The following is a 144,179-nucleotide window of genomic DNA, read 5'->3' on the forward strand; positions in this document are numbered from 1 at the left end:
ACATACGCAAGATACGATCGAGTCTCGCAGGTGAAAACCCAGCTCTGGCGATGGCACTCTGCAGCTCCATGTATTGGCGCTGTATTAGACACTGTATTGGGCGCTGTATTAGGCACTGTATTGGGCGCTATATTGGGCGCTGTATTAGGCGCTGTTTTAGGCGCTGTATTAGGCACTGTTTTGGGCGCTGTATTAGGCACTGGATTGGGCGCTATATTAGGCACTGTATTAGGCACTGTATTAGGCGCTGTATTAGGCACTGGATTGGGCACTGTATTAGGCGCGGTAATAAGCACTGTATTAGGCACTGTATTGGGCGCTGTATTAGGCACTGTATTGGGCGCTATATTGGGCGCTGTATTAGGCGCTGTATTAGGCACTGTATTAGGCGCTGTATTAGGCACTGTATTGGGCGCTGTATTAGGCGCAGTATTAGGCACTGTATTAGGCACTGTATTGGGCGCTGTATTAGGCACTGGATTGGTCGCTGTATTGGGCACTCTATTGGGCGCGGTATTAGGCACTGTATTAGGCCGAGATCACACATACGCAAGATACAGTCCAGTCTCGCAGGTGAAAACCCAGCTCTGGCGCCGGCACTCTGGAGCAGAGCATGCAGCTCCATGTATTAGGCACTGTATTAGGCACTGCATTGGGCGCTGTATTAGGCGCTGTATTGGGCGCTGTATTGGGCGATGTATTAGGCGCTGTATTGGGCGCTGTTTTTGGCAGTGCATTGCGCGCTGTATTAGGCACTGTATTAGGCACTGCATTGAGCACTGTATTAGGCACTGTATTGGACGCTGTATTGGGCGCTGTATTAGGCACTGTATTGGGCCCCTTGAAAAGGGCCATCACGCCGAAATGCGCGTCGGGGTGGGTGCACTCGGTGGGTGTGTTGATTCCCTAATCTGCTCAGGTAATTATTTACTCAAAAACATGAATCTGATATGGATTGATTGTATTGGAAATTTATACCTGTGATTGTGTATAATAGGGTTGGATTGCTAATATGATGTTATATGGTTACACTGTATTGGGCGCTGTATTGGGCACTGTATTAGGCACTGTATTGGGCGCTGTATTGGGCGCTGTATTAGGCACTGTATTGGGCACTGTATTAGAAGCTATATTGGGCACTGTATTAGGCGCTGTATTAGGCACTGTATTGGGCACTGTATTAGGGCTGTATTAGGCACTGTATTCGGCACTGTATTAGGCGCTGTATTAGGCACTGTATTGGGCGCTGTATTGGGCGCTGTATTAGGCACTGTATTGGGCACTGTATTAGGCACTGTATTAGAAGCTATATTGGGCACTGTATTAGGCGCTGTATTAGGCACTGTATTGGGCGCTGTATTAGGCGCTGTATTGGGCGCTGTATTAGGCGCTGAATTAGGCGCTGTATTAGGCACTGTATTAGACGCTGTATTAGACGCTGTATTGGGCGCTGTATTAGGCGCTGTATTGGGCGTTGTATTAGGTGCTGTATTGGGCGCTGTATTGGGCGCTGTATTAGGCACTGTATTAGACGCTGTATTGGGCGCTGTATTAGGCGCTGTATTGGGCGCTGTATTAGGCACTGTATTGGGCGCTGTATTAAACGCTGTATTGGGCGCTGTATTAGGCACTGTATTGGGCGCTGTATTAGGCACTGTATTAGGTGCTGTATTGGGTGCTGTATTGGGCGCTGTATTAGGCACTGTATTGGGCGCTGTATTAGGTGCTGTATTGGGCGCTGTATTAGACGCTGTATTAGGTGCTGTATTAGGTGCTGTATTGGGCGCTGTATTAGGTGCTGTATTGGGCGCTGTATTGGGCGCTGTATTAGGTGCTGTATTAGGCGCTGTATTGGGCGCTGTATTAGGCGCTGTATTGGGCGCTGTATTGGGCGCTGTATTAGGCACTGTATTGGGCGCTATATTGGGCGCTGTATTAGGCACTGTATTGGGCACTGTATTAGAAGCTATATTGGGCACTGTATTAGGCGCTGTATTAGGCACTGTATTGGGCACTGTATTAGGGCTGTATTAGGCGCTGTATTAGGCACTGTATTGGGCGCTGTATTGGGCGCTGTATTAGGCACTGTATTGGGCACTGTATTAGGCACTGTATTAGAAGCTATATTGGGCACTGTATTAGGCGCTGTATTAGGCACTGTATTGGGCGCTGTATTAGGCGCTGTATTGGGCGCTGTATTGGGCGCTGTATTAGGCACTGTATTGGGCGCTGTATTAGGCACTGTATTAGGTGCTGTATTGGGTGCTGTATTGGGCGCTGTATTAGGCACTGTATTAGGTGCTGTATTAGGTGCTGTATTGGGCGCTGTATTAGGCGCGGTAATAGGCACTGTATTAGGCGCTGTACTAGGCACTGTATTGGGCGCTGTATTAGGCGCTGTATTAGGCGCTGTATTAGGTGCTGTATTGGGCGCTGTATTAGGCACTGTATTAGGTGCTGTATTGGGTGCTGTATTGGGCGCTGTATTAGGCACTGTATTAGGTGCTGTATTAGGTGCTGTATTGGGCGCTGTATTAGGCGCGGTAATAGGCACTGTATTAGGCGCTGTATTAGGCACTGTATTGGGCGCTGTATTAGGCGCTGTATTAGGCGCTGTATTAGGCGCTGTATTGGGCGCTGTATTAGGCACTTTATTAGGTGCTGTATTAGGTGCTGTATTGGGCGCTGTATTAGGTGCTGTATTGGGCGCTGTATTAGACGCTGTATTAGGTGCTGTATTAGGTGCTGTATTGGGCGCTGTATTAGGCACTGTATTAGGTGCTGTATTAGGTGCTGTATTGGGTGCTGTATTAGGCGCGGTAATAGGCACTGTATTAGGCGCTGTACTAGGCACTGTATTGGGCGCTGTATTAGGCACTGTATTAGGTGCTGTATTGGGTGCTGTATTGGGCGCTGTATTAGGCACTGTATTAGGTGCTGTATTGGGCGCTGTATTGGGCGCTGTATTGGGCGCTGTATTAGACGCTGTATTGGGCGTTGCATTAGGTGCTGTATTGGGCGCTGTATTGGGCGTTGTATTAGGTGCTGTATTGGGCGCTGTATTGGGCGCTGTATTAGGTGCTGTATTGGGCACTGTATTGGGCGCTGTATTGGGCGCTGTATTAGGTGCTGTATTACGTGCTGTATTGGGCGCTGTATTAGACGCTGTATTAGGTGCTGTATTAGGTGCTGTATTGGGCGCTGTATTAGGTGCTGTATTGGGCGCTGTATTGGGCGCTGTATTAGGTGCTGTATTAGGTGCTGTATTGGGCGCTGTATTAGGCGCTGTATTGGGCGCTGTATTAGGCGCTGTATTGGGCACTGTATTGGGCGCTGTATTAGGCACTGTATTGGGCGCTGTATTGGGCGCTGTATTAGGCACTGTATTGGGCACTGTATTAGAAGCTATATTGGGCACTGTATTAGGCGCTGTATTAGGCACTGTATTGGGCACTGTATTAGGGCTGTATTAGGCGCTGTATTAGGCACTGTATTGGGCGCTGTATTGGGCGCTGTATTAGGCACTGTATTGGGCACTGTATTAGGCACTGTATTAGAAGCTATATTGGGCACTGTATTAGGCGCTGTATTAGGCACTGTATTGGGCGCTGTATTAGGCGCTGTATTGGGCGCTGTATTGGGCGCTGTATTAGGCACTGTATTGGGCGCTGTATTAGGCACTGTATTAGGTGCTGTATTGGGTGCTGTATTGGGCGCTGTATTAGGCACTGTATTAGGTGCTGTATTAGGTGCTGTATTGGGCGCTGTATTAGGCGCGGTAATAGGCACTGTATTAGGCGCTGTACTAGGCACTGTATTGGGCGCTGTATTAGGCACTGTATTAGGCGCTGTATTAGGTGCTGTATTGGGCGCTGTATTAGGCACTGTATTAGGTGCTGTATTGGGTGCTGTATTGGGCGCTGTATTAGGCACTGTATTAGGTGCTGTATTAGGTGCTGTATTGGGCGCTGTATTAGGCGCGGTAATAGGCACTGTATTAGGCGCTGTATAAGGCACTGTATTGGGCGCTGTATTAGGCGCTGTATTAGGTGCTGTATTGGGCGCTGTATTAGGCACTGTATTAGGTGCTGTATTAGGTGCTGTATTGGGCGCTGTATTAGGTGCTGTATTGGGCGCTGTATTAGACGCTGTATTAGGTGCTGTATTAGGTGCTGTATTGGGCGCTGTATTAGGTGCTGTATTGGGTGCTGTATTGGGCGCTGTATTAGGCACTGTATTAGGTGCTGTATTAGGTGCTGTATTGGGCGCTGTATTAGGCGCGGTAATAGGCACTGTATTAGGCGCTGTACTAGGCACTGTATTGGGCGCTGTATTAGGCGCTGTATTAGGCGCTGTATTAGGTGCTGTATTGGGCGCTGTATTAGGCACTGTATTAGGTGCTGTATTGGGTGCTGTATTGGGCGCTGTATTAGGCACTGTATTAGGTGCTGTATTAGGTGCTGTATTGGGCGCTGTATTAGGCGCGGTAATAGGCACTGTATTAGGCGCTGTATTAGGCACTGTATTGGGCGCTGTATTAGGCGCTGCATTAGGCGCTGTATTAGGTGCTGTATTGGGCGCTGTATTAGGCACTGTATTAGGTGCTGTATTAGGTGCTGTATTGGGCGCTGTATTAGGTGCTGTATTGGGCGCTGTATTAGACGCTGTATTAGGCGCTGTATTAGGTGCTGTATTGGGCGCTGTATTAGGTGCTGTATTGGGCGCTGTATTGGGCGCTGTATTAGGTGCTGTATTGGGCGCTGTATTGGGCGCTGTATTAGACGCTGTATTGGGCGTTGTATTAGGTGCTGTATTGGGCGCTGTATTGGGCGCTGTATTAGGTGCTGTATTGGGCGCTGTATTGGGCGCTGTATTAGGTGCTGTATTAGGTGCTGTATTAGGTGCTGTATTGGGCGCTGTATTAGGCGCTGTATTAGGTGCTGTATTGGGCGCTGTATTAGGCACTGTATTAGGTGCTGTATTGGGTGCTGTATTGGGCGCTGTATTAGGCACTGTATTAGGCGCTGTATTAGGTGCTGTATTAGGCGCTGTATTAGGCGCGGTAATAGGCACTGTATTAGGCGCTGTATTAGGTGCTGTATTGGGCGCTGTATTAGGCACTGTATTAGGTGCTGTATTAGGTGCTGTATTGGGCGCTGTATTAGGTGCTGTATTGGGCGCTGTATTAGACGCTGTATTAGGTGCTGTATTAGGTGCTGTATTGGGCGCTGTATTAGGTGCTGTATTGGCGCTGTATTGGGCGCTGTATTAGGTGCTGTATTGGGCGCTGTATTGGGCGCTGTATTGGGCGCTGTATTAGACGCTGTATTGGGCGTTGTATTAGGTGCTGTATTGGGCGCTGTATTGGGCGCTGTATTAGGTGCTGTATTAGGTGCTGTATTGGGCGCTGTATTAGGTGCTGTATTGGGTGCTGTATTGGGCGCTGTATTAGGCACTGTATTAGGTGCTGTATTAGGTGCTGTATTGGGCGCTGTATTAGGCGCGGTAATAGGCACTGTATTAGGCGCTGTACTAGGCACTGTATTGGGCGCTGTATTAGGCGCTGTATTAGGCGCTGTATTAGGTGCTGTATTGGGCGCTGTATTAGGCACTGTATTAGGTGCTGTATTGGGTGCTGTATTGGGCGCTGTATTAGGCACTGTATTAGGTGCTGTATTAGGTGCTGTATTGGGCGCTGTATTAGGCGCGGTAATAGGCACTGTATTAGGCGCTGTATTAGGCACTGTATTGGGCGCTGTATTAGGCGCTGCATTAGGCGCTGTATTAGGTGCTGTATTGGGCGCTGTATTAGGCACTGTATTAGGTGCTGTATTAGGTGCTGTATTGGGCGCTGTATTAGGTGCTGTATTGGGCGCTGAATTAGACGCTGTATTAGGCGCTGTATTAGGTGCTGTATTGGGCGCTGTATTAGGTGCTGTATTGGGCGCTGTATTGGGCGCTGTATTAGGTGCTGTATTGGGCGCTGTATTGGGCGCTGTATTGGGCGCTGTATTAGACGCTGTATTGGGCGTTGTATTAGGTGCTGTATTGGGCGCTGTATTGGGCGCTGTATTAGGTGCTGTATTGGGCGCTGTATTGGGCGCTGTATTAGGTGCTGTATTAGGTGCTGTATTAGGTGCTGTATTGGGCGCTGTATTAGGCGCTGTATTAGGTGCTGTATTGGGCGCTGTATTAGGCACTGTATTAGGTGCTGTATTGGGTGCTGTATTGGGCGCTGTATTAGGCACTGTATTAGGCGCTGTATTAGGTGCTGTATTAGGCGCTGTATTAGGCGCGGTAATAGGCACTGTATTAGGCGCTGTATTAGGCACTGTATTGGGCGCTGTATTAGGCGCTGTATTAGGCGCTGTATTAGGTGCTGTATTGGGCGCTGTATTAGGCACTGTATTAGGTGCTGTATTAGGTGCTGTATTGGGCGCTGTATTAGGTGCTGTATTGGGCGCTGTATTAGACGCTGTATTAGGTGCTGTATTAGGTGCTGTATTGGGCGCTGTATTAGGTGCTGTATTGGCGCTGTATTGGGCGCTGTATTAGGTGCTGTATTGGGCGCTGTATTGGGCGCTGTATTGGGCGCTGTATTAGACGCTGTATTGGGCGTTGTATTAGGTGCTGTATTGGGCGCTGTATTGGGCGCTGTATTAGGTGCTGTATTGGGCGCTGTATTGGGCGCTGTATTAGGCGCTGTATTGGGCGCTGTATTGGGCGCTGTATTGGGCGCTGTATTAGGTGCTGTATTAGGTGCTGTATTGGGCGCTGTATTAGGCGCTGTATTAGGCGCTGTATTAGGTGCTGTATTGGGCGCTGTATTAGGCACTGTATTAGGTGCTGTATTGGGCGCTGTATTGGGCGCTGTATTAGGCACTGTATTAGGTGCTGTATTAGGTGCTGTATTGGGTGCTGTATTAGGCGCGGTAATAGGCACTGTATTAGGCGCTGTATTAGGCACTGTATTGGGCGCTGTATTAGGCGCTGTATTAGGCGCTGTATTAGGTGCTGTATTGGGCGCTGTATTAGGCACTGTATTAGGTGCTGTATTAGGTGCTGTATTGGGCGCTGTATTAGGTGCTGTATTGGGCGCTGTATTAGACGCTGTATTAGGTGCTGTATTAGGTGCTGTATTGGGCGCTGTATTAGGTGCTGTATTGGGCGCTGTATTAGGCGCTGTATTGGGCGCTGTATTAGGTGCTGTATTGGGCGCTGTATTGGGCGCTGTATTAGGCGCTGTATTGGGCGCTGTATTAGGCGCTGTATTGGGCGCTGTATTAGGTGCTGTATTGGGCGCTGTATTGGGCGCTGTATTAGGTGCTGTATTGGGCGCTGTATTAGACGCTGTATTGGGCGTTGTATTAGGTGCTGTATTGGGCGCTGTATTGGGCGCTGTATTAGGTGCTGTATTGGGCGCTGTATTGGGCGCTGTATTAGGTGCTGTATTGGGCGCTGTATTGGGCGCTGTATTGGGTGCTGTATTAGGTGCTGTATTGGGCGCTGTATTGGGCGTTGTATTAGGTGCTGTATTGGGCGCTGTATTGGGCGCTGTATTAGGTGCTGTATTGGGCGCTGTATTAGGTGCTGTATTGGGCGCTGTATTGGGCGCTGTATTGGGCGCTGTATTAGACGCTGTATTGGGCGCTGTATTAGGCGCTGTATTAGGTGCTGTACTGGGCGCTGTATTGGGCGCTGTATTGGGCGCTGTATTGGGCGCTGTATTAGACGCTGTATTGGGCGTTGTATTGGGCGCTGTATTAGGCACTGTATTAGGTGCTGTATTAGGTGCTGTATTGGACGCTGTATTAGGTGCTGTATTGGGCGCTGTATTGGGCGCTGTATTGGGCACTGTATTAGGTGCTGTATTAGGTGCTGTATTAGGTGCTGTATTGGGCGCTGTATTGGGCGCTGTATTAGGTGCTGTATTAGGTACTGTATTGGACGCTGTATTGGGCGCTGTATTAGGTGCTGTATTAGGCGCTGTATTGGGCACTGTATTAGGTGCTGTATTAGGTGCTGTATTGGGCGCTGTATTGGGCGCTGTATTAGGTGCTGTATTAGGTACTGTATTGGACGCTGTATTGGACGCTGTATTAGGTGCTGTATTAGGCGCTGTATTGGGCGCTGTATTGGACGCTGTATTAGGTGCTGTATTGGGCGCTGTATTGGGCGCTGTATTAGGTGCTGTATTGGGCGCTGTATTGGGCGCTGTATTGGGCGCTGTATTAGGTGCTGTATTAGGTGCTGTATTGGGCGCTGTATTAGGCGCTGTATTAGGCGCTGTATTAGGTGCTGTATTGGGCGCTGTATTAGGCACTGTATTAGGTGCTGTATTGGGCGCTGTATTGGGCGCTGTATTAGGCGCTGTATTAGGTGCTGTATTAGGTGCTGTATTGGGTGCTGTATTAGGCGCGGTAATAGGCACTGTATTAGGCGCTGTATTAGGCACTGTATTGGGCGCTGTATTAGGCGCTGTATTAGGCGCTGTATTAGGTGCTGTATTGGGCGCTGTATTAGGCACTGTATTAGGTGCTGTATTAGGTGCTGTATTGGGCGCTGTATTAGGTGCTGTATTGGGCGCTGTATTAGACGCTGTATTAGGTGCTGTATTAGGTGCTGTATTGGGCGCTGTATTAGGCGCTGTATTGGGCGCTGTATTAGGCGCTGTATTGGGCGCTGTATTAGGTGCTGTATTGGGCGCTGTATTGGGCGCTGTATTAGGCGCTGTATTGGGCGCTGTATTAGGCGCTGTATTGGGCGCTGTATTAGGTGCTGTATTGGGCGCTGTATTGGGCGCTGTATTAGGTGCTGTATTGGGCGCTGTATTAGACGCTGTATTGGGCGTTGTATTAGGTGCTGTATTGGGCGCTGTATTGGGCGCTGTATTAGGTGCTGTATTGGGCGCTGTATTGGGCGCTGTATTAGGTGCTGTATTGGGCGCTGTATTGGGCGCTGTATTGGGTGCTGTATTAGGTGCTGTATTGGGCGCTGTATTGGGCGTTGTATTAGGTGCTGTATTGGGCGCTGTATTGGGCGCTGTATTAGGTGCTGTATTGGGCGCTGTATTAGGTGCTGTATTGGGCGCTGTATTGGGCGCTGTATTGGGCGCTGTATTAGACGCTGTATTGGGCGCTGTATTAGGCGCTGTATTAGGTGCTGTACTGGGCGCTGTATTGGGCGCTGTATTGGGCGCTGTATTGGGCGCTGTATTAGACGCTGTATTGGGCGTTGTATTGGGCGCTGTATTAGGCACTGTATTAGGTGCTGTATTAGGTGCTGTATTGGACGCTGTATTAGGTGCTGTATTGGGCGCTGTATTGGGCGCTGTATTGGGCACTGTATTAGGTGCTGTATTAGGTGCTGTATTAGGTGCTGTATTGGGCGCTGTATTGGGCGCTGTATTAGGTGCTGTATTAGGTACTGTATTGGACGCTGTATTGGGCGCTGTATTAGGTGCTGTATTAGGCGCTGTATTGGGCACTGTATTAGGTGCTGTATTAGGTGCTGTATTGGGCGCTGTATTGGGCGCTGTATTAGGTGCTGTATTAGGTACTGTATTGGACGCTGTATTGGACGCTGTATTAGGTGCTGTATTAGGCGCTGTATTGGGCGCTGTATTGGACGCTGTATTAGGTGCTGTATTGGGCGCTGTATTGGGCGCTGTATTAGGTGCTGTATTGGGCGCTGTATTGGGCGCTGTATTGGGCGCTGTATTAGGTGCTGTATTAGGTGCTGTATTGGGCGCTGTATTAGGCGCTGTATTAGGCGCTGTATTAGGTGCTGTATTGGGCGCTGTATTAGGCACTGTATTAGGTGCTGTATTGGGCGCTGTATTGGGCGCTGTATTAGGCACTGTATTAGGTGCTGTATTAGGTGCTGTATTGGGTGCTGTATTAGGCGCGGTAATAGGCACTGTATTAGGCGCTGTATTAGGCACTGTATTGGGCGCTGTATTAGGCGCTGTATTAGGCGCTGTATTAGGTGCTGTATTGGGCGCTGTATTAGGCACTGTATTAGGTGCTGTATTAGGTGCTGTATTGGGCGCTGTATTAGGTGCTGTATTGGGCGCTGTATTAGACGCTGTATTAGGTGCTGTATTAGGTGCTGTATTGGGCGCTGTATTAGGTGCTGTATTGGGCGCTGTATTAGGCGCTGTATTGGGCGCTGTATTAGGTGCTGTATTGGGCGCTGTATTGGGCGCTGTATTAGGCGCTGTATTGGGCGCTGTATTAGGCGCTGTATTGGGCGCTGTATTAGGTGCTGTATTGGGCGCTGTATTGGGCGCTGTATTAGGTGCTGTATTGGGCGCTGTATTAGACGCTGTATTGGGCGTTGTATTAGGTGCTGTATTGGGCGCTGTATTGGGCGCTATATTAGGTGCTGTATTGGGCGCTGTATTGGGCGCTGTATTAGGTGCTGTATTGGGCGCTGTATTGGGCGCTGTATTGGGTGCTGTATTAGGTGCTGTATTGGGCGCTGTATTGGGCGTTGTATTAGGTGCTGTATTGGGCGCTGTATTGGGCGCTGTATTAGGTGCTGTATTGGGCGCTGTATTAGGTGCTGTATTGGGCGCTGTATTGGGCGCTGTATTGGGCGCTGTATTAGACGCTGTATTGGGCGCTGTATTAGGCGCTGTATTAGGTGCTGTACTGGGCGCTGTATTGGGCGCTGTATTGGGCGCTGTATTGGGCGCTGTATTAGACGCTGTATTGGGCGTTGTATTGGGCGCTGTATTAGGCACTGTATTAGGTGCTGTATTAGGTGCTGTATTGGACGCTGTATTAGGTGCTGTATTGGGCGCTGTATTGGGCGCTGTATTGGGCACTGTATTAGGTGCTGTATTAGGTGCTGTATTAGGTGCTGTATTGGGCGCTGTATTGGGCGCTGTATTAGGTGCTGTATTAGGTACTGTATTGGACGCTGTATTGGGCGCTGTATTAGGTGCTGTATTAGGCGCTGTATTGGGCACTGTATTAGGTGCTGTATTAGGTGCTGTATTGGGCGCTGTATTGGGCGCTGTATTAGGTGCTGTATTAGGTACTGTATTGGACGCTGTATTGGACGCTGTATTAGGTGCTGTATTAGGCGCTGTATTGGGCGCTGTATTAGACGCTGTATTAGGCGCTGTATTGGGCGCTGTATTGGACGCTGTATTAGGTGCTGTATTAGGTGCTGTATTGGACGCTGTATTGGACGCTGTATTAGGCGCTGTATTAGGCGCTGTATTGGGCGCTGTATTGGACGCTGTATTGGGCGCTGTATTGGGCGCTGTATTGGGCGCTGTATTGGGCGCTGTATTGGGCACTGCACAGCCTCAGAGCCCTGACAGTGACGTTACAGTCGCCTTTGCATCCCTTCATTTCCACTTCCCAGGGAAGAAAACTTTTCACAATACAAAATAACAATAAAACACCAAAACTGTTCCCGTTACCCATAGCAACGCGAATCCTTCCGAGACTTCTGAGCTTTTACAATCGCAAGTCTTTCTGGGTAATGCAGTACGTCCCGATGGCACGCGCAGCCTGCCGCGCCAGTGCTGAGACTACAACTCCCAGGTAGCAGCGCGCAGAGCTTTTGTTGTTGTGGGACAGCTGATTTCTGAGTGCGGGGGTAAGCGGTTTTGTTTGTTCCTATCCGGGGGTGTTACGTGCGGTGTCTGCGGGTGTGCGGCCTCCTGTATGAGGGCGGGCTGGGTGCGCAGCCTAAAGCGGGGCGACGTGATGCGGGGACACAAGAGGTGCGCAGCAAGTCTCCAGCTGCTGCATAGGCCTGGTACAGGCGGCCGCAGAGAGGCGGAGATGCTCGGCAGCGCCTGCCCGGAGTTTTCCCTGCACCATAAGTTTTTCTTTCAGCCTCGTGGAGGTTAGGACGATGCAGGGGATTCCTCCTCTCCTGCTGTGATTATATTAGGGCCACACTACGACTCCCATAGTATTTGTTATCCAGCTTTTCCATGCTCCTGAAAGGCAAGTCCCAGCCACAGGAATCATACGGCAGGACCAGGCCACAAGGCGTCGTTCACATCTGCGCTTTTCATGAGAATAATGGCCGCACCAGCCCCTTATCCTTATGGAGCCGTTGGGTTTCCATCTTGGTGGTTGTCGTTTTCTTGGAAGAAATTAGCGCACTTGTTTTTCTGACATTCCTCTTGACATCTGCTCCAATACAGATGTGCACAGGTGTAAATCTGCCCTCGGAATGTGTCGCCCACCCCATGGCGTGCCACAGGTGCATGCAGGGCTAGCTCACACTTGCCCGCTTCTGGTGCCCGATGTCCTGGAGGTGACATAGTGTGGCACCAACCTTTCAGGCATCCCCCCATTTGCTGCTTTCCTTACATTGTGTGCCCACCATGAGTTTTTGGTGCGTTTTTGCCCCTGGATATTTTCGCTGCATCAAAAACGCAGCGTCTTACCCTCCAGCAATGTGGATGGGATTTATAGAAATCTCCTGCCCACTGCGCCTTTTTCCTACACAGTGGTGTGCGTTTCAAGTCCTCAAAATGTCAATTGCTCTTGTGGGACGCTGAGTTTTATGTGCAGATTCTTCCCATAGACTTCCATTAGGTGGGGTGAAAATTTGCAGGTAAAAAAACGCATGCAAAACGCAGTGGAAATGCATGTAATCCGCACATAACTGTATCACTAAGGTTTTGTCAAAGCCAAATACTAGTAAGTATCAAAGACAAAACCGCTGTAAAACATGAGGTGCCAACAAGAGACGAAAAACGATAAAAATGCAAGTAACCTAATTTATTTATTATTATTTTGGGCACCGTTGCAGTCTAGCAGTGGTGACCGGTCTCCTGGGCAAGGAATGCAGTCCTTGCATGCTCTTTATGATAGAGCTTGTAAGTGCTGCTCTGAAGCTGGCCAGGATCTGGACAAATCAGCGCCTCCAATCCTGCAGAAGCAAAGTTGCCTTGGCAGTATCGGAAAACGCACAACTCAGGCCATTGATGCGATGATGGTTCTGGTCCAAACTCGCAATCGACCAGGGAGCCAAGGGAGAGGTGCGCGCCTGCAGAACAAGTTGAGAAAAATCCTTTAGGCTATGTGCACACGTATTCTAGGTCCACTGCAGATTTGATAAATCCGCAGTGGTAAACCGCTGCAGATTTATCGCGGTTTTTCTGCGGATTTCACTGCGGTTTTACAACTGCAGATTTCTATTGCAGCAGTTGTAAAACAGCTGCGGAATCCGCAGAAAGAAGTGACATGCTGCGGAATGTAAATCGCTGCGTTTCCGCGCGTTTTTTTCTGCAGCATGTGCACAGCGTTTTTGGTTTCCCATAGGTTTAAATTGAACTGTAAACTCATGAGAAACTCATGAGAAATCCGCATCGTGTTCACATACCCTTAAGGTACCGTCACATTTAGCGACGCTGCAGCGATCTAGACAACGATCCCGATCGCTGCATCGTCGCTGGAGAGCTGTCACACAGACGGCTCTCCAGCGACCAACAATTCCGGTCCTCTGGTAACCAGGGTAAACATTGGGTTACTAAGCGCAGGGCCGTGCTTAGTAACCCGATGTTTACCCTGGTTACCAGCGTAAATGTAAAAAAAAAAAACACTACATACTTAGAGTGCCTACAAGTAGTATTCAACCCCCTGCAGATTTAGCAGGTTTAATAAGATGCAAATAAGTTAGAGCCTTCAAACTTCAAACAAGAGCAGGATTTATTAACAGATGCATAAATCTTACAAACCAAAAAGTTTTGTTGCTCAGTTAAATTTTTATAAATTTTAAACATAAAAGTGTGGGTCAATTATTATTCAACCCCTAGGTTTAATATTTTGTGGAATAACCTTTGTTTGCAATTACAGCTAATAATCGTCTTTTATAAGACCTGATCAGGCCGGCACAGGTCTCTGGAGTTATCTTGGCCCACTCCTCCATGCAGATCTTCTCCAAGTTATCTAGGTTCTTTGGGTGTCTCATGTGGACTTTAATCTTGAGCTCCTTCCACAAGTTTTCAATTGGGTTAAGGTCAGGAGACTGACTAGGCCACTGCAACACCTTGATTTTTTGCCTCTTGAACCAGGCCTTGGTTTTCTTGGCTGTGTGCTTTGGGTCGTTGTCTTGTTGGAAGATGAAATGACAACCCATCTTAAGATCCTTGATGGAGGAGCGGAGGTTCTTGGCCAAAATCTCCAGGTAGGCCGTGCTATCCATCTTCCCATGGATGCGGACCAGATGGCCAGGCCCCTTGGCTGAGAAACAGCCCCACAGCATGATGCTGCCACCACCATGCTTGACTGTAGGGATGGTATTCTTGGGGTCGTATGCAGTGCCATCCAGTCTCCAAACGTCACGTGTGTGGTTGGCACCAAAGATCTCGATCTTGGTCTCATCAGACCAGAGAACTTTGAACCAGTCAGTCTCAGAGTCCTCCAAGTGATCATGAGCAAACTGTAGACGAGCCTTGACATGACGCTTTGAAAGTAAAGGTACCTTACGGGCTCGTCTGGAACGGAGACCATTGCGGTGGAGTACGTTACTTATGGTATTGACTGAAACCAATGTCCCCACTGCCATGAGATCTTCCCGGAGCTCCTTCCTTGTTATCCTTGAGTTAGCCTTGACTCTTTGGACAAGCCTGGCCTCGGCATGGGAGGAAACTTTCAAAGGCTGTCCAGGCCGTGGAAGGCTAACAGTAGTTCCATAAGCCTTCCACTTCCGGATGATGCTCCCAACAGTGGAGACAGGTAGGCCCAACTCCTTGGAAAGGGTTTTGTACCCCTTGCCAGCCTTGTGACCCTCCACGATCTTGTCTCTGGCCTTGGAATGCTCCTTGTCTTTCCCATGTTGACCATGTTTGAGTGCTGTTCACAAGTTTGGGGAGGGTCTTAAATAGTCAGAAAAGGCTGGAATAAGAGATAATTAATCCAAACATGTGAAGCTCATTGTTCTTTGTGCCTGAACTACTTCTTAATACTTTAGGGGAACCAAACAGAATTCTGGTGGGTTGAGGGGTTGAATAATAAATGACCCTCTGAAAAAACTTTTCCCAATTTAAAAAAAAAATAAACAAAGAAATAACATTCTTTTTTGCTGCAGTGCATTTCACACTTCCAGGCTGATCTACAGTCCAAATGTCACAATGCCAAGTTAATTCCAAATGTGTAAACCTGCTAAATCTGCAGGGGGTTGAATACTACTAGTAGGCACTGTACATTCCGGTGTCTGTCCCCCGGCGCTGTGCTTTCCTGCACTGGCTGTGAGCGCCGGCCAGACGTAAAGCAGAGCGGTAACGTCACCGCTGTGCTTTATGGCCAGCCAGCGCTCACAGCCAGTGCAGGAAAGCACAGCGCCGGGGGACAGACACCGGAATGTAAGTATGTAGTGTTTGTTTTTTTTTACATTTACACTGGTAACCAGGGAAAACATCGGGTTACTAAACGCGGCCCTGCGCTTAGTAACCCGATGTTTACCCTGGTTTCCAGTTAATACATCGTTGAATCGGCGTCACACACGCCGATCCAGCGATGTCTGCGGGAGATCCAGCGACAAAATAAAGTGCTGGACTTTCTGCTCCGACCAACGATGGCACAGCAGGATCCTGATCGCTGCTCAAAGTCAAACTGAACGATATCGCTAGCCAGGACACTGCAACGTCACGGATCGCTAGCGATATCGTTCAGTGTGGAGGTACCCTTTAATGTTCATTTGGTTGTATGTACAAGGAACTATCTGGAAACTCTGCTTTCCTGGAGGCTTGCATGTGCACCTGGGAAATTTGCCACCTCTTTCTGAAGTCCACGAGGTCTCACGTTTTTTGGAGCCCCCTGGATGCTTCCAGATATTTGACCATAGTTTGGGCAGCATGAACCAGATGACGAGTTTCTTGGACAGCTTTAGTAATGGTACCTGGCGTGGAATCGGTGACATAGGGCTCTCCTCTAGCTGTGTTCCCCTGCTAACTCCAGCTTCAGGTGACTGCAATGAATGCACTTAGCGCCCATGAAGTTATGCTATCTCTTTAGGATAATCATACGACTGTTTAAAGAGGTTTATCTCGAAATAATGTATAAAGAGTGCCAAATCTTATCACATGGAAGTACCTAGTTCCAGGTAATATAGTTCCCCCTTATCTATGAAGGGACTTTGTAATCTGTCAAATAAGCGCAGAGGTCGTTACATAGAAAATGTTGAAATGAGAAACTCTGACAAATCTCATGTCTGAAATTAAAAGATTTGTCCCAGAAAGAACATATTACCAGTATACACTTTTCTACAAAATAGGAAATAAATGTCTGAGACCCCACTGATCACGAGAACCGAGGGGGCCCCAAACTCTTATATGAGTGGAGCTACAGTGTGCATGTGCAACACTGCTGCATTCACTTTCTATAGCAATGGTGGTCGAATGGTCTCGATATAGCACCATTTACATAGTAGACATCGGGTCCCCCCATTCTTAAGATCAGTGATCATACATTTATCCCCCCCTCCATCCGGTGGATCGGTGATAAATGATAATTATGTCACAACCCTCCTGGGGACCCATATAAGATTACTAGCAGACTATAGGGGGCCTTTATTCTGCCTAGGGCCAAACATATATAAGTTTACAAGTTCCCAGCAGTCAGGAACTTTTTAACATGGTGGATCAGATTTACCATTGTGAGTTCGCCTGGATTTTGGCAGAACATTCGAAAAAATGTTGGCGCATTTGACGCAGATAGTCGCATCCAGTTGTGGACAAGCCCAGATTGCTTTTCTGCCTGTAACAGCTCGCACTTCTCCTGCTACCTAGAAAACAGTATACCGTAAATTCAATTTTGTACTTCTAATACAGTTAGGGCCAGAAATATTTGGACAGTAACACAAGTTTTGTTATTTTAGCTGTTTACAAAAATATGTTCAGAAATACAATTATATATATAATATGGGCTGAAAGTGCACACTCCCAGCTGCAATATGATAGTTTCCACATCCAAATCGGAGAAAGGGTTTAGGAATCATAGCTCTGTAATGCATAGCGTCCTCTTTTTCAAGGGACCAAAAGTAATTGGACAATGGACTCTAAGGGCTGCAATTAACTCTGAAGGCGTCTCCCTCGTTAACCTGTAATCAAGGAAGTAGTTAAAAGGTCGGGTGGATTCCAGGTGTGTGGTTTTGCATTTGGAAGCTGTTGCTGTGAGCAGACAACATGCGGTCAAAGGAACTCTCAATTGAGGTGAAGCAGAACATCCTGAGGCTGAAAAAAAAGAAAAAATCCATCAGAGAGATAGCAGACATGCTTGGAGTAGCAAAATCAACAGTTGGGTACATTCTGAGAAAAAAGGAATTGACTGGTGAGCTTGGGAACTCAAAAAGGCCTGGGCGTCCACGGATGACAACAGTGGTGGATGATCGCCGCATACTTAATTTGGTGAAGAAGAACCCGTTCACAACATCAACTGAAGTCCAGAACACTCTCAGTGAAGTAGGTGTATCTGTCTCTAAGTCAACAGTAAAGAGAAGACTCCATGACAGTAAATACAAAGGGTTCACATCTAGATGCAAACCATTCATCAATACCAAAAATAGACAGGCCAGAGTTAAATTTGCAGAAAAACACCTCAAGAAGCCAGCTCAGTTCTGGAAAAGTATTCTATGGAGAGATGAGACAAAGATCAACCTGTACCAGAATGATGGGAAGAAAAAAGTTTGGAGAAGAAAGGGAACGGCACATGATCCAAGGCACACCACATCCTCTGTAAAACATGGTGGAGGCAACGTGATGGCATGGGCATGCATGGCTTTCAATGGCACTGGGTCACTTGTGTTTATTGATGACATAAGAGCAGACAAGAGTAGCCGGATGAATTCTGAAGTGTACCGGGATATACTTTCAGCCCAGATTCAGCCAAATGCTGCAAAGTTGATTGGACGGCGCTTCATAGTACAGATGGACAATGACCCCAAGCATACATCCAAAGCTACCCAGGAGTTCATGAGTGCCAAAAAGTGGAACATTCTGCAATGGCCAAGTCAATCTCCAGATCTAAACCCAATTGAGCATGCATTTCACTTGCTCAAATCCAGACTTAAGACGGAAAGACCCACAAACAAGCAAGACCTGAAGGCTGCGGCTGTAAAGGCCTGGCAAAGCATTAAGAAGGAGGAAACCCAGCGTTTGGTGATGTCCATGGGTTCCAGACTTAAGGCAGTGATTGCCTCCAAAGGATTTGCAACAAAATATTGAAAATAAAAATATTTTGTTTGGGTTATGTTTATTTGTCCAATTACTTTTGACCTCCTAAAATGTGGAGTGTTTGTAAAGAAATGTGTACAATTCCTACATTTTCTATCAGATATTTTTGTTCAACCCTTCAAATTAAACGTTACAATCTGCACTTGAATTCTGTTGTAGAGGTTTCATTTCAAATCCAATGTGGTGGCATGCAGAGCCCAACTCGCGAAAATTGTGTCACTGTCCAAATATTTCTGGCCCTAACTGTATGTACCCCACTTAGGCTGCCGTCCCACTATCAGTATTTGGTCAGTATTTTACATCAGTATTTCTCAGCCAAAACCTGGAGTGGAACAATCAGAGGAAAAGTATAATAGAAACATATGCCCCACTTCTGTATTTATCACCCACTCCTGGTTTTGGCTTACAAATACTGATGTAAAATACTGACCAAATACTGCGAGTGTGACGGCAGCCTTACACTGTGCGATTCCGTCCTTGAAGTGCTTTTATTATTTTTACTATTCAATAGAACATGTCATAAAGTAATTATTATCAGTGGAACTGTGTGACACCTTCTCCATGGACGGCTGGTCTGAAAACAGCCTGTTCCCTGGATCAACATAAAAGACTACAGTGGGGTAACCTGTTTAGTCTTTTTGTGTCTCCGCTTAGTACTTTGAGCACATCATACTGCACTCATCTGCATAGACTGCGTACCTCATTAATGCCTTGCGAATATCTCTAATTTGGTGCAAGTATGAAAGTGGTATGTTCCTTAGTGGGTAAAACATGCTACATTCAGAGAGGAAATGCATAAAAATACTATAAGCCATCAATGAAAAAATGAAAGGTGGCGCTCCCAAAAGCTGCACTTTAACAGTCCTTTATTCCAGAGAACATAACCGGAGGAGCGGTGGGCAGGGGGTGTGCAGGACTGGAGAGGCGAGGAATTTTGTGCTGCAACAGCCATAAAAATACTGTAAAAGCCATAATAAAATTTAAGTCATAATAAAAGGATCCCACCAGCAGCCGCTGCCCTGCTTGTTGACTGTTTCCAGTCAGAATAACTGGTCCTTTGTACGCAACTTCATAGGTAGTGATGCCAGATTACAGAAATGTTAGATGTGCTCACCTTATTGCATTGTCTAATACCCGCCCCCCAACTGTCCAGTGTCTTCACCCCCAGGCCTGGTTGACAATCCAAGTGGACCTACAGAAAACATGGTCACAAGCTCGTTATAGTTTATTACACTATAAAGGATTATGGGCTTGTACGGCACAGGTTTTAAAAGTGGTTATCCAGTGCCTTTCACTTCTCCATTAGGAGCATAGGTGCTGCTGATGTGGCATCTGTTAGCCGAGTCTTGTGCGCCTGTCCTGTTAGAATAGGAGCTATGTATGATAGTTGGCAAGCAGCTCACAGACGCCACATTGGTAGCTCTTCTGATCTGAGAAGAGCTGCAGGACCCCTTTAAGAAAGACAAGCTTTGAAGAGCCACTGTGGTTTTTATGGAACCACTTGCTCCAAGAATTCAGGCATCACCCCTCACCAGCCATTTGATAGGCCACATTCAGAAGTCAATGTTTCACGTAAATTTCCTGTGATTTAGAGTGCTGAATGATACTCTGTGGGGTTGTTCACATGTCCTTGGTTTTTTTTGTGGACCGTGTGCCTGTGTAAAAAATCATGGAGTTGTGGAGATGTCTGTTTTTTTTTACCGTCATCACAGATGAAAAGTATTAATACAAGTCTGTTTGTCCGTGAAAAATTACAGAATGAACACACATGGCAGCAGTGTATGGCATCGGTGTACAGTCCGAGTCTGTACATACAGTAATTGCAAAATATAGGATAAGCTTTGTAATGTATCTGTATGTGAAAAATGTTGACCAAACGCTGAGGACACAGTGGACCAAACACTGAGAAAACACTGGACCAAACACCTGAGGACACAGTGGACCAAACACCTGAGGACACAGTGGACCAAACACCTGAGGACACAGTGGACCAAACACCTGAGGACACAGTGGACCAAACACCTGAGGACACAGTGGACCAAACACCTGAGGACACAGTGGACCAAACACCTGAGGACACAGTGGACCAAACACCTGAGGACACAGTGGACCAAACACCTGGGGACGCACTGGACCAAACACCTGAGGACATATGTACATGTTTTTTTGCTTACGTATGTGAAAAACATTGACGTCTGAATGAGGCCTTAGGCGTTCAGCTAGCAGATTGGCATCTAGAATATAAAGAGTACTGCAGGAATTAAGTACAGTCATTGATAGACCATTATTTTTAATCTTTAAAGACTCTATAATAACAGGGTCTGTGCCACAGGACTGGCGTATTGCAAATGTGGTGCAAATATTCAAAAAGGGAACAAAAACTGAACTTGGAAATTATAGGCCAGTAAGCTTAACCTCTACTGTGGGTAAAATCCTGGAGGGCATTCTAATGGATGCTATACTGGAATATCTGAAGAGGAATAACCTCATGACCCAGTATCAGCACGGGTTTACTAGGGACCGTTCATGTCAGACTAATTTGATCAGTTTCTATGAAGAGGTAAGTTCCGGATTGGACCAAGGGAACCCAGTGGATGTAGTGTATATGGACTTTTCAAAAGCTTTTGATACAGTGCCACACAAAAGGTTGATACATAAAATGAGAATAATGGGGATAGGGGAAAATATGTGCAAGTGGGTTGAGAGCTGGCTCAGGGATAGGAAACAAAGGGTGGTTATTAATGGAGCACACTCGGACTGGGTAGCGGTTAGCAGTGGGGTACCACAGGGGTCAGTATTGGGCCCTCTTCTTTTTAACATATTTATTAATGACCTTGTAGGGGGCATTCAGAGTAGAATTTCAATATTTGCAGATGACACTAAACTCTGCAGGGTAATCAATACAGAGGAGGACAATTGTATATTACAGGATGATTTATGTAAACTAGAAGCTTGGGCTGATAAATGGCAAATGAGCTTTAATGGGGATAAATGTAAGGTCATGCACTTGGGTAGAAGTAATAAGATGTATAATTATGTGCTTAATTCTAAAACTCTGGGCAAAACCGTCAATGAAAAAGACCTGGGTGTATGGGTGGATGACAAACTCATATTCAGTGGCCAGTGTCAGGCAGCTGCTACAAAGGCAAATAAAATAATGGGATGCATTAAAAGAGGCATAGATGCTCATGAGGAGAATATAATTTTACCTCTATACAAGTCACTAGTTCGACCACACTTAGAATACTGTGCACAGTTCTGGTCTCCGGTGTTTAAGACATAGCTGAACTGGAGCGGGTGCAGAGAAGAGCGACCAAGGTTATTAGAGGACTGGGGGGTCTGCAATACCAAGATAGGTTATTACACTTGGGGCTATTTAGTTTGGAAAAACGAAGACTAAGGGGTGATCTTATTTTAATGTATAAATATATGAGGGGACAGTACAAAGACCTTTCTGATGATCTGTTTAATCATAGACCTGAAACAGGGACAAGGGGGCATCCTCTGCGTTTGGAGGAAAAAAGGTTTAAGTATAATAACAGACGCGGATTCTTTACTGTAAGAGCAGTGAGACTATGGAACTCTGCCGTATGATGTTGTAATGAGTGATTCATTACTTAAATTTAAGAGGGGACTGGATACCTTTCTGGAAAAGTATAATGTTACAGGGTATATACACTAGATTCCTTGATAGGGCGTTGATCCAGGGAACTAGTCTGATTGCCGTATGTGGAGTCGGGAAGGAATTTTTTCCCCAATGTGGAGCTTACTCTTTGCCACATGGGTTTTTTTTGCCTTCCTCTGGATCAACATGTTAGGGCATGTTAGGTTAGGCTATGGGTTGAACTAGATGGACTTATAGTCTTCCTTCAACCTTAATAACTATGTAACAATGAATTCGGAGAGAGGAAAGGATGATTCATGAGTTGGCAATTGTCAGGTAAAATATGGAAACAAGCTAAGCTTTGCCCACAGATGAAATACTGATTCATGTCCTTTTGTATTCATGTGGAGTTTACCATAATTGGAATTAAAAATATTAAAGTCAATTCATTATAAAGCGGACGATGAGGGCCCAGCGACAACAGTTGTCAGGGGTCAGGGCACAGGCGCAGTAAAACAAAGCCACAGATTTCATTTCTCCCTGTGAGATCTGGAAGACATCCAAGTGGCAAATACCCTTTGGCATTGCGCTAAATGCTTTGCTCTGAATACATGGCTCTATTAACTTATTTCTATAAAGAGACTGATGAGCTATGAATTCTAGGGCCGGGCTAAGCTTACCGAATATCCCTGTCTACAGAACCAGTGTTTCGGAGAAAACCAGATCTGTCATATTGATGCAAATACAAGAAGCAGCATGGAGGGTAAAGGGGTCATTTACAAACCCTTTTATAGTGACATATACCGTATATAATATATATTTACATGAGTGAGGACTAAATGTACATGTTGCCAGTAATAATGTTCCATAATTTGGCTTGTAGGAAATATTCTGCCTCAAGGCCAGGCTATTTCTTAGGCCTCCAAACACATTGGACTAAAGTGATCTGAGCTTGCTGATATCGGCTGTTTCATCCACCGGTCTAATGTATGAGGGAACCTCAAAACACTCTCCCGATAGATGACGTTGAGGGAGAGAAGAATCTGGCCTTTAGGAGTGCCAAGGTCGATCCTTTTACTCTCTGATAGATAAGCCGCAGCGCCTCGAATAAAGTCAGAGCCAAACTGTCCTGTATATGGGGGAATCAGGGGAGATAGTTGTCAGCCAAATGTGTCTGGGGTGCTCTAGTGGTGGCCATGGCCATTAGTGACCTTTGTGTGAAACCTCACCTGTTTTGGTAGGATTCTGTGAAATCATTCCGAATACTTACTAGATCCCCATTAAAATTTCTCAGTTGCTGTTAAATCTAAGTATGGTATATAAAGATTAGGGTGCACTCACAATGTAAACAACACTACACGAAAATGGATAATGCCCCATCAGGGTGCTACATCTTGTTTGGAGACCAAAGTACAGACTAAGAGGAGAAGAAGACCAATACAAAAAATGGTGTGCACACCCGATATAATGCAGTCAAAATTCATACAGCTTTCTTGATAACATGGACAAACAACTGATTAAAAACATCTAAAAACATGGAAGCATGATACAATAACATACCACCAACCCTGAGTATTGCATCGAGTATATGGGTGAAATGGACATGCCACAGAGAGCACTAGTGAGGCAAGATAGCTGTTAGTAGCACCTCCAACTAATATATAAATAACCCCAATGAAAAATAATAACATAGCATGGTATAAGGGTCACAATGAGGCGGATTAGCTGAGATTGGAGATGAACTACAAACAGAAGATCAAATAGTAAGCAGGAAAACAATAATGCTTAAATAATGCATCATATCGGGTGTGCATTTTTTGTATTGGTCTTCTCTTTTTGCTGTTTAATCTAATGCATGAATACAATGTTTTTAAAGTGTACAAGTAATAATAGTTTAATGAGATATACAGTAACATGATAAATAAGTTTTATCTATTGTCATCCGTAGACGCAAGATAGTGAACATCATGGAGGATTCTCTCCTGCCTCAGGGGTCATGTATCAGCTTCTTGAATGTGGCTCAAACCTACATGTCCAGTACCAAAGTGGAGTGTCACTATACCCTGCCGACCGGGATGAAGGGTTCTACCAGCGACTGGATCGGCATTTTTAAAGTGAGAAAGTTCCCTTTGTTTTATCAATTAGTTTTACTCTTCAATACAGGCGACCTAATTTTACAACAAATATCCCCTTGAATCGTCCTCTCATTTGAGCTTTTTCTTATTCACTTTATGCATATTTAGCCACCTCTTTATTACACGGTAGCCACCTCTTTACTACACGGTAGCTGCCTCTTTACTACACGGTAGCCGCCTCTTTACTACACAATAACCGCCTCTTTATTACACGGTAGCCGCCTCTTTATTACACAGTAGCCGCCACTTTACTACACAATAGCCGCCTCTTTACTACACAATAGCCGCCTCTTTACTACACGGTAGCCGCCTCTTTACTACACGGTAGCCGCCTCTTTATTACACGGTAGCCGCCTCTTTACTACACGGTAGCCGCCTCTTTATTACACGGTAGCCGCCTCTTTACTACACGGTAGCCGCCTCTTTATTACACGGTAGCCGCTTCTTTATTACACGGTAGCCGCCTCTTTACTACACGGTAGCCGCCTCTTTAGTACATGGTAGCCACCTCTTTACTACACGGTAGCCGCCTCTTTATTACACGGTAACCGCCTCTTTACTACACAATAGCCGCCTCTTTACTACACAATAGCCGCCTCTTTACTGCATGATAGCTGCCTCTTTACTACACAATAGCCTCCTCTTTACTACACGCAAGTCGCCTCTTTGCTACACAAGAGCCGCCTCTTTACTACACAATAGCCGCCTCTTTACTGCACGCAAATCGCCTCTTTACTACACAATAGCCGCCTCTTTACTACACAATAGCCGCCTCTTTACTACACAATAGCCGCCTCTTTACTACACAATAGCCACCTCTTTACTGCACGCATCTTTACTACACAATAGCCGCCTCTTTACTACACGCAAGTCACCTCTTTACTACACAATAGCCGCCTCTTTACTACATGCAATAGCCACCTCTTTACTACACGCAAGTCGCCTCTACACAACACAATAGCTGCCTCTTTGCTACATAATAGCCGCTTCTTTACTACACAATAGCCGCCTCTTTACTACATGCAATAGCCGTCTCTATACTACACAATAGCCGCCTCTATACTACACAATAGCCGCCTCTATACTACGCAATAGATGCCTCTATACTACACAAAAGTAGCCTCTATACTACCCAATAGCCGCCTCTATACTACACGGTGGCTGCCTTTTTATTACACGGTAGCCGCCTCTTTATTACAAGGTAGCCTCCTCTTTATTACAAGGTAGCCTCCTCTATACTACATGGTAGTCACAGAATTTCAAGAGGATGTCTCTAGTTAGATTTCTGGTTACATTTACAGTTCTGTGAAAAAGTGTTTTGCCCCCTTCCTGATTTCCTATTCTTTTGCATGTTTGTCACACATAAATGTTTCAGATCACAAAACAAATTTAAATATTAGACAAAGGTAACGCAAGTAAACACAAAATGCAGTTTTTAAATAAACGTCTTTTTTAAAAAGAAAAAAGAAATCAAATCTACAGGCCCTGTGTGAAAAAGTGATTCCTCCCCTAATTAAAACAAAAATTAACTGTGGTTTATCACATTTTTGGGAAACTTGAGTTCAAATTCCCTAGCCACACCAAGGCCTGATTACTGCCACACTGGTCCTAGTCAAGAAATCACTTAAATAGGACCTGCCTGACAAATTGAAGTAGACCAAAAGATCCTCGAAAGCTAGGTATCATGCCATGATCCAAAGAAATTCTGGAACAAATGAGACACAAAGTAATTGAGATCTATCAGTCTGGGAAAGGTTATAAAGCCATTTCTATAGCTTTGGGACTCCAGTGAACCTCAGTGAGAGCCGTTATCCACAAATGATGAAAACATGGAACAGTGGTGAATCTTCTCAGGAGTAGCCGGTCGACCAAAATTACCCCAAGAGTGCAGTGATGACTCATCCAAGATGTCACAAAAGACCCGACAACAACATCCAAAAAACTGCAGACCTCACTTGCCTCAGTTAGTACCAGTGTTCATGACTCCACCATAAGGAAGAAACTGAGCAAAAAATGGCCTGCATGTCAAAGTTCCAAGATGAAAACCACTGCTGAGCAATAATAACATAAAGGCTGATCTCCGTTTTGCCAGAAAACATCTTGATGATCCCCAAGACTTTTCGGAGAATACTCTGTGGACTGACGAGACAAAAGTTGAAATTTTGGAAGATGTATGTCACACATATCTTGCATAGATGTAACACAGCATTTCAGAAAAGGAACATCATACCAACAGTAAAATATGGTGGTGGTAGTGTGATGGTATGGGGCTGTTTTGCTGCTTTAGGACCTGGAAGACTTGCTGTGGTAAATGGAACCTTGAATTCTGTTGTCTACCAAAAAACCCTGAAGGAGAATGTCCGTCCATCTATTCGTATTTCAAAAATCTGACTGTCACATCCAAACATAGACTAGGTGTGAACAGATGCTGAACCTAGAGTCACCAACTCATATACAGTCAAATAAATAAGGCAGCACACTGTGGCGCTAAAACATGCAAACATGAAACATGAAAATTGAACTGCATTACTGCATTAGAAATATGAAAAAATGAGAGCGTTTATCGCATAAATTGGCCAATTCATGTGTACCTGGTAGCCATATTAGGTAGGGCATCTCCCTTATACCAGGTCCTACACTTACTTTCCTTTCCTCGCTGAGAATAAACGTCTTCATCTGAATGTCTACCTGTGAAACCTCTTCTGAGACTAAATTTCTCTCCCTCTGTGGAGGGGTAATGGACCTGCTGCGATTAAAACACATGTGGCTAAGAGGCAGAGTGGTCAGTCAGAAGGCTAGTGAATACAAATTTCAAAAAAACTGACCGTCACATCCAAACATAGACTAAGTGTGAACAGGTGCTGAACCTAGAGTCCCCAACTCATATACAGTCAAATAAATAAGGCAGCACACTGCGGCGCTAAAACATGCAAACATGAAACATGAAAATTGAACTGCATTACTGCACTAGAAATATGAAAAAATGAGAGCGTTTAGCGCATATGCGGCTACCAGGTACACATGAATTGGCCAATTTATGCGCTAAAAGTTCTAATTTTTTCATATTTCTAGTGCAGTAATGCAGTTAAATTTTCATGTGTCATGTTTGCATGTTTTAGCGCCGCAGTGTGCTGCTTTATTTATTTGACTGTATATGAGTTGGTGACTCTAGGTTCAGCACCTGTTCACACTTAGTATATGTTTGGATGTGACGGTCAGTTTTTTTAAATTTGTATTCACTAGCCTTCTGACTGAGCACTCCGCCTCTTAGCCACAGGTGTTTAAATCGCAGCAGGTCCATTACCCCTCCACAGAGAGAGAGAAATTTAGTCTCAGAAGAGGTTTCACAGGTACCCAATCAGATGAAGACGTTTATTCTCAACGAGGAAAGGAAAGTGTAGGACCAGGCATAAGAGAGATGCCCTAATGTGGCTACCAGGTACACATGAATTGGCCAATTTATGCGCTAAATGCTCTCATTTTTTCATATTTCTAGTGCAGTAATGCAGTTCAATTTTCATGTTTCATGCTTGCATGTTTTAGCGCCGCAGTGTGCTGCCTTATTTATTACTAGATGGCAGCCCGATTCTAAAGAATCGGGAGTCTAGAATCCATATATACTTTATTTATTCAAATGTTAGAATAATACAATTAATAAATAATAGTAAGAAAGAACAAAAATAATAGGCAGTATATGGAGAAAACACCAAACAAAAGTTCAAAATTGGTGTGAAAATGTCACTGAACCACTTCACAACTAAATATATATAGTTTTGGTAAATGGTATTATCATTTTTTTGACGAAATTCGGCAGGAGCTTGAAGAGCAACGTCACTGGGCCCGCCTCCACGCAGTAGAAACTTGCTGTGAGGTAAAAATTCAAAAATCACACCAAAATGGCGGGCGGAGTGTGTCACAGTACGGCACGTTTCTGATTGGTCGCTCGCAGCAGGCGCAAACCAATCAGACACTGGACACTGTTGACGTCACTTATCTCCGGACATTATCTCCGGACATTATCTCCGGACATTATCTCCGCACATTAGCTCCGGACATTAGCTCCGGACATTAGCTCCGGACAAAACCACGGAAGTTGGCACAAATTGCAGGAAGTAGTATTCTAGGCAATTAATCTCCGGACATTAGCTCCGGACATTAGCTCCGGACATTAGCTCCGGACAAAGCCACGGAAGTTGGCACAAATTGCAGGAAGTAGTATTCTAGGCAATTATATATTAGATTATTAAGAAAAGCAAAATTAAGACTTTGGAATGGCCTAGTCAAAGTCCTAACCTTATTCTGATTGAGATGCCGTGTCATGACCTTAAAAGGGCGGTTCATGCTCGGAGACCCTCCAGTGTTGCTGAATTACAACAATTCTGCAAAGATGAGTGGGCCAAAATTTCTCCAGGGCGTTGTAAAAGACTCATTGCCACTTATCACAAATGCTTCATTGCAGTTGTTGCTGCTAAGGGTGGCCCAACCAGTTATTAGATTAAGGGGTCAATCACTTTTTTCACACAGGGCCCTGTAGGTTTGGATTTTTTTTCCCCTTAATACCGTATATACTCGAGTATAAGCCGAGACCCCTAATTTTGCAACAAAAAATTGGGAAAACTTAATGACTCGAGTATAAGCCTAGGGTGGGAAATGCAGCAGCTACTGGTAAATTTCAAAAATAAAAATAGATATCAATAAAACTAAAATTAATTGAGACATCATTAGGTTAAGTGTTTTTGAATATCCATGTTGAATCAGGAGCCCTATATAATGCTCCATACAGTTTATGATGGGCCCCATAAGATGCTCCATATTAAAATATGTCCCATATAATGCTGCACAAATGTTGATTATGACCCCATAAGATGCTCCATACAGACATTTGCCCCATACAATGCTGCACAAATGTTGATTATGACACCATAAGATGCTCCATAGACACAGTTGCACCGTATAATGCTCCACAAATGCTGATTATGGCCCCATAAGATGCTCCATAGAGATATTTGCCACATATAATGCTGCACATGGCCCCATACAGATATTTGCCCATATACAGTTAGGGCCAGAAATATTTGGACAGTGACACAAGTTTTGTTATTTTAGCTGTTTACAAAAACATGTTCAGAAATACAATTACCGTATATACTCGAGTATAAGCCAACCCGAGTATAAGCCGACCCCCCTAATTTTGCCACAAAAAACTGGGAAAACTTATTGACTCGAGTATAAGCCTAGGGTGGAAATGCAAAAATAAATTTTATTCAAAAATAAAAATAGATCATTATTTCCCCATAGCTGTGCCATATAGTGCTCTGCACCGTTCATTATTTCCCCATAGCTGTGCCCCATATAGTGCTCTGCACCGTTCATTGTGCCCCATTGCTGTGCCCATATACGGTGCTCTGCACCGTTCATTGTGCCCCATTGCTGTGCCATATACGGTGCTCTGCACCGTTCATTGTGCCCCATTGCTGTGCCATATACGGTGCTCTGCACCGTTCATTGTGCCCCATTGCTGTGCCATATACGGTGCTCGGCACCGTTCATTGTGCCCCATTGCTGTGCCATATACGGTGCCATATGCTCCCTGCATGTCCCACATATATACACAGCTCTGCCGCCTGCATGTCTCACATATATACACAGCTCTGCCGCCTGCATGTCCCTCATATATACACAGCTCTGCTCCCTGCATGTCCCACATATATACACAGCTCTGCTCCCTGCATGTCCCACATATATACACAGCTCTGCCGCCTGCATGTCCCACATATATACACAGCTCTGCTCCCTGCATGTCCCACATATATACACAGCTCTGCCGCCTGCATGTCCCACATATATACACAGCTCTGCTCCCTGCATGTCCCACATATATACACAGCTCTGCCGCCTGCATGTCCCACATATATACACAGCTCTGCTCCCTGCATGTCCCACATATATACACAGCTCTGCTCCCTGCATGTCCCACATATATACACAGCTCTGCTCCCTGCATGTCCCACATATATACACAGCTCTGCTCCCTGCATGTCCCACATATATACACAGCTCTGCTCCCTGCATGTCCCACATATATACACAGCTCTGCTCCCTGCATGTCCCACATATATACACAGCTCTGCTCCCTGCATGTCCCACATATATACACAGCTCTGCTCCCTGCACCGTTCATTGTGCCCCATAGAAATCTCTGCCGCCGCCGCCGCTGCTGCAATAAAAAAAAAAAAACACATACTCACCTCCCTTGATTGCAGCTCCCGGCGTCTCGTTCCGGCGCCTCCATCTTCCCGGCGTCTCTGCTCTGACTGATCAGGCAGAGGGCGCCGCGCACACTATATGCGTCATCGCGCCCTCTGCCTGAACAGTCAGAGCGCAGACGCCGGGAAGATGGAGGCGCCGGCCGGGAAGATGGAGCGACGCCCGGCGGCTGGAACGAGGACAGGTGAATATGACATACTCACCTAGTCCTGGCGATCCTCGCGCTGTCCCTCTGCCTGGTCTTCGGTGCCGCAGCTCTTCCTGTCAGCGGTCACCGGCACCGCCGATTAGAGGAATGAATAGGCGGCTCCGCCCCTATGGGAGGTGGAGCCGCTTATTCATATCTCTAATGAGCGGTCCCACGTGACCGCTGAAGAGAGGAAGAAGCTGCAGCACAGAAGACGGGGAGGAAGGCAGGGACAGCGCGAGGATCGCTGGGACTAGGTAAGTATACCTCAGCGCCCTCACCCCCTCACCCGCCGACCCTGCCACCCACATTGACTCGAGTATAAGCCGAGAGGGGCACTTTCAGCCCAAAAATTTGGGCTGAAAATCTCGGCTTATACTCGAGTATATACGGTATATATAATATGGGCTGAAAGTGCACACTCCCAGCTGCAATATGATAGTTTCCACATCCAAATCGGAGAAAGGGTTTAGGAATCATAGCTCTGTAATGCATAGCGTCCTCTTTTTCAAGGGACCAAAAGTAATTGGACAATGGACTCTAAGGGCTGCAATTAACTCTGAAGGCGTCTCCCTCGTTAACCTGAAATCAATGAAGTAGTTAAAAGGTCAGGGGTGGATTCCAGGTGTGTGGTTTTGCATTTGGAAGCTGTTGCTGTGAGCAGACAACATGCGGTCAAAGGAACTCTCAATTGAGGTGAAGCAGAACATCCTGAGGCTGAAAAAAAAGAAAAAATCCATCAGAGAGATAGCAGACATGCTTGGAGTAGCAAAATCAACAGTTGGGTACATTCTGAGAAAAAAGGTATTGACTGGTGAGCTTGGGAACTCAAAAAGGCCTGGGCGTCCACGGATGACAACAGTGGTGGATGATCGCCGCATACTTAATTTGGTGAAGAAGAACCCGTTCACAACATCAGCTGAAGTCCAGAACACTCTCAGTGAAGTAGGTGTATCTGTCTCTAAGTCAACAGTAAAGAGAAGACTCCATGACAGTAAATACAAAGGGTTCACATCTAGATGCAAACCATTCATCAATACCAAAAATAGACAGGCCAGAGTTAAATTTGCAGAAAAACACCTCAAGAAGCCAGCTCAGTTCTGGAAAAGTATTCTATGGACAGATGAGACAAAGATCAACCTGTACCAGAATGATGGGAAGAAAAAAGTTTGGAGAAGAAAGGGAACGGCACATGATCCAAGGCACACCACATCCTCTGTAAAACATGGTGGAGGCAACGTGATGGCATGGGCATGCATGGCTTTCAATGGCACTGGGTCACTTGTGTTTATTGATGACATAAGAGCAGACAAGAGTAGCCGGATGAATTCTGAAGTGTACCGGGATATACTTTCAGCCCAAATTCAGCCAAATGCTTCAAAGTTGATTGGACGGCGCTTCATAGTACAGATGGACAATGACCCCAAGCATACATCCAAAGCTACCCAGGAGTTCATGAGTGCCAAAAAGTGGAACATTCTGCAATGGCCAAGTCAATCTCCAGATCTAAACCCAATTGAGCATGCATTTCACTTGCTCAAATCCAGACTTAAGACGGAAAGACCCACAAACAAGCAAGACCTGAAGGCTGCGGCTGTAAAGGCCTGGCAAAGCATTAAGAAGGAGGAAACCCAGCGTTTGGTGATGTCCATGGGTTCCAGACTTAAGGCAGTGATTGCCTCCAAAGGATTTGCAACAAAATATTGAAAATAAAAATATTTTGTTTGGGTTATGTTTATTTGTCCAATTACTTTTGACCTCCTAAAATGTGGAGTATTTGTAAAGAAAAGTGTACAATTCCTACATTTTCTATCAGATATTTTTGTTCAACCCTTCAAATTAAACGTTACAATCTGCACTTGAATTCTGTTGTAGAGGTTTCATTTCAAATCCAATGTGGTGGCATGCAGAGCCCAACTCGCGAAAATTGTGTCACTGTCCAAATATTTCTGGCCCTAACTGTAATGCTGTACATGGCCCCATACAGATATTTGCCCCATATAATGCTGCACATGGCCCCATACAGATATTTGCCCCATATAATGCTGCACATGGCCCCATAAGCTGCTCCATACATATATTTGCCCCATATAACGCTGCACATGGCCCCATAAGATGCTCCATACAGATATTTGCCCCATATAATGCTGCACATGGCCCCATACAGATATTTGCCCCATATAATACCGCACATGGCCCCATGCAGATATCTGCCCATATAATGCTGTACATGGCCCCATACAGATATTTGCCCCATATAATGCTGCACATGGCCCCATAAATATATTTGCACCATATAATGCTGCACATGGCCCCATACAGATATTTGCCCCATATAATACCGCACATGGCCCCATAAGATGCTCCATACAGATACTTGCCCCATATAATGCTGTACATGGCTCCATACAGATATTTGCCCCATATAATGCTGCACATGGCCCCATACAGATATTTGCCCATATAATGCTGTACATGGCCCCATACAGATATTTGCCCATATAATGCTGTACATGGCCCCATACAGATATTTGCCCATATAATGCTGTACATGGCCCCATACAGATATTTGCCCATATAATGCTGTGCATGGCCCCATACAGATATTTGCCCCATATAATGCTGCACATGGCCCCATAAGATGCTCCATACAGACATTTTCCCCATATGCTGTTGCTGCGATTAAAAAGAAAAAATCACATACCGTATATACTCGAGTATAAGCCGAGATTTTCAGCCCAAATTTTTGGGCTGAAAGTGCCCCTCTCGGCTTATACTCGAGTCACGGTGGGTGGCAGGGTCGGCGGGTGAGGGGGAGAGGGCGCTGAGGCATACTCACCTAGTCTCGGCGCTCCTGACGCTCCCCCTGCCCGTCCCACGGTCTTCGGGTGCCGCAGCTCTTCCCCTCTTCAGCGGTCATGTGGGACCGCTCATTAAACTCATGAATATGGACTCCACTCCCATAGGGGTGGAGCCACATATTCATTCCTCTGAGCGGTGCCAGTGACCGCTGACAGGAAGAGCTGCAGCACCCGAAGACAGTGTGACAGGCAGGGGCAGCGTCAGGACCGCCGGGACTAGGTGAGTATTTTATATTCACCTTTCCGCGTTCCACCCGCCGGGCGCCGCTCTGTCTTCCCGGCGCCGCTCTGTCTTCCCGGCGTCTCTGCGCTCTGACTGTGCAGGTCAGAGGGCGCGATGACGCATATAGTGTGCGCGGCGCCCTCTGCCTGATCAGTCAGCAGAGAGATGCCGGGACGAGAGGCCGGAACGAGACGCCGGGAGCTGCAATCAAGAGAGGTGAGTATGGCTTTTTTTTTTTTTTTTTTTTTTATTATTGCAGCAGCAGCAGCAATGGCACAGATTTATATGGAGCATCTATGGGGCAAAAATGAACGGTGCAGAGCACTATATGGCACAGCTATGGGGCAAGAAAGAAGGTGCAGAGCACTATATGGCAGTTATGGGGCAAGAATGAATGGTGCAGAGCACTATATGGCACAGCTATGGGGCAAGAATGAATGGTGCAGAGCACTATATGGCAGAGCTATGGGGCAAGAAAGAACTGTGCAGAGCACTATATGGCACAGTTATGGGGCAATAATGAATGGTGCAGAGCACTATATGGCACAGCTATGGGGCAATAATGAATGGTGCAGAGCACTATATGGCACAGCTATGGGGGCAAGAAAGAACAGTGCAGAGCACTATATGGCACAGTTATGGGGCAAAAATGAACGGTGCAGAGCACTATATGGCACGGTTATGGGGCAAAAATGAACGGTGCAGAGCACTATATGGCACAGTTATGGGGCAAGAATGAACGGTGCAGAGCACTATATGGCACAGCTATGGGGCAAGAAAGAACGGTGCAGAGCACTATATGGCACAGTTATGGGGCAAGAATGAACGGTATGGAGCATCTATTTTTATTTTTGAAATTCATCGGTAGCTGCTGCATTTTCCACCCTAGGCTTATACTCGAGTCAATAAGTTTTCCCAGTTTTTTGTGGCAAAATTAGGGGGGTCGGCTTATACTCGGGTCGGCTTATACTCGAGTATATACGGTACTCACCTCTCAGGCCCCCGGCACTTGCTATATTCACCGGTCAGCGTTCCACTGACGGCCGCTACTATGTCTTCCCCTTCCCCGTCCTCTGCACTGACGTTCAGGCAGAGAGCGGCGCGCACACTAATCGCGTCACTGCGCCCTCTGAGCTGAGCGTCACTGCAGAGGATGCAGAAGATGGAGCTGCGGCCGTCGGTGGAACGGGGAAGAGGTGAATATCGCGCACTGCCCTCGTTATACTCACCTGCTCCTGGCGCGGTCCCTGCACGTCCCTAGTTCTCCCGCACCGGCAGCTTCTTCCTATATTGAGCGGTCACATGGTACTGCTCATTACAGTAATGAATATGCGGCTCCACCCCTGTGAGAATGGAGTCGGGTCCATATTCATTACTGTAATGAGCGGTACCATGTGACCGCTCACTATAGGAAGAAGCTGCTGGCGCTGGTGAACCAGGGACCGCACCAGGAGCAGATGAGTATTATTACACAGCTCTGCTCCCCTTCCCCTGCCGACCCCTGGGTATGACTCGAGTAGAAGCCGAGAGGGGCAATTTTAGCCTAAAAAAAAATGGGCTGAAATTCTCAGCTTATACTCGAGTATATACGGTAATTAAGACCTTCATTTAAAAACTGAGTTTTGTGTTTACTTGTGTCATCTTTGTCTAATATTTATATTTGTTTGGTGATCTGAAACATGTAAGTGTAACAAACATGCAAAAGAATAGTAAATCAGGATATTCCATACATTTATAATAGATGTGGATCCCACTGGGCAAGACATCTGTATAGAAGGGGACCCCAACATGCACATTTATCAGCAGATGATGAGAATTCCCATACATGACAGCTCAGCTACAAATGTCAGGTCACCGTTCTCCAGATAGATGCAGGTCCCATTGCTGGAAGCCACATCTACTTTACATTTATGGCAGAGCCATATGCCAGAATTGTGCAAGATAGGCAAGACAAATCATTGAGTCCATATTATCATCCAGCTTTCCCTAAAGACTATGTATAGAAATTTGTATTAATACGGCATTTTCCAAGGGCCTAACAAAATCTTTTAAATGTTTTCTGGAGGAACACTTGGTAAGTCATGTACTTTCTCCATCACAGGTGGGAGCGTCTTCTATAAAAGACTATGAAACGTTTGTCTGGGCTGTCTCCTCTGAAGCTCTTGCAGATGGATCAGAATCTTACTGCAGCGTTCAATTTCAAGGTGAGAAAAGTGTCATTTGGAAGTAATGATTTGGGCTCTGTGCATGTTGCATCTGAGCCTTTGGTCTGCACTTCAGGAATATTTCCCCACGTACTCCTCTAGTAGAAGGTTTGATGTAGGCCACCGTTAGTTAATCACTTGGAGTTCATCACTGTTGTGTCCCTGTCTGCTATTGTACGATGCTCTTTCCATCCTGCAGAAATGCAGAGGTGCCAGGTAACACCACCGGCACCTCTGTAGATTACAAGAAAATAAAGAATCACTTTTGTAACGTGAGTAATAGGGGGGTGGGGTTAGAACAGTTAATAATTTAAGAAAGAATAGAGGTACAGAGAGGAACATCAAGTGCATGTATACTAATGCCAGAAGCCTCACTAACAAAATGGACGAATTAGAACTAATGTTGTTGGAGCATAATTATGACATGGTGGGGATATCTGAAACGTGGCTGGATGAGAGCCATGACTGGGCTGTTAACTTGCAGGGCTATAGCCTGTTCAGAAATGACCGAATGGATAGGCGAGGGAGAGGTGTGTGTCTATATGTAAAATCGTCCTTAAAACCCATCCTGCGTGATAATATAGGTGAATCTAATGAAAATGTAGAATCCCTGTGGGTGGAGATAAGGGGAGGGGGAAAAATAATAAATTACTGATAGGGGTTTGTTATAAATCTCCAAAAATAATGGAAGCAATGGAGAATATCCTCGTAAAGCAAATAGATGAAGCTGCGACTCAAGGAGAAGTCATTATTATGGGGGACTTCAACTACCCTGAAATAGATTGGGGAACAGAAACCTGCAGTTCCAGCAAAGGTAATCGGTTTTTGACAACTATGAGAGACAATTACCTTTCACAACTGGTTCAGGACCTAACAAGAAGGGGGGCACTGCTAGACCTAATATTAACCAACAGGCCAGACCACATAGCAAATATAAGGGTTGGGGGTCACTTGGGGAATAGTGATCACAAAATAATAAGTTTTCATGTATCCTTTAATAAGATTTGTAGTAGAGGGCTTACAAGGACACTAAATTTCAGGAGGGCAAATTTCCAACGGATGAGAGAGGATCTTGGTGCAATTAACTGGGACGATATCCTGAGACATAAAAATACACAAAGAAAATGGGAGACGTTTATTAGCATCCTGGATAGAACCTGTGCACAGTATATACCGTATGGGAATAAACATACTAGAAATAGGAGGAAACCAGTATGGCTAAATAGAGCTGTAAGGGGAGCAATAAGTGACAAAAAGAAAGCATTTAGAGAATTAAAGGAAGTAGGCAGTGAGGAGGCATTAAATAAATACAGAAAATTAAATAAATTCTGTAAAAAGCAAATCAAGGCAGCAAAGATTGAGACAGAGAGACTCATTGCCAGAGAGAGTAAAAATAATCCTAAAATATTCTTTAACTACATAAATAGTAAGAAACTAAAAAATGATAGTGTTGGCCCCCTTAAAAATAGTCTGGGTGAAATGGTGGATGAGGATGAGGAAAAAGCCAATATGCTAAATGACTTTTTTTCATCAGTATTTACACAAGAAAATCCCATGGCAGACAAAATGACTAGTGATAAAAATTCCCAATTAAATGTCACCGGCTTAACCCAGCAGGAAGTGCGGCGGCGTCTAAAAATCACTAAAATTCACAAATCTCCGGGCCCGGATGGGATACCCCCTCGAGTACTGCAGGAATTAAGTACAGTCATTGATAGACCATTATTTTTAATCTTTAGAGACTCCATAATAACAGGGTCTGTACCACAGGACTGGCGTATAGCAAATGTGGTGCCAATATTCAAAAAGGGGACAAAAACTGAACTCGGAAATTATCGGCCAGTAAGCTTAACCTCTACTGTGGGTAAAATCCTGGAGGGAATTCTAATGGATGCTATACTGGAGTATCTGAAGAGGAATAACCTCATGACCCAGTATCAGCACGGGTTTACTAGGGACCGTTCATGTCAGACTAATTTGATCAGTTTCTATGAAGAGGTAAGTTCCGGATTGGACCAAGGGAACCCAGTGGATGTAGTGTATATGGACTTTTCAAAAGCTTTTGATACGGTGCCACACAAAAGGTTGATACATAAAATGAGAATAATGGGGATAGCGGAAAATATGTGCAAGTGGGTTGAGAGCTGGCTCAGGGATAGGAAACAAGGTGGTTATTAATGGAGCACACTCGGACTGGGTAGCGGTTAGCAGTGGGGTACCACAGGGCTCAGTATTGGGCCCTCTTCTTTTTAACATATTTATTAATGACCTTGTAGGGGGCATTCAGAGTAGAATTTCAATATTTGCAGATGACACTAAACTCTGCAGGGTAATTAATACAGAGGAGGACAATTTTATATTACAGGATGATTTATGTAAACTAGAAGCTTGGGCTGATAAATGGCAAATGAGCTTTAATGGGGTAAATGTAAGGTCATGCACTCGGGTAGAAGTAATAAGATGTATAATTATGTGCTCAATTCTAAAACTCTGGGCAAAACCGTCAATGAAAAAGACCTGGGTGTATGGGTGGATGACAAACTCATATTCAGTGGCCAGTGTCAGGCAGCTGCTACAAAGGCAAATAAAATAATGGGATGCATTAAAAGAGGCATAGATGCTCATGAAGAGAACATAATTTTACCTCTATACAAGTCACTAGTTCGACCACACTTAGAATACTGTGCACAGTTCTGGTCTCCGGTGTTTAAGAAAGACATAGCTGAACTGCAGCGGGTGCAGAGAAGAGCGACCAAGGTTATTAGAGGACTGGGGGTCTGCAATACCAAGATAGGTTATTACACTTGGGGCTATTTAGTTCGGAAAAACAAAGACTAAGGGGTGATCTTATTTTAATGTATAAATATATGAGGGGACAGTACAAAGACCTTTCTGATGATCTTTTTAATCATAGACCTGAAACAGGGACAAGGGGGCATCCTCTGCGTTTGGAGGAAAAAAGGTTTAAGTATAATAACAGACGGGGATTCTTTACTGTAAGAGACTATGGAACTCTCTGCCGTATGATGTTGTAATGAGTGATTCATTACTTAAATTTAAGAGGGGACTGGATACATTTCTGGAAAAGTATAATGTTACAGGGTATATATACTAGATTCCTTGATAGGGCGTTGATCCAGGGAACTAGTCTGATTGCCGTATGTGGAGTCGGGAAGGAATTTTTTTCCCCAATGTGGAGCTTACTCTTTGCCACATGGGTTTTTTTTGCCTTCCTCTGGATCAACATGTTAGGGCATGTTAGGTTAGGCTATGGGTTGAACTAGATGGACTTATAGTCTTCCTTCAACCTTAATAACTATGTAATTGAAGCAATTTCATGTCATGTTTTCCAAAACTTCATTCTCCCACAGCCTGTTACTTACCACGGCCTGGGGAGCAGCAGTATCATTTTCGCTATGTGGATCACGATGGAGTGGTGAAAGGAATCAGTGAATCTTTTGTGTTCAATGTACCACGTCCCATGGAAGACCTGGTCACGCTGGAAGATGAGGAAGCATCCATGGACATGATCTTGGTCATCCCTAAAGCAACTTTCTTACAGGTACTTTAATGTCTTATGACTTTAAAGGGAACACATTTGGAAAAGTTATTATGAAACCGATTGTTAGGAGTCGAGTTTCCTCTGCTGCACAGGGGGAATCTCGATCCGTCTCCGCTGCAGTCTCCCATTCTCCTCCAGCCGCAGTGGAGTCTGCTCAGCGGGGACGTCGCTCCCAGTGTCTTGCTCGCTCTCACTCTGTACAGAGAGTTACTGCTGCTTCTTCAGCTCCTGCCATTAAAGTCAGTGCTGGTCAGCGGCGAGCGGACTTCCCTGGGACTAAGTCCTTGTTTGCGCACACTGAGCATGCCCAGAGCAAGATCTCCCGTTGGAGATCGAGGGTCATGTGCTCTGGCTCTGCAGCGCATTCCATTGGTCCTCTTGGCATGCCCTGGAAGGGCAAAGTTTCTGTGGCCACTTCCTGTCCTGCAATTATATAAACTGCGCATGACCGCACGGCCATGCGCTAGTGTACAATTGAATACGTGTGTTTGTTGTGAGTGCAAGTCGTTCATTAAATACCCCTACCCTATTGTATGACTGTTCGCGTATGGAGTATGGCTGCTATCTAGCGCCCGACAAATCACTCAACGTGTCACACACGTATCAGCGTCTATTGCTGTGACCGCCAGTGCGGCGCCACGCGCCAGTAGTGCGCTTCCTGACCCACGTCTGGGTGCTTAGTGGTGCCTGCCAGCACGGCACAGTTCGCACTTCGGTGCTCTAATTATAAGAGTTGCCTAACACACCCTGTTGCGGTGTTGTGTCAGCAAGTGGTCTAATCGGACTTCAATCCCAGTTGGGGTTAAGTTCGCTGACTGCTTGCTCGCCTTCTATGTGCGGTACCGCGATCCTGTGACGCAACAGGATCGCTTCCTTCACGTTGGGTGAAGTTTAACCCACGCGAGTATACTTATGAGTACCGCCATATAGTCCGTCATTACTACATCTCTGCACGGTGGACCCCGGGCTACGAATGCACCGTACACTATCAGTCTTATTATTTGGTGCGTTCCGCTAGCCCTAACACCGATAGCTACTACTCACCATTACTATTGCTTACTGTGTAAAGGGGAGTTAGAAAACGGCCATGCCTTGGCCAGCCTGTGGTATGTTAATTGATGTGGGTGACAATTTCTACTATCACATGCAAAGAGGGTTCTTCCTTCTGCTGGGAAAGAAGCAATGAATTACAATCTCATACGAGGGAAAACTGAGTGCACATGACCAAGGGCTTGAGACTTTGTAGTAGTCTATGGATGATGTGGAATGTCATCCATCAGTGGGTCAGAAAATTAGGAGGTCCCCATATATATTAGACTGTCAATGGAGCCTGCCAGGACCTGCAGGTTCTATTTTCATTAGTCTAATGTGTATGGTTGTCTTTAGATTTTGTCCTCATACACATGAGGCTAAGGTGGGCCAAACCTACTGATATTGACGGTCTAATATATATTGAGGCCTCCCAATTCTTCACTGACAGATGATGTCAAAGGAGAGAAGGATCCAGCATGTTGCATTTCGAGTGGCCAGTCCTTTTATTCTCCGGGAGATAAGCCACTGACATAGGAGACTCTCTCACGGAGAACACAGGAGCACTCAGCAGAGCTGAGCGTTCCTGTGTATTGTGTATTAAGGCATCGGAAAAGATAAGCGTCAGCTGAATATAAATTCAGAAGGAAAATCTGTACCAAATTTGCCCTATGTGAACATATCCTATATATTTACCACTTGAATTTTATTCAAACAGCAACAGCTAGATGTGTCCCAGCAGGAGAGGAATGATCTCATGAGAGTGCGACTTGCACTGGAGGAAGATGTGAGCTCTCTTAAGAAACAAATGAAAGATCTTGAGGTTTCACTGGAAGCCTCAAACAGCAAACATGCTTCAGTCAATAACAAATACCAGGTATGCATTTCAATCATCCAGTGGTAGAAAGAGTTGCGTCAACTTCATTCTGAAAGGTTTTTCCATGCAGGTGATAAATCGCTACTCGCTGAGTGTTGACCACTGGAATCCCCACTGATCTCGAGAATGGGGTTCTCCAGAACTCCTTCCCAGTAGAGTGGAGGTTCAAAGTGGATGTCAGTTTTCCATTTATTGTCAATAGGGCTGCCTGAGAAAGCCAGGTACAATATCATAGATAATGAGTGGATGAATAGAGGGAATATTCAACCTTTGCTTAATGAATGTGGCTCTGCAGATCCCCAGTCTGGGGATCATTGGGGTGCCAGCGATTTAGAAGTTATCTCCTGTCCTATGGATAGGTGATAACTTACCAACATGGTAAAAAAGTATTCTTGTTTTATGTTTAATCACTTTTTATTAAGAGAAGTTTATCATAGTAACAATACTAGACAAAGTGAGGAAAAAATGGTAGACGTGAAGCCTTGCAGCGCTTAATAACAGACAAATGCACACAAAGGATAATTCAATATAAAGAATCATGTAAAACACATGGAAGAAATGCATCTATTACGGTATTTCAAAACGCTCAGGTCCGTAGGGATAGAGAAGTCGGTTGTTAAACATCACAGCCGGTTTTAATCCAATATGGTAATCATATAAGACTGAATATGTTGACGTTAAACACTTGCCTTGCTTTAGAGTAAATGCTATAAACTCATGTTACTCAGCTTTAAGTGTAGGAGAGAATAATCTGGGGAGGATATTAAGAAATGAGAAGGGAGGAAGGAAGAAGGGGGAGAAAGAAGGAGAAAGAGAAAATAAAAGGGGGGAATGGGAAAGTGAATTTGCTCTTGCTGAAAGCACTGTCAGATATTGTTATTATGGCATATATTCCTTCTTCTTGAATATAGGGATTGGAAGTTAGGATAATCTCTATAAAGGATCCTTGGTTGCCATAGCCGGAGAAATTTTGTGTGGTCTCCTGAGGCTTCCGCTCTTAATTCCTCCATATTATGAATATATGAGAATTCCTGCCTTTCCGTCACTGACGGATCACTGAGCGGGCCGCTGTGAGACAGAATCACAAAAAACGTTGTTTTTGTGCTCCAATAGAACCCGGGAGTATGGACAGGAGAGCAAGTATTCTTGTTATAAGTGATGCTTATTTCCCCAGCGTGGAAAGGTATCATTTTGTGGAGGGTGAGAATGGGTGAATATCTCTAAGTATACAGTATTTCAGAAGCAATTTATTTGGATTGAGGTACGAAATTGCTGCTGGTGTGAGCAAGTTCTCCAGACGCCAATGTAAACTTGCACGCTTAGAAATTGAGAAGGGAAGAAAATTGCTGCCAGATATATCTCCCACAGGAATAAGTATCGCCTATGTTGAAATCCAACACTACTATGCTGGTTTATATAGCGCTGAGATATTCCGCAGAGCTTCACCAATATTTTCATCACTTCCCCCGTTAGAGCTCACACTCTAAATTCCTTATCAGTATGGGGTGTCAGAGAAAAGTCGAGTCCCCGGAGGAAACCCACACAAACTGGGGAGAACATTCAAACACTATACAGTTGTCATTGGTGGGACTGAGCAGCCTGGCTGAAGATAGGAAAATGACAGCGCTCCATCTGGGTGTAATCCAAATATGAAAATTTATTTAAGCCATAAAACAGCAAACCGCAACGTTTCGACCCTGTGGGTCTTTATCAAGCATACCCTGCAGTACATAGGTCCGGCTATATATAGTATATGTGCCACGCAGGGCACCAATCACTAACAAGCCGCCCCCTACCACATAATTAACAATTTAAAAAATAAAAACAGACATCAGACATATGCCAATTAAAAATCTCCCAGCACTGGTAATAGACATGTGTACAACCGGTTAATATTCCCCACTGTTATATAGAAATAATCCGGAATCCTGAAGACTCAAACTATCCAGATCCGGTGACGGGGTCAACATAACTGTGTCCACCAATCATCTCTCGTCCACATGGAGTAGTAAACAAAGCGCTTCCAATCGATTCCAGGCTTACATTTGCGTCCTAAGATGTAGCGATGCCAATCGGAGGATTCCTTATCCGGACATGTCTTCACCACCAATAACAAGACCTATAACAAAGTCAGTAATCACCTACGTCCTAACCCCGAAGCCTCTAGCCACCAACTGCATAGTTCGGTAAGAGCCGGCGCGTCACCTCTCAGGACCGCCCCCAGCACGTGACCGCGTCGGGAACCAATCGAGAGAGGCGAGTACCTCACGCCCACCCAGTACAGAGCTCAGGGTCAAGCTGAAGCGTTGCCAGGACAACCGCAACGCCAGCACCATGCCATACATCTAGCAGCCGGCTGGATCCAGCGTTGCAGCAACGAGGAGGTGCACACGATCTTCTGCACAGATCGGAACCCCACATGCAACCACGTGGGGAACCAATCAAGGGCAGAGACCGTAATGCCCCTACCTCGCGCCGCACGCAAGGTAAACAACAGCGTAGTCAGGGCAACCACAACCTAGGCTCTGTACTTGTAATGCAGGAATCACCCATCCAGGCTATCCGAACAGATATAACCGAATACCTAGAAACATTGATGATATAAATGACCAATCCCCATCTTATATATGGATATATATGGGGCGTAAATTACAAGGGGGAGGTACAACGAATGAATAGTACCCGAATATCCTCCAGACCTCCCACTATATCACAAAACCCAACCACTATAGTGACTATCCATATAAAAAGACCCAAAACCGATTAACGTAATAAATAACAGACAACTATTATTACTAATAAACCAAATATGAATCATACTGTTAATACTATGCAACAGTCGAGGGGCACAGGAAAAAGAGCCCAATGTGATCCCATATCACGGGCAAAATTACAGTATATGAGATGTTCCATCCTATTGACCGTCGACTGTAGCAGAATCTACCTGAGAAAAAGAGAAAAGATACAAGAAAAATCAGGACATAAGAACCATACAATATACAACAAGATCCAACTAGGCCGCAGAGATATTAAAAACAAATACCAATGATCATGAGTTCACAATCCTACCGTACACAAGCATGTAGATTGAAGTCAATATTAAGACCTTTGGGTTGTAACGACCCCAAAGTGTAAATCCACCGAAGTTCCTTAGTCTTGAGAATTTGTAGTCTGTTACCTCCTCTCCTGAGTGCCGGGACACTATCTGTCACCCTAAATCTAAGTTGGTTTACTGAGTGTCTATTATCAGCAAAATGCTTAGGGACTGGTAATTCCGTAAGCCCCGTTCTCACTGTGCTCTTGTGTTTATTAATGCGAGCCCTTACCTCCATGGTTGTCTCACCAACATAGGTGAGTCCACCAGGGCACACAATCATGTACACAACATAACTTGAAGCACAAGTGTATCTCTCCTTGAGAAAAATCTTCTTCCCAGTATGTGGGTGGTAAAAAAACTCCCCCTTTAGCATGTTGTTGCAGCAAGAACAGCCCAAACATGGGAAATTCCCATTTTTAGCTGAACTTAGGGTACTCTGAATAGATTTTTTGGAGGTCCCAAATATCGGATTTCACAAGTCTATCTCTGAGGTTACGTCCCCTTTTAAATGACATCATGGGGAAAGTCTCAAAACTAGGGATAGAAGGAAGACCCCGTTGTAGCAGGGTCCAGTGTCGTCTCAGTATGTTCCCAATACGATTACTGGCTGAATTGTAAATCGACACAAAAGGAATCCTGTCATTCGTAGATTTGACGCGAGTCTTATTCCGGATACTACCACGGGAACAACCAGCAGCCTTATCCTTATACCTAGTTACCTCCCTTATAGGGTATCCCCTAGAGATAAATTTACTACACATCTCATTAAGTCTAAGATCCACCCGTTCCTCATCAGACACAATCCGCCTCACTCTTAAGAGCTGACTCCACGGAAGAGAACCCACCATTTTTCTTGGGTGATTGCTATCAAAAGCTAATAATCCATTTCTATCCGTTTCTTTAATAAAAATGTCAGTCTCTAATTTATTCCCACATTTGTAAACCAGAGTGTCCAGGAATTGTATCTGTGTAGTTGAGTGAGTCAGAGTAAATTGTAATTCGGGGTATATTTGATTCAAAACCCCATGGAAGGCCTCTAGCTCAACAGAAGTACCCTCCCATAACACGAAAATATCATCAATGTAGCGCCACCAGGCTCTGACGTGGCGCCAGAGGCTGGATTTGTACACGAACCCATCCTCAAGTACCGCCATGTAAATGTTGGCATACGTAGGGGCCACATTGGACCCCATGGCGGTACCTCTCAATTGCAAGAAAAACTCATCCCCAAACAGAAAAAAATTCCGCCTGAGGATGAATTCGAGCAATGTGAGGATGAGCCGTGCACATTCTGGGGCCACGTCAGAGCCCGATAGCGCACATGAGACCGCTTCAAGCCCTTTATCATGTTCAATGGAGGTATATGTGGGATCACATTCGGCTCCTTTTCCTGTGCCCCTCGACTGTTGCATAGTATTAACAGTATGATTCATATTTGGTTTATTAGTAATAATAGTTGTCTGTTATTTATTACGTTAATCGGTTTTGGGTCTTTTTATATGGATAGTCACTATAGTGGTGGGGTTTTATGATATAGTGGGAGGTCTGGAGGATATTCGGGTACTATTCATTCGTTGTACCTCCCCCTTGTAATTTACGCCCCATATATATCCATATATAATATGGGGATTGGTCATTTATATCATCAATGTTTCTAGGTATTCGGTTATATCTGTTCGGATAGCCTGGATGGGTGATTCCTGCATTACAAGTACAGAGCCTAGGTTGTGGTTGCCCTGACTACGCTGTTGTTTACCTTGCGTGCGGCGCGAGGTAGGGGCATTACGGTCTCTGCCCTTGATTGGTTCCCCACGTGGTTGCATGTGGGGTTCCGATCTGTGCAGAAGATCGTGTGCACCTCCTCGTTGCTGCAACGCTGGATCCAGCCGGCTGCTAGATGTATGGCATGGTGCTGGCGTTGCGGTTGTCCTGGCAACGCTTCAGCTTGACCCTGAGCTCTGTACTGGGTGGGCGTGAGGTACTCGCCTCTCTTGATTGGTTCCCAACACGGTCACATGCTGGGGGCGGTCCTGAGAGGTGACGCGCCGGCTCTTACCGAACTATGCAGCTGGTGGCTAGAGGCTTCGGGGTTAGGACGTAGGTGATTACTGACTTTGTTATAGGTCTTGTTATTGGTGGTGAAGACATGTCCGGATAAGGAATCCTCCGATTGGCATCGCTACATCTTAGGACGCAAATGTAAGCCTGGAATCGATTGGAAGCGCTTTGTTTACTACTCCATGTGGACGAGAGATGATTGGTGGACACAGTTATGTTGACCCCGTCACCGGATCTTGATAGTTTGAGTCTTCAGGATTCCGGATTATTTCTATATAACAGTGGGGAATATTAACCGGTTGTACACATGTCTATTACCAGTGCTGGGAGATTTTTAATTGGCATATGTCTGATGTCTGTTTTTATTTTTTAAATTGTTAATTATGTGGTAGGGGGCGGCTTGTTAGTGATTGGTGCCCTGCGTGGCACATATATATAGCCGGACCTATGTACTGCAGGGTATGCTTGATAAAGACCCACAGGGTCGAAACGTTGCGGTTTGCTGTTTTAAATAAATTTTCATATTTGGATTACACCCGGATGGAGCGCTGCCATTTTCCTATCTTCAGTCTTCTACGGTCCTATTGGGTTCCCTGGACCTGGACGGGCGCTCCGGTCAAGTGAAGTGCGGTTAGCCATTTTGTTTGTTTTGAGCAGCCTGGCTGTCAGACCCTTATTTATGACAATCTCTACAAGGAGAACCATATCTGTTTGTCTGTCTGTCTGACTATATCTATGTCTTCTTTCTTAAATGTAACAAGGGAAATGTGTAGACTTTCAAACTATTGTCCTAGGCATAGATCTTCAAAAAGTGACCTTTCTAAGCTACCATTTCAATCACTTTACAGGATCTCTCCGTAAGAGAACAGATAGTAAGAGAAGAACGTGATGTCCTGAGCTGTAAGGAAACCGAGCATCGAGATCAAATTCTGAAACTCGAGGGGGATATTCACATCATGAGCCTAAGGCTGCTGGAGAAGGAGAAGGAGCTTGACATGTAAAAACCTTGACTTTTGTTTACTAATTTGCTTTTGTCATATTTCTGCTTTCTAAGAAAATGGCCTTCATTGCAAAACTCCTATTTTTACCAAAAACACATTTTTTCGGACTCCTATAAATGGAGCTGTCAAACAAACGTTCATTCAGCAGACGGTTGTCTCTTCCAAGATAGCTAATAATAATAATAATCTTTATTTATATAGCGCCAACATATTCCACAGCGCTTTACAGTTTAACAGTTTCAAACACAACAGTCATAGCTACAAACACATTAGGCGGGGAGAGAAGAGAAAGCCGCTGTCAGACTCCTTTGGCAGCGCCTTATCTCTCCTGAAAACAAAATGATCAATCATTTTATTTCCAGTGCCTCGATCCTGATCTTTACAGTTGGGAGGACCTCATACAGTCATGGCCAAAAGTATTTAGAGTAATAAACCTTGCACTCAACTCAATGCTCAGGTGAGATATTTTAATGTAGTACTAAAACGTTTTGGTCCAAAATACACAGGACCTTCATCAGTTACGTACTATTAGATAAGTTTGCGGACAAAGAAAGAGACAAACGTGTCTCTGGGCACACAGTAGGCAGCGCTTGTATGAACCATGAGAACGGAACCAGATCAACTGTAGGATAGTCGCGGTATGTGCCCGGGTCAGACGTGGTATCCCCCGCTGTCTCTTTCTTTATCCGCAAACTTATCTAATAGTACGAAACTGATGAAGGTCCTGTGTGTTTTGGACCGAAACGTTTTAGTACTACATTAAAATATCTCACCTGAGCATTGAGTTGAGTGCAAGGTTTATTACTCTATGTACTACAGGGTGTGGGAACCTACCTTTTGCACCACTACTAATAGCGCACGCGTCCCTGTCATTATGGCCAAAAGTATTGACACCCCTGCAATTCTGTCAGATAATGCTCATTTTCTTCCTGAAAATGATTGCAAACACAAATTATTTGGTATTATTATCTTCATTTAATTTGTCTTAAATGAAAAAACACAAAAGAGAATGAAGCAAAAAGCAAAACATTGATCATTTCACACAAAACTCCAAAAATGGGCCAGACAAAAGTATTGGCACCCTCAGCCTAATACTTGGTTGCACAACCTTTAGCCAAAATAACTGCGACCAATCGCTTCCGGTAACCATCAATGAGTTTCTTACAATGCTCTGCTGGAATTTTAGACCATGCTTCTTTGGCAAACTGCTCCAGGTCCCTGATATTTGAAGGGTGCCTTCTCCAAACTGCCATTTTTAGATCTCTCCACAGGTGTTCTATGGGATTCAGGTCTGGATTCATTGCTGGCCACCTTAGAAGTCCCCAGTGCTTTCTCTCAAACCATTTTCTAGTGCTTTTTGAAGTGTGTTTTGGGTCATTGTCCTGCTGGAAGACCCATGACCTCTGAGGGAGACCCAGCTTTCTCACACTGGGCTCTACATTATGGTGCAAAATTTGTTGGTAGTCTTCAGACTTCATAATGCCATGCACACTGTCAAGCAGTCCAGTGCCAGAGGCAGCAAAGCAACCCCAAAACATCAGGGAACCTCCACCATGTTTGACTGTAGGGACCATGTTCTTTTCTTTGAATGCCTCTTTTTTTCTCCTGTAAACTCTATGTTGATGCCTTTGCCCAAAAAGCTCTACTTTCGTCTCATCTGACCAGAGAACATTCTTCCAAAATGTTTTAGGCTTTTTCAGGTAAGTTTTGGCAAACTTCAGCCTGGCTTTTTTATGTCTCGGGGTAAGCAGTGGGGTCTTCCTTGGTCTCCTACCATACAGTCCCTTTTCATTCAGACGCCGACGGATAGTACGGGTTGACACTGTTGTACCCTCGGACTGCAGGGCAGCTTGAACTTGTTTGGATGTTAGTCGAGGTTCTTTATCCAACATCCGCACAATCTTGCCTTGAAATATCTTGTCAATTTTTCTTTTCCGTCCACATCTAGGGAGGTTAGCCACAGTGCCATGGCTTTAAACTTCTTGATGACACTGCACACGGTAGACACAGGAACATTCAGGTCTTTGGAGATGGACTTGTAGCCTTGAGATTGCTCATGCTTCCTCACAATTTGGTTTCTCAAGTCCTCAGACAGTTCTTTGGTCTTCTTTCTTTTCTCTCTGCTCAATGTGGTACACACAAGGACACAGGACAGAGGTTGAGTCAACTTTAATCCATGTCAACTGGCTGCAAGTGTGATTTAGTTATTGCCAACACCTGTTAGGTGCCACAGGTAAGTTACAGGTGCTGTTATTTACACAAATTAGAGAAGCATCACATGATTTTTCGAACAGTGCCAATACTTTTGTCCACCCCCTTTTTTATGTTTGGTGTGGAATTATATCCAATTTGGCTTTAGAACAATTCTTTTTGTGTTTTTTCATTTAAGACAAATTAAATGAAGATAATAATACCAAATAATTTGTGTTTGCAATTATTTTCAGGAAGAAAATGAGTATTATCTGACAGAATTGCAGGGGTGTCAATACTTTTGGCCATGACTGTACATATCAGATTGTCAGCCAGTCCTACCAAATCCGCAAGGTTCAGACGACTTTCATCTAATGTGTATGGGGCGTTTTGGTTATATAGCTTTGGAGCACTGTGTGTCTTTAATAAGCAATGCACCAGGTACTTTTAGGCCAGGATTTTAGGATATATGAAAAGTAACACATTTTATTAAAGGGGATGCGTCATGAATTTTTGATCCCACTTGAATGTACAGCATAGTATGGGACCAGAGTAACTTTAGCCAAAGTTAGCACAATAGTGTACGATCCTGTTTGACTAGGATGAGCAATCAGAGAATACACCCAGCGCATAGTTTGTGAATGTGGTGAATTTATGAGTGGAGCACACTCGTTGCCTCTCCTTGTCTACACCGCCTCTCAGAATGTTGAATGAGGACTGTGTATCTGCATAGATGCCAACCTGTGAACTACTGTGGGGGAGAAGGGGGAAGCAACTCCTCCCTCCTGAATACAACAGACTCCTAAATTAGGCAGGAAATTAGGAAATGGCTGCATAATGCTTATACAGTGCTCAACATTAAAATTGTAACACCAAGAAGGAAAAGTCACAGAATTATGGACACCACAGAATGCATAGATATGTTAGTGTGGAAAAAATTGAAATAAATTTTTCCAAACATCTCGATTCATAAATTATTGAGTATGAAGCATAAGCACCACGTGCAGAAATCCCCGCACTTACACACCTTGGCTGCTATCCCTGAGGTTATTTGAATGCACTTGGGCCCAGAAAAAATGAAGATTTGCTGCTGGCAGCTCTCTTTACAATTGCCAACCCTTGACATCCCAGATGTGCTCCATGGGAGACAAGTCTTGAGACGCTACAGCCCATGGTAGCACGTTTATGCCACACCGGCTACGCCCAGTAGCACAAGGAGCAGGCGGCCTGGCATGTCATGTTGAAAACAGTTCCTGGGGCCTTTCCAGTTTCCTCATGAAGGCCTCTTCATGACGATAGCCACGTGATTTTCAGACCAATCTCCAGCTATTGGTGTGTTCAAGACAAAAGCAGGACTCATCTCTGCAAGGAGGGACCTCAATTCCTGTTTCTATTGCCGTCTTGCCCTAAACCATAATAGCCTTTGAGAGGGATGGCTTGAAATTATTTGAAGACCTGGAGCTGGGTGTCCAGCTCGTATCCCAATGTTTTGTAAAAGCTTTCTGATGGATTCTGTAGACACTTCTTGACCCATCAGGCTTGGTATGTTATGTGTAGTTTTACTTGCATTACAGAATGGATCAATAAACATCTTTCTTCAAATCTGATGAGCCCATGTTGGCAATGCCATGAAGAGGACTTCACTAGACAATGTCACATCGGTCCTACTCCCTGGATTATGGTGTGAGACCCCTCTAGTCTTCGTTCCATGTACCCTAACAGCTCAGCATTACATTGATTTGATTGTGAATCCAGTGGAACGGGCATTTCTCCAAAGGTTTGCAGGAGCCATTTTTCGACACAATAATGCAAGGCCACATGTTGCTTGTGCTACTTTATGCAATCAACATGGCCTAAATGTGCTATCATGTACTGCAGTGTCTCTAGACTTGTCTCTCATCAAGGACATTTATAATAGATGAATGTGGATAAAATCCACGCTGCTGCGACAAATGATGGATCCAGATATAGTTATAAGATGTTCGAGTGGTTTATTCAACGCGTTTCGAAGCTCATGGCTTCTTCTTCAGGAAGTTTCCACAGAAAGATTTTCATTCAGAGTGGCAGAACATTGCTCAGACCACCATTAATAACCTCACTGATGACAGCCAAGGTGTCTGACGACGGGGGGGTTTTGGCACGTGGTGCTCATATACAATACTGAATAAATCGAGATGCTTCATTTTGTTTCCAGTTTTTCATCATTTTCATGTGATCAACATTTCTATCCATCCTGTGATTTCCATAATTCTTTCCCTTCTTGGTCTTGCATTTATGCTGAGGAGCATAGATTGAAGTATGCAGTAAGTACCTAAGGTCCTGCTTAAGGTGGCTGAGGGCAGACAAATGTTATCATTTAGCTCTATGCTCATGAAAGAGATTAAATAGCCCCTAATCCAGACAAGGGGTAACATAACCACTTTAATTTTCATAACTGAGGCACTGTTATACTACTAATGTTCTTAGACTGCATACTACACAGAGTATAGGATGGATGATCATGGCATCTAAGCTTGTACTACACTAATCCGTTCTTTCTTTATGCTTATTTCACTGCTCAGACTGGGGACCAGAAAACTGTCATTGGAAAGTGAAAAGAATGAGCTAAAACAACGTCTTACAGAGACCTTATCAGAATTGGACCGCTCCCAGGTGTGTACCATGTGGTGGACATGATGACTGACATCTTCCGGTCAACTTTATGCCATGACTGTTTATCCACGTAGAATTTTTTCACATTGCTTCAATTTCTCCTGCACAGTTAATTTGACCACTACTCGGACAACCCCTTTTCAATCTGAGTGTTTGCCCCTGTTAAAATAATAACACCATACTCCTCTCCTGTGCCGGTGCCCTTCCAGAGCTGTTGGCACTCGATCTCTCGGGCCTCATATGAGGTTGTTATGTCATTTGACCCCTGCGCTTAATCAACACTGGTTGCAGCTCTGACTTCCTATTATTGTTCGCTACATTGAAAGGCAGGGACAGTGAAGTTGGCGCTGACGGGAGCTTAGGGAGTGAATGAGGACACCGCTGGAAAGGCACCAGTACGGGAGGTGAGTATAAGTGTTATTACTTTAATGGGGGAAAACAGTCAGATTGAGAAGGGGTTGTCCGAGTAGTGGACAATCTTTTTAAGTTTGGGTTCTAAAATCCCTTAAGAAGTTATCCAGTTTTTTTAACCCCTTTACCCCCAAGGGTGGTTTGCACGTTAATGACCGGGCCAATTTTTACAATTCTGACCACTGTCCCTTTATGAGGTTATAACTCTGGAACGCTTCAACGGATCCTGATTATTCTGACATTGTTTTCTCGTGACATATTGTAATTCATGTAAGTGGTAACATTTCTTTGATATTACCTTCGTTTATTTGTGAAAAAAATGGAAATTTGGCAAAAATTTTGAAAATGTCCCAATTTTCCAACTTTAAATTTTTATGCCCTTAAATCACAGAGATATAGCACACAAAATACTTAATAAGTAACATTTCCCACATGTCTACTTTACGTCAGCACAATTTTGGAACCAAAATTTTTTTTTTGTTAGGGAGCTATAAGGGTTAAAAGTTGACCAGCAATTTCTCATTTTTACAACACCATTTTTTTAGGGGCTACATCACATTTGAAGTCACTTTGAGGGGTCTATATGATAGAAAATAACTAAGTGTGACACCATTATAAAAACTGCACCCCTCAAGGTGCTCAAAACCACATTCAAGAAGATTATTAACCCTTCAGGTGTTTCACAGGAATTTTTGGAATGTTTAAAAAAAGTTAACACTTAATTGTTTTTCACAAAACATTTACTTCAGATCCAATTTGTTTTATTTTACCAAGGGTAACAGAAGAAATTTGACCCCAAAAGTTGTTGTGCAATTTGTCCTGAGTACGCTGATACCCCATATGTGGGGGTAAACCACTGTTTGGGCGAACAGCAGAGCTCGGAAGGGAAGGAGCGCCATTTGATTTTTCAATGCAGAATTGACTGGAATTGAGATAGGACGCCATGTCGCGTTTGGAGAGCCTCTGATGTGCCTAAACATTGAAACCCCCCACAACTGTCACCATTTTGGAAAGTAGACCCCCTAAGGAACTTATGTAGATGTGTGGTGAGCACATTGACCCACCAAGTGCTTCGCAGAAGTTTATAATGCAGAGCCGTAAAAATAAAAAATCATATTGTTTCACAAAAATGATCTTTTCGCCCCAGTTTTTTTCCGCAAGGGTAACAGGAGAAATTGGACCCCAAAAGTTGTTGTGCAATTTGTCCCTAGTACGCTGATACTCCATATGTGGGGGGGAACCACCGTTTTGGCGCATGGCAGAGCTCGGAAGGGAAGGATTCCCTTTTGGAATGCAGACTTAGATGGATCAGTCTGCAGGCGTCACGCTGCATTTGCAGAACCCCTGATGTACCTAAACAGTAGAAACCCTTCACAATTGACCCCATATTGGAAACTAGACCCCCCAATGAACTTGTCTAGATGTATTGTGAGAACTTTGAACCCCCAAATGTTTCACTACAGTTAATAACGCTGAGCTGTGAAAATAAAATATCTTTTTTTCCACAAAAATTATATTTTAGCCCCCAGTTTTGTATTTTCCCAAAGGTAACAAGAGAAATTGGACCCCCAAAGTTGTTGTCCAATGTGTCCTGAGTACGCTGATACCCCATATGTTGGGGTAAACCCCTGTTTGAGCGCACTGGAATAGCTCGGAAGGGAAGGAGCACTGTTTTATTTTTTCAACACAGAATTGGCTGGAATTGAGATCGGACGCCATGTCGCGCTTGTAGAGCCCCTGATGTGCTTAAACAGTGGAAACCCCCTAATTATAACTGAAACCCTAATCCAAACACACCCCTAACCCTAATCCCAACGGTAACCCTAATCCCAACGGTAACCCTAACCACAACCCTAACCCTGACACACCCCTAACCTAATCCAAACCGTAAATGTAATCCAAACCCTAATGTTAGCTCCAACCCTAACCCTAATTTTAGCCCTAACCCTAACTTTAGCCCCAACCCTACCTGTAGCCCTAACCCTAGCCCCAAACCTAACTTTAGCCCCAACCCTAGCCCCAAATCTAACCTTAGCCCTAATGGGAAAATAAACATTTTTTAAATTTTATTATTTTTCCCTAACGAAGGGGGTGATGAAGGGGGATTTGATTTACTATTTATAGCGGGTTTTTTAGCGTATTTTTATGATTGGCAGCTGTCACACACTAAAAGACGTTTTTTATTGCAAAAAATAGTTTTTGCGTCTCCACATTTTGAGAGCTATAATTTTTCCATATTTTGGTCCACATAGTCATGTGAAATCTTGTTTTTTGCGGGACGAGTTGACGTTTTTATTGGAACCCTTTTCGGGCACGTGACATTTTTGGCCACTTTTTATTCTGATTTTTGTGAGGCAGAATGCCCAAAAAACAGCTATTCATGAATTTCTTTTGGGGAGGGCGTTTATATCGTTCTGCGTTTGGTAAAATTGATAAAGCAGTTTTATTCTTCGGGACAGTACGATTACAGCGATACCTAATTTTATATCATTTTTTTTATGTTTTGGCGCTTTTATGCAATAAAAACTATTTTATATAAAAAATATTTATTTTTGCATCACTTTATTCTGAGGACTATAACTTTTTTATTTTTTCACTGATGATGCTATATGGCAGCTCGTTTTTTGCGGGACAAGATGGCGTTTTCAGCGGTGCCATGGTTATTTATATCCGTCTTTTTGATCGCGTGTTATTCCACTTTTTGTTTGGCGGTATGATAATAAAGCGTTGTTTTTTGCCTCTTTTTTTTTTTTACGGTGTTCACTGAAGGGGTTAACTCGTGGGACAGTTTTATAGGTCAAGTCGTTATGGACGCGGCGATACTAAATATGTGTACTTTTATTGTTTTGTTTTTTTTTTATTTAGATAAAGAAATGTAATTTTTTTTTTATTTAGGATTTTTTTTTTTTTTACACATGTAATTTTTTTTTTTTTTTTTTTTTTACATTGCCCAAGGGGGGGACATCCACACTATAGTGTCAGATCGCTGATCTGACGCTTTGCACAGGACTGTCAGATCAGCGATCGGACAGGCAGTGCTTGTGGCTTACCAGCGCTTGCTCTGAGCAGGCGCTTGTAAGCCACCTCCCTGCAGAACCCAGAAGCAGCCCCGCAGCCATTTTGGATCTGGGGCCTGCAGGGAGAAGGAGGTAGGAGACCCTCGGAGCAACACGGGGGTTAATGTGCCAGGAGCGGTCCGTGACCGCTCCTGGCACATAGTGCCGGGTGTCAGCTGCGATAGTCAGCTGACACCCGGCCGCGCTCCCCCCGTGAGAGCGGCTGATCGCGCTGGACGTACTATTCCGTCCATTTGAAGTAGGGCCCACTCCACATGGACGGAATAGTACGTCCAATGGTAGAAAAGGGTTAATATCATAGCCAATCCAAGTCCCAGTGAGATATAGCTTCAATACAAGGCACAGCCACTACGAACAGTATGATGTGTACAGTTTAACCAATATTCACTCGATCTAAACAATTAGGAGTCTTCTGCAATTAAACCAAATGAGGGGGTGCTGAAAGTCGGATCCACACTGATTGGATATTGATGGCCCATCCATACGAGAGCTGTGAGGGAGCACCAGAGAACCTTCAGTCTGTTGATTGGTTGGAGTGAAGGGATCCAGTGCTGGACCACTTACCAATGAATCACTGACCACATATGCAAAGGAAAAGCAGCTATTTTTCGGGTCCTATACCTATAAATGCTGTGTCCCTAAAGCACCCGATTAAGAAATTTTTTATACTAATGTCACCTCAGTGTGTTTGGGATGCAGTTACTGACTGCTCAGCCATCCTATCTGGTACGGGAGCATGCTGAGCTTTCAGTGTGTTGGTTGATAGCTCAACTATCCAATCTGAGACTGAGAGGCGTTGGCTGTCTCCAAGTGTTCATTATCCCAGGTGATTGCCATGCTACTTAACTGAGCTGTTTATCCCAGACCTCTGCCAGATGTACATTCAGGCAAGTGTGGTTTGTTTCCTCTGTGCCTTAAGTTCTGTATATTGATCTTTCGTTGCCTGACCTTGGACCTCGTTCTGACCATCCGTCTGTTTAACCCCTTCTGCTCTGAACCGCTATCCTGGTATTCTGACTTCGGAACTTTACCTGACTACGCTTTTGTCTCCGCCTTCTGTTTATGACGTACCCTCCTGACTTCTGACCTTGGACTTCTTGACTATTGTGACTCACGGCTTGGCCGTGAAAAGTGACTAGCATCATAACTAAGCACCATACTATACACGTTTCCATTGTGAAGTACATTAGCTTCGTTCTTATATTATGTATTTTCTTAGCATTTGTATACTTCTATAGATGCAGATGGACACACTGCGGGAAAAGCTGCGGTGCACGCAGGATCTACTCTCGTCAAGCCAGCAGAAAGTGATGCTGTTGGGGGAGGAATTAACAACTGTCTCTTCAATCCGGGACCGAACTATCTCTGACCTTCACAAGAGCCGCCTGGAAACTGCTGACCTTGCTATTAAAGTGTCTGACTTGAGTCTGAGGTATAAAGAAGGAATGGGGCAGTGGTGGCAGGAGAAGACCGCACTAAGTCATAGCATGGAGGTAAATGAGATGTGTTGTGAATTCTGTGGCTGAGTTCACTTCTGTGGTCACAAGTGGTATTGCAGTCTCTGGGCTTCCTCCCTCAGGTGTTTTGGTGAGCTCGTTGGCTGCCTTGCTATTTAGCTCCACCTGAGTCTGTCTTCCTTGCTCCTTGTCAATGTTCCAGTGTTGGATCTGAGCTACTGCATCTTTCCTTGGGCCTGCTGCTCTGCTAGATAAGTGCTTCTAGTTTGTTTACTGTTTTTTCTGTCCAGCTTGCTATTAACTTTTGCTGGAAGCTCTGAGAAGCAAAGGGGTGCACCGCCGTGCTGTTAGTTCGGCACGGTGGGTCTTTTTGCCCCTTTGCGTGGTTTTCGTTTTAGGGTTTTTTGTAGACTGCATAGTTCTCTTTGCTATCCTCGCTCTGTCTAGAATATCGGGCCTCACTTTGCTGAATCTATTTCATTCCTACGTTTGTCTTTTCATCTTGCTAACAGTCATTATATGTGGGGGGCTGCCTATTCCTTTTGGGTATTTCTCTGAGGGAAGTCAGGCTTGTATTTCTATCTTCAGGCTAGTCAGCTCCTCAGGCAGTGCCGAGTTGCATAGGTAGTTGATAGGCGCAATCCACTGCTGCTTATAGTTGTTGTGAGGATAGATCAGGTACTGCAGTCTACAGAGATTCCACGTCTCAGAGCTCGTCCTATTGTTTTTGGTTATTGCCAGATCTCTGTATGTGCGCTGATTACTGCACGCTGTGTTGCCTGATTGCCAGCCATAACAGTACAAGGAGCCACACCAATGATTTCCAATAGAGGGAAAAAAGAAATCCTGACATCATTTTTTTTTCTTAGCTCTGTCTTCAGTCTTTTTTTTCCCCTAGACATTAGAGTGCTTCAGGACACAGCTGTGGACATGGATATTCAGGCTCTGTGCTCCTCAATGGATAATCTCGTTGTAAATGTACAAAAGATTCAAGATACTATTGATCAGAAATCGATGCTAGAACCAAGAATTCCGATTCCTGATTTGTTTTTTGGTGACAGAACTAAGTTCCTGAGCTTCAGAAATAATTGTAAGCTATTTTTGGCCTTGAAACCTCATTCTTCTGGTAATCCTATTCAACAGGTTTTGATTATTATTTCTTTTTTGCGCGGCGACCCACAGGACTGGGCGTTTTCTCTTGCACCAGGAGATTCTGCATTGAGTAATGTTGATGCATTTTTCCAGGCGCTGGGATTGCTTTACGATGAGCCTAATTCAGTGGATCAAGCTGAGAAAAATCTGCTGGCTTTATGCCAGGGTCAGGATGATGTAGAAGTATATTGTCAGGAATTTAGGAAATGGTCAGTACTCACTCTGTGGAATGAATCTGCACTAGCGGCTTTGTTCAGAAAGGGTCTCTCTGAAGCTCTTAAGGATGTAATGGTGGGATTTCCTATGCCTGCTGGTTTGAATGAGTCTATGTCCTTGGCCATTCAGATCGGTCGTCGCTTGCGCGAGCGTAAATCTGTGCACCATCTGGCGGTATTGTCTGAGAGTAAGCCTGAGCCTATGCAGTGCGACAGGACTATGACTAAAGTAGAACGGCACGAACACAGACGTCTGAACAGACTGTGTTTCTATTGTGGTGATTCTACTCATGCTATTTCTAATTGTCCTAAACGCACTAGGCGGTTCGATAGCTCTGCCGTTATTGGTACTGTACAGTCCAAATTCCTTTTGTCCATTACCTTAATGTGCTCTTTGTCATCATATTCTGTCATGGCGTTTGTGGATTCAGGCGCTGCCCTGAATCTGATGGATTTGGATTATGCTAAACGTTGTGGATTTTTCTTGGAGCCTTTGCGATGTCCAATTCCGTTGAGAGGAATTGATGCTACACCTTTGGCCAAGAATAAGCCTCAGTACTGGGCCCAGCTGACCATGTGCATGGCTCCTGCACATCAGGAAGTTATTCGCTTTTTGGTACTGCATAATTTGCATGATGTGGTCGTGTTGGGGTTGCCATGGCTACAAACCCATAATCCAGTATTGGATTGGAACTCTATGTCGGTAACCAGCTGGGGTTGTCAGGGAGTACATGGTGATGTTCCATTTTTGTCTATTTCGTCATCCATTCCTTCTGACATCCCAGAGTTCTTGTCGGACTTTCAGGATGTATTTGAAGAGTCCAAGTCTGATGCCCTACCTCCGCATAGGAATTGTGATTGTGCTATCGATTTGATTCCTGGTAGTAAATTCCCTAAGGGTCGTTTATTTAATTTGTCCGTACCTGAACACACCGCTATGCGCAGTTATGTGAAGGAGTCCCTGGAGAAGGGACATATTCGCCCATCGTCGTCACCATTGGGAGCAGGGTTCTTTTTTGTAGCCAAGAAGGATGGTTCACTAAGACCGTGTATTGATTACCGCCTTCTTAATAAGATCACTGTTAAGTTTCAGTATCCCTTGCCATTGATTTCTGACTTGTTTGCTCGGATTAAGGGGGCTAGTTGGTTTACTAAGATTGATCTTCGTGGTGCGTATAATCTGGTGAGAATCAGGCAGGGAGATGAATGGAAAACGGCATTTAATACGCCCGAGGGTCATTTTGAGTATCTGGTGATGCCGTTCGGACTTGCCAATGCTCCATCTGTTTTTCAGTCTTTTATGCATGACATTTTCCGTGAGTATCTGGATAAATTCTTGATTGTTTACTTGGATGACATTTTGATCTTCTCAGATGATTGGGAGTCTCATGTGAAGCAAGTCAGAATGGTTTTCCAGGTACTGCGTGCTAATTCCTTGTTCGTGAAGGGATCAAAGTGTCTCTTCGGTGTGCAGAAAGTTTCATTTTTGGGGTTCATCTTTTCCCCTTCTACTATCGAGATGGATCCGGTTAAGGTTCAGGCCATCCAGGATTGGACTCAGCCGACATCTCTAAAAAGTCTGCAGAAATTCCTGGGCTTTGCTAATTTTTATCGTCGCTTCATCTGTAATTTTTCTAGCATTGCCAGACCATTGACCGATTTGACCAAGAAGGGTGCTGATTTGGTTAATTGGTCTTCTGCTGCCGTGGAAGCTTTTCAGGAGTTGAAGCGTCGTTTTTGCTGTGCCCCTGTGTTGTGTCAACCTGATGTTTCTCTTCCGTTCCAGGTCGAGGTTGATGCTTCTGAGATTGGTGCAGGGGCGGTTTTGTCACAGAGAGGTTCTGGTTGCTCAGTGTTCAAACCATGTGCTTTCTTTTCCAGGAAATTTTCTGCTGCTGAGCGTAATTATGATGTGGGCAACCGAGAGTTGCTGGCCATGAAGTGGGCATTCGAGGAGTGGCGTCATTGGCTTGAGGGTGCTAAGCATCGCGTGGTGGTTTTGACTGATCATAAGAACCTTACTTATCTTGAGTCTGCCAAGCGCTTGAATCCTAGACAGGCCCGTTGGTCGTTGTTTTTTGCTCGTTTTGATTTTGTGATTTCATACCTTCCGGGCTCTAAAAATGTGAAGGCGGATGCTCTGTCTAGGAGTTTTGTGCCCGACTCTCCGGGGTTATCTGAGGCGGCGAGTATCCTCAAGGAAGGAGTCATTGTGTCTGCCATCTCCCCTGATTTGCGGAGAGTGTTGCAGAAATTTCAGGCTAATAAACCTGATCGTTGTCCGGCCGAGAAACTGTTCGTCCCTGATAGGTGGACTAGTAAAGTTATCTCTGAACTTCATTGTTCGGTGCTGGCCGGTCATCCAGGAATCTTTGGTACCAGGGAGTTGGTTGCTAGATCCTTCTGGTGGCCATCTCTGTCACGGGATGTGCGTGCTTTTGTGCAGTCCTGTGGAATTTGTGCTAGGGCTAAGCCCTGCTGTTCACGTGCCAGTGGGTTGCTTTTGCCCTTGCCGGTCCCGAAGAGGCCTTGGACACATATTTCGATGGATTTCATTTCTGACCTTCCCGTTTCTCAAAAAATGTCGGTCATTTGGGTGGTCTGTGATCGCTTTTCTAAAATGGTCCATCTGGTGCCCTTGGTTAAATTGCCTTCCTCCTCTGATTTGGTGCCTTTGTTCTTCCAGCATGTGGTTCGTTTACATGGCATTCCTGAGAATATTGTTTCTGACAGAGGTTCCCAGTTTGTCTCGAGGTTCTGGCGAGCCTTTTGTGGTAGGATGGGCATTGACCTATCTTTTTCCTCGGCCTTCCATCCTCAGACTAATGGCCAGACCGAACGAACCAATCAGACCTTGGAAACATATCTGAGATGTTTTGTTTCCGCTGACCAGGATGATTGGGTGTCATTTTTGCCGTTGGCTGAGTTCGCCCTTAATAATCGGGCCAGCTCGGCTACCTTGGTCTCTCCATTTTTCTGCAATTCTGGGTTCCATCCTCGTTTCTCTTCAGGACAGGTTGAGTCTTCGGACTGTCCTGGTGTGGATTATGTGGTGGACAGGTTGCAGCAGATCTGGACTCAGGTAGTGGACAATTTGACCTTGTCCCAGGAGAAGGCTCAGCTTTTCGCTAATCGCAGACGCCGTGTGGGACCCCGACTTCGTGTTGGGGATCTGGTTTGGTTATCTTCTCGTCATATTCCTATGAAGGTTTCCTCTCCTAAATTTAAACCTCGTTTTATTGGTCCGTATAGGATTTCTGAGATTCTCAATCCGGTGTCTTTTTGTCTGACCCTCCCAGACTCCTTTTCCATACATAATGTATTCCATAGGTCGTTGTTGAGGAGATACGTGGCACCTATGGTTCCATCTGTGGAGCCTCCTGCCCCTGTTTTGGTGGAGGGGGAATTGGAGTATATTGTGGAGAAGATTTTGGATTCTCGTGTCTCTAGACGGAAACTCCAGTATCTGGTCAAATGGAAGGGTTATGCTCAGGAAGATAATTCCTGGGTTTTTGCCTCTGATGTCCATGCCCCAGATCTTGTTCGTGCCTTTCATGTGGCTCATCCTGGTCGGCCTGGGGGTTCTGGTGAGGGTTCGGTGACCCCTCCTCAAGGGGGGGGTACTGTTGTGAATTCTGTGGCTGAGTTCACTTCTGTGGTCACAAGTGGTATTGCAGTCTCTGGGCTTCCTCCCTCAGGTGTTTTGGTGAGCTCGTTGGCTGCCTTGCTATTTAGCTCCACCTGAGTCTGTCTTCCTTGCTCCTTGTCAATGTTCCAGTGTTGGATCTGAGCTACTGCATCTTTCCTTGGGCCTGCTGCTCTGCTAGATAAGTGCTTCTAGTTTGTTTACTGTTTTTTCTGTCCAGCTTGCTATTAACTTTTGCTGGAAGCTCTGAGAAGCAAAGGGGTGCACCGCCGTGCTGTTAGTTCGGCACGGTGGGTCTTTTTGCCCCTTTGCGTGGTTTTCGTTTTAGGGTTTTTTGTAGACTGCATAGTTCTCTTTGCTATCCTCGCTCTGTCTAGAATATCGGGCCTCACTTTGCTGAATCTATTTCATTCCTACGTTTGTCTTTTCATCTTGCTAACAGTCATTATATGTGGGGGGCTGCCTATTCCTTTGGGGTATTTCTCTGAGGTAAGTCAGGCTTGTATTTCTATCTTCAGGCTAGTCAGCTCCTCAGGCAGTGCCGAGTTGCATAGGTAGTTGATAGGCGCAATCCACTGCTGCTTATAGTTGTTGTGAGGATAGATCAGGTACTGCAGTCTACAGAGATTCCACGTCTCAGAGCTCGTCCTATTGTTTTTGGTTATTGCCAGATCTCTGTATGTGCGCTGATTACTGCACGCTGTGTTGCCTGATTGCCAGCCATAACAGAGATGATAGTGTTATTTACTTGTGTGACACTACTATCAGTACGTATTTGCACCCTCCCAGGTATCTCCTATTGTATGTTAATCCCAGTCCATGAGATATGACCTTTTTTGAATGTAACAGTTATCAAAGTAATCCTGAATAAGAAAACTTTTACGATTAAAGTGTCCCATAAGTCATAACGATAGCATGTGCCCCAAATGTCTGATAGATGAGGGTCCTGCTGGGATCTGAATTTGATGCATGCTGTAAGGGGTGGTGAGGTGGCCATATGTGCTCAGCACTCTATTAATTTCTATGGGAGCTCCGAAAATTGCTGAGCGAGCGCATCTTTTGTAACAATAGGCCATTAATGCTCCACATGGGACAACCCTTTTAAGACTGCATTCATTTAGAGAATTATGTTACCAACAACAATATCAAGCACGATAAAAAGTAGCTTCTGATTTTCCAGTTTAGGAAACCCATTTTCATCTACTCTATTCAGGATCCTCACCAGTTGGCCATAGTGGAGTGCCATTGCAAAAATTACACACATCTTTGTAGGACCTGCCCGATATTGCTTTATACAGAGGACTTGTTTTTCATTTCTCCTTGTGTCGGAGCGCTGCAGGGAAACGGAGCATGCCCTGCCAGACTTCTCCACATACTGCGGCTGATCGCTGGGGTCCCTGCAGAGGGATACTTTGTTATCCCTCTGTATCACACATAGATATTGTCCAAAGCAGAAAACTCCTTTAGGCCACGGTCACACGTTCAGTGATTGTAAGCCAAAATTGGTAGTGGAACAGCCAGAGGAAAAATATAATGGAAATCGTCATCACTTCTGTATTTTTCACCCGCTTCTGGTATTGGCTTACAAATACTGAGGTCAAATACTGACCAAATACTGTCAGTGTGAACGTGACCTTAGACTCAATAAATTGTGGCTCCCCCAAATGAATCAGAATGCCATTTTGGTTTCCCCAGTCATTCTGATGTTGCCTATGGACAGATGACCAGAGATTTGTAATCTACATTTCTTCATGAAATGGAAAAATCAAGATACTTCAATAATGGAAGATTATCCAGGTCCTTTGGCAGTAAAGTATCTCGGCACTACACACTAGCACACGATGTATGGTGATTGGTATGATGTTCTCACTGTGACTATGCTATGAATTGGTTGAGGAGTAAAAAAAGATGGATGTTTCTAGTTGTCTGCGCTGCAGCTGGAAGATTAGGCTTTCCAGTAGTCGTTCTCTTCTACATGCTATGTATTGGTGTTATACTGGATAGGGCTGGGCCTGTGTGGTAGACAAACTTTCTCTTCTGGCTGTAATACTGATTGCACTGATACCGTTGGTGAAGAAATGCACCTTGTTGTTCTTCTTTAATCACCATTTGATGTTTTCTGCTAATTAGATTTCGATGCACTTGGGCCTGACTGCGAACAGGGTCTTCTCCTCCCTGTCTGTGATTCCCCGACTCCCTCCACCTGACTCTGGTCTATGGAGGACAGATCACTGCTGAGATCTCAAACAGAGGAGGCCGGTCATTCTCACACCAGAGGCAGGTGGAAGGGCCAGGGAATCACAGACCGTGAGGAGAAAACCCAGATTACAGTCCAGCCCCTGTGCACCGAAATCTAATTGGCAAAAGAAAAACTACAAATGGTGATTAAAAAAAGAACATCAAAGCAGATTTCTTCACCAAAGCTATTAATTTAATCAGAATTAGAGCCCCATTACAGCCCTGTCTTTACATTGCAAAATCGTGTTGACAGGTTCTCTTTAAATGAAACGGTTCCCCATGTAAAATTAAAACAGAATACACTCGCTTCCAAAACAGGGGCTATTCATAGAATGTTAGAGTTGGAAGGAACCTCAGGGTCGTCGTGTCCAACCCCCTGCTCAATGCAGGATTCACTGAACCATTTCAGACAGATGTCTGTCCAGCCTCTGTTTGAAGACTTCCATTGAAGGAGAACTCACCACCTCTCGTGGCAGCTTGTTCCACTCATTGATCACTTCACTGTCAAAAATTTTTTTCTAATATCTAACCTGTATCTTCTCCCTTTCAGTTTCATTCCATTGCTTCTCGTGTTTCCATGTGCAAATGAGAATAAGGATGATCCCTCTACAGTGTGACACCACTTCAGATATTTGTAGACAGCTACTAAGTTTCCTCTTAGCCTTCTTTATTGCAAGTTAATCATTCCCAGATCCTTTAACTGTTCCTCGTAGGACATACTTTGTAGGACATACCTTGTGTAGGACATATGTTGTATTCCACCAATATCGGCACTGTCTGCAGCCATTGTCACGTGAGCGCCCACAAAGCTCAAATGACATAACAATACAGAACCGCTTGATGGGCTGCAAAGCTCATGTGCCATAATGTCATACAAGCACCCGCAGACACCGCCCCAACATCGCCAGGAAATAACAGTTCTGTGGGAACTGAATCAACTTAATCTCTTGAACCTAATGTACATAAATTCTCTTTGGGCTCTTGGGAAAATTAGTGTTGTCTCACTATGTGTATGTCTGGAGCATGGCAAGCAGTACAAGTGATCTTAGGACACCATTCATATAAGACACTCTGACATTGAGAGCATAAGAAGAAAAGCAAATAGTTGGATTTGTTTTAAAGAAGTTCATCAGACATCACGTTGTGCCAGCTGTGACGAGATGGTGAAAGGGAGTAACCCTGTACCCTGCACCAAGCCTTCAGGCCTGCACTAGATACGCAGCAATGTATCATGGCCTGGTGTTGTACTAATGTTTGCATTGTGCCACACATGCACAAACCCACCAGACTGCTACTCACTGACTATTTTGACTATTTTTCTATATTTCAGGCTAAGAGAGACCAGATCATGAATCTGAAAGCTGAAAAGCTGAATTTGGAGAGCAGCCTACATGACGAGAGGCATCACAGACAATCTCTTCAGTGCCAGTTAAACCAGGAGAAAGATGCCAGTCAGGTAATTGAGCGACATTAGTAGAAATATCATCTGTTGTAGGCAAACATTGGGGCAGGTTTTCTTGGTGGCTAGTGCGTTAGCTGCTAGTCGCCTGACTTTTAGACTTTGTGCACTTTAACACTTTTCAATCCCCGGTAATTTTTTTTAGAGCCCAATAAAGTATGGGTCTATTTATTGCTGGGTCATATTGCAGATTTTGGCCAGTTTGTTTGGTAAAAAGCTGCAGTTTTTGCAATGATTCTTAAAAAAAAGTCTCAGTATGAACGTGACATGTAAGTAGCTGCTTAGACATCATGCAAAGGGGCAAATTTCAAATGTAGGATCCCTATTTTTAATACTGACCCCATAGACTGCTGTGCACTTCATGCAGACGTTTATTCTCCTCGATTTTGCTAGATTACCGAATCTCTCTTAAAATTTACCTTCCTTTATGGGAGAATATTCTGCCGTATGTCTGGACACTGAGCACCCACAAGTCCTAATACCGCCCTGCAGTAACTGCCAGCACGCATTGCATTGCCATGTAATGTACATGTGATATCATGTAAATAATTGCATCCACCTATAATGGATAGTCTTGTTGGTATATAGGTGCAGTTGTCCGAGAGCAGGAGGGAGCTGAGTGAGTTGAAATCTGCCCTAAAGGTTGCACAAATGGAAAAGGAGCAGCTGAGAGAGGAGAGACAGGTGAGACGTCTACTACGGTATTCCTAACCCTGCTTTTCCTCCCAATCTTCCTATATATTCTTGCGGTTGAGCGTTTTTGTTTTTTTGTTGCCTCCTTAGGAGTTGATGCAGTATGTGAGACGGCTGGAGGAACGTCTGGAAAAACTTGCAGATGACAAATGGAGAGAGGACAAAGTTGTTGAAGAAGACATTTCAGCAACCTTAAGTAAGTCCATTATTTAGCACCAAATGATTGCATCTTGAATCTAAGCCACATATTTCGGTATCTATGTAGGTGCTCACGCTGGACAGAATCCTGCAATACATCTTCCAGTTGTGGTACATTTATTACTGGGAAAAACCCATGTTAACATATCAAGAAAGTTGTCAAATATACACTACCGTTCAAAAGTTTAGGGTCACCCACACAATTTTGTGTTTTCCATGAATACGTTTATTAATCAAATGTTCCCAAATGAATTGAAAATCTAGTCCAAACATTGACAAGGTTCGAAAAAAAGGTTTTTATTTGAAATAATAATTTTCGCCTTCAAACTTTGCTTTCGTCAAAGAATGCTCCTTTTGCAGCAATTACGGCATTGCAAACCTTTGGCATTCTAGCAGATACAGATAGAATACCAGCTGCCTGCTTCTTCCCTAAATAGTTCTTGCATAATTTGGAGGTGTGCTTTGGGTCATTGTCCTGTTGTAGGATGAAATTGGCTCTAATTATGCGCTGTCCACAGGGTATGGCATGGTGTTGCAAAATGGAGTGATAGCCTTCGTTATTCAAAATCCCTTTTACCTTGTACAAATCTCCCACTTTACCAGCACCAAAGCAACCCCAGACCATCACATTACCTCCACCATGCTTGACAGATGGCATCAGGCACTCTTCCACCACCTTTTCAGTTGTTCTGCATCTCACAAATGTTCTTCTGTGTGATCCAAACACCTCAAACTTGGATTCATCTGTCCATAACACTTTTTTCCTATCTTCCTCTGTCCAATGTCTGTGTTCTTTTGCCCATATTAATCTTTTCCTTTTATTAGCCAGTCTCAGATATGACTTTTTCTTTGCCACTCTGCCCTGAAGGCCAGCATCCCGGAGTCGCCTCTTCACTGTAGACATTGACACTGGCGTTTTGCGTGTACTATTTATTGAAGCTGCAAGTTGAGGAGCTGTGAGGCGTCGATTTCTCAAACTACAGACTCTAATGTACTTGTCTTGTTGCTCAGTTGTGCAGCGGGGCCTCCCACTTCTCTTTCTACTCTGGTTAGAGCCTAGAAACACAAAAAAAGCACCTAAGCAGTCTTTTAGTCCAAAATATCAAAAAAGTTTATTACAACAATAAAAATGTCAACAAACAGGTAAAAGATGAACATAAGGGAGATACGCACACCGTGTAACACAATATGCCCACACGGAGCAGCAGACGGTACGTGGGGTGGATCATATGCAACACATGGGGAGATTCCACATCACAAGGCTATCATAAAGCCAATAGAGGCTAATATAAATACAAAGCCACACTCCCATGATAAATTACCCCGTCATATTATATATATATAGCGTGGAGGACATCACAAAGGGAGAGGGAAAAACCCCCCAATCTTACCCGTAATTCGTGCACCAACCACCGCACCGTCCACCGCTCACCCCGACGCGCGTTTCGGTATGAAACCTTCCTCAGGGGGCGTGTCGTGGTTAGCCGTGTACAGCATTTTATAGTGTGTGTTATTTACGCTAAACCGGAAGTAAGACATCGTCACTATGGTGACGAACATACTAGGTGCTTACACAAGACCGGAAATAAAGCGCCGTCGCCAGGGTGACTAGAATGCTGGACCAACACAGCGCCTGCAGGACAGCTGACGCCGGCACACGTGGGGCCCCACGTGACCGGACATCAGACCGGCCGTAAGACACGGAGTCCAGAAGTCAACCGCGCCTGCGCCCACAGGATACCGCAGGATCAGGCTGGTCTCGAAGTACAGATGAACAAGTATAAAACCCGACATCAGGTAACCGCGGTAGATGGAAGCATAGAGATCGATGGCGCTTGCGCAGAACGAACAGACATAAAATCCGGGCCAAACCAAAATCACAGATAACCACTAAACAGATGGGAAACATATAAAATATACAAAAGAGTAAACATGTGCATAACGGTGTCATGGCAACACTTGTCTCTATAATTACATCAATATACAATAATGGTACACAGTCTAAACAATAAATTGATACATAAATGCAAAAAGGCACCAATCATTGTGGCAAATACTATACCAAGAATAGTGTACTAGATGGATAATACAGCCGCAAGATCGAAAAAAATCAATCTAACATACTGGTTAGAGCCTGTTTATGCTCTCCTCCGAAGGGAGTAGTACACACCGTTGTAGGAAATCTTCATCTTCTTGGCAATTTCTCACATGGAATAGCCTTCATTTCTAAGAACAAGAATAGACTGTCGAGTTTCAAATGAAAGTTCTTTTTTTCTGGCCATTTTGAGAGTTTAATGGAACCAACAAATGTAATGCTCCAGATTCTCAACTAGCTCAAAGGAAGGTCAGGTTTATAGGTTCTTTAATCAGCCAAACTGTTTTCAGCTGTGCTAACATACTTGCACAAGGGTTTTCAAGGGTATTCTAACCATCCATTAGCCTTCTTTACACAGTTAGCAAACACAAAGTACCATAAGAACACTGGAATGATGGTTTTTGGAAATGGGCCTCTATACACCTATGAAGAAATAGCATTACAAACCAGACGTTTGCAGTTAGAATAGTCATTTACCACAATAACAATGTATAGAGTGTATTTCTGAATCATTTAATGTTAGCTTCATTGGAAAAAACTGTGCTTTTCTTTCAAAAATAAGGAAATTTCTAAGTGACCCTAAACTTTTACACGGTAGTGTAGCTTTCTCAAGCTTGCTTTTATCAACAGAGTTTTGATCTTGGTTCACATCATTAAAGGGGTATCTCCTGAACTGATGGACTCCTGTCGATCCTGAGGTCAAAGGGGCTGCAGTGCTTTGTTCCCATTACAGTTTTTACTCTGTGCAGGGCAAAACTGTGAAGAGGACGCAGCTCTGCAGCCGCTTCATTGTCAGGATTGGTCAAAGTCCCGAAGGTCATATGCCTAGTGATCATAAAGGGAATATGTCTCCAAATTTTTGCTACTGAATATGAGAGTAGCTTTATTAGGAGACAGAGACCCTTATTCCAGCGATGTATCACATATTGGGCTGCTCGTTGTGAGATTGATAAAATCACTATCAGCAGGAGATTATCACTTGAGGACTAGTAAACCTGCTGCCAGGTAGTCAAGCATATTCATGAGCTCTGTATAACCCCAAGGCCACCACTTATTGGCAGTGTGCACTCTGCATAGGCTGCCAATCAATGGTGTGGGCGGGGATATAAAGAGCTCAGCATTCAGAGAGCTGGAAGATCTACAGAGGAAAAAACTGTGATTTTATCAAAGTGACAGCAAGCAACCCAGTAAGTGATACATCACTGAAATCAGGGTTTCTGATCCTACATTATTTTGGTCTCAGATGGGGTAGCAGAAACTTGGTGACAGATTCCCTGTAAGTGATGGCACATCCTGTTTAAAAGCCGTAAGCTAGAGATGCTCCTTTAAGGGATGGAACACAGCTGAACATTTATGCGAGTAGTTACATTTTTGAGTTTGTTTTTTTCCATTACACAGGTTCATCAAATTCACTGATAGGTCTCCCTGACTCAGATGATGAGTCCGTTGAAAACATGAGGCTACCTCAGCAGGAAGACCCCTATAAAATGAGTGACCAGCTCTCCTCTACCTTACCTATCTTCTCGCGAGAGTGTCAGAGGGTAGTGATCAACCAGCCCGCACCAATCGCATGTCAGCTGCAGCCACTGCCTGAAGACAGCGCTGACTCTGTGAGTATCCTACTGGCCAAACTGGTAACAATAAGACCCTTGTGAGTTATAAGGATGACTTGTGTGGACAGGGTGCGGCACAGCTCGATAAAATGTATTATTAGTATTCCAAAGACTTAAACTTTCCTGAGGGAAATGAAAAATGAGTAGATTATCGCAGGGTCATTTTTATTCCTATAATTACTTGTATTATATTTTCTGCGTATTGTATATTATTTATATAATGTTACCATATTTTATATCTCCAGTGTAGAGTCCAATGTCATTCCTACACTGCAGAGAAACAACTTAGGGAGAACATGCAAACTTTATGCAGATAATTTAATAAGGGGTCAAATAGGGGGCCTTGATGGGTAGAGGACAACAATCTTGTGAGGCTCATTAGTTACTGTCTTCAGTTTTGGGTCTGGAACTGATTCTGACCAAGGGCGAAATCACAACATAGCTTTTCTATGTTCTGCCCATGTTTGCATGGGATTCTTCAGCATAAGCTTTTTTTTTTCTCGAAACTTGAAATTAAAACATACACATACTGATAAGATGAGTGGCTTCCTACAGAATTGACCCGCATGTATGTCTAAAGCACCAGTCCAGCGTGATGGGTTTTTTTTTTCAGCGCTGCAGTGGTGCTATAATCTAAGGTCCCTGACCCTAGTCTTATACCAATTCACCGCCATCTCCACCTTTTATCGGCGCTGATCCCGTCCTGTGACGCCATCTTGTGACTGCAACATCTGACTGGCCGGAAATCAGAAGTAACGGTCCCAAGCGCTCAATATAAGTCTTTGAGAGCCAGAACAAGGCTTTCATGGACGTGCACTGAAAAGTGACCTCCAGCTCTCTCCATCAAATACTGGAGCGATCCGACAGATCACAACCTGCTGGAGGCCTGTGGGAGCTGCGGAGATAAAGGTGACTGTAAGTACAAGAGTAAGGCCAAGGAACTTACATTAGAAGCACCACTCCAGCTGTAAAATAAGAAAAAACACTGGAGTGGTGCTTTATGGAAGGGAGTTTATATAATGAGCTCCTTGGGGGCATGGACGAATATGATTGGCTATATGGTATTTTATACATTTCAGAAGTCCATGATTAGGACTGTCTGAATCCCAGGGTCACATGAAATGTCCATCCATACTAGGGATTGGCACAGTTCTGTGTTTTGTTGCTCACAATCGTTAGAGTTTTCAGCCGCTAATCTCTTTATATACCATAAGAGTGTCCAGCTGTAAGCTCCTTGTTTCTCACCTTCGCCTTATCGGTAGATCCTCAGGGGGGGCATCTTGCTGGATAATGCTGACAGCTTGCCAATGCACTCCGTCAGTTTTACCATCAGAGTCCGGCGTCGGTCTAACTCCGACCCCCACTTATCCCTCCCTACCATTATCACGGAGGCCGTAGACACATGCAGCTTCAGGTGCATTAAAACCAACAAAGACAGAGAGAGTGGAAAGGACAGGATGCAGCTCGCGGTCAGCTACTCCCTGTGCGTCAAATTAAGATCTTCAGCCATTGACGACCACACAAAGTTCAGAGCGCGGACGGATGATAGCGTAGTGCTCTGTGGAGATCTCAAAGCATTAACTTTTAATGTTCCACAGATTTTCTGATGCTTCCTAATAGGATGGTCTGAAAGTAACTGCGGCTCTTCCAGTAACACCTTTGTGGTGCCAGAATCGGCCCGTTCTCCGTCATGAGCAGCAGTTACGCATTCTGGAGCTCTTGCTACAAGCAATTTGCTTATTGCCGTCTCCAGCTGGAACCGAAATCATTGATCTGTTCATGCTGGCGTCTTTCTTGTTTTCTATCACCCATCTGCTCTGTAGCTTGAGCACATTGTTTTTACGACGCTCTGTACTGCCGTATCCCTGTCCTTTGCCGTTATATGTCTCCATACACCTTTCTCGCATGACAAAGACACCTGCTGGCACTGCAGGTGGGCATCTCCCTCATGTCTCTGTACTCGGCGTGGTTACACACACCGTGCAAGAACAAAGCGCCTATAAATCTGCAGTGTGGGGTGCGTGCTGGAAGCGCCAGCCGTCAGGGGTCAAATGAAATGTACCTCCATGCCTAGTTAGTTTGCAGCTCCATTAAGCAGGTTATGGCAATTTATGATGGCACGCAGCGCACTTACTGCGGACATTCTGCTGGTGTGCCGTGGTCACGCTGGGCTGTCTGTTGTGAGATTAGGCATCCTGCTCGCTCTGCTTCTGCTCACACGTATATGCAGATTATGTGTTTCATTAGATTTACTGATTGTCGGGATTACATCCACCGATCGCTTACTGTGTATTTAGGACACTGTTTAAGCTACAGATTGAGTATTTGTCTTATGAGTTCTAGTTTTGGTCCTAAAATACTAAAATAAAATAAAAAAGTCATCAACCTTTTGGACCCAGAGGCTCAGCACATAAGTCATTCTTATACAGTTAGGTCCATATATATTTGGACAGAGACAACATTTTTCTAATTTTGGTTATAGACATTACCACAATGAATTTTAAACAAAACAATTCAGATGCAGTTGAAGTTCAAACTTTCAGCTTTCATTTGAGGGTATCCACATTAAAATTGGATGAAGGGTTTAGGAGTTTCAGCTCCTTAACATGTGCCACCCTGTTTTTAAAGGGCCCAAAGGTAATTGGACAATTGATTCAAGGCTATTTCATGGACAGGTGTGGGCAATCCCTTCATTGCATCATTCTCAATTAAGCAAATAAGGCCTGGAGTTGATTTAAGGTGTGGTGCTTGCATTTGGAAGGTTTTGCTGTGAAGTAAACATGCGGTCAAAGGAGCTCTCCATGCAGGTGAAACAAGCCATCCTTAAGCTGCAAAAACAGAAAAAAACCTATTCGAGAAATTGCTACAATATTAGGAGTGGCAAAATGTACAGTTTGGTACATCCTGAGAAAGAAAGAAAGCACTGGTGAACTCATCAATGCAAAAAGACCTGGGCGCCCACGGAAGACAACAGTGGTGGATAATCGCAGAATAATCTCCATGGTGAAGAGAAACCCCTTCACAACAGCCAACCAAGTGAACAACACTCTCCAGGAGGTCGGCGTATCAATATCCAAATCTACCATAAAGAGAAGACTGCATGAAAGTAAATACAGAGGGTTCACTGCACGGTGCAAGCCATTCATAAGCTCCAAGAATAAAAAGGCTAGACTGGACTTTGCTAAAAAACATCTAAAAAAGCCAGCACAGTTCTGGAAGAACATTCTTTGGACAGATGAAAGCAAGATCAACCTCTACCAGAATGATGGAAACAGAAAAGTATGGCGAAGGCGTGGTACAGCTCATGATCCAAAGCATCCCACATCATCTGTAAAACACGGCGGAGGCAGTGTGATGGCTTGGGCATGCATGGCTGCCAGTGGCACTGGGTCACTAGTGTTTATTGATGATGTGACACAGGACAGAAGCAGCCGAATGAATTCTGAGGTATTCAGAGCCATACTGTGTGCTCAGATCCAGCCAAATGCAGCAAAACTGATTGGTCGTCGTTTCATACTACAGATGGACAATGACCCAAAACATAAAACCAAAGCAACCCAGGAGTTTATTAAAGCAAAGAAGTGGAATATTCTTGAATGGCCAAGTCACCTGATCTCAACCCAATTGAGCATGCATTTCTCTTGTTAACGACTAAACTTCAGACAGAAAGGCCCACAAACAACCAGCAACTGAAAACCAACACAGTGAAGGCCTGGCAGAGCATCAAAAAGGAGGAAACACAGCGTCTAGTGATGTCCATGAGTTCAAGACTTCAGGCAGTCATCGCCAACAAAGAGTTTTCAACAAAGTACTAGAAATGAACATTTTATTTAAAATTATTGAATCTGTCCAATTACTTTTTTCCCCTTTAAAAATAGGGTGGCACATGTTAAGGAGCTGAAACTCCTAAACTCTTCATCCAATTTTAATGTGGATACCCTCAAATGAAAGCTGAAAGTCTGAACTTCAACTGCATCTGAAATGCTTTGTTTAAAATTCATTGTGGTAATGTCTATAACCAAAATTAGAAAAATGTTGTCTCTGTCCAAATATATATGGACCTAACTGTACATATTTCCATGCTAAATGAAAAACCACAAAGGATAATCTTCTGTTATGTGGTTGACATGGGGCAGCACTTTACATCCCAAAGCGAGACACCCAAGTCTCCTCGGACCCTTGCACTGTTCTCACAGCTCCATCTCACAGGATTATGTAACGTTTTTCTCCCGTGTTCTCAGTTTTTCCCCACTCTACTGACCGTAGACCTTCCTTAACCCTAGATCTTCCTCTGCCTTCTCGTCAGTCACCCATCTGGGCTCCTGGTACCTGACCGTTTGTACCTGCCTATGCTGCATTCTTAGTAGCCATTCTAGATATTGACTATTGTTCCATGGAGCCATGGGCGAGCATGGTCACAGCCACTCCATTCAAAGCCTACGGCGCTGACGGACAGAGCGGAGTGCAGCTGTAGAGGCACCATCCATTTTAAGTCGTCTGTAACTTCCGCAATTTTCTTAAATTCGCAGATTCTACAACTAACCCTCGAAGAAATCTATTCCCTTATTAGTCAGAAAAGTTCATGACACTCCTGGCCTCAGCAGTATCAGAATAGAGAGAAGATTTAGGCTGGGGTTATGCATGCTGTTCTCGTGGCGTAGTTTTGGAGGAAAGATTTTAATGGTTTTTTTTAAAAGGCGATGTTCCACCACTTTGATATTGATGGCTTATCTTCATATTGGGTATCAACATTGGATAAGTGAGGGTCTGCCGCCCAGCACCCCACTAATCGGCTGTCTGCAATGCTGGCAGCAGCCTGATATACGCAGTGCAGAATAGATTCACCGCACACTCTAATTTTGATATGAAAGGTTTTTTATTTCGCGAAGGCAAATATAAATAAAAGGTAGCTGTGAGATGTGTGACAAAGGAAGACGTTTCGACCCCACCAAGGTCTTCATCACAATGTTGTTTGATTGTTATAATAGAAGGAATGCATTTGAAGAAGTGCTGCAGTTAATGCTGTGTTGTCATGGCTCCACGTGGCGCTCCAGCACTGGGGAGCTGCAGCAATCATAGGCGTTGGAGCGCCACATGGAACCATGCCCTATTGACGTGACTTGAACGCTACAGACAATAACAGACACCAGGAACACTGGTGGAGACTCGCCATGGTCCTAGGTAAGGCACAGTTATTTATTTTTTTAAACAAACTGCAGCTGGGGGACAGGTGTTTTCCAAAACTGTAAAACCCTTTTAAGTCAGGTTCCTGTAATCACCAAAACATTGAGGCCCCTGTGACATTTCTGTGTTTCCATTTTGGTAAATTTCTCTTGGTAGTTCACTTTTCATCATATAAAACCGATGACAGTTGAAGTGGCTTCTCATAAACCTAAAATCTAAATGTGTAGATCAACAGATGAGGTTTAGATATCATGTAGGAATGGACACTTTTATTACTGATCAGCTGTTCTATAAACAGAGTAATGGCATTGTGGCCCAATCTGTGGGCAGCAGGTTAGTATATAGCTTGGTGTGAAATTGTTCAGTATAATCTGTTGTATTTTAATTCCAGTTCATTCTGGGCTGAGAAGTCCAGTGGGCTGGACTATTCAGTGATTGACAGCTGTAATCTGCTCACAGGAGTCCAGTGGGCTGCACTACCCAGTGATTGACAGCTGTAATCTGCTCACAGGAATCCAGTGGGCTGCACTATGCATTGATTGACAGCTGTAATCTGCTCTCAGGAGTCCAGTGGGCTGGACTACCCAGTGATTGACAGCTGTAATCTGCTCACAGGAGTCCAGTGGGCTGCACTACCCAGTGATTTAGAGCTGTAATCTGCTCTCAGGAGTCCAGTGGGCTGCACTACCCAGTGATTGACAGCTGTAATCTGCTCTCAGGAGTCCAGTGGGCTGCACTACCCAGTGATTTAGAGCTGTAATCTGCTCACAGGAATCCAGTGGGCTGCACTATGCATTGATTGACAGCGGTAATCTGCTCTCAGGAGTCCAGTGGGCTGGACTACCCAGTGATTGACAGCTGTAATCTGCTCACAGGAGTCCAGTGGGCTGCACTACGCAGTGATTGACAGTTGTAATCTGCTCTCAGGAGTCCAGTGGGCTGGACTACCCAGTGATTGACAGCTGTAATCTGCTCACAGGAGTCCAGTGGGCTGCACTACCCAGTGATTGACAGCTGTAATCTGCTCACAGGAGTCCAGTGGGCTGCACTACCCAGTGATTGACAGCTGTAATCTGCTCACAGGAGTCCAGTGGGCTGCACTACGCAGTGATTGACAGTTGTAATCTGCTCTCAGGAGTCCAGTGGGCTGGACTACCCAGTGATTGACAGCTGTAATCTGCTCACAGGAGTCCAGTGGGCTGCACTACCCAGTGATTGACAGCTGTAATCTGCTCACAGGAGTCCAGTGGGCTGGACTACCCAGTGATTGACAGCTGTAATCTGCTCACAGGAGTCCAGTGGGCTGCACTACCCAGTGATTGACAGCTGTAATCTGCTCACAGGAGTCCAGTGGGCTGCACTACGCAGTGATTGACAGCTGTAATCTGCTCTCAGGAGTCCAGTGGGCTGCACTACCCAGTGATTGACAGCTGTAATCTGCTCACAGTAGTCCAGTGGGCTGCACTACGCAGTGATTGACAGCTGTAATCTGCTCTCAGGAGTCCAGTGGGCTGCACTACCCAGTGATTGACAGCTGTAATCTGCTCACAGGAGTCCAATGGGCTGCACTACACAGTGATTGACAGCTGTAATCTGCTCTCAGGAGTCCAGTGGGCTGGACTACGCAGTGATTGACAGCTGTAATCTGCTCACAGATGGTTTTGCATTTTGCACTCGACAGCTTCCTTTTAATAACTTCTACGGTAATAGTATTTTTGTTCTGATTGATCTGAGACTTCTTTTTCTCTTCAGTATGAGGTTATGTAGTAGCTGAAGTGTTTAGTGTTGGTAACCACTAGTGATGATGAGTACAAATGCTCATTCCTAGGGTGCTCGGGCGTGCACTGAGGATCATGGCTGCCCTGGTGACATGTTTGAGTCCCTGCGGCAGCTTGTTTCTCAGCTGTTAGACAACCACAAAACATGCGGGGATTGCCTGACAAACATGGGTAATCCCATCATTTTTTTGTGGCTGCCTAACAGTTGCAAAACATGCGGCTCTGAGGACTTGAACATGTCACCAGAGCACCCGCGATCCTCAGTGCACACCCGAGCACCCTAGGCAAACTGGGGTAACGAGCACTTGCACTCAACAGCACCACCTCATTACACGTCAGCAACCAGTCAGTAAATGAAAAACCTTTTACTAACGTTTGCTCGGTGTAGCAATAAGTGGGTGTGAAGAAAAAAAACTCCTTTTTACACACAAATCAAGAACCTTATAAGAAGTGTTGAATAATTAATCAATTTAAACCTTTACCTTCATGGTTTAAAATACTTTTAATGCATTTAATGAAACACATCGGAGGTGATTCACGTAGACACACGTCACGTAAATGTATCCCAGCAGTAATGCAGCCGGGAAGATTGTGACTGATTTCTGGAAATGGTCATTTTCTCTTTCCGTACTTGTTGTGTGTTCGGGCTCTTTTTGGTGGGATGTTAGCACTGTGTTCTCCAAGGCCGTCAGATGTCTCTGTATCCAGTCCCTCATACTGGTAGCCTGGAACACTGGGGCAGAGAAACTGCAGCCGCATCCCCTCTCCCCTCCTCCCTGCCTAGTATTTGCTGTGTTTTACTAGATGGGTATGTTTGGCTGGATGTGTACACAGGCAAAAAAGGCAGACTTAAAGAGAACCTGTCCTGGATTTTATACCCCAGTCCATTGCCAGTTTACTGTCTCTAGGTCGCTCATATGTCAGTGACCGGTCGGTAAGAGAGGGGGTTGGCAGCTGGGGGGGAATAGGGTTCATTGTCCCACCCCCTGCACTTACTATTTCAGTTGTGGATTTCTATAAAGCCAGGGCCACACGACCGTACCTTCTCTCATCCAACAGAATCAGGACGATTATGCTGATCATACTCTGTTCGGAGTTTGATCCAATTTTCTCAGATGTGGAGAAGATGAAAAAATATATTTCATTTTCCTATCTGCAGAGCCGCATGAGGGCTTGTTTTTTTTGCAGGTCAAGTTGAAGTTTGGGGCTTAAGTCCGGACCCCGCAAAATGGGATCCAGACATATGCGCTGATGGGCCATTGAATGGACTATAATGATGCAGACGGCGTCACAGTGTGCTCCGCTGTGCATTATTTTGGGCTTATACGCCTATTTTAGGCGGGCACCAAGATATAGTAGACTACATCTTATTGTCCAACTCAACTGGGGGTATACAGCTGAAAATAATGCACGGCGCACACTGTGACTGCAACTGCATCATTGTAGGTAAAGGCCCCATCATCGCACCCACACATATCCCATATTTTGGGGGGGGTCTGGATGTAAGCCCCGAACGTAGGAGAAGACACTATGTCAACATAACCTAAGGCTGGCATGTTTCTGCTCCGCCATAAAATCTCATGTCATGGAGCTCCCACTTCACAGTTTCTGTGCGGATGGAGTAGTACACTGGGACAGACGACCTTTCTGCATTATACGTCTCCGCATACCGTGACCCCGCACTCTAACTTTTCGATGCTGAGTTGCTTTAGTTACTAAAAGTTTCCATTTTTCAATAATACCACTCAAAGATTATTGTAGAATATTTAAGAAGAAAGAAATATCATGAACTTCCTTTGTTGCCTTTTTTAGAGCCAAATTTTTCAAATTAATGAATTTTGCACAAAATCAAAAATACTCTTCTTTTTTGTCTTGTACATTTCTTTGCACTAATTTCAGAGGAAGAGTCACATGATGCATTAAAATGTTGCATTTGCATAACTTTTCTGACTTACAAAGAATCATTCCGGGGGGAGTCTGAGGGACATTTCTACAAAAACTTTACAACTAGTGATGAGCGAATAGTTAACAATAACTGACATGTTGGAAACACATTAGTAGTAGTGGTCCTAAACTCGGGACCTGAAAATGAGAGCGCAACCGCGACTCCAAACAAATATATTAACCTACAGAGAACCAGGAGTATATACTCTCAAGGGTACAAATTAGGTAATAAGTGAAGCCCAAATAGTTTAAATATGGTATAAAAAAATATTTATTACACAAAGCTCACTCACAATAAATAACGGCTGTCTGCCAAAATACAAAATACATGATGAGAAATGAGAAGGGGGGAGTAAAATACAACAAAACAACCAATCAAGATGCCTCCATAATTGTTAGCGCTAAGAGCAAGTAAAAAGGTCATAACATGAGCACCCCTTAATCCTGGCCAGTTTATCTGCCAATAGGGAGCCCACACCGGCAGTTGCCGGTCTAATGCAAACAAGTGTAACATTGCTCATTAACCCAAACATAGCACGTGCTTACCCATGTGGGAAGGAGAGATCTCGACAGGCTGAATATACAAACCCTGACGTGCGTTTCGCGTAGCTGGCTTCCTCAGGGGGCCGTATCATGAGCGAATATACTTGTTACTCGAGATTTCCCAAGCATGCTCGGGGGTCCTCCGAGTATTTTTTAGTGCTCGGAGATTTAGTTTTCATCGCCGCAGCTGAATGATTTACAGCTTTTAGCCAGGCTGAGTACATGTCGGGGTTGCCTGGTTGCTAGGGAATCCCCACATGTAATTATGCTGGCTAGTAGCTGTAAATCATCCAGCTGCGGCAAAAAAAAACTAAATCTCCGAGCACTAAAAAATACTCGGAGGACCCCCGAGCGTGCTAGGGAAATCTTGAGTAACGAGTATATTCGCTCATCACTAGTTACAACTCTTTAAAAAAATTAATAAATTGACTGAAAACAGTGAAATACAAACAAAAATAAAGAAAAAAAAGACACAAAGTAGCCGGAAAACAGGAAAAATTAGACCAAAATAGACAAATATGCGAGAATGATTCGGGCTAGTGATGAGCGAACGTGCTGGCATATGGTGTTATACAATCATGCTCGTGTGCTAACTGAGTGTCTTCGGCGTGTTACCGAGTGTCCCGCGCCTGCATGCCTCGCAGCTGCATGTGTTGCGGCTGTTGATACATGCAGGCTCGGGGACTCGAACATATTATTTGAGCACGCCGAAGACACTCGGTTAGCACCCGAGCATGGTCAGATAACACCTCCAGGTTCGCTCATCACTAATTCGGGCCCAGAATATATAAGACGTTTTTTGAAAGTGAAAGGTGTAAGGGTACTGATTTTGGTTTTTATTTATTTTATTATTATTATTATTTATTTTTTTTTAGTTATTTTTGACACAAATGTTGCAAAACTGCTACTAGGGCGTGAATACGTTTTATCTGTACAAGTGGCTCCCCGACAACAGACTAGACGCTTTATTACAAATTGTAATACAGATGTGAATAAGCAGCTCCCCAGTACAGAAGACCTCTGCAGATTTCGGTAATAGATTGATCACACTCATTGCTCACATTGTCGTAGCTGCAGAGCCGTAATACATAATGGAAGGAAGCAAGTATGATTTCTAGAAAGAATCACACAGACCCAGAAAATGCCCAATAGTCAGACATTTTACTCTGCAGGTTGGGCAAACAAACGAGACATTATCTGATGTAAGATGTATGAGGACGGGATTTCTGATCCCATGACTATCAGAAGTGACACAAGACACAGGTGATATTTTGGCAAACCTTTTCCCTCCTTGCTCAGGGCACAGCAGAGAAGGGATGCAGCCTGCGCGCCGATATAAATCCGCCTCTCTCCAGTGGGAGTAAAAGGGACTTTTACAGCCGAAGGCCATAAAGATGGCAGGCGGGGAGGGGGAAAGATGTACAGCATTGTCAGGACGCTTCAGAATCAATTTTCAGCATCATTAGATTCTTTTCTCCTGCAGTCAGACATAGGGAGAAGCTATGAGAGAGGGAAGGAATGGGGATCCGGGGAGGGAGGAGGAGGCTGCACAATTTGCAAGTGTAATGGATAAAATCAAAATGGAAGTCTTTTGAAGAGAGTTGAGAAAGGGGGAGGAAAGGAGAACGTGAAATATCAAAGGGAAAAAAAGAATGAGAAGGCACCTTGACAAAAATGGAAAACACAGACATATTGGGGGAAATTTATCAGTGCTATGATATCCGTTTTGTAGTGCAATTGATTGGCAAAAAATGGCGTTCTGAGTAAATGCCATATTTATTAAGCCCAATGTTTGATTTCTTTCACACCATAACCACAAAAAAATGTCCAAAATACTATCACTATATGGCACGTCAATATAAAATCTAATGGCCTTTTTCTGAGTTATAGTTACTACCTGAAAACAGCCAAAGAGATCCATAATGATGTTAAAAAATGCAAAATCCTTTATTAGACATATTAAAAGAGATGCTTCTAAAAGGGGACACATTATACATATGATACGACATTCAGGAACTGCAGAGGGGATACAACAAAGTAAAAAATCTAGTGTTTACTGAATCAAACTCCATGACTACCCCTGTACATAGTGCACATAGACCAAGGACTAGGTAGCTATGAGTCCCTGCATATATAACAATCATCCGAGGACAGGGAGGAATACATAGATCCATAACCCAAAAACAAAATTAGCCAGTATGAGAGACCGTATATTACCTGATACTATGGCATACAGGACCCAGGAGGTATCAGATGATGTGCCCATTCACCCCGACGCGCGTTTCGCCTCATCTCTTCCAGAGGAGTCATAGCTACCCAGTCCTTGTTCTAAGCGCACTAGAGGTGCAATATGATAAAATAACAGACACTGTGTAGTATTAACTTGATATCAAATATATGTGATTTATATATTATGTATTTCTCCACAAATGTAAATATTTGAATGTTTACCTATATGTAAAGGGAATCACTAGGTGTAGTATATATTTATATCCTTCCCATTTTTATCTGTGTAGGTTATATATTAGTATTTGAGATCCACTATTCATCATCATTCAGGATATCCACTTTCCGCTGGTTGGAAAAGCACAGTCTGCTGAACCGATCAATACACAAAAAACTGGAAGCCAGTGATGGGGGTTTATGGATCACCCCATGTAGTATATGCCCAAAACGTCCTGAGTGCCTACTGCCAACCTACAGTGATAACACCAAAAAGAGCCTTAGGGCGAATAAAAAAAAAAGCGAGAGAGAATATGGCGCAAAATAGAGTTTTATCCACATAAAATAGGGGTGTAGGCGTTAGATTGTGCTAACCTGATTAGACTTCTTTTGCGTTTGTAGTATTTCACAGCTGCTACAGATCCACGGGTTACAACGTAACCTAGAAGACTGTTATCCAGAAGAAATCCTCTGCGCTGGTGAATGATTGAGGAGACATCAGTCCATATGTGGTTTAATAATAATAATAATCTTTATTTTTATATAGCGCTAACATATTCCGCAGCGCTTTACAGTTTTGCACACATTATCATCACTGTCCCTGATGGGGCTCACAATCTAGAATCCCTATCAGTATGTCTTTGGAATGTGGGAGGAAACCGGAGTGCCCGGAGGAAACCCACGCAAACACGGAGAGAACATACAAACTCTTTGCAGATGTTGTCCTGGGTGGGATTAGAACCCAGGACCCCAGCGCTGCAAGGCTGCAGTGCTATCCACTGCGCCACCGTGCTGCCCCATAATAAATTGTGGCCTTATACTACGTGTTTCCAAGTTACAAGAACTTCTTCCTCAGGAAAAAGAAATCTTGTGACCGCTCCATTAATAATCTGAAACTTCATGTGTGAATTCCATTAACCTAAATATTCTCTTTATGGTGCACCATTAGGGGTCCGTGTCATACAGATAAGACACTGGTCTTCCATAATTTTCTTTCTAAGGTAAAGTTGCGGTCATAGGTGCCATTACAAATTTTTTTTTTCAATCAGATAATTTTATTGAACCACGGTAACACCTTTTTTTTCCAGTTTACAAATAGACCAGTAAAAAAAGAAAAGATTCTGTTGTTTTTAACAGGGACCATAGTGGAGTTCAAAAGAGCCTCATAATAAGTCTATGGGATCCCAATGATGTACTTGATGCCACCTGTTTGGCAGGGTGGCTTTGGACCCATTCTGGCAGAAACCATTCTGCCAAAGGGAACAGAGGCTAAGAAATATTATTATTTTTGGGTCATCGTACTGTTGGAGGCTAGATAGGCAGGACTACTGTAGGGACACCAGCAGAAGAGAGGGACACCTACACGAGTGCATGGCAGATAGGTTCCCTAGAAATGTTTTTGGTTCTCGGGGCTGTTTGTGCTTTTAGGAACACATCAGTTAACTACCGTATGTTTTATGCTTTTTTCCTTTCAGTGGTAACCTCCGATCCTCACATCGAAAACCATTTTGTAGAAGATTGTGGAAGCAAGGTCCCACAAATGCAAAAGAAAGACACTGAAGTCATCCCTTTCTATGAAGTGCTTGCGTTATCTTCCCATCATGGCGCCAGGGAAGTTTTGCACCGCGTCCAGACAGCCGCCATTATGCAATGACTGAACTAAGAGTTAGACTTCTATGCCTGTTTTTCTTCTTTTCTTTTTTTCCAATGAGCTATTTTTCTGTAACATTTTCAGCATTATCTCCTGCTCTGTGCACACTTGCCTCCAGTTACACATGTATAACCATTTTGTTGTTTTACATTAGTACTTGTAATATTCACCAGGCAGTAAACTTCTGGCACTAGGCTGGCTGAGCTCTGAATTGTAGGACACTTAATAATCTGTATAACAGTGTTGTTTTCTATAGGAAAGATACCTAAAGTTCTAAACTAAACTGCCATCACGTCTATAGCAATAATATTCTGAAGGTGGAAAGCATCTATCATATGAAACATCACCAGATACATTTGTACTTCTCACTATATTATATATATTTTCTATTCTAATGCCTGTTTTAGTGTCAAGTTTTTTTATATATATATATGTTTACTCATTTTTTGGAAATTTTGGCAAAACAAAGACAGAATATTGATGTAGTGACTGACACCGGTAGCCTGCACAGTTAGAGAGACTTGATGTAAGGGTATGGTTACTTATTACAGACTGAGCAGGGTGATGGGCTCTCATATTCAGATCTTGGGTTCACTATTGAGTTACGTTGTAAAGGCTTTGAGGCCGATTAATTAAGACTGCCATTTTGTACGCCAGTCTTAAAGAGAATCTGTCATCTGATTTTGCAACACCGTCTGAGAGCAACATAATGTAGGAACATAGACCCTGATTCCAGCTATATATCACTTACTAGGCTGCTTGCTGCTGTTTTGATACAATTACAGTTTTCTCTGCTGCAGATCTAGCAGTTCTATGAATGCTGAGCTCTGTATAGCCCCACCCATACTACTAAGTGGCAGCTTTCTGTATACACTGTGCATAGGCTGAAAGCGGCCAATCAGTGATGTGGGTGGGATTATACAGAGCTCATGAATATGGAAGACTTCATGGCGTCAAGTTTACTATTCTTGTAGTGATAATCTCCTGCTGATAAAACAGTGATTTTATCAAATCTGTGCTAAGCAGTCAAGTAAGTGACACATTGCAGAAATCAGGGTCTCTTTCTCTACATTATGCAGCTCTCAGATTATTTGGTAAAAAAAACCTTTTGACAGATTCTTTGAATGACGGCAGCACTTGCCAATCTTCCAACTGCCATGCCTCTCAGCCAAAAATGCTGCTCCATCTAGAGGTTGGCATACATTTCATTTGTAATTTATGCCACTTTAGTGGCGTAAATTCTGATTATTTTTTAGCTTTGCCACACCCCAGATCTGCTCATTTTGACACTAAAAATGGCAAAAGTCACAACACGACCTCTGGTTAACCAAAAAATACAACATTTCAGGCTGTTTTACGTCAGAATTCTGATGAAAACATTTTGCTAAATTAGACCTTTTGTGTTCTGTGCATTCAGTGTTACAGTTTAGCAGCCAGAGGCTTCAATTTTCTTGTTGTAATGAGTTATGTGAAAACTAAACTCCATCCATGATGGGGAAGACTAAGGAACAGGCACTTGGTAATGGTGCATGCCTTCATCACCAAAATAATAGAGCGGGACAAATGCATAAAAACATTTCTAGCCAAAAGTCTCAGTTTTATCAATACAAAACATTCATATTCTAAATTGTATTTTTACTGTGATATGACATCCGAGTGTTTATCCACTTCTGTAACTTGTACGTGTGTCATTGTTTTTATGTGATGAGGGTGTCATTTATGTAACGTAGTGTAACGGTAAGAGTGATACTTTAAATTAGGCCTGTCGACTCTCTGACTTGTCTCTTTTAATAAATCCTTATATAAATTCAATAATTCTGGAGTATCTGTTCTTGGAAAACTGTTTTGTGTTCCTTTCTTATTATTTTTTAAATATATGAATAAATCGATAATTGTGTGTTACCATCTCTCATTTCTACACTGTCTGGCTTTGTATATACTGAAACAGACATATCAGAAGAGATGATAGGTCCACTATAAAATATGGCTTTAGATGAAAATGAAGGGTCAGGCATTGTCACACCGATAACTTGCATGCCTTCTTAGCACCGTCCTACTCACTGTGTTAACCGCTCTGCTCTACCCAGTGTCAGGCCATCGAGCTGAACTGCCTCTTGCAGCACTCCCAGTGCTGCTGAATTTCCCTGTTTGCAGGAGAGTCTCCACCTGGCTATAGAGAGGCGTGGCCGGACTCCGCAGGAATTTAATCAGCTGTGTCCTGCAGAGTTTTGCTTCCCTGGCTTATCGATATATCAGGCATCTCCTCCCTCCACACCTTGCCTGAACTTAAGTTTCTAGTTGTACTGCGTCTCTAGTATCCTCTCAAAGTGCATTATAGTTTTATCTCTCCTGTACCGACCCAGCTTGTTTCCTCGTTTTGTCTGACCTCTTCGCTCCTGACGCCAGCTTTGTATATTGATCCTGTGCTGCCCGCCCCAAATCTCGGACTGTCTGACTATGTCTCTGCCTGTGCCTCTGAACTTTGGTGTTTTGCCTCCGACTCGTAGGTCAGCTGCTACAGGTCCAGATACTGCTCTGGAGTGGCATCTGGTGACTACTCTAAGAGCCCAAGCCCACCCTCACCATCAGAAGCTCAAGTGTAGACGAAGTAGTCACTTAGTCACAGGCTTGTAGAATTTCCTAAAATATGCTATTCAAAAGGTATAATAAAGTTTCTCAGAAAATCAGTTGTATAGAGCTGCAATGTGCAGCTTCATTGTATACTTTTCAATAAATAAAATGTGTCTGTGTGTAATAAATGTATTACTTTTATTTAGGTTTTCTCTTTACTATGTGGTTTCTAACAGTTTAGCATATTTGAGATTTAGCAAATCCATGCATAAAAATTGCACATAGAAAGGACTCCATTAGCCCTTTTGTGCCATCAGACGGAATAAGAACGTCCGATGGCAGAACCTGGTGAGCCCGCATCAAAGTCGGGACATGTCAGCTGACATCCGCCCGCGCCTACTATCCAGTTAAATGCCGCTGTCAAACTCACAGACAGGAAATGCGCGCACCGCTGACCCCTCACGTGATCAAGGGTCAGCGGTGCGTTGGCATGACAACCAGAGGTCTCCTTGAGACCTCTATGGTTGTTGATGCCAGATTGCTGTGAGCGCCGCCCTGTGGTCAGCGCTCATAGCAATGCTGTAATTTTGCTACATAGTGGTGATCTGACCATAGACTCTATGTAGCAGAGCCGATCAGGCTATGCCAGCTTCTAGCCTCCCATGAAGGCTATTGAAGCATGGTAAAAGTACAAAAAAAAAAGTTTTTAAAAATATGAAAAAATAAAATAAAAGTTCAATCATACCCCTTTTTGCCCCATTCAAAATAAAACAATAAAAATAAAATCAATCCTACACATATTTGGTATCGCCGTGTTCAGAATCGCCCGATTTATCAATAAAAAAAGAATTAACCTGATCGCTAAATGGCATAGCAAGAAAAAAAAGTAAAAATGCCAGAATTACGTTTTTTTGTCGTCGCAACATTGCATTAAAATGCAATAACGGGCAATCAAAAGAACATATCTGCACTGAAAAGAACATCATCCCATCATGCAAAAAATAAGCCCTCACCAAACCCGAGATCACGAAAAATCGAGACGCTACGGGTCTTGGAACAATTGCGCATTTTTTTTTAGCAAAGTTTGGATTTTTTTTTCACCACTTAGATAAAAATGAACCTAGACATGTTTGTTGTCTATGAACTCGTAATGACCTTTAGAATCATAATGGCAGGTCACTTTCAGCATTTAGTGAACTTAGCAAAAAAGCCAGACAAGAAACAAGTGTGGGATTGCACTTTTTTTGCAATTTCACCGCACTTGGAATTTTTTTCCCGTTTTCTAGTACATGACATGCTAAAACCAATAGTCTCGTTCAAAATTACAACTCGTCCCGCAAAAAATAAGCCCTCAAATGGCCATATTGACGGAAAAATAAAATTCTTATGGCTCTGGGAAGGAGGGGTGCGAAAAACGCAAAACCGAAAAAAGCTCAAGGGGTTAAAGTTAAGATATAAATACAAAAAAGTTGATTCAGCTCACCCATTAGAAATTAAATTGCTGTGGTGGTATCATCCGAGCACGGAAATGGCATCTCTGCCAGGACATGGAAAATTTGAGATGAAAAATGAAGGAATCCAGATCCAGGATGTAAAATATCAAAAAAAATACTTTTTTCAAACATTTAAGCATTGAAACAAGGGCTTACAAATGACCAGCAAAATAGTTAGGGAGCAGCCATGGACGACTGAACGCATTTCTAACAACTGCTGTGTTCTTGGTACTGAAGACTAAGAACGCAGCAGTTGTTCGAAACGCGTTCAGTTGTCCATGGCTGCTCCCTAACTATTTTTCTGGTCATTTGTAAGCCCTTGTTTCAATTTTTAAATGTTTGAATAAATTATTTTTTTGATATTTTACATCCTGGAGCTGGATTCCTACATTTTCTTGTTAAAGTTAAGATACATATTCCTCTGGGCCACTTTCTAGATACCCTTGAATATTTGAGAATTGTCTCTTTTGACTTACTCATTCTTCTCCTCATCTCCTTCTCTCAATACCTATATTTATCCTTACCCCCTTTTATCTAGTGTAAGTCTTGTATGTCTTCCCCACTTCTCAAATTGTAAAAAATTTGAATTTCTGAATGATATAATCTAATGCATATCTATTATGTATTCGGTTTAACTTGTTTTAATTTACATCTTATCTGTTCATATTTTTACCTTTTTATTTTTTTAAAATTTGTATTTTCTGAAACATGAAAATTCTTCAATAAAAAATTTGTAAAAAAATATATATGTGTATATATATATATATATATATATATATATATATATATATATATATACACACAGTATATACATGTGTGTGTGTGTGTGTGTGTGTGTGTGTGTGTGTGTGTATATATATATACTATTCAAAAAAATAAAGGAAACTCTAAAATCCCACATCCTAGATATCACTGAATGAAATATTACAGTTGTAAATCTTTATTCATTACATAGTGGAATGTGTTGAGAACAATAAAACCTAAAAATGTCCAACGTAAATCACAGCTAATATCCCACGGAGGTCTGGAGTTGGAATGATGCTCAAAATCAAAGTGGAAAATGAAGTTACAGGCTGATCCAACTTCAGTGGAAGACAAGACAAGGAAATGATGCTCTGTAGTGTGTGTGCCCTCCACGTGCCTGCATGATCTCCCTACAATGCCTGGGCATGCTCCTGATGAGGTAGCGGATGGTCTCCTGGGGGATCTCCCAGACCTGGACTAAAGCATCCTCCAACTCCTGGAGAGTTTGTGGTGCAACGTGACGTTGGTGGATGGTGCGAGACATGATGTCCCAGATGTGTTCAATCGGATTCAGGTCTGGGGAACGGGCGGGCCAGTCCATACTTCAATGCCTTCATCAGAAACTGCTGACACACTCCAGCCACATGAGGTCTGGCATTGTCCTGCATTAGGAGGAACCCAGGACCAACTGCACCAGCATATGGTCTCACAAGGGGTCTGAGGATCTCATCTCAGTACTTAACGGTAGTCAGGCTACCTCCGGCAAGCACATGGAGGGCTGTGCAGCCCTCCAAAGAAATGCCACCCCACACCATTACTGACCCACTGCCAAACCGGTCATGCTGAAGGATGTTGCAGGCAGAAGATCACTCTCCACGGCGTCTCCAGACTCTGTCACATGTACTCAGTGTGAACCTGCTTTCATCTGTGAAGAGCACAGGGCACCAGTGGCGAATTTGCTAATCCCGGTGTTCTGTGGCAAATGCCAAGCATTCTGCACGGTGTTGGGCTGTGAGCACAACCCCCATCTGTGGACGTCGGGCACTCAGACCATCCTCATGGAGTCGGTTTCTAATTGTGCAGACACATGCACATTTGTGGCCTGCTGGAGGTAATTTTCCAGGGCTCTGGCAGTGCTCCTCCTGTTCCTCCTTGCACAAAGGCTGAGGTAGCGGTCCTGCTGCTGGGTTGCTGCCCTCCTACGGCCCCCTCCACATCTCCTGGTGTACTGGCCTGTCTCCTGGTAATACCTCCAGCCTCTGGACACTACACTGACAGACAGCAAATCTTCTTGCCACAGCTCGCACTGATGTGCCATCCTGGATGAGCTGCACTGCCTGAGCCACTTGTGTGGGTTGTAGAGTCTGTCTCAAGCTACCACAAGTGTGACAGCACAACCAACATTCAAAAGTGACCAGAACATCAGCTAGAAAGCATTGGTACTGAGATGTGGTCTGTGGTCCCCACCTGCAGAACCACTCCTTTATTGAGTGTGGCTTGATAATTGCCAATAATTTCCATCTGTTGTCTATTCCATTTGCACAACCGCATGTGAAATTGATTGTCAATCAGCGTTGCTTCCTAAGTGGACAGTTTGATTTTACAGAAGTTTGATTTACTTGGAGTTATATTCTGTGGTTTAAGTGTTCCCTTTATTTTTTAAGCAGTGTATATACAGTGGGGAAAAAAGTATTTAGTCAGTCAGCAATGGTGCAAGTTCCACCACTTAAAAAGATGAGAGGCGTCTGTAATTTACATCATAGGTAGACCTCAACTATGGGAGACAAACTGAGAAAAAAAAATCCAGAAAATCACATTGTCTGTTTTTTTAACATTTTATTTGCATATTATGGTGGAAAATAAGTATTTGGTCAGAAACAAAATTTCATCTCAATACTTTGTAATATATCCTTTGTTGGCAATGACAGAGGTCAAACATTTTCTGTAAGTCTTCACAAGGTTGCCACACACTGTTGTTGGTATGTTGGCCCATTCCTCCATGCAGATCTCCTCTAGAGCAGTGATGTTTTTGGCTTTTCGCTTGGCAACACGGACTTTCAACTCCCTCCAAAGGTTTTCTATAGGGTTGAGATCTGGAGACTGGCTAGGCCACTCCAGGACCTTGAAATGCTTCTTACGAAGCCACTCCTTCGTTGCCCTGGCGGTGTGCTTTGGATCATTGTCATGTTGAAAGACCCAGCCACGTTTCATCTTCAATGCCCTTGCTGATGGAAGGAGGTTTGCACTCAAAATCTCACGATACATGGCCCCATTCATTCTTTCATGTATCCGGATCAGTCGTCCTGGCCCCTTTGCAGAGAAACAGCCCCAAAGCATGATGTTTCCACCACCATGCTTTACAGTAGGTATGGTGTTTGATGGATGCAACTCAGTATTCTTTTTCCTCCAAACACGACAAGTTGTGTTTCTACCAAACAGTTCCAGTTTGGTTTCATCAGACCATAGGACATTCTCCCAAAACTCCTCTGGATCATCCAAATGCTCTCTAGCAAACTTCAGACGGGCCCGGACATGTACTGGCTTAAGCAGTGGGACACGTCTGGCACTGCAGGATCTGAGTCCATGGTGGCATAGTGTGTTACTTATGGTAGGCCTTGTTACATTGGTCCCAGCTCTCTGCAGTTCATTCACTAGGTCCCCCCGTGTGGTTCTGGGATTTTTGCTCACCGTTCTTGTGATCATTCTGACCCCACGGGGTGGGATTTTGCGTGGAGCCCCAGATCGAGGGAGATTATCAGTGGTCTTGTATGTCTTCCATTTTTTAATTATTGCTCCCACTGTTTTTTTTTCTTCACTCCAAGCTGGTTGGCTATTGCAAATTCAGTCTTCCCAGCCTGGTGCAGGGCTACAATTTTGTTTCTAGTGTCCTTTGACAGCTCTTTGGTCTTCACCATAGTGGAGTTTGGAGTCAGACTGAGGGTGTGCACAGGTGTCTTTTTATACTGATAACAAGTTTAAATAGGTGCCATTACTACAGGTAATGAGTGGAGGAAAGAGGAGACTCTTAAAGAAGAAGTTACAGGTCTGTGAGAGCCAGAAATCTTGATTGTTTGTTTCTGACCAAATACTTATTTTCCACCATAATATGCAAAAAAAATGATAAAAAAAACAGACAATGTGATTTTCTGGATTTTTTTTTCTCAGTTTGTCTCCCATAGTTGAGGTCTACCTATGATGTAAATTACAGACGCCTCTCATCTTTTTAAGTGGTGGAACTTGCACTATTGCTGACTGACTAAATACTTTTTTGCCCCACTGTATGTGCAAAATTTGGCCGTTCTAGCTATTAAATTAAAGGGTTAAATGGCGGAAAAAATTGGCGTGGGCTCCCGCGCAATTTTCTCCGCCAGAGTAGTAAAGCCAGTGACTGAGGGCAGATATTAATAGCCTGGAGAGGGTCCATGGTTATTGGCCCCCCTGGCTAAAAACACCTGCCCCCAGCCACCCCAGAAAAAGCACATCTGGAAGATGCGCCTATTCTGGCACTTGGCCACTCTCTTCCCATTCCCGTGTAGCGGTGGGATATGGGGTAATGAAGGGTTAATGCCACCTTGCTATTGTAAGGTGACATTAAGCCAAATTAATAATGGAGAGGCGTCAATTATGACACCTATCCATTATTAATCCAATACTAGTAAAGGGTTAAAAAAAACACACACACATTATTAAAAATTATTTTAATGAAAAAAATCACAAAGGTTGTTGTAATAATTTATTCTACGCTCAATCCACTCACTGAAGACCCTCGATCTGTAACAAAGTCAAAATAATAAACCAACAATATACATACCTTCCGAAGATCTGTAAAGTCCCACGATGTAAATCCATCTGAAGGGGTTAAAAAAATTTGCAGCCAGGAGTTCTGCTAATGCAGCGATGCTCCTTGCTGCACAACCCCGGAGAATGAAGGTAAAGTAGGTCAATGACCTATATTTACCTGCATTTGCGGTGAGGCGCCCTCTGCTGGTTGTTCCTAGATCGTGGGAACTTTCCTAGAAAGCTCCCAGGCTCGAGTTCATAAGAGGGCGCCCTCTGCTGGTTGTCCTCATATGAACTCGAGCCTGGGAGCTTTCTAGGAAAGTTCCCACGATCTAGGGACAACCAGCAGAGGGCGCCTCACCGCAAATGCAGGTAAATATAGGTCATTGACCTACTTTACCTTCATTCTCCGGGGTTTTGCAGCAAGGAGCATCGCTGCATTAGCAGAACTCTTGGCTGCAACATTTTTTAACCCCTTCAGATGGATTTACATCGTGGGACTTTACAGATCTTCGGAAGGTATGTATATTGTTGGTTTATTATTTTGACTTTGTTACAGATCGAGGGTCTTCAGTGAGTGGATTGAGCGTAGAATAAATTATTACAACAACCTTTGTGATTTTTTCATTAAAATAATTTTTAATAATGTGTGTGTGTTTTTTTAACCCTTTACTAGTATTGGATTAATAATGGATAGGTGTCATAATTGACGCCTCTCCATTATTAATTTGAGTTAATGTCACCTTACGATAGCAAGGTGGCATTAACCCTTCATTACCCCATATCCGACCGCTACACGGGAATGGGAAGAGAGTGGCCAAGTGCCAGAATAGGCGCATCTTCCAGATGTGCCTTTTCTGGGGTGGCTGGGGGCAGGTGTTTTTAGCCAGGGGGGGGGGGGGCCAATAACCATGGACCCTCTCCAGGCTATTAATATCTGCCCTCAGTCACTGGCTTTACTACTCTGGTGGAGAAAATTGCGCGGGAGCCCACGCCAATTTTTTCCGCCATTTAACCCTTTAATTTAATAGCTAGAACGGCCAAATTTTGCATATACACACTACTAACATTAGTAGTGTGGAATATGCAAAAAAATGGTGATATGAGATGGTTTACTGTATGTAAACCATGTCTCATATCATGTCGGGTTTTAGGAAGGAGAAAGCAAAATCCGGCAATTGAATTACCGGCTTTAAAGCTATCTAGCGCTGTATGAAGTAATAATATATATACATATATGTGTCTACTGACATATATATAAATATATATATATATATATATATAGACAGTATATATGTTTTTTTTTTTTTTACACATGGATCCCTTGTATAGCCGTATGTCGGTTTGGCAAGCCTGCGAGAAAAACACGCAGTACGGATGCCATACGGATTATATACGGAGGATGCCATGCGCAAAATACGCTGACACACCCTGCCTACGGAGGAACTACGGACCACTTTTTTTGGGACTTTTCAGCGTATTACGGCCGTAATATACGGACCGTATCATCTTACGCTGAGTGTGACGCCGGCCTAAATGTTAATATTTTTTTGAGAATACATCGGAATTGACAACCGACGCATGCTCCGTATATTAGGAACTAGCCCAGCCCCTGAAATAGATGCCACTTCATTTCAGGATGGGGACAGAGGCTGCAGCAGCGACCGCAGCTTTTGCTCTGTGATGATTAGTGATGAGCGTAAGCGATCGCTACGCAAGTTTTCATAGTGACATGTTCGAGCCCTCGCGCCCGCGTGTTTCGCAGCTGTTAGAAAGCCACAAAACATTAGGGGATTGCTTGTGTATGTCAGACAATCCCAGCATGTATTTAACATGTTTATCAGCTGAGAAACATGCGGGCACGGGGTCTCGAACATGTCACTAGAGCACCCGCGACTCTCAAATGAAATGATGTCATCATATAGGAAGCTGGAAAAAATAAAGCAGAGTAGAGCGGGAACGATAATGGATTTTTAAGTAAAATATATCTGAAAAAATATTAGATTATTACATTCAATCTATAGAGATTTAGGATGAAATCAGTGTTGGTTTTGTACCACTGTTTTTAGAATCCTGGTCAATCTTTAACTGCCATTCATCTGTAAAATATCTTAATGACATTTGTTTCACAGATTGTTATTTCTTTTTACCCTGTTATATGTAAAATTGTTTGCTGCTTGAAGAAAGGAGAGGATAGGGTTGGTTGCTGGCAGATCTGTACTCCTATAATGTAATGGTGGTAATAACCTGCTGTGAACGGGCTACAGCTTTGGTTAAAGAAGCACTCCTCCTCCTCCCATTAAAGTTTTTATCCTCCTAATAAATTGCAATCATCATATTATATAGCACTGTGTACTTACAATTGCTCATTTTGCCTTTCTACCCAGCTAATTCTTCTATTTTCTTTCCTCTATGTAGAAAAATGAAGTCTCTTTTTCCTGCATGAGTCATCAACCTCTTAAACTGTTGGCCATTTGTTTCGCTCCTCCCCCTGCCAGGGACTTTTGCAGTGACTTTTGACTCGGACAGGGAGAATTGACCTCCTGTTTCTACATAGAGCTTAGAAGGAATCAGCTAGTTGGTTTTTATTCATGTGATGTCATAGGCCTAATGGAAAAGAGAAACATTAGCTTGGTAGAAAGACAAAATGAGAAATTGTAAGTACACAGTGCTATATAATATGATGACTGCAATATATTAAGAGGATAAATATTTTTATAGGAGTGCTTCTTTAAGGGCTCTGACTAGGTTTTAGATCATGCTGACACTTTAAAGGGGTTATCTTAACTGCAATCCCCCCCTTCCCCCCCCCCCCCCGTCTGGTAAGAAAAATGCAGACCATACTAATAGCTAGATTAAAGACCTGCTGCTAAGAGGAGCTGGCAGACATCAACGTGGAGTAATGGAAATCAATTCTATTTATATGCATGTAAGTAATAAAGCAAAAGCACAATAATAATTACTGAGATGCTCGATTTTACACGTGCTATTTATGGAAAGTTATCCGCCAATGAATCAACGTTGGTCCTGAAAGGGCATTTGGACAGAACTCGTGAGTGGACAAGCCCTTTAATACAAGACACCCAGTGTTTAGTAAAGAGGAGCAAATGTTTACTCCAGTGCATTCTATATTATGATCTATAGATTACACAGATGATGGCTGCCTGTTTTTGGTCTATTAGTCGGGAGCCTTTTTTTTGCAAAAAAATCTGCATTGACAATTATTGTTTGCATATGTGACAATAAAATCCATTGTTAGTGTCTGGTAATTATTTGCCGTGCCTTACCCACAGTGGCTGTTCATCTGGTTCCCTAATATCACCTTATCCCTTGTAGGCTCAGTGTGAGATTCCATACTTGTCTGTCTATAAACAAGTTTCCCCTGAAGCTGCTGGAAACAAAGGGAGAACTTCTTCTCGGTTAATTTATGCAGTGCAAGGCGTGATTAATTGCTTTGGTGGAAAACATTGAGCTCCTTTTTGATTTACAGATACAGTAAATATGCCATAAAAATTCATACAGATTGTAAGAATGGGTCATCAATCCCCTCAGTGCTTTAATTAGCTAAGGGTTGTGCCATTCATCCTGCAGGCGAGCAGAACACTCCGTGCTGATGGCCCGATGACAAAGACCACAGTAACACCATAAAGAAAAGAGAAAAGTCCTATTGTCAAACACAATATACTTGTACTGCGAAACCACTTATAGATCCTTCATTGGTGATTTATCTGGAGGACTAGGGGACTGATCGGGATGTCAGACATGTGTAACCTGCATAAATCCTGCATGTAGACTTGTACCTACCGTGAATATCGGATAGAGGAATGAGAACAGACCATGGCTTGTCAGTATTCCTCCTTATTATTTCACATTTTGTATTATTATAAACCGTGAGATATTCTTACCTTCATTAGTAATCACCATTACCTCCAATCATAGGGACCTCTTCTGGCAGTCTTGGGATTGTGTGACTCTGAGGCTCTGAAAGTGGATTTCTGTTTTTGATAATCCTTTTTTTTGTTCATAGGATCCCTACTTACAGGGTGTCCTGTTGTTAGAAGCTCCATCAATCATTCATTATGTGTGAGGGAACCCAGCACCCCCACAAGTCAGCGACTTACCATGTAAGGCATGGGCACGCTCCAGAGGGGAATGTCAACTACCAATACAATATTCTCCCCATGTTGAATAAACACAGGCTATACTAACCTCAAGTGTTGGCACCGTTCCAGCTGGGTTGGTCTCTCAGGGCTCCCGTGACACTTATGTCAGGTAAGCCCTGAAGCCAATCAGCTGACGCTAATGGACCGCTTCACTCCTACTTGTACAAAACTGACAACAGGAAGAAGTGAGAGCTGCTGCTGCTCCCTGACTTCCTCCAGATGTTTAATTCCAAGGGAAGAGAGAGTGAAGAGGACACTTCTTGTTGGCAGGGCTCACGTGACATAGCAATGTCACCTGAGCCCCCGGAGACTTGTTGATTGTATAATTGGAATGGCCTCAGAGGCGAGTGTTGGCTGTATTTCATCTACTTAGGGGAATATTGTAATTTAGGGCTGTTTAAATAGTGGACAAATTACAAATGAAATAAGAAAGCAATGTTTCTTATATCCTTGATAAAGTCAAAGCAACTGGTTACATAGTTTTCTTCTCCTGTTGAAAGATCCTCCGTAAATTAAGTTGCCTTCATTACTTTTGAGATAAAAAAAATCTTAACTTTTTTACATTTTTGGAAGTGATAAAGAACATTTCCTATTTTAATAATAAATATGTTTTCAATACTTTTTTGATATTAGAAGAAAATAGATATGCTCCAATACATGAACGATGTCACTCCATGACAGATGTATCATCATGCAGTGAAGATGCCGTGGAATCCAAATTGTTAATCTCTGCTGCCAGGTAGGCACCTATGACATCGATTTATCTTCACTGAAAAAACAAGAATCGATCATTGAAATTCAACGTTATCTCCAGCTTTTGTTAGGTAAAAGACCCTCGTAAGCATAAGATAGCTGCCCCCCTAGCAGTGAAAGTGGCAGGCCTCCCAGTAAATGGCAACTAAAGCCTCATACAGACATCCACGTATCATGTTCTGAATACGGACCATGATGTACGGACCGGCCATAGGTCCCCTAACCCAAACTGGACATTCTCATATATGCCTACAAAGTCTTCAAGTTTGTATAGGGAGTAGGGTTCAGCGGACCCAAAGATGTTTTGGTTCTGGTACCTAATCAGACCTTTAGTTCCAGAACTGTACCCGAACTTTAACCAGAACCTAAACCTCATTTTAAACGATGGAGACATAAACTTTAGATCTGGAAAAAAAATATCTCTCACAGATTTCCCCCGGAACTCCGAACATTGCGATAGACTTCTAGGAGAAGCCCGTGATCCACACATAGCATCGGTCACTAAGTGTCCAGTATGAATCCCGAGCTTTTAATTTCTGGTTCGCTCATCTCTAGTAGGGAGATCTATGGCCTGTGTGTGCATCACGGTTCGTACTTCAGCCATCATACAATGACATAAAGCCTTAAAATAAGTGATTTTCAAGAAATGTTTAAAGGGTATGTGTCATCAGAAAATTACCTATTGTTTAAATCAGGTTTCTATATTAACTGTATATTTAAAAAAAATTGAAACTTATTTTTTTTCCATTAACACAATCTGTATTAAAAATAAAAATGAGAATTTTTTTTCGTTTTCACACTGGCCGCTGGAGGTTTTTTAAACTCTAACTTCCTGTTGTTTCAGGATATCTACATGGTTATTGGCAGCATTTACCTGACTCAGTCCCTATCTTTTGTATTGAAGCATCTAATAAGCATCATTGTGAAGGAAGGAGGAACAGGGTCAGATGTGACATCACCTATTGTGAATGGTGGATCCTGTCAGCTGAGTGCAGAGGTGTTATCTCTCATTATAACCCTGCCTCTGCTGATAAGGAACTCTCTGAACATTCTTCCTGAAAAAATAGAAACAAAGATTCTAAAATAGTCCCAGTGTCATTGTACAAAATGGCAAGATTACTAACTTTATTTATTTTTTTAACAAAGATTGTGATATACAAAAAAAATTGGCAAAAAAATGTGCCACAAAACCTGATTTAAAGGGAACCTGTCACCCCCCCCAGGGCCTATTAAAGGGAACCTGTCACCAGAATTTGGCGGGTCCTTTTTTGGGTCATATGGGCGATGTTTTCGAGTCTTTTATTAGCCTCTTTTTTTCCCGCTGGCCGCAAAATTGACTTGCCGTTAATTCGCTTTCCTCCCTAGTTAACGCGTGCCTTAGTTAATCTTGCCTTACGCATGGGCAGTATGCTTTGCCCAACTGCGGGCAAAGCCGAAAACCATTAGTGCACATGCGCCGGCGCACTATGTCCCGGAACACAGCAAAATACTTCCGGGACATATTGCACCGGCGCATGCGCACTAATGGTTTTCAGCTTTGCCTGCAGTTGGGCAAAGCATACTGCGCGTGCCCAAGGCAAGATTGCTTTGCACACGCGTTAACTAGAGAGGAAAGCGAATCAACGGCAAGTCAATTTCGCGACCAGCATGTGGCCAGCGGGGAAAAAAGGGGTTAATAAAAGACCCGAAAACACCGCCCATATGACCCAAAAAAGGACCCACCAAATTCAGGTGACAGGTTCCCTTTAAAGTAAAATAGCCAGCAGTACTAAGGCTGCATTCTGTGAAGGTGGCTCTTATGTTTATTATCCCTAGGAACGCTGAAATAATGAGTTTTATACATTTCCCACCATACCTCTATTGAGTCAGGGCGGTATGTTTTCTCCCCCTAACTCAACTGCATCACAGCCGTCCATCATCCTGCTCTGTCCTCCATGCGCCGCCTTCTCTCTTTCTCGTGACGTCACCGGCGCCTGCACTCTGCAATCAGTTCTCAGGCATGCACCGTGCGCGCTGCCCAGGAACTTACATCAGGTGATGTAAGGATATCGTGCCTGCGTGTAGCCAAGGCCCCAGATCCCGCCCCGCAGTGTGTTATGATGTATTCACACTGCAGGGCTGGGAATCTGGCGCCTGCGCAGTGAGGATCTCTGGAGGAAAGAGGCGGAGGGAGATGGGGACAGGCGCATAGATCCTCACTGTATTTTTCTAGTAAGCAATAAAATTTTTTACCCCTAAACGTTAATGCCCATGGCCGTATTATCGGGTCGGTCTGAGTACAATTCAGCAAAAGTTTGGATCGCACTAGGACCAATGTTATTCTATGGGGCCGTGCACATGTCAGATTTTTTTCTCAATTTGAGCCAATATTCGGATCTCACTCGGCCATGCAAGCCATTGAGTCAGTGGAAACCATGGGACTGTCATTGGATGACATCTGAGTGCAGTCTGATTTCTATGGACTGACAGAATAGAGTAGATGGAGATTTCTTTTTTCCATCTTTCTTCATCCGAGAGAATCGGATCCCACTATGCTGACGCTCTAAAAGTTTGATAATTGCGTGATTTGCATAATCGCCCCGGTTTCTCTCGGAGGAGAGAATACTCGCTCGTCTGCACTGAGCCTTACAACCACTCATACTAGGACAAGTCACATTTCACCCTCTGATAAGGAGCATTCAAGATTGAAGTAATTTTTCACATTACCCTGTGGCCATCACATCAAGCTTTGCCCCCTATTACTTTATTAAATACAGGTGGTGTTATATAGCTAGAAAATACTGCTGCTGTCTGTGGAATTTATTGTCTTGTCGTCAACTCTTTCAATGTTTTCTATGCTGCACAATATAACAACTAAGTGAAAACAGCCAATCCGATATTTATTCTTATTGATTTGGTTACCCAATGTCCATATGTCTATGACATACGTTGTCACTTGACACGAGGGGCATCGGCGGGCTGTTTTCATTGTTTTACTGTTATTATCCATCTACTAAAATGAGCCCTTAACCTATAAGGGAACTCAGTATTACCATGTAGTTTCTCATTTTATATTCTGTGCTTTCAAGACATTTTATAAGCACATACTTATGCACTCAATGATGTCAATTTTGACACATTCTGAGAGTGCTAAAGGTACTTAGTCTTTGGCCTCATGCCCCCATGTAGATCTGAGACATTTGTCAAACCATTTATTGCACAATTTGTCAATGATAATTGAAGCCAATTATGGTGTCAACAAGTCTGCAAACAGCGTGATATCCACAGCGCCCAAGAGCCGTTCCCATGTAGGCCTGCTTCCTGCCGCGCCTGTTTGAGGCTATATTTATTCGTTGCACCTGTTTTAACGGGGGAAGAAGGAGATCCCACATTAGTGACTACGCTGCTCACTTCACATACGTGTCAGACAAGCTCATTTACCCACAGAATACCCTGATATACCAGGTATAATCTTTGTCACTTCTGTGTCACTCAAAGCTTTAGTCCCAAAAGTATTCACTCTTTAAAGTCCTGTCTAAACATAAACAAAGAAAGGCCAAGTGTTGGTGCCACCAGTCGGGTGTCCTCACCAGAAGTGGAGCCTCCATGTGGATTTTTGCTATGGACCAGCTGGGGCATGCCTTTTTATGTACTCCCCTTGGCATGACCAGAATGTGATCTTTAAAGTGTTTTCTGGGAGTAAAAAAATGTATGACTTATCCTTTGCACAGATTCTCAATATCAGATTAGGTTGACAACCAGCACCCCAATCTGGAGCCACAGCATTCAGAAGTTCACAGTGTATGGAGCTGGAACCCCACAACCAAGCACAGTGTGCATTCACACAGTTTAGATATCAATGGAAGCTGAGCTTCTCTTGTTTTTCAACATAAAAACCCAAGTGCTCAGTTTTGAGTTCAAGGTGGAAACTCTTCCTAAAGTCAAAACATAAATGCTTTAAAATAGCATGATGAGATAAAAGTGTTCAATGGTTCATATAACACCATCACCGACTTGTTCTAACTGGCCAAATGGCTCCTGATTGCATGCAATATATGTAACCGTGGGCTGCATATAGCTCAGCCATATTAGGTGATAGTATAGATGCCCTAACTTGAAGATGTCTATCCAAAAGACTGTCTTTTCTGGTAGTGATGATCATTTATAACCCAACTTAGAAAAATATTTAGAATTGAGAGTCCTCAGTGGTTGATACCTTTTAATGGCTAACTGAAAAGATGGTAACAAATTGCAAGCTTTCGAGACTACACAGGTCTCTTCATCAGGCCCGTGCCTAGCTCAGGGCGGTGAGCTAGGCACGGGAGTGCCGCTCCACCTCCTCTTCACACTGCAGACCAAGGACTTCTCAGGTCCAGTACTCCAGGCTCTACAGGAACTCTAGGCATCCACTATCCACCACCCACCATCATTCCTTTGAAGCTTTACCTTCTTGGCTTTAGTGCGCCGTCTGTACAGGACCATCCAGTACGCTCAACCCGGCTATATTTAATAGGGCCTGTAGATCTTCTTACTCCCGTATACCCTTCTGGACTGTTTCGGGCACCACTGCTACAGAATACCATAGAGACAGGACTCGCATTAGAGAATTTGCCCTTCTGCTTCCTTTAGTTGCCACATATATGTGCATATCTCTGGAAACCAAGCAACCCCATGAGTAAGACCCAGGTGGGTCGAAACGTTGGGTTTGGTCTGATTTGAACACGTCTGTTCATGTATTTCTATGATTACCTTTTCCTTTTTTTTTTTTTGGCTACAATAAATGTGTTGAAAAACCTTTTTGCATCACACCAAGTCTGAGTGCGGTATTTCTTCTGATATGACTGTTCGGGCCTTCGGGTCTGTCTTACCAGCACCGTGAACATTTTCGATCTGAGTGCATACCATCATTTCTCCTAGCTGCATAGAAATACATGCATCTGCACACTCCGGTCCTGAGTGCCGGCGACAGAGCCGGGTATTGAGGTGAGAGACTCTCACGAGTTTCTCGCATTGCAGTTGTAAGTCTGACCCCGGCCTTAAGGATACATTCACAATTCCATTTCCATTTTTACATCCAAAAACTAAACGTTTTTCCGTCATGTGTCATCCACTTTGCCTGTATTTTGCATTCATCTTACATCTGTGTTGCATCCGTTTTTTTTCCTCATCATTTTTTTAAAAAGCGAAGGGGGTAGACTGTCTGGCTCTTTTTTTTAGCTACTGACTTCTAGAAATGGATCATTAAAAACGGATGAAAGGCAGAAGTAAAAAGGATATCTTTCATTTTTCTTTTTTTTTTTGGTTTTAATAGTTAACACATACAGTAGAGTTTGATGGCCAAGTCTGATTAACAGAGTAGGAGATGCCTTCAGTCTTACAGATGATTAATTTTTTAAGAAAATGCTCAGTGAGACTCTAGGGGGTTAATGAGATGTCCGTTAAAAAAAGGCAGCCGACGGACGTGTACAAAGAACGTGTGAATATAGCCTAAGATGTTACATATATCTGCATGTGTATAATGTAATGTACTGTGATTTCCAGGATATATCCTACATTACTGGCGTAGAGAACAGATATACCGTACAATTGGATACAGTTCTCCTTTAAGTTGTATAAAATGAATCATGAATTTCAGCGTTTTTCGTTTCTCCTCTTTTACACCCAGCAGGCTGAGGCCGCACTCTTTGTATCTCATCTAAAAGCATATTAACCACTTTTATGAACATGTCAGCGGCACAAATGTCATTTTTTTCTCACTTCCTAATCCTCATTACGGAGCAAATTGCATTATCTTTACACATGTCGCAGAGATCTATGTTATAAATACTCTCTAATTTCTCCTTTGCACTTAACACTTTGCTTTTTTATAGCAATTACCACGGCAAAGTGTTTAATTCCTAATATTACTGCTCAGCTCCATGGGACGAACAATTAATAATTAATGCAATCAATTCACTGACAGATGCTCCTGCAGTGAAGTGCACTCCATAGCGACAATTCATAAATTAATATGAATGGATTAATTGCGACAGCCTGATAAAAGGGCAGTGGGTCTACACCACTATCAGTATTGGTCTGTGGAGGACACCAACTGGCAAAGGTTTGTTGTCCTGTCATGGCTGCAGATCTACACCACCACCAGTACAGGCCTGTATGTGGAGGACACCAAATGGCAGAGGGTGGTTGTCCTGTCATGGCTATGGATCTCCACCACTATCATATCATTGCAGGTCTGGATGTGGAGGACACCAAATGGCAGAGGGTGGTTGTTCTGTCATAGCTGCGGATCTATACCACTATCAGTACAGGTCTGTATGTGGAGGACACCAAATGACAGAGAGTGGTTGTCCTGTCATGACTGTAGATCTCCACCACCATCAGTAGAGATTTATATGTAGGAGACACCAAATGGCAGAGGGTGGTTGTCCCGTCATGGCAGCAGATCTACACCACCATCAGTAGAGGTTTATATGTAGGAGACACCAAATGACAGAGGGTGGTTGTCCCATCATGGCTGGGGATCTACACCACCATCAGTACAGGTGTGTATGTGGAGGACACCAAAAGGCAGAGGGTGGTTTTTCTGTCATGGTTGTGGATCTCCACCACCATCAGTACAGGTGTGTATGTGGAGGACACCAAATGGCAGAGGGCTGCTATCCTGTCATGGGCACAGAGAAAAGGCAGATGGTTGGTAAACTAAGGATTTGGACAGTAAAAAGCATCAGATATTGGTAAAACATGGATTCGAAATTACAGCTGTTACTCAGTAACAGAGGAAAGGACTGATCATGTAAAGGTATTGCTGGCCTTGTCTTAGAAAGAGCTACATGCGCATATAAGTAGTATTAGGAGTAAAATCTTGCTGACAGACTCCCATTAAATGGGTTGTATGATATAAAATCAAGATTGCAATATTATTAAAATATTATTTTGTTTATTATAAGTTTGTTTTCCTGATGTTGTCTGAGGAAAGTTTAATTGGTTTATTAAAAAAATAAATCTATAGACTCTTACAGTATTTCCATATGCATCTGAATTATTTAGAAAGAATACAATTTTTGTGCAATATTTTTGTGCTATATTGTTTTCTTTTTTTTCAGAAGGATTGCTTATACTGAAGATGGTGCCACATGGGGTCCCATGCAGCAACACACAGAGTGCCTACAGGTCTGTAATATGAACCCTGTAATGAGTTTCCCAAGAGGAATCTACTTCAGGAAATGTTCCTTTTTTGTTTTTGTAAGTGCTTCAATTTGTTTTTCTCCCAAAGCATTTTTGAAGAGAGTTTTTCCTGAAGCATCTTCTTTGTCGCCTGCTAGAGACTAAGGTCAGAATAAGCACAGAAAAATGCCAAGGCCAAGCAAGGCTAAAGCCTTGCTCCCTAAATAAATGCATATATGCAAAAAGATACATCAGCTAGTGTAATACTCCTACAATATGACAACACAGAATACCATGGAGTACAAAGAACACCAAAGAGGTAGAATAAAAACCAGAAAGTCATTTATTGAATCAGACATACATACAAAAAATGCTAGCCAAATAATAAGGCATCAAAGATGGGAATAAGTATAGGAGACATGCTGGCACAGCAGGAGGAACAACTAGTATGAATAATGAAAGGTGAGAGTAACAGACCCCAATTAGGTGGGTACATATGAAACCATCACAACCGTAATAGGTATGGATTAAGGGGCTGCCAGTAAGTACCATGGACTATGCCCCATAGAGCAAGCCCCCAAACCCCCCACGTATCCCGGAGATTGTTTAAAGCTCACCCATAGTAGCTGGCGTGAAGTGTAGGTGCTCCTGCTGAGACCCTCTTTTTTATGCCTTATTATTTGGCTAGCATTTTTGTATGTATGTCTGATTCAATAAATGACTTTTTGGTTTTTATTCTACTTCTTTGGTGTTCTTTGTCGCCTGCCAGGTAGTTTTTCTGGTGGTTTTACCACAAGCATATTTTTTTGAACTGTATATATAAACTAGACTCAAGAAAAAAAAAATAAGCATATACCCTATAGTAATTGAATAAGTAAATAGCAAAAGTATATGTAAATAACAAAGGGTACTTAGCTAAAGGTACCGTCACACTCAGCGACACTGCAGCGATATAGACAACGAGCCGATCGCTGGAGCGTCGCTGTTTAGGTCGCTGTAGAGACGTCAAACGCAGCAACTCCAGAACGATGCAGGAGCGATCCAGTGACGTAACGGCGACTCACTTATCGTTCTCTCTGGTTGTTAGCTCCATGCAAAACATTGCTGGCATCGTTGCTTTTGCTATCAAACATGACGATGCACGACGACCTGACGACGAAATAAAGTTCTGGATTTCTAGCTCCGACCAGCGATGGCACAGCGGGATCCAGATCGCTGCTGCGTGTCAAACACAACGAGATCGCTATACAGGACGCTGCAACGTCACAGATTGTTGTCGTTCTCGTTGTAAAGTTGCTGAGTGTGAAGGTACCTTAACACTTTTTTTTGTTCAAAAAGTATAGAAGTCATCCCACCATGACAAGGTGTACCAAATTGGGATGGTCCTGTCCTGCCTCTAGTACTAAAACCTCACCATGTGTAAGCAGACCTCAATATACAGTTGTGTGAAAAAGTGTTTGCCCCCTTCCTGATTTCCTATTCTTTTGCATGTTTGTCACAGTTAATTGTTTCAGATCACCAAACATATTTAGATATTAGCTAAAGATAAAACAAGTAAACACAAAATGCAGTTTTTAAATGAAGGTCTTTATTAAAGGGAACCTGTCACCCCGTTTTTTCAGATTGAGCTATAAATACTGTTAAATAGGGCCTGTGCTGTGCATTACTATAGTGTATGTAGTGTACCCTGATTCCCCACCTATGCTGAGAAATACATTACCAAAGTCGCCGTTTTCGCCTGTCAATCAGGCTGGTCAGGTCGGGTGGGCGTGGTGACATCGCTCTCTTCTTCCCCAGCTTTCCGTTGGTGGCGTAGTGGTGTGCGCATGTCCAAGTTCCGAATTCCCTGCGCGCACATGAAGACACAGCACGCGATCTGCGCTGTCATCCCTTTCATCGGTGGGGGCGGCCATCTTCCTGGGGCCGCGCGTGCGCAGATGGAGTGCTCTGCTGCACGGGGCTTCAGGAAAATGGCCGCGGGATGCCGCGCGTGCGCAGAAGAGATCGCGGCGGCCATTTTCCCAAAGCCGAGTTTGCATCTCGGCTTTGGGAAAATGGCCGCCGCGATCTCTTCTGCGCACGCGCGGCATCCCGCGGCCATTTTCCTGAAGCCCCGTGCAGCAGAGCACTCTATCTGCGCACGCGCGGCCCCAGGAAGATGGCCGCCCCCACCGATGAAAGGGATGACAGCGCAGATCGCACGCTGTGTCTTCACGTGCGCGCAGGGAATTCGGAACTTGGACATGCGCACACCACTACGCCACCAACGGAAAGCTGGGGAAGAAGAGAGCGATGTCACCACGCCCACCCGACCTGACCAGCCTGATTGACAGGCGAAAACGGCGACTTTGGTAATGTATTTCTCAGCATAGGTTTGGAATCAGGGTACACTACATACACTATAGTAACGCACAGCACAGGCCCTATTTAACAGTATTTATAGCTCAATCTGAAAAAACGGGGTGACAGGTTCCCTTTAAGGGAAAAAGAAATCCAAACTTACAAGGTCCTCTGTGAAAAGTGATTGCCCCATCTCACTCCTCCAACACATAAAATAAATGTGGTTTATCACATCTTTTGGAAGCTACTTTCAAATTCCCTAGCCACACCCAGGCCTGAGTACTGCCACACCTGTTCTCAATCAAGAAATCACTTAAATAGGAGCCATTATTTACAAATGGTGAGAACATGGAACAGTGGTGAACCTTCCCAGGAGTGGCCGACCGACCAAAATTACCCCAAGAGCACAGCAACGATTTATCCAAGAGGTCACAAAAGGCCCCACCACAACATCCAAAGAAGTGCAGGCCTCACGTGCCTCAGTTAAGGTCAGTGTTGTTGACTCAATATAACAAAGTGACTGGGCAAAAATGACCTGCATGGCATGGCCAAATTACTGGTTTGCCCACCTTTAGCAGCAACAACTGCAATCAAGCGTTTGTGATAACTGGCAATGAGTCTTTTACAACGCTCTGGAGGAATTTTGGCTCACTCATCTGTCCAGAATTGTTGTAATTTAGCCACATTGTAGGGTTTCCGAGCAGGAACCGTCTTTTTAAGGTCATGCCACAGCATCTCAATCGGATTAAGTTCAGGACTTTGTCTAGGCCAATCCAAAGTCTTAATTTTGTTTTTCTTTAGCCATTCAGAGGTGGGCTTGCTGGTGTGTTTTGAATCATTGCCCTGCTGCAAAACCCAAGTGTGCTTCAGCTTGAGGTCATGATATGTCCATTCTCCTTGAGGATTTTTTGGTAGACAGCAGAATTCATGGTTTCATTTACCACAGCAAGTCTTCCAGGTCCTGAAGCAGCAAAACAGCCCCAGACATCATACTACCAGCACCATATTTTACTGTCGGCTTGATGATCCTTTTCTAAAATGCTGTGTTACTTCTACTCCATGACATATGGGACATAGATCTTCCAAAAAGGTCAACTTTTGTCTTGACAGTCCACAGAGTATTCTCCCAAAAGTCTTTGGGATCATCAATATGTTTTCTGGCAAAACTGAAATGAGCCTTCATGTTCTTATGGCTCAGCAGTGGTTTTCGTCTTGGAACTCTGCCATGCAGGCCATTTTTGCCCAGTCACTTTCTTATATTGAGTCAAGAACACTGAACTTAACTGAGGCACGTGAGGCCTGCACTTCTTTTGATGTTGTGGTGGGGCCTTTTGTGACCTCTTGGATGAATCGTCGCTGTGTTCTTGGGGTTATTTTGGTCGGTCGGCCACTCCTGGGAAGGTTCACCACTGTTCCATGCTCTCACCATTTGTAAATAATGGCTCCTATTTAAGTGATTTCTTGATTGAGAACAGGTGAGGCAGTACTCAGGCCTGGGTGCGGCTAGGGAATTTGAACTTAGCTTCCCAAAGATGTGATAACCCACATTTATTTTATGTTTTGGTGAGGTGAGGTGGGGCAATCACTTTTCACACAGGGCCCTGTAGGTTTGGGTTTCTCTTTTCCTTAATAATAAAGACCTTCATTTAAAAATTGCATTTTGTGTTTACATGTGTTATCCTTGTCTAACATTTAAATTTGTTTGATGATTTTTAGCATTTAAGTGTGACAAACATGCAAAACAGTTGGAAATCAGGAAGGGGGCAAACACTTTTTTACACAACTGTAGATAAGTGCAGAGCAGTATACAGGCCCGACTGTTCAGACACCTGCCCATAGGAAGCTATATTGATGAAATGCTTAACTCCAGAAGAAGCACCCATGCCGGTCTGTACAAAGTACAATAAACTACAGCAAAACCAAAGAAATGAGCGGAAGCATAAGTTAGTATACAAGCACTATGTAGGAGCATTCTCACACTGTATCCATTTCACAGACAAAACTGAAGAAAAAACAAAATGAGCATATACTCTGTAGTAAGTAAATAAGGAAATAGTAATAGTACATGTAAATAACATAGGGTACTTTGTTAACACTATTTTGCTCAAACAGTGTAAAAGCCATCTTTTGGCGAAAAGGTGTACCCAATTGGTATGGTTCTATCCTGTCTATAGTATTAAACCTTACCTTGTGTCAGCCAACCTCATATATATATATACTAGTGAGCTTTCAAACAGAAGCCGCCTGAAGGATGGTCAGGTCACTTTTTTTAATTTCTTCACAACTTTCAAAACTTGAAGCCTTTAAAAGACCCCAAAAAAGACTGAACGTGTGCACAGCATGTCGTTTTTGACTATGCAATGCATAGATTTATTCTTTTTAGCATTTTAAACACTATTTCAGGGTGAATCCGCTTAATATATGCATTGTGTGTACATGAAGAGGTTTTTACATTTTACAGCGTTTGACATGACAGTATTAAATAGGAAGTGAATTCCCAGAGGAATCTACCTTAAAGGGAACCTGTCCCCCCGTTTTTTCAGATTGAGATAAAAATACTGTTAAATAGGGCCTGCGCTGTGCGTTACAATAGTGTATGTAGTGTACCCTGATTCCCCACCTATGCTGAAAAATACATTACCAAAGTCGCCGTTTTCGCCTGTCAATCAGGCTGGTCAGGTCAGGTGGGCGTGGTGACATCGCTGTTTCTTCCCCAGCTTTCCGTTGGTGGCGTAGTGGTGTGCGCATGTCCAAGTGCCGAATCCACTGTGCGCAGGTGAAGAAAAAGCGCGCGATCTGCGCTATTACCCTTGTCATCGGTGGGGGCGGCCATCTTCCTGAGGCCGCGCGTGCGCAGATGGAGTGCTCTGCTGCACGGGGCTTCAGGAAAATGGCCGCGGGATGCCGCGCGTGCGCAGATGGAGATCGCGGCGGCCATTTTCCCAAAGCCGAGTTTGCATCTCGGCTTCAGGAAAATGGCCGCCGCGATCTCCATCTGCGCACGCGCGGCATCCTGTGGCCATTTTCCTGAAGCCCCGTGCAGCAGAGCACTCCATCTGCGCACGCGCGGCCTCAGGAAGATGGCCGCCCCCACCGATGACAAGGGTAATAGCGCAGATCGCGCGCTTTTTCTTCACCTGCGCACAGTGGATTCGGCACTTGGACATGCGCACACCACTACGCCACCAACGAAAAGCTGGGGAAGAAACAGCGATGTCACCACGCCCACCTGACCTGACCAGCCTGATTGACAGGCGAAAACGGCGACTTTGGTAATGTATTTCACAGCATAGGTGGGGAATCAGGGTACACTACATACACTATTGTAACGCACAGCGCAGGCCCTATTTAACAGTATTTTTATCTCAATCTGAAAAAACGGGGGGACAGGTTCCCTTTAATTGACATGCCACTTCTTCTTTTAAGTAGTGAAATTTTCAAAAGCTCTCTGGAAAAAAGAAACTCAACATATGAACATAGTAACATAGTTAGTAAGGCTGAAAAAAGACATTTGTCCATCCAGTTCAGCCTATGTTCCATCATAATAAATCCCCAGATCTACGTCCTTCTACAGAACCTAATAATTGTATGATACAATATTGTTCTGCTCCAGGAAGACATCCAGGCCTCTCTTGAACCCCTCGACTGAGTTCGCCATCACCACCTCCTCAGGCAAGCAATTCCAGATTCTTACCGCCCTAACAGTAAAGAATCCTCTTCTATGTTGGTGGAAAAACCTTCTCTCCTCCAGACGCAAAGAATGCCCTCTTGTGCCCGTCACCTTCCTTGGTATAAACAGATCCTCAGCGAGATATTTGTATTGTCCCCTTATATACTTACTAGATGGCAGCCCGATTCTAAAGAATCGGGAGTCTAGAATCCATATATACTTTATTTATTCAAATGTAAAAATAATACAATTAATAAATAATAGTAAGAAAGAACAAAAAATGGCTGCACTCACCAGCTCTTGACAATTCTTGTTATTTAAGGTACAGTTACACAGGATCCATGAACATGCTTATGAGGGGAGGGATGAAAGACATCAGACGACAACTTTGCGTGTTGTGGCAAATGCCACAACAACGGTTCTTTGCTTAAGAACAATGTCAGGTAGTAGGAAAATAGCCAGTTAATAATAGGCAATAGTTCTTTGCAGGAATGCAGATATTAATAAATAGGCAGTTTATATTGCAGAGAAATTGCTGGGCAATAATGGACAATGTCCTTATGTGGCAAATAATAGAGCAATATACCCAATGTGGCAAAGAAGAGGTTAATAAACGGCAGTCTCTCAGTATAACAGTCAGTGAATAATAGGCAGTATATGGAGAAAACACCAAACAAAAGTTCAAAATTGGTGTGAAAATGTCACTGAACCACTTCACAACTAAATATATAATAGTTTTGGTAAATGGTATTATCATTTTTTTGACGAAATTCGGCAGGAGCTTGAAGAGCAACGTCACTGGGCTCGCCTCCACGCAGTAGAAACTTGCTGTGAGGTAAAAATTCAAAAATCACACCAAAATGGCGGGCGGAGTGTGTCACAGTACGGCACGTTTCTGATTGGTCGCTCGCAGCAGGCGGCAACCAATCAGACACTGGACACTGTTGACGTCACTTATCTCCGGACATTAGCTCCAGACATTAGCTCCGGACATTAGCTCCGGACAAAACCACGGAAGTTGGCACAAATTGCAGGAAGTAGTATTCTAGGCAATTATATATTGCTACATGGTTATTAGATCGCCCCTCAGTCGTCTTTTTTCTAGACTAAATAATCCTAATTTCGCTAATCTATCTGGGTATTGTAGTTCTCCCATCCCCTTTATTAATTTTGTTGCCCTCCTTTGTACTCTCTCTAGTTCCATTATATCCTTCCTGACAGAAGTGTAGCTAGAGCTTTTGCCGCCCGGGGCTGTTCCCGAGTTTGGCGCCCCCCCCCCCCCCCCCACTCCCCCGGCTCAATACACACAAAGGTTACCAAAAATGGTTTTCCTGTTTTGTAGAACTTAAACTGGGCCTAATGGTGTCACCCCCACATGCCAAACCTGTGACTTAATACCACCATACCATGACCAGACCACATAGTGACCGAATAATACTACATACAAGGGACAAATACCACCGCACCATTTCCAGACCACATATTACCACCACATAGTGACTGAATACTATAATACTGATCAGTAATAAAAAAAAACCCACAATACTATCACCATAAGTGCCAGTATTCACACGAGATCTGTACTTAGTATGCAGTGTCTGTGTAGAGGTCATACAGAGATCACTGGTGGTATTGTACACATGAACTCTGTATATAATGTATAGATAATACAGTGATCACTGGTGACATTGTACACAGGACCGCTGTATATAGTATACAGTGTATAGTGTCAGTGTATAGGTAACACTGACTCACCAGTGACGTCTCTAGGTGAAGTCCTTCATCTTTCATCCAGCACAGACCGCCATCATTCCTTCCAGCCAGGACTCTTTTCTGCAGGAAATAACACAGTTATCTCGAGCTCCGCTTGCAGAACACATTACTTAATTTTTCACAACTTCTACATTACACCACATGAAGAAAAAAAGGTGACATAGTGTCACTCTGCACAGTAACAGGACCGCCCCCTCATTTAAAACAGTATACTCAAAAAATAAAATAAATACATCACTGCAGTAATAATATCCCTTAATTACCCCCTATGGTAATAATATTCCCCACCCTGGCCCCGTTTATCTCATTCCTGGCGCCAGCCATATGTTCTCGCATCCTGCCCTCATGAGTATCCATTCTACCTCATATGATCTCCCCATCCTGCCCCACCAGCCTCCATCGTATCCGTCCTGCCCCATGATCCAATCCTGCCCCATGATCCAATCCTGCCCCGTGTCTCCAATCATGCCCCGTATCTACATCCTGCCCATGCCTCAAGTCCTGCCCCCAGTGTGTCCAGCATATTACCCCTATGTTGTCCAGCATTGCCCCAGTGTGTCCAGCATATTACCCCAGTGTGTCCAGCAATCTGCCCCAGTGTCCAGCATTGCCCCATTGTGTCCAGAAATCTGCCCCAGGGTCTCCAGCATTGCCCCAGTGTGCACAGCAATCTGCCCCAGTGTGCACAGCAATCTGCCACAGTGTGCACAGCAATCTGCCACAGTGTCCAGCATTGCCCCAGCGTGTCCAACAATCTGCCCCAGTGTCCAGTATTGCCCCAGTGTCCAGAAATCTGCCCTAGGGTCTCCAGCATTGCCCCAGTATATCCAGAAATCTGCCCCAGTGTGTCCAGAAATCTGCCCCAGGGTCTCCAGCATTGCCTCAATGTGTCCAGAAATCTGCCCCAGGGTCTCCAGTATTGCCCCAGTGTGTCCAGCATTGCCCCAGTGTGTCCAGCATTGCCCCCAGTGTGTCCAGCATTGCCCCCAGTGTGTCCAGCAATCTGTCCCAGTGTCCAGCATTGCCCCAGTGTGTCCAGAAATCTGCCCCAGGGTCTCCAGCATTGCCCCCAGTGTGTCCAGCATTGCCCCCAGTGTGTCCAGCATTGCCCCCAGTGTGCACAGCAATCTGCCCCAGAGTGCACAGCAATCTGCCCCAGAGTGCACAGCAATCTGCCCCAGCGTGCACAGCAATCTGCCCCAGCGTGCACAGCAATCTGCCCCAGCGTGCACAGCAATCTGCCCCAGCGTGTCCAGCAATCTGCCCCAGGGTCTCCAGCATTGCCCCAGTATGTCCAGAAATCTGCCCCAGTGTGTCCAGAAGTCTGCCCCAGGGTCTCCAGCATTGCCTCAATGTGTCCAGAAATCTGCCCCAGGGTCTCCAGTATTGCCCCAGTGTGTCCAGCAATCTGCCCCATGGTCTCCTGTATTGCCCCAGTGTGTCCAGCATTCTGCCCCATGGTCTCCAGTATTGACCCAGTGTGTCCAGCATTCTGCCCCATGGTCTCCAGTATTGCCCCAGTGTGTCCAGCATTCTGCCCCATGGTCTCCAGTATTGCCCCAGTGTGTCCAGCAATCTGCCCCATGGTCTCCAGTATTGCCCCGGTGTGTCCAGCAATCTGCCCCATAGTCTCCAGTATTGCCCCAGTGTCTCCAGCATTGCCCCCAGAGTCAGACATAAAGAAAAAAAAATCCTCACCTCTCCTGTTCCTAGCGCAGGTCCGGTGCAGCCAGTCAGCGTCTCTCCGTCTCTGCAATGCTCAGGACAGAGAGGCTGAGCGGCGCGCACAGTGATGACGTCATCGCGCCCTCTGCCCTGAGACGTCGCAGAGTCAGAGGGCGCTGAAGACGCTGCAGCTGCCGGCGCTGCAGGAACCAGGAGAGGTGAGTATTAGAGCGAGGGCCGGGGGTGGGGGGAGCCTGGTCTTGGCGGCGGACGGCGCCGCCCGAAGATTTAAAGTGCCCGCGTCTTTTTTTTTTTTTTTTTCTCCTCCTGCAGTGCCGGCCGCCCCCCGCATTGTGCCGCCCGAGGCGGCCCGCCCCCCCCGCACCCCTCTTTCTACGCCACTGCTTCCTAAGCACCGGTGCCCAAAACTGGACACAGTACTCCAGGTGCGGTCTAACTAGGGATTTGTACAGAGGCAGTATAATGCTCTCATCATGTGTATCCAGACCTCTCTTAATGCACCCCATGATCCTGTTTGCCTTGGCAGCTGCTGCCTGGCACTGGCTGCTCCAGGTAAGTTTATCATTAAGGCCGGGGACACACACAACGTATAAAAAAATCGGTCCGTTTTTGTCGGACGAGAATCGCACAAATTTTTACAAAACAGTGATCCGAGTGCAGTGCGAGGATGCGATTTTCTCGCATCAAATGATCCGTGTGACATCCGTATGGCATCCGTACTGCGTGTTTTTATCGCAGGCTTGCAAAACCAACATACGCCAATACAAGGGATCCATGTGTCAAAAAAAACAAACATATATACTGTCTATATATATATATATATATGTCAGTAGACACATATATGTATATATATTATTATTTCATCCAGCGCGATATAGCAGAAAGCCGGTAATTCAATTGCCGTCTTCTGCTTTCTCCTTCCTAAAACCCGACATGATTTGAGACCTGGTTTACATACAGTAAACCATGTCTTCTCCCCATTTTTTTTGCATATTCCACACTACGAATGTCAGTAGTGTGTCTATGCAAAATTTGGCCGTTCTAGCTCTTAAAATAAAGGGTTAAATGGCGGAAAAAATTGGCGTGGGCTCCCGCGCAATTTTCTCCGCCAGAGTAGTAAAGCCAGTGACTGAGGGCAGATATTAATAGCCTGGAGAGGGTCCATGATTATTGGCCCCCCCCTGGCTAAAAAAATCTGCCCCCAGCCACCCCAGAAAAGGCACATCTGGAAGATGCGCCTATTCTGGCACTTGGCCACTCTCTTCCCATTCCCGTGTAGCGGTGGGATATGGGGTAATGAAGGGTTAATGCCACCTTGCTATTGTAAGGTGACATTAAGCCTAATTAATAATGGAGAGGCGTCAATTATGACACCTATCCATTATTAATCCAATTGAATGAAAGGGTTAAATAAAAGACAAACACATTATTTAAAATTATTTTAATGAAATAAAAACAATGGTTGTTGGAGTATTTTATTCTACGCCCAATCCAGTCACTAAAGACCCTCGTTCTGAAAGTAAAAAAACATAATAAACCAACAATATCCTTACCCTCCGCAGATCTGTAACGTCCAACGATGTAAATCCTTCTGAAGGGGTTAAAACATTTTGCAGCAAGGAGTTCCTCTAATGCAGGCTGCTCCTTGCTGCAAAACCCCGGGGAATGAGGCTAAAAATAGGTCACTGATCTATATTTAGCTTCATTTGCGGTGAGGCGCCCTCTGCTGGATGTTCATAGATCGTGGGAACTTACCTAGAAAGCTCCCAGGCTTTCAAGGAAAGTTCCCACGATCTATGAACATCCAGCAGAGGGCGCCTCACCGCAAATGAAGCTAAATATAGATCAGTGACCTATTTTTAGCCTCATTCCCCGGGGTTTTGCAGCAAGGAGCAGCCTGCATTAGCGGAACTCCTTGCTGCAAAATGTTTTAACCCCTTCAGAAGGATTTACATCGTTGGACGTTACAGATCTGCGGAGGGTAAGGATATTGTTGGTTTATTATGTTTTTTTACTTTCAGAACGAGGGTCTTCAGTGACTGGATTGGGCGTAGAATAAAATACTCCAACAACCATTGTTTTTATTTCATTAAAATAATTTTAAATAATGTGTTTGTCTTTTATTTAACCCTTTCATTCAATTGGATTAATAATGGATAGGTGTCATAATTGACGCCTCTCCATTATTAATTAGGCTTAATGTCACCTTACAATAGCAAGGTGGCATTAACCCTTCATTACCCCATATCCCACCGCTACACGGGAATGGGAAGAGAGTGGCCAAGTGCCAGAATAGGCGCATCTTCCAGATGTGCCTTTTCTGGGGTGGCTGGGGGCAGATATTTTTAGCCAGGGGGGGGCCAATAACCATGGACCCTCTCCAGGCTATTAATATCTGCCCTCAGTCACTGGCTTTACTACTCTGGCGGAGAAAATTGCGCGGGAGCCCACGCCAATTTTTTCCGCCATTTAACCCTTTATTTTAAGAGCTAGAACGGCCAAATTTTGCAGATACACACTACTAACATTAGTAGTGTGGATTATGCAAAAAAATGGTGATATGAGATGGTTTACTGTATGTAAACCATGTCTCATATCATGTCGGGTTTTAGGAAGGAGAAAGCAAAAGCCGGTAATTGAATTACCGGCTTTTTGCTATATCGCGGCTGTATGAAGGAATAATATATATACATATATGTGTCTACTGACATATATATATATATATATATACCTATTCTTTGTGTACATATTTATTCTACCTATTCTACTGGAAGCTGTCAGTGTGATTTTACTGTACACCGCACTGAATTGCCGGCTTTTCTCTGTAACTCTGTAACAGCGCTGCGTATTTCTCGCAAGTCACACTGCTGGTCCGTGTGTAATCCGTATTTTTGGGGCTTCCATAGACTTTCATTGGCGATTCTCGGCCGAGAAACGCTGACAATCGCAGCATGCTGCGATTTCACTCGGATCCTGAATACGGCCGAGAAAATATCGGATGATGGGAGCTGCCCCATTGATTAACATTGGGACGAGTGCTGTGCGATTTTTTATCGCATTGCACTCGTCCGTATTACGGTCTAGTGTGACCCCGGCCTAACTAGGATCCCCAAGTCCTTCTCCCTGTCAGATTTACCCAGTGGTTTCCCGTTCAGTGTGTAATGGTGATATTGATTCCTTCTTCCCATGTGTATAACCTTACATTTATCATTGTTAAACCTCATCTGCCACCTTTCAGCCCAAGTTTCACCAAGTGAACAGCAAAGAGGATTTATAATTAAAAAGAATAGGAACAGTATTCAAAGCATGTTTGAAACAGTTTTTGAGGAGTACAGTTGTGCTTATTTTTGCAGTATAGTTGTGGCCAAAAGTTATGAGACTGACACAAATTTTGGTTTTCAAAAAGTTTGCTGCATTAGTGTTTTTAGATTTTTTTTTAGTCAGATGTTTCTATATGTTTTCTACAGTATATAGATGTACAATGAAGTTTTTAAACTTTTATTGACAAATATATTAAACGGGTTGTCCACTACTACAACAACCCCTTCTTTAACTAAATGTTCAGCCCCAATAAAATAATAAAGTCTGTATATACTCACTTTCCGTGCCGTCGTTATGAACATGAAGAGGAAGCCAGGGCTACAGCTGATCACAGACTTCCTCTTCATGTTCAATTTGTCTGAAGGCAGAGAAAGTAATGCCAGCACAAAATGAGAGCCGGGCATCACGTGTCATTCCGACGCATCACAGCTGGGATCGCAAGTACCGACACCGTTGAAACGGAGCCGGCACCGGAGGTGAGTATAGGCTTTATTTTATTGGGGCAGAACATCTAGTTTAAGAAGGTGTTCTCCTAGTAGTTGACCACCCCTGAAACTTTATGCAAAGACTCAATATTTACTACATTGAACCTTATTTTTCAAGACTTCTGAAGCTCACCCTGGCATGCTGGATATTAGCTTCTGGGCCAGATCCTGACCGATGACAACTAAGGATGAGCGGGCACTAAAATGCTCGGGTGCTCGTTGCTTGAACCAAGCAATTCCTAATACTCGCATGCTCGTTTCGAATAATGAGTCTAGTGGAAGTCAATGGGAAAGTCGAGCTTTTTTCCGGCAGACCCTACAAAGAGGTATGGGGGCAATGAAAATGTTCAAATGGATGGGAAAAGTGCGAACAGCATGAGGAAGACGCCTGGAAGCATCTCTGACTCCCAGATCGCTTCTGAGAACAATGGTGTCACATTGGTGTCATACTCCACTTTAACCCCTTCACCCCCGGAGCTTTTTCCGCTTTTTCATTTTAGTTTTTTTGCTCCCCTCCTTCCCAGAGCCATAACTTTTTTATTTTTCCATCAATATGGCCATGTGAGGGCTTATTTTTTGCGGGACGAGATGTACTCCAAAGTTTGCTTAAAAAAAAAAAAAATTGCGCAATTTTCCGATACCCGTAGCGTCTCCAATTTTCGTGATCTGGGGTCAGGTGAGGGCTTATTTTTTGCGTGGCGAGCTGGCATTTTTAATTATACCATTTTGGTGTAGATATGTTCTTTTGATCGCCCGTTATTGCATTTTAATGCAATGTCGCGGCGACCAAAAAAACGTAATTTTGGCGTTTTGATTTTTTTTCTCGCTACGCCATTTAGCGGTCAGGTTAATCCTTTGTTTTTATTGATAGATCGGGCGATTCTGAACGCGGCGATACAAATATGTGTATGTTTGAATTTTTTAAATTGTTTTATTTTGATTGGGGCGAAAGGGGGGTGATTTGAACTTTTATATATTTTTTATTTCTTTAATCACTTTTTTTTTTTTAATTTTGGCATTCTTCAATAGCCTCCATAGGAGGCTAAAAGCATGCACAACTCGATCGCCTCTGCTACATAGAGGTGATGCACAGATCACCTCTATGTAGCAGAAATGCAGGGTTGCTTTGAACGCCGACCACAGGGTGGCGCTCAAAGCAATCGGCCATCAACAACCATAGAGGTCTCAAGGAGACCTCTGGTTGTTATGGCAATGCACTGCTGACCCCCGATCATGTGACAGGGGTCAGCAGTGCGAGCAATTCCGGCCGCGCGGCCGGGAGCGCTAGTTAAATGCCGCTGTCAGCGCTTGACGGCGGCATTTAACTAGATAATGGGCGCGGGCGGATCGCGATTCCGCTTGCGCTCATTGCGCGCACATGTCAGCTCTACAAAACAGCTGACATGTCGTGGCTTTGAGGTGGGCTCACCGCTGGAGCCCACCTCAAAGCAGGGGTTAAGGACTGACAATAAAACATTCCAAACCGACGAGAAACATTTTTTCCTGTATAATGATTTGCAAATGAGGGATTTAAAAAGGATGAAAAAAATGTATATAAAATAAGTAAACCAAAATTTATTTATAAAAAAAGAAATTTCAGTTTCATTTATGAAGGAAGCAAGAATTGCCCAAAATAACAGACTCAGATACACCCTGTATTAAACATAAAGGAGGGCCTCATACACATTCTGTTCAAATTGTTATGTATTGGTGCTCCTGGACTCATAAAGGCTATGCACTTTTGAGGGTTATATACCAAGGAAATGTACTCCAGACCACGGAATAGTTTATAGGTTAGCATTATAATACCAATACATTTTTGAACAGTTTTTTGAAGCTTTTATAGCAATGAAATGTACCTAAGAAGATGTAATACTCTATGGGTGAGTAATATGATACCGATAAATTTGGAAGAAGTTTTTGGAGGCTTATATAGCAACTAAATGTACCCAAGAAAATGTAATACCCTATGGATGAGCAATATAATACCAATACATTTTGATCATTTTTTTAGGCCTTTATAGCAATGAAATGTACCCAAGAAGATGTAATACCATATGGGTGAGCATTATAATAGCAATACATTTTTAAACAACTTTTTGGAGGCTTATATAACACTGAAATCTACCCAAGAATATGTAAAAGTCTATGGATGAGAGTTACAGTATAATACCAATACATTTTGTAAACAAGTTTCGAGAGGTTTATATACCAACAAAATGTACTCCAGGCCGCGGAATAGTCTATGGATGAGCAATACAATACCAATAAAATTTAGAAAAAAATTTTGACGCCTATATAGCAATGAAATTTACCCAACAAGATGTAATACCCTATGGATGAGCAATATGATACCAATAAATTTGGAGAAGATTTTTGAGGGTTATATACCAAGGAAATGTACTCTAGACCACAGAATAGTCTATAGGTGATCCATATAATAACGATTAATTTTGGAGAATGTTTTTTGAGGGTTATATTCTCAAATAAAAATAAATAAAATGTATCCAAGAACACGCAATACTGTATGGCTGAGAAATGTAACCCAGCTAAATTTTTAAACTTTTTTTTGAGTCTTATATATCACAACAATGTACCCTAGAACACAGAATAATTTATGGGTAAGAATTGTAAAGAAACAAGCAACATTTTGAAATGTTTTTTTTCTACTGTTATATCTGCAAAGAGTTTGTATGTTCTCTCCGTGTTTGCGTGGGTTTCCCCCGGGCACTCCGGTTTCCTCCCACATTCCAAAGACATACTGATAGGGAATTTAGATTGTGAGCCCCATTGGGGACAGTGAAGATAATGTGTGCAAACTGTAAAGCGCTGCGGAATATGTTAGCGCTATATAAAAATAAAGATTATTATTATTATTATTATATACCACTAAAATGTGACAGAAAGAATGTAATACTGTATGGATGACTACTCTAATTCTGAAGTACTTTTCTATGCTTTTGTAAGGTTTACATACCACCGTATTGTAACAATAACCACATTAAACTGTATGGATGAGTAATTGCCTCTGCTCTTCTCCATCTATACCGTTGGCCTCGGACAGCTAATAGAGTCCCATGGCTTTCAGTGTCATCTCTATGCCAACGACACACAGATCTACATCTCTGGACCAGATATCACCACCCTACTAACCAGAATGCCACAATGTCTGTCTGCTATTACAATCTTCATCTCCGCTAGATTTTTAAAACTTAATATGGACAAAACAGAATTCATCATCTTTCTCCCATCTCACTCAACTCCCCCAACAGACCTATCCATTAAAGTAAATGGCTGCTCACTCTCTCCAGTCCCACGAGCTCGCTGCCTCGGGGTAATCCTTGACATTGATCTCTCCTTCAAACCACATATCCAAGCCCTTTCCACTTCCTGCCAACTTCAACTCAAAAATATTTCCCGGATCCGTACATTCCTAAACCAAGAATCTGAAAAAACCCTAGTCCATGCCCTAATCATCTCCTGCCTTGCCTTGAATTTTTTCAACATATTTTCAATAATGGCCTTCTGGTATAGCACCATTTTAGAAGAACTCTCCACCTCAGGAAGAATAGATGCAAAGTTCTCCTTCTGGAATGGGTCTAGCAGGGTGAACAACCAGTACTCTTCTTCGTCCATAATGAATGTAACGCGAAGGTCACGGGAAAAGCAGTGGTACATAATGTTGGCCATATGTGCCTAGCTCCATACAACCAACATTTCCTTGTCTCCACTATGAGTATGACTCTATGTCCTCCTCTCCCCTCTCTCAATCCTATCCTCAGCCCATCCATAGGAGAGATTGGACGATGGTTGTGTGGCTACTAGCCTCTGTTGTGCTAGCTACCAGCTCCTGTTACTCCTGATGAGATGAGGCTGGGCTGGCTACAATCTCTCTGTGTTATGTATTCTTCCATCTCCACCTGGTCTACATGCAAAGCTTCATATTTAATCGTGAGCAGAGACTGTTTAAATAGGCACAAAAGCAAGATTGTTGCGCGGACTATGGTGTCATTGCCTCTCACCATCTTGATGGAGTCCTCAGAGTCTTGGAGAACCAAACAAATGTCAGACATACATGCCCACTCTTCAGTTGTTATTTGCAGAGGCTGACCAGAATACCGATGGTCATGTTGGAGCTGGTACTCAACCACTGGCCTCTTCTACTCACAAAGCCCTGCCAGCATGTGCAGTGTAGATGTGACCGGTTTACCCAACAGGGAGGAGCCAGAAGACCGCAGCGTCTGATATCTCATACTCCTGCACTGATTACAAGCACTTCACCTTCATATTAAATGGTGTAAAATTCTTTTAGCAGTGCAAGGGTTAATCTGCTCAGTTGAGAGCTCCTAGAAGACTTCCTGCTTAAAGGGAACCTGTCACCCCGTTTTTTCGATATGAGATAAAAATATGGTTCAATAGGGCCTAAGCTCTGCGTTACATCAGTACGTTTCATATCCCCCGATTCCCCACCTTTGCTGAGAAAATACCTTAGTAATCTTTCCATTTTCGTATGTCAATCACCCTGGTCCGGTCCGATGGGCGGGGCCTAATAACCGATTCTCCCCACCTCCGGTTTTGCTCTATAAATCTTCTTTCCTTTCTTTGGCGTAGTTTTCTGCACCTGCGCATTCAAGTGGCTTCTCGCACGTGCGCAGTATGTTTTGCCCAACAGTGGACAAAGCATTTAACTCATTATTGCTCAAGCGCCGGCATTTTCCTTGACGTTCTGTGCCCTGGAAGTCTTTCTATGCATCCAGGGCACAGAGCATAGGGTCAAAAGCCGGCGCATGCGCAATAATGATTTCATGCTTTGCCCACAGTAGGTCAAAGCATACTGCGCACGCACAAGACGCTAATTCAATGCGCAACCGCAGAAACTGACCGGGATCTGTGCTATTAACAGATCTAGTTACGTCTGACACGCCGAGAAGCGGGGGGAGAGACAGAAATTAGGCCCCGCCCATCAGACCGGGGTGATTGACATACGAAAATGGAGAGATTACTAAGGTATTTTTGCAACAAAGGTGGGGATTCGGGGGATATGAAAGGTACTGATGTAAAGCTGAGCTCAGGCCCTATTGAACCATATTTTTATCTCATATCGAAAAAACGGGGTGACAGGTTCCCTTTAAGGCTCTCAACTGTGCACTGTTAGCCACTCGCATCTCCTATATAAACTGGGTACTGGCTAGCACTTATTGTCAAAGCTAGCTTTTGCTGCATGGCTGGTGGTTGTTGGTGGTTGTTATTGGAGAAGGCGTTTGGTGGATTTATCTGACTGTTGCTAGGTTTTTAGTGTGTGATAATTCCCTTTCTTCTCCTACTTTGGTTTAACCCCATCCTCCACTCTCTGGTGTTTACCTTTGTTGTTTATATATGTATATTTCTATGATTAGTTTTTTCCTTTATCCCTGCTCACATTCTTTTTGGTGTTTTATGGTACACTACTACTCTCCTCTTACCTGGGTGTGGGAAGGGTACAGACTGAGGATGGATTCAGAAGCTAAGACAAGGTACAAATCATAAGTAAACCAGGGAACAGGGCAAGCTAGGGCACCCCTAGCGTTAGGGACAGGGAAGTAGCTACATCGTAGTCATGAGACTGGAGTTCCAGCACGCGGTGATGTCGCACACCAGTCGGTGAGTTGGCGCTTCACTGAGGCAGTGCTGCAGAGCATCCAGATGTGGACAACTTGCTCTGAGATACCACGTCAGACATGGAAGATGAGGAGGAGCAGGAGGGGGTGCAGGTACTGCTGTAGGAGGTGGAGGAAACCCTGATAGAAGTAGGGCCAGCAATCATCAGCGTCAGAGGTACATGTGCCGTGCCAGAGTATTGCTCAGCCATAACCTCCACAATCTTCACCCAGTGTGCAGTCAGGAAAATGTAGCATCCTAAGCCACAAGTGCTTATCCATGTGTTGGTTGTTAAGCGGACAGTGCGCTGGTAAGGACATGGGTGATGTTCTGGGTACAAGGCAAGGACGCCACACTGGGAGAAAAAGTTGTGGCTGGAGACGAGTACCAAAGGCAGCTGCCGCCATGAGTCGGCAGAATTCCTTTGTGTTTAGAAGCCTAAATGGCAACTTTTCCAAGGCAAGCAGACTGGAAATGTTCCCATTTAGAATTTGGGCCGGTGAGTCGGTAGCTGGGAACTTTATTTTTCGTTCCAAGGCCTTGGGTAGGGAGAGCTGAATGTTGGGCTGGAACAAGCATTTGGAAGTGCCTGATGAAGTCAGAATGTGCAAGGATAGGTGCAGGGCAGGAGGCATCTGTGCCAATAGTTTGGACAGGGGATTGGGAAACACCTCGCACAGGAGAAGAGGCAGTGGTGTCACTCAATGGCACCAATCATGGACCCAGGTGTTCTGCCCACCGAGTCTGGTGCTTAGCTGACATGAGGCCTGATCATGTGGCTGGTAGTTAGGTTCTTAGTGGTCAGACCCCTGCTGATGTTTGCATTTTCCGGGTTGCAACTGATAATTTTGTTTGTCTCAGAACTCTCTTTAAAAAAGTCCCAGACTGGGAAACACCAAACTCTTTCACGGAGAAATTCAGGAGTGTCGCTTTGCAGAACAGTTGACCAGCTTCTCTCCCTCTGGTCACCCCACTGCCTTTTCCTGTCTGTTTTGGTACTGCCATCTCTCCCCCTCAGTGCTGATAGACTCGCTCTGCATGCCAGCTTCCCAAGTTGGTTGAGTGACTTCATCATCCACCAATTCGTCTTCCACCACCTCACTCTAGTCCTCTTGACTTCGTGACTTAGCAGTACCAAGACTTAGGGGCAACTGTGTCTCATTATCATTTTCCTCCTTATCACAAATTTGCCATTCCCCACCATCATTTTCTTGTGGCTGTGGCTGCTCTAAAATGTGTGCATCACTAAACAGCATGTCCTCCTGTTCCTCTTGGAGCATTCAGGTTGAGAGTCCAAAATCAAGAAATAATGTTGTTAAGAGCTTCTCGTAGTGTCCTAGTGTGGGATCACTAGTCTCCTGGGACTCAACATAGTGGGAGGAAGAAGAATCAGGGTGAGGATTAAGTGGTCCAGACTTTAGGCTGGTGAGACTGGACCATGTGAAAGACTGTGGTGCTGCCAAGCATGCTGGAAGCATCGGCTATCCAACCGACCACCTGTTTGCATTGCTCTGCCTACAGAAGTGGTGTACTGTGGCTTCCTGCAAAGTGGGACAGAAACCTGTGTGTCGTGGATGGCCTCGTTTCTTGTGCTCCAGCAACAGGCATAGTCACACCTACCCCATGTCCTCGGCATCTGCATGCACCATCCTCGGCACTTCCCTTAACGCATACCTTATGCATTTTGTAATTGCTAGGTCTCTTGAAACCAAATTTATTTTTAATATATAAAAAAAATGCTCGCCTGCAGCAATCAAAGCATGTTTTGTGAGTTTACTCCACCATAATGTAACAGAAAGAATGCAAAAGTGTATGGATGACAATCAAATTCAATTCAGAAAAATGTTTCAATGCTTTATCTCAGTTTTAGAGATCACAGAAATGTTCACAGACCACATAACACTGTATGGTTGAGAAATGGAAGCCTAAAAATTGTTTAAAAGCTTTTTATCCATTTTAGATATCACAGAATTGTTCACAGACCACATAACACTGTATGTCTGAGAAATACAAGCCTACAAATTTTTTGAAAGCTGTTGTTCACTTTTAGAGATCACATAAATGATCATAGACCACGTAACACTGTATGGCTGAGAAATGGAAGACTACAAAATTTTTAAAAGCTTTTGTTCACTTTTAGAGATCACAGAAGTGTTCACAGACCACGTAACACTGTATGTCTGAAAAATGGAAGCTTACATTTTTTAAAGCTTTTTAGCAGTTTTAGAAATCACAGAAATATTCACAGACCACGTAACACTGTATGTCTGAGAAATGTAAGCCTACAAAATTTTTAAGGCCGGGTGCCCACAATCCAAAACTAGCAGCGCTTTGGATGCAGCATATGTTCACGTAAAAAGCGTGGCCTTCTGTTGAATGCAGGTGAATCCGCAAGTGTTCACTGAATGATGTGAATTCACCACGTTCAATATTTTCTACTGATGTAATTTCTGGAAAGACGCGCCGCATGTCGGTCTCCGTGGGTGATCCGCGGGCGTCTTTGGAAGCATAGTGAACATCAGATTTCTTGAAATCCCATCCAATATTCTATAACAGCTGGGTGCTGCCAGTTTTACGCTGCATAAGAATGCAACTTCAAACATGCAGCAACTCCTCATTGTGGGCATATACCCTAAAAGCTTTTTCTCAGTTTTAGAGATCACAGAAATGTACTCCACACTAATGATTTTTGGGTGTGTTATATAACACTAAAAGGACCAGAAAGCATGTAATACTTGATGGATCAAAATACATTCCTTTTCTTGGAAAAAAATGCAGCTATATGTTTGCCAATGGACTGCACAGGTCACTCTTGTTCAGGGGCGGACTGGCAAATTTTGGCCTGGGGGGCAAGCACACAGCAGTGGCCCATGAGGAGCGGCTCATCCTTAAAGGGGTTGTCGGATCCTATGCTACATGTCTACAGTCACTATGTGTGAATCCTCATATCGTGCGCACTGTGCGCTGTGAAGATTCTCTGGTGTCGGCAACAGGTGGTCTTGTGACCACAATCATGCAATATATATATTCCCAGCCACATTTCGACTAGACTGTTTTGGGCCTTGTTCAATACAGTTGCATTCGCCATACAAGTCTTGTCGGCATGTGACCGCATGTATGCAAATCACAAACTTGCAGCCAGACACCCGCCAAATAACCACAGCTCTGCGAGCAATGTGAGATGCACAAGTCTGCAATCACATAGAATGACACAGAGTGAATGCACCAATGACACACACACACACAGCCCCACTGTATAATGGCAGACACACGCACAGCCCCACTGCATAATTACACACACGCACAGCCCCACTGTATAATGACACACACACACAGCCCCACTGTGTAATGACACACACGCAAAGCCCCACTGTGTAATGACACACATGCACAGCCCCACTGTGTAATGACACACACGCACAGCCCCACTGTATAATAACACACACGCACAGCCCCACTTTATAATGACACACATGCACAGCCCCACTGTATAATGACACACACACACAGCCCTACTGTATAATGACACACACACAGCCCCACTGTATAATGACGCACAGCCCCACTGTATAATGACACACATACACAACCCAACTGTGTAATGACAGGCACACGCACAGCCAAACTGTATAATGACACATACGCACAGCCCCACTGTATAATGACAGGCACACGCACAGCCCCACTGTATAATGACACATACGCACAGCCATACTGTATGACACACGCACGCCCAGCGCCACTGTAAAATGACACACACGTACAGCCCCACTGTATAATGACACACACACGCACAGCCCCACTATATAATGACATACACGCACGCAGCTCACACACACGCATGCAGCTCACACACACAGCTCACATACACGCAGCTCACACACACGCAGCACACACGCAGCACACACACACACATGCAGCTCACACACACGCAGCATCACACATACACACGCAGCATCACACATACACACGCAGCATCACACATGCAGCTCTGACACAAATGCATCACACACGCAGCCATCACACACACACGCAACTCTGACACAAATGCATCACACACACAGGCAGCCATCACACACAGGCAGCATCACACACACAGGCAGCCATCACACACACAGGCAGCCATCACACACACGCAGCCAGGGGTGGATTAAGGGTAGCCAGGGCCCCGGGCTGTTCAGAAACTGTGGGCCCCCCCGGTCATGTGACGGGGGTCATGTGACGGGGGTCATGTGACGGGGGTCATGTGACGGGGGTCATGTGACGGGGGTCATGACATACCTGAACCAGATTATTCCAGAAAAATGGCCGGGCCCTACTCTGCTGTAACCTATTAAATATTTGTTAAAATATGCAATACAATTTAGGAATATTTTGACGAATATCACATACAAGGAACAAATACCACCGCACCATGACCAGACCACAAATTGCAACCACAGTGATCGAATAATATCACATACAAGGAACAAATACCACCACACCATGTCAACACCACATATTACCACCACTTGGTGACCAAATAGCACATACAAGGGACAAATACCACAACACCATTTCCAGACCACATAATACCACCACATAGTGACTGAATAGTACATTACTGATCAGTAATAAAAAAACAAAAAAAAAACACAATACTATCACCATAAGTGCCAGTATTCACAGGAGATCTGTACTTAGTATGCAGTGTCTGTGTAGAGGTAATACAGAGATCACTGGTGACATTGTACACAGGACCTCTGTATATAATGTATAGGTAATACAGTGATCACTGGTGGTATTATACACAGGAGCTCTGTATATAATGTATAGGTAATACAGTGATCACTGGTGACATTATACACAGGAGCTCTGTATATAATGTATAGGTAATACAGTGATCACTGGTGACATTGTACACAGGACCTCTGTATATAGTATACAGTGTATAGTGTCAGTGTATAGGTAACACTGACTCACCAGTGACGTCTCTAGGTGAAGTCCTTCATCTTTCATCCAGCACAGACCGCCACCACTTCATCCAGCCAGGACTCGTCTCTGCAGGAAATAACACAGCTATCTCAAGCTCCGCTTGCAGAACACATTACTTAATTTTTCACAACTTCTACATAGCACCACATGAAGAAAAAAAGGCGACATTGTGTCACTCTGCACAGTAACAGGACCGCCCCTCCCCCCCCCCAGTTAAAACAATATACTCAAAAAATAAAATAAATACATCACTGCAGTAATAATATCCCTTAATTAGCCCCTATGGTAATAATATTCCCCATCCTGGCCCCGTATATCTCATTCCGGGCTCCAACCATATGTTCTCGCATCCTGCCCTCATGATGAGTATCCATTCTACTCCATATGATCCATATGATCTCCCCATCCTGCCCCATCTGTCTCCATCCTGCCCCATAATCCAATCCTGCCCCATGTCTTTCATTCTGCCCCATGTCTCCAATCATGCCCCGTATCTACATTCTGCCCATGCCTCCAGTCCTGCCCCCAGTGTGTCCAGCAATCTGCCCCAGTGTGTCCAGCATATTACCCCAGTGTGTCCAGCATATTAACCCCAGTATGTCCAGCATATTGCCCCAGTGTCCAGCAATCTGCCCCAGTGTGTCCAGCATTGCCCCCAGTGTGTCCAGCAATCTGCCCCAGTGTGTCCAGCATAATACCCCCAGTGTGTCCAGCATAATACCCCCAGTGTGTCCAGCAATCTGCCCCAGTATGTACAGCATATTGCCCCCAGACAGTGTGTCCAGCAATCTGCCCCAGTGTCTGACTCCAGCATATTGCCCCCAGTGTGTCCAGCAATCTGCCCCAGAGTGTCCAGCATTGCCCCCAGACAGTGTGTCCAGCAATCTGCCCTAGTGTGTCCAGCATATTACCCCCAGTGTGTCCAGCAATCTGCCCCAGTATGTCCAGCATATTGCCCCAGTGTCCGGCAATCTGCCCCAGTATGTCCAGCATATTGCCCCCAGTGTGTCCAGCAATTTGCCACAGTATGTCCAGCAATCTGCCCCAGTATGTCCAGCATTACCCCCAGACAGTGTGTCCAGCAATCATCTGCTCCAGTGTGTCCAGCAATCTTCCCCAGTATGTACAGCATATTGCCCCAGTGTGTCCAGCATTGCCCCCAGTGTGTCCAGCAATCTGCCCCAGTGTCTGACTCTAGCATATTGCCCCCAGTGTGTCCAGCAATCTGCCCGAGTGTCCAGCATTGCCGGAAGACAGTGTGTCCAGCAATCTGCCCGTGTGTCCAGCATATTACCCCCAGTGTGTCCAGCAATCTGCCCCAGTATGTCCAGCATATTGCCCCAGTGTCCAGCATATTGCCCCAGTGTCCAGCATATTGCCCCAGTGTACAGCATATTGCCCCAGTATCTCCAGCATATTGCCCCAGAGTGTCCAGCATTGCCCCCAGTGTGTCCAGCAATCTGCCCCAGTATGACCAGCATTGCCCCCAGACAGTGTGTCCAGCAATCTGCCCCAGTGTGTCCAGCATATTACCCCCAGTGTGTCCAGCAATCTGCTCCAGTGTGTCCAGCATTGCCCCAGTGTGTCCAGCATGGCCCCAATGTGTCCAGCATGGCCCCAGTGTGTCCAACATTGCCCCAGTGTGTCCAGCAATCTGCCCCAGTGTCTCCAGCAATCATCTGCTCCAAAAAAACAAAACAAAAAAAAACAAAACAACAAACTGAGTTCTCCTCACCTTACCAGCGCTCCAGGCGGCGAGCTCCCTCCAGCAGCGCGCATTTGCCAGCGACTGACAATGACGTCAGACGCCGGCGACGTGTGTGCTGCGCGTGCGCCTGCGGCCGACTTCAGCTGCCAGCCTCCAATTGGCTGGCGGCTGTTGTTGTTAACTATTGACGTGCGCCTGCACGTCAATAGGAAACCGCCGCAGCGCCGGTAGGGGCCCTGTGAGCAGATGAGACGGGGCCCGATGCGGGTCCCCTCTCTCTGCCAACCGGGCCCATAAATGATATGCCAGTCAGGGCACGGGCAGTAATGCCCTGATGGCGGCGGGCAATCTGTGCGGTAGCCCAGGGCCCCCCCCCCCCACACCACTTGGCCCTGGGCTACCGCGAATATTGACCCTCTTATAATCCGCCCCTGGTCACGCAGCCATCACACACATGCATGCAGCCATAACACACATGCAGCCATCACACATACGCAGCCATCACACACACTCAGCCATCACACACACGCAGCCATCACACACACAGCCATCACACACACTCAGCCATCACACACACGCAGCCATCACATACACAACACACCAGATACCAGGCTCATACACACATCACACACTCTCCTCTGTGGTGCAGGGGCGGCTGATGTCCATGTGCAGCTCTTCAGTTTCTCGTGCTCACAGCTCTGCACTGTCCGGGCACCGCACCTCTCCCGTCTCTCCTTCTCTGCCGGGATAGCAGATAAGAGCAGGAGAAGCCGGAGCTCCGTGCACACACAGGAGGTATGCTGAGTTGCTGACCTTTCATCTTGATTGCTGCTGGCTCTCTCCCTCAGAGTGGCAGCGCCGCACAGGAGCCTGCTCATCACATACACTTGCAGCCTACATGTCGGCTGCTGGCGGGATGACACCACCGCGCACTACAGGTGGCGCTATGTATTGCAATCACTGCTACTGCTAGTCCTCCAGCGGCCCTATGCAGCTGCTTAGGCACCGGCCCGGGGGGCATATGCATTCCTGCCACCTGGGCCAGTCCGCGCCTGCTCTTGTTGCTCCTGCTACTCTCTCTTCTTTCCTAGGCTAAATGCAGATTGTATGTTATACAAACGATTAGTGTGATGGTTCAGCTTCAACACCAGTATTAGCACTATAGGCATCTGATTCGTTATACTGTGTACACACAGGCCTGGACAAACACTCTCTCTCTCCAATACGAACCCTCACAGAGATGTTGTCATGATTCATTTTTAGATTTGCTCTGGTACTGCTATAATTTAAATGTTGCTCTTTTTTCAGGTAATATGTATAGTATTGGGGCTTCATTGCCCAGTGTTTCGGCATTAATAGATGCATGTAGGTTATAGTCAGTACGGCACTCAGATCTGATTTAGACTATTTATTGAGCGCACCCTATATATGCACGTCTGTGTGGCCTCCGGCTGCACTTATTGCATCTGCAGTTCTGGGTATTGGTTTAACGGGGCTATCGCAGCATGTGGTGGAGTTGTTGCATATAGTGAATTAGACTTAATATATAACCATGTTTATCGTTCTCGGCTGCACTAATTTCAAGTTTGCGGTTTTGAGTAATTGTTTTCCATCCATGTATCTGAATTCAGTTGGGTGGTTTTCAAGTTGAAAATAGTATTTATTATAAGCTGTGGTTTTTTAACCGCAAATGATATTGGGATCCTTATATGCTTTGTATGTGATTGCGGTCCTGTTGTTGATTCTGTTTAGGAAATTTAGCCAGCACTTTTGACTATGGATTTTGTATAGCGCCTCTATTTACCCAATTGGGTTTACTGAATTTATACACAAAATTGCACGTTTTACAGTTTTTATTTGCCTATTATCTTTAATCCTAATATTCATGTTTAGAGCAGACGCATAACAACACTTAAAGCTTACAGTATTAATATTTGCCAAGTTGGAACTTGTGTCAAATCTAACTCAATTCAGGTATTTTCTCAGCATGCTCTATTGTTTAAACCTGAAAAATCAAAGAATGTTTGTTTTACCTGATGCTTTCCTGCTACCATTAGAATTTGTTCTACGCTTACCTGCCATCATATAATTGATCTTTATGGTTTTGAGGCATTGTTTTATTGTTAGGAGGCATTGTTAGGAGCTTGGCAGCAGAGACAGCAGCTATGTATTGTTTTCCTTTTCCTTGTCTGTCTCGTGTATGTGACTTTCTCTGTGTTGATACCCTCTGCAGTGGTGAAGCTAGCATCCTTGCCAGCCAATGCACTAGCCAGGGTATAGTGAGGTGACAATTAGGGACTAGGCACGTGACGGTGGCGGGGGGAAGGAGCCACATAGGGCGTTAGGGGAGCTTAGGGATAGGAACAGGTTTGAGTCAGGAGGTGCTCCATCCCTCTCTCCTTATTGTTAGGGCCTTCCTCTCCCTATTCCATCCTGTTCCTTGTGTATGTTGTGCTATCCGCTGGACCTATCCACTCAGAGTGTGACAGCTGTGCAATAGCTTGCTAGATATGGTTCTGTTCACACTTGCAGTCAGCACACAAATGGATGATGAATTAAAATACCATGAGCAAAGTTTGCTAGATCTGGTTCTGTTCACACTTGCAGTCAGCACACAAATGCTATGCTATGTATCATAATAAATACAATATATAAATATAAATAAATTTAATTTATTATGTTAAATATATTTAATATATTAAAATATTATAATATAATATAAATAAATAAATAATAATAATTATAAATAATAATACAATAAAATACTAATAATATATATAATAAAATAATAATATAATAAAATAAATAATATATTAAATATATTATATTCAATATATTATATTATATTAAACATATTTAATATATTAAAATATTATAATATAAATATATAAATGCTATGCTATGTATCATATAAATATAATATTGGATGGATATGTCATAGATGGGGAATCGGGGGATCCAGCAGTGTTTTACATAAGTTATCTGTAGATGGCTAAAGATACACTTAGTTCTCACAGTTTTTGTCATTTTGAAAATTACTGTTAACAGTTGTGTGAAAAAGTGTTTGCACCTTCCTGATTTCCCTGTTCTTTTGCATGTTTTTCACACTTGCCCGCTCCATACTCCCCTCCAGTCAGCGCTCACACAGGGTTAATGACAGCGTTAACGGACCGCGTTATGCCGCGGTGTAGCGCACTCCGTTAACGCTGCTATTAACCCTGTGTGACCAACTTTTTACTATTGATGCTGCCTACGCAGCATCAATAGTAAAAAGATCTAATGTTAAAAATAATAAACAAAAAAAAAAATCATTATATACTCACCCTCCGTCGGCCCCCCCCGGATCCAGCCCAGGCCTTTCCCGCTCCTCACGACGCTCGGGTCCATGCATTGCGGTCTCGCGAGATGATGACGTTGCGGTCTCCCGCTCCCTACTCCACCGCAGTCAGTGCCCCCTCTATACCCCTCCAGTCAGCACCCGCCGCCCACATAGCGTTGTAGCAGTCTGTTAAACTGACTGCGTTACACCGCGGCATAATGCGGTGTAATGCAGTCTGTTAACGCTGCTATTAACCCTATGTGACAAACTTTTTACTATTGATGATGCCTATGCAGCATCAATAGTAAAAAGATATAATGTTAAAAATAATTTTAAAAAGATCGTGATAATCTCACCTTCCGTCGCCTCCACAGCAGCTTTTCCTGCAGCTCACAATGCTCCGGTCCCACCGCTTCGCTGATTGGTCGCGACCAGCCGGCGCGACCAATCAGTGACATTGCCGCGGGATTTAAATTCCGCTTCGCTGATTGATCGCGCCCAGTCGGCGCGACCAATCAGTGACATTGCCGCAGGATTTCCCGCTTCGCTGATGGCTTGCGCCCAGCCAGCGCGACCAATCAGCGACATTGGCGCAGGATTTAAATCCCGCTTCGCTGATTGTTCGCGCACAGCAGGCACGACCAATCATCGACATTGCCGCAGGATTTAAATCCCGATTCGTTAATTGGGCGCGCCCAGCCGGCGCGACCAATCAGCGACATTGCCGCAGGATTTAAATTCCATTTCGCTGATTGGTCGCGCCCAGCCCGAGCGACCAATCAGCGACATTGGCGCAGGATTTAAATCCCGCTTCGCTGATTGGTCACGCCGGCTCTTGCGTCGCCTCCGCAACACCTTTTCCTGTAGCTCGCGATGCTCTGGTCCCACCGCTTCGCTGATTGGTCGCGACCAATCTGCGACATTGCCGTGGGATTTAAATCCCGCTTCGCTGATTCGTCATGCCTAGCCGGCGCAACCAATCAGCGACATTGGCGCTGGATTTAAATCCCGCTTCGCTGATTGGTCGCACCGGCTCTTTCGTCGCATCCGAAGCAGCTTTTCCTGCAGCTCGCGATGCTCCGGTCCCACCGCTTCGCTGATTGGTCACGACCAGCCGGCACGACCAACCAGCGACATTGCCACGGGATTTAAATCCCGCTTCGCTGATTGGTTGCAACCGGCCGGCGTGACCAATCAGCGACATTGCGCGGGATTTAAATTCTGCTTCGCTGATTGTTCGTGCCCAGCCGGCGCAACCAATCAGCGACATTGCCGCGGGATTTAAATTCCGTTTCACTGATTGGTCACGCCCAGTCGGCGCGACCAATCAGTGACATTGGCGCGGGATTTAAATCCCGCTAAGCTGATTGGACACGCCCACCCCGAGCGACCAATCAGCGACATTGGCACGGGATTTAAATCCCGCTTTGCTGATTGGTCGCGCCCAGCCGGTGCGACCAGTCAGCGACATTGGCGCAGGATTTAAATCCCGCTAAGCTGATTGGGCGCGCCCAGCCCGAGCGACCAATCAGCGACATTGGCGCGGGATCTAATGTTAAAAATAATTAAAAAGTAAAAAATCATTATATACTCACCTTCCGGATCCAGCCCTGGCCTTTCCCGCCCCTCGCGACGCTCCGGTGACCGGTCCATGCATTGCAGTCTCACGAGATGATGACGTAGCGGTCTCACGATTTTTTATTTTAATTCGTTTTTTAACAGGAATATGGTGCCCACATTGCTATATACTACGTGGGCTGTGTTATATACTATGTGGTCTGTGTTATGTACTGCGTGGGCTGTGTTATATACTACGTGGGCTGTGTTATATACTGCGTGGGCTGTGCTATATACTACATCTCTGTGCTAGATACTATGTGGGCTGTGCTCTATACTAAGTGGCCTGTGTTATATACTGCATGGGCAGCGTTATATACTATATCTCTGTGCTATATACTCCGTGGCTGTGCTATATACTACGTGGCTGTGCAATATATTACGTGGCTGTGCAATATACTACGTGGGCTGTGTTAGATATTGCATGGGCTGTGTTATATACTACATCTCTGTGCTGTATACTATGTGGGCTGTGCTGTATACTACGTGGCTGTGGTATATATTACGTGGCTGGGCAATATACTACATTGCTGTGCTCTATACTACGTGGCCTGGGTTATATACTGCATGGGCAGTGTTATATACTACATCTCTGTGCTATATACTACGTGGCTGTGCTATATACTACGTGGCTGTGAAATATATTACGTGGCTGTGAAATATATTACGTGGCTGTGCAATATACTACGTGGCTGTGCAATATATTACGTGGCTGTGCAATATACTACGTGGCTGGGCAATATACTACGTGGCTGGGAAATATACTACGTGGCTGGGCAATATACTACGTGTCTGTGCTATTTACTACGTGGGCTGTGCTATATACTACGTGGTTGTGCAATATACTACGTGGGCTGTGCTATATACTACGTGGCTGTGCAATATACTACGTTAGCTGTGCCTTATGCTACCTGGCTGTGCTATATGCTATGTGGCTGTGTTATATACTACGTGGGCTGTGTTATATACTACGTGGGCTGTGTTATATACTACGTGGGCTGTGTTATACGCTACTTGGCTGTGCTATATTTCTCTGCTGTATCTGTGCATCATGAATCGTGGTATGTGTTAAAGGGGAGCCCACTGGGACTCTTTCGCCCGGGGTCTTCAAAAACTTGGTGCCGGCCCTGGCTTCACTGATTGGTCATGCCCGGCCGTGAACAATCAGCGAAAGGCGTAGTCCACCCGTGAATTGGCACGGAATTTGAACCACGCTTCGTTAATTGGTCAAGGCCGGCCTGTGTATAAATTGCATTATTCTAAAAACTTCATAAATAAACTGGCCACATCCATAGTCCATGGCTGCCAAATTGGAGCCCTATGAAACTCTTACTACCTGTTGGGTCTACTAATCAGAAGAGGCACCAGTGATAATGTAAGGTGGTTGCTTTCCCTGCTCCTTACCTGGAACCAGGTCAGACAGCTGGGTTGTTGGGGGGGAAGACTTTCTGCCCTGGACAGGAGGGACCATGTGACTGCTGGGGGCAGAGAGGGAGAGAGGGGTGTGGTCATTAAAGAGCGGGAGAGCAGAGTGCGCGGGACAGAGGGGACAGCGTGCCAGAGAGAGAGCAGGCTGCAGCACTGCGCTCCCTGAAAGAGAGTGCTCCCCGTGAGGGCACTGAGGCTGAGATACGAGCCATAGTGAAGGCTGGATGTGAGAGTGTGGACTTGGAAGCCTCCGTAATCAGACAAGACGTATCCACTTACAGTGACCTGAGCTCGCAGCCCCGGTGACCGCACTGACAAGCCAGGACCCCTGAGCGTGACAAAGTAAACTGCTCAGTGTGTGTGTAGCATTGCTGCTGCAGAGAGAGACATCCAGCCTAAGGCCGGGATCACACATGCGAGAAACACGTCTGTGTCTCGCATGTGAAATCCAAGCTCTGGCACCAGCACTTGGGAGCGGAGCGTGGGGCTCCATGTGTTCCTATGCGGCCGCGCGCTCCGCTCCACAGTCCCGGCGCCAGAGCTTGGATTTCACATGCGAGACACGGACGTGTATCTCGCATGTGTGATCCCGGCCTAATATAGAGACTTGCAGCAGAGTGGCTGTGTTACTTCCTGCTTCCAGCTTCAATGGGAGAAAAGACTGCAAAAGACTTAACCCCAAGATTCTTCAGTTCCCAGGAGACAGAGGAGAGACTTCAGGATCTTCAAGCGCTGCTGGTGACTGTACCCACGTTGGAATAAGGACCCTCCAGTCAGGACCGCCCTGAACTGATAAGTTACAAGAACATTCGTTAACCGTTTCGATTCCGCTTAACTATTTACTGTTGGCTTTATCTCTATTAACCCCCTGTTTACTCCCTGCGAGGAGAATCTTACTCCTTTTAATAAATTCCCCTCAACAGTTGGTCTGTCTGTTCCGTGGTGACATACTCAACCCTGCACCCTATTACACTTGGCGTAGTCGGCAGGATGTCACACGGTAGCGTGGAAAGGGCAGACCAAGCAGTTGGGGGAGGCCCCAGGTCTTGCATCTCGCTGGGATCCATGTTAGTTAACCTGCCAAAATTTTCGGGGAGCGATGTCATGTTGTGGAGTTGGACGGAGCGCACCCGAGGGATGATGCGGATGCATCCTATGACGCAGGCTCTGCAGGCGGAAATAGCTGTGATGGCCCTAGAGGGGGATGCACGGTACTCTGTTATGCTCAGACCCCCCCAGGCGAGAGATACCCTGGACAAAGTATTACATATACTTGAGGAGACGCATGGGGACCCCACTGACGTAGGGGAGCTGGGCATGCGACTGTTTCACCGGGTACAAAGAGAGGGGGAGACCGTGACGAATATATGAATGCCCTGCAGGAGCTTCATACTGCCATTGTACGGAAGGACGGCATAGGTGTGGGGGCAATTGACGTTGTGCTGCGAGACCAACTGGTGACAGGCTTGCGAGATGTGTTAATGAAACAGGCCCTGCGAGAGCGCATGCGCGTAAAGCCAGATATGACTTTCTCTGAGTTCGGGAGTGAGGCACGTGCGAGCAAGAGCAAGGGGTGGTAGTGCCAGTGGGGGAGGTATGGAGCCGGGAGGTAACTGCCCCTCAATGGGTACAAGACTTGAAGAAGGAGGTTAAATGGATCCATGAGGAAGTGGCTGAACATATAGAAGACCCCTGCTGCAGAGTACAGCCCTCTGGTGCGAGAAAGAGAGACCGCCCCCCAGGGCACTGAGGCTGAGATACCAGCCATAGTGAAGGCTGGATGTGAGAGTGTGGACTTGGAAGCCTCCGTAATCAGACAAGACATATCCCCTTACAGTGACCTGAGCGCGCAGCCCCGGTGACCGCACTGACAAGCCAGGACCCATGAGTGTGACAAAGTAAACTGCTCAGTGTGTGTGTAGCATTGCTGCTGCAGAGAGAGGCTGCCAGCTTAATATACAGAGACTCTCAGCAGAGTGGCTGTGTTACTTCCTGCTTCCAGCTTCACTGGGAGAAAAGACTGCAAAGACTTAACCCCGGAGTCTCCAGTTCCCAGGAGCCAGGGGATAGACTTCAGGATCTTCAAGCGCTGCTGGTGACTGTACCCATGTTGGAATAAGGACCCTTGTTATGAAAGGTAATTCAGTACCACAATGGACATAGAGGTCAGCGCACATACAGTGACCTGGCAATAACCCAAAAAACAAGAACGAGCTCTGAGACGTGGGAACTCTGTTGACCGCAATCCCTAATCCTCTCCAACAACACTAAAGGCAGCCGTGGATTGCGCCTAACGCTCCCTATGCAACTCGGCACGGCCTGAGAAACTAGCTAGCCTGAAGATAGAAAATAAGCCTACCTTGCCTCAGAGAAATATCCCCAAAGGAAAAGGCAGCCCCCACATATAATGACTGTGAGTTAAGATGAAAAGACAAACGTAGAGATGAAATAGATTTAGCAAAGCGAGGCCCAACTTTCTGAACAGAGCGAGGATAGGAAAGGTAACTTTGCGGTCAACACAAAACTCTACAAAAACCACGCAAAGGGGGCAAAAAGACCCTCCGTACCGAACTAACGGCACGGAGGTACACCCTCTGCGTCCCAGAGCTTCCAGCAAGCAGGAAAAAACAAATAGACAAGCTGGACAGAAAAAAACAGCAACAAATAGCAAAGAATAACTTAGCTATGCAGAGCAGCAGGCCACAGGAACGATCCAGGAGGAGACAGGTACAATACTAGAACATTGACTGGAGGCCAGGATCAAAGCACTAGGTGGAGTTAAATAGAGCAGCACCTAACGACTTCACCATATCACATGAGGAAGGAAACTCAGAAGCCGCAGTACCACTTTCCTACACCAACGGAAGCTCACAGAGAGAATCAGCCGAAGTACCACTTGTGACCACAAGAGGGAGCTCTGCCACAGAATTCACAACAGTACCCCCCCCCCCCTTGAGGAGGGGTCACCGAACCCTCACCAGAGCTCCCAGGACGGCCAGGATGAGCCATATGAAAGGCACGAACAAGATCGGGAGCATGGACATCAGAGGTAAAGACCCAGGAATTATCTTCCTGAGCATAACCCTTCCACTTAACCAGATACTGGAGTTTCCGTCTAGAAACACGAGAATCCAAAATCTTCTCCACAATATACTCCAACTCCCCCTCCACCAAAACCGGGGCAGGAGGATCAACAGATGGAACCACGGGTGCCACGTATCTCCGCAACAATGACCTATGGAATACGTTATGTATGGAAAAAGAATCTGGAAGGGTCAGACAAAAAGACACAGGATTAAGAACCTCAGAAATCCTATATGGACCAATAAAACGAGGTTTAAACTTAGGAGAGGAAACCTTCATAGGAATATGACGAGAAGATAACCAAACCAAGTCCCCAACCCGAAGTCGGGGACCCACACAGCGTCTGCGATTAGCGAAACGTTGAGCCTTCTCCTGGGACAAGGTCAAATTGTCCACTACATGAGTCCAAATCTGCTGCAACCTGTCCACCACAGTATCCACACCAGGACAGTCCGAAGACTCAACCTGCCCTGAAGAGAAACGAGGATGGAACCCAGAGTTGCAGAAAAATGGTGAAACCAAGGTAGCCGAGCTGGCCCGATTATTAAGGGCGAACTCAGCCAAAGGCAAAAAGGACACCCAGTCATCCTGATCAGCAGAAACAAAGCATCTCAGATATGTTTCCAAGGTCTGATTGGTTCGTTCGGTCTGGCCATTAGTCTGAGGATGGAAAGCCGAGGAAAAAGACAAGTCAATGCCCATCCTACCACAAAAGGCTCGCCAAAACCTCGAAACAAACTGGGAACCTCTGTCAGAAACGATATTCTCTGGAATGCCATGTAAACGAACCACATGCTGGAAAAACAATGGCACCAAATCAGAGGAGGAAGGCAATTTAGACAAGGGCACCAAATGGACCATCTTAGAGAAGCGATCACAGACCACCCAAATGACTGACATCTTTTGAGAGACGGGAAGATCTGAAATAAAATCCATAGAGATATGTGTCCAAGGTCTCTTCGGGACCGGCAAGGGCAAAAGCAACCCACTGGACGAGAACAGCAGGGCTTAGCCCGAGCACAAATCCCACAGGACTGCACAAAAGTACGCACATCCCGCGACAGAGATGGCCACCAAAAGGATCTAGCCACTAACTCTCTGGTACCAAAGATTCCAGGATGACCAGCCAACACCGAACAATGAACCTCAGAGATAACTTTATTTGTCCACCTATCAGGGACAAACAGTTTCTCCGCTGGGCAACGATCAGGTTTATCAGCCTGAAATTTTGCAGCACCCGCCGCAAATCAGGGGAGATGGCAGACACAATTATTCCTTCCTTGAGGATACCCGCCGGCTCAGACAAACCCGGAGAGTCGGGCACAAAACTCCTAGACAGAGCATCCGCCTTCACATTTTTAGAGCCCGGAAGATATGAAATCACAAAGTCAAAACGGGCAAAAAACAACGACCAATGAGCTTGTCTAGGATTCAACCGCTTGGCGGACTCGAGATAAGTCAAGTTCTTATGATCAGTCAAGACCACTACGCGATGCTTAGCTCCTTCAAGCCAATGACGCCACTCCTCGAATGCCCACTTCATGGCCAGCAACTCTCGATTGCCCACATCATAATTTCGCTCAGCAGGCGAAAACTTCCTGGAAAAGAAGGCGCATGGTTTCATCACCGAGCAATCAGAACTTCTCTGTGACAAAACAGCCCCTGCTCCAATCTCAGAAGCATCAACCTCGACCTGGAACGGAAGCGAAACATCTGGTTGACGCAACACAGGGGCAGAAGAAAAACGACGCTTCAACTCTTGAAAAGCTTCCACCGCAGCAGAAGACCAATTGACCACATCAGCACCTTTCTTGGTCAAATCGGTCAATGGTTTAGCAATACTAGAAAAATTGCAGATGAAGCGACGATAAAAATTAGCAAAGCCCAGGAACTTTTGCAGACTTTTCAGAGATGTCGGCTGAGTCCAATTATGGATGGCTTGGACCTTAACAGGGTCCATCTCGATAGTAGAAGGGGAAAAGATGAACCCCAAAAATAAACCTTCTGGACACCAAAGAGACACTTTGATCCCTTCACAAACAAAGAATTAGCACGCAGGACCTGAAACACCGTTCTGACCTGCTTCACATGAGACTCCCAATCATCCGAGAAGATCAAAATGTCATCTAAGTACACAATCAGGAATTTATCCAGGTACTCTCGGAAGATGTCATGCATAAAGGACTGAAACACTGATGGAGCATTGGCAAGTCTGAATGGCATTACTAGATACTCAAACTGGCCCTCGGGTGTATTAAATGCAGTTTTCCACTCATTGCCTCGCTTAATACGCACAAGATTATACGCACCACGAAGATCTATCTTGGTGAACCAACTAGCCCCCTTAATGCGAGCAAACAAATCAGATAATAATGGCAAAGGGTACTGAAATTTAACCGTGATCTTATTTAGAAGGCGGTAATCTATACAAGGTCTCAGTGAACCATCCTTCTTGGCTACAAAAAAGAACCCTGCTCCTAATGGCGACGATGACGGGCGAATATGCCCCTTCTCCAAAGACTCCTTCACATAACTCCGCATAGCGGCGTGCTCAGGCACAGATAAATTAAACAGTCGACCTTTTGGGAATTTACTACCAGGAATCAAATCGATAGCACAATCACAATCCCTATGCGGAGATAGGGTATCGGACTTGGGCTCATCAAATAAATCCCGGTAATCAGACAAGAACTCAGGAACCTCAGAAGGGGTGGATGACGAAATAGACAGAAATGGGACATCACCATGTACCCCCTGACAACCCCAGCTGGACACAGACATGGATTTCCAATCTAATACTGGATTATGGACTTGTAGCCATGGCAACCCCAACACGACCACATCATGCAGATTATGCAACACCAGAAAGCGAATAACCTCCTGATGTGCAGGAGCCATGCACATGGTCAGCTGGGTCCAGTACTGAGGCTTATTCTTTGCCAAAGGCGTAGCATCAATTCCTCTCAATGGAATAGGACACTGTAAGGGCTCCAAGAAAAACCCACAACGCCTAGCATACTCCAAGTCCATCAAATTCAGAGCAGCGCCTGAGTCCACAAATGCCATGACAGAATACGATGACAAAGAGCAGATCAAGGTAACGGACAGAAGAAATTTTGACTGTACCGTACCAATGGTGGCAGACCTAGCGAACCGCTTAGTGCGCTTAGGACAATCAGAGATAGCATGAGTGGAATCACCACAGTAGAAACACAGCCCATTCAGACGTCTGTGTTCTTGCCGTTCAACTCTGGTCCAAGTCCTATCGCACTGCATAGGCTCAGGTTTAAGCTCAGGTAATACCGCCAAATGGTGCACAGATTTACGCTCGCGCAAGCGTCGACCGATCTGAATGGCCAAAGACATAGACTCATTCAGACCAGCAGGCATAGGAAATCCCACCATGACATCCTTAAGGGCTTCAGAGCAGTGGCGTAGGAAGGGGGGTGCGGGGGGGGCGGTCCGCCCCGGGCGGCACAATGCGGGGGGCGGCCGGCGCTGCAGGAGAAGAAAAAAAAAAAAAAAAAAGACGCCCCTTTAAATCTTCGGGCGGCGCCGTCCGCCGCCACGACCAGGGCCAGCTCCCCCCACCACCGGACCCCGCCCCCCGCTCTATACTCACCTCTCCTGGTTCCTGCGGCGCCGGCAGCTGCAGCGTCCTCTGACTCTGCGACGTCTCAGAACAGAGGGCGCGATGACGTCACTACTGTGCGCGCCGCTCTGCCTCTCTGTCCTGAGCGTCGCAGAGCCGGAGAGACGCTGACTGGCTGCACCGGACCTGCGCTAGGAACGGGAGAGGTGAGGATTTTACTTTTTTTTTTTTTTCTTTATGTCTGACTGTCTGGGGCTGGGGCAATGCTGGACACACTGGGGCAATACTGGAGACCATGGGGCAGATTGCTGGACACACCGGGGCAGTACTGGAGACCATGGGGCAGAATGCTGGACACACTGGGGCAGTACAGGAGACTATGGGGCAGATTGCTGGACACACTGGGGCAATACAGGAGACCATGGGGCAGATTGCTGGACACACTGGGGCAATACTGGAGACCATGGGGCAGAATGCTGGACACACTGGGGCAATACAGGAGACCATGTGGCAGAATGCTGGACACACTGGGGCAATACAGGAGACCATGGGGCAGATTGCTGGACACACTGGGGCAATACAGGAGACCATGTGGCAGAATGCTGGACACACTGGGGCAATACAGGAGACCATGGGGCAGATTGCTGGACACACTGGGGCAATACAGGAGACCATGGGGCAGATTGCTGGACACACTGGGGCAATACTGGAGACCATGGGGCAGAATGCTGGACACACTGGGGCAATACAGGAGACCATGTGGCAGAATGCTGGACACACTGGGGCAATACAGGAGACCATGGGGCAGATTGCTGGACACACTGGGGCAATACTGGAGACCATGGGGCAGAATGCTGGACACACTGGGGAAATACTGGAGACCATGGGGCAGAATGCTGGACACACTGGGGCAATACAGGAGACTATGGGGCAGATTGCTGGAC

The 144,179-nt window shown here is 44.7% G+C and overlaps 1 protein-coding gene across 2 annotated transcripts; it reads left to right on the top strand.

The window, feature by feature from the left end:
- Positions 1–11,500: 11,500 nt before the first annotated feature.
- CALCOCO1 (calcium binding and coiled-coil domain 1) lies at positions 11,501–85,769 on the top strand. Of its 2 annotated transcripts, none has more exons than XM_069758736.1 (13): positions 11,501–11,561; positions 23,764–23,929; positions 35,590–35,692; positions 39,064–39,254; positions 41,002–41,160; positions 47,164–47,312; positions 52,068–52,158; positions 56,885–57,139; positions 65,685–65,810; positions 66,402–66,497; positions 66,597–66,702; positions 70,198–70,409; positions 83,779–85,769. In XM_069758736.1, the coding sequence occupies exons 1-13, from the start codon at positions 11,515–11,517 to the stop codon at positions 83,782–83,784; spliced, it is 1,707 nt and encodes a 568-aa protein (XP_069614837.1). In that variant the 5' UTR covers positions 11,501–11,514; the 3' UTR covers positions 83,785–85,769. The 2 variants fall into 2 exon arrangements, with proteins under 2 accessions (XP_069614837.1, XP_069614838.1); XM_069758737.1 differs by having other exon boundaries at positions 11,538–11,616.
- Positions 85,770–144,179: the final 58,410 nt, after the last annotated feature.

Source organism: Ranitomeya imitator, chromosome 3, assembly GCF_032444005.1.
Source record: "Ranitomeya imitator isolate aRanImi1 chromosome 3, aRanImi1.pri, whole genome shotgun sequence".
NCBI lineage: Eukaryota > Metazoa > Chordata > Amphibia > Anura > Dendrobatidae > Ranitomeya > Ranitomeya imitator.

Coding starts and splice junctions, on each gene's coding strand:
- CALCOCO1 (XM_069758736.1), top strand. CDS start 11,515: ATGGCACGCGCAGCCTGCCGCGCCAGTGCTGAGACTACAACTCCCAG. Junction 11,562..23,763: donor GCTGAGACTACAACTCCCAG/GTAGCAGCGCGC, acceptor TGTCATCCGTAG/ACGCAAGATAGTGAACATCA. Junction 57,140..65,684: donor CACTAAGTCATAGCATGGAG/GTAAATGAGATG, acceptor TCTATATTTCAG/GCTAAGAGAGACCAGATCAT.